Consider the following 144,179-nt stretch of genomic DNA (forward strand, 5'->3'; position numbering starts at 1 on the left):
TTTTTGTATTATAGTAATTACTCTTGTGTTCGTAAAATTTATGTTCTTTTCTAAGTGAGGAAAACGTAATTTTATGATATACGGTCTGTATTAATACCCTCGTCTCCGGGGTTCTCCTCTCTGCTGAATAAAATCGTCTGACGTTATCTAGGTAACATATTAAAGTAGCGTCCCCGTAGTGAAGGGGCTAATACCCTGAGCGTGTTGTAATTTGTAAGTGGAGGACACCGCCTTGATTTATTAATATCTTGATATGAGTTATGAAGCGCTCGGCACCGCTCCACAAAAGGGGGTGACTGACAGCTTGACATAAAGACGCAAATTATATGTATATAATAATTATAATCGCTGTCACTTAACGAGCATCCACCTATCCACCTCAGCGAGGATAGACGACCGAGTGCTCTACTGTGTGTATCCTCGAACAATGACAAATTGTCTAACAACCACCAGAACAAATGTGGTCTTGTTTACAGTAAATATTGGAGTGGAGAAAAGCACAAATGGTTCTTCAGCCAAGTAAACAAAGAAGGAAGTTATTTCAGTCCATGGACGACTTTCACTACAACACCCCCCCCCCCCTCTAGCTCACTCTATAATAATTATTCCCAACTCAAATCTATCACAATTGAACAAATACTCATAATCATGGGTAGAATTTTACCCAAATGTATAGTTAACTAGTCTCTCTTATTTACATGATTTACTAATTTTGAAGAGAGAGAACTTACGTGTAATTGAAGCAAATATTGACCTCTTCATGACGGACACGAAATCATCAATGAATGTTTAACTTACACTAATAACGTGAAGAAATACCATCCATATTTAGAACATATTTGTCATCATTATTTATTATTGTTTTTCTTTGACTTCTATACCAAATACATCTTTAAACCATTGTATCTCGAACCTACATAGTACATCCCCACATATTTGATCTTTATTCTACAGTCAAATCAAAGTTCGGGACAGGTGTGTATGGACAGGTATAATGACGGGATAATTCTATAAGGGCAAGGTGTAAAGGCAAATGTGAAAGCTGGACAATTCTGTATAGGCAGGTGTGAAGGGAAACAGGCATGTACAGGCAGGTGGAATGGTGGAACAGTTGTGTACAGGTTAGTGTTAAGGTGGAACAGGTGTGTTACAGGTCAGGTGTGAAGGTGGAACAGGTGTGTTACAGGTCAGATGTGAAGAAGAAACAGGTGTGTACAGGTCAGGTGTGAAGGAGAAACAGGTATGTACAGGTCAGGTGTGAAGGTGAAACAGGTGTGTAAAGAACAAGTGTGAAGAGTGAAACAGGTGTCTACAGGTCAGGTGTGAAGGGTGGAACAGGTGTGTCTAGGTCAGGTGTGAAGGGTGGAACAGGAGTGTACAGGTCAGGTGTGAAGGGTGGGGAGTATATAGGGCAGGTGTGAAGGGTGGAACAGGTGTATACAGGTCAGTTGTGAAGGGTGGAACAGGTGGTTTACAGGTTAGTATTAAGGTGGAGCAGGTATGTACAGGTCAGGTGTGAAGGGTGGAACAGGTGTGTACAGGTTAGTATTAAGGTAGAGCAGGTATGTACAGGTCAGGTGTGAAGGGCGGAACAGGTGTGTACAGGTCAGGTATGAAGGGTGGAACAGGTGTGTACATGGCAGGTGTAAAGGGTGGAACAGGTGTGAAGGTGAAACAGGTGTGTACAAGTCAGGTGTGAAGAAGGAACATATGTGTACATGACAGGGGTGAAGGGTGGAACAGGTGTGTACCTGGTCAGGTGTGAAGGGTGACAGGTGTGTGCAGGTCAGGTGTAAAGGGTGGAACAGGTGTATACAGGTCAGGTGTGAAGGGTGGAACAAGTGGGTATAGGTTAGTATTAAGGTGGAGCAGGTATGTACAGGTCAGGTGTGAAGGGTGGAACAGGTATGTACAGGTCAGGTATGAAGGGTGGAACAGGTGTGTACATGGTAGGTGTGAAGGGTGGAACAGGTGTGTACAGGTTAGTATTAAGGTAGAGCAGGTATGTACAGGTCAGGTATGTACAGGTTAGGTGTAAAGGGTGGAACAGGTGTGTACAGGTCAGATGTGAATGGTGGAACAGGTGTGTACATGGCAGGTGTGTACATGGCAGGTGTGAAGGGTGGAACAGGTGTGTACAGGTCAGGTGTGAAGGTGGAACAAGTGTGTACAGGTCAGTTGTGAAGAAGGAACATATGTGTACAGATCTAGTGTGAAAGGTGGAGCAGGTATATACAAGCCAGGTGTGAATGGTGGAACAGGTAAGTACAGGCCAGATGTCAAGGGTGGAACAGGTGAGTACAGGTCAGGGTGTGAAGGGTGGAACAGGTGTGTACATTGTGGGTGTGGAAGGTGTGTGACAGGCCAGGTGCGAAGGTGGAACAGGTAAGTGTACAGGTCAGGTGTGAAAGGTGGGAACAGGTATGTGCAGGTCAGGTGTGAAAGGTGGAACAGGTGGCAGCAGGTCAGGGGTGAAGGAGAACAGGTGTGTACGTGGTGTGAAGGGTGAACAGGTGTACATGTCAGGTGTGAAGGTGGAACAGGTGTGTACAGGTCAGGTGTGAAGAAGGAACAAATGTGTACAGGTCAGGTGTGATAGGTGGAACAGGTGTGTACATTGCAGATGTGAAGGATGGAACAGGTGTGTACAGGTCAGGTGTGAAGGTGGAACAGGTGTGTACAGGTCAGGTGTGAAGAAGGCACATATGTGTACAGGTCAGGTGTGAAAGGTGGAACAGGTGTGTACAGATCACGTGTGACGGTGGAAAAGGTGTGTACAGACCAGGTGTGAAGGGTGGAACTGGTATGTACAGAACAGATGTAAAGGGTGGAACAGGTGTGTACAAGTCAGGTGTGAAGGGTGGAACAGGTGTGTATGGGCAGGTGCGTGGGTGAGGGTGTTGGCCCGGGTTTACTCACAGTAGGAAGAGAGTAACGTTCACCTTTAACCGTCTGCTCAACCAAAACCAACATGCTATGCCAATTCCTTCTCGCTTCACCCTCCTCCCACATGCTATGCCAATTCCTTCTCGCTTCACCCTCCTCCCACATGCTATGCCAATTCCTTCTCGCTTCACCCTCCTCCCACATGCTATGCCAATTCCTTCTCGCTTCACCCTCCTCCCACATGCTATGCCAATTCCTTCTCGCTTCACCCTCCTCCCACATGCTATGCCAATTCCTTCTCGCTTCACCCTCCTCCCACATGCTATGCCAATTCCTTCTCGCTTCACCCTCCTCCCACATGCTATGCCAATTCCTTCTCGCTTCACCCTCCTCCCACATGCTATGCCAATTCCTTCTCGCTTCACCCTCCTCCCACATGCTATGCCAATTCCTCCTCGCTTCACCCTCCTCCCACATGCTATGCCAATTCCTCCTCGCTTCACCCTCCTCCCACATGCTATGCCACATTATACTTCATTTGTATACATGGCCGCATTATTTTTAATTTTTATACATGGCCAAAGTATACTTCATTTTTACACATGGCCACAGTTTATTTCATTTTTATACATGGCCACAACCTGACAATACACTTCAGACATGCTAAGGTATTTCCCTTCTCGTAATTGTATGCATGGTGGTAGGTGAAGTAACTACAGTGAGTGAGTGAGTGAGTGAATAGACCCCCCTATGCTGTCTCGGCACAGTCGTTTCCGGTCATAATCACGTAACTAACTAACCTCGTCTCGCCACAACGGAGTTACTCTATTCATAGCTTACACTGAATCGCAGTTTTACGTTTTAACACAATTGACATTTATATAAAACCTTAAAGTCAAGAATGGTTTAAGATATAAGAGATTAAGGCATGATAGGTTTAAGTTAAAAGTAAAACGTAAATGTGGAAGGTAAAGTGAATTAAAAACATGATCAACACAACCACCTACGTAACGCTTAATAAATATATAGTCGTCTAGCAAGTTTTAAGACAAGCGAGGTTTACGAGGTCAGGGGTTATAAGGTCAAGGTTTATAAAGGTCAGGGTTTACGAGATCATGGTTTATAAAAGTCGGGGTTTGTAAAGTCAGGCTTATGAGGTCATGGTTTATAAAAGCCAGGGTTTGTAAGGTCAGGGTTTACATAATCAGGGTTTACGAGGTCAGGGTTTACGAGGTCATGGTTTATAAAGGTCAGGGTTTACAAGGTCATGGTTTATAAAGGTCAGGGTTTACATGGTCAGAGTTTACGAGGTCAGGGGTTATAAGGTCAAGGTTTATAAATTATAAAGGTCAGGGCTTACGAGGTCATGGTTTATAAAGGTCAGGATTTACGAGGGCATGGTTTATAAAAGTCAGGGTTTGTAAATTACAAGGTCAGGGTTTATAAAGGTCAAGGTTTACAAGGTCAGGGTTTACAGGGTCAGGGTTTACAAGGTCAGGGTTTACTAGATCAGGGTTTACAAGGTCAGGGTTTACAAGGTCAGGGTTTACGAGGTCAGGGTTTATAAAGATTAGGGCTTACAAAGTCAGGGTTTACAAGGTCAAGGTTTACGAGGTCAGGGTTTAAAACATGATATGTTTAAGAAGAGTTTGAATTTGTACATTAAAGTTGTATGCCACTGTATATTCAAGACATAAAATAAGGTTCTTAACTATGACACGTGTTTCAAGTCATCATAAAACACGAGAGGTTCAACTCATAAAACACAAGAGGTTCAAGTTCTCATAAAACACGAGAGGTTCAATGCATAAGACATGAGAGGTTCAAGTCATCATAAAACACAAGAGGTTCAAGTCATCATAAAACACGAGAGGTTCAAGACATCATAAAACACGAGAGGTTCAAGACATCATAAAACACGAGAGGTTCAAGTCACCATACAACACGAGAGCTTCAAGACATCATAAAACACGAGAGGTTCAAGTCATAAAACACAAGAGGTTCAAGTTCTCATAAAACACGAGAGGTTCAAGTTCTCATAAAACACGAGAGGTTCAATGCATAAGACATGAGAGGTTCAAGTCATCATAAAACACGAGAGGTTCAAGACATCATAAAACACGAGAGGTTCAATGCATAAGACATGAGAGCTTCAAGACATCATAAAACACGAGAGGTTCAATACATCATAAAACACGAGAGGTTCAAGACATCATAAAACACGAGAGGTTCAAGACATCATAAAACACGAGAGGTTCAAGACATAATAAAACACGAGAGGTTCAAGACATCATAAAACACGAGAGGTTCAAGTCACCATACAACACGAGAGCTTCAAGACAACATAAAACACGAGAGGTTCAATACATAAGACACGAGGGGTTCAAGACATAATAAAACACGAGAGGTTCAAGACATCATAAAACACGAGAGGTTCAAGTCACCATACAACACGAGAGCTTCAAGACATCATAAAACACGAGAGGTTCAATACATAAGACACGAGGGGTTCAAGTCAACATAAAACACGAGAGGTTCAAGACATCATAAAACACAAGAGGTTCAAGACATAAAACACGAGAGATCAGAGGCAAGACGTTACAGGTTTAAGTCACCCCGGTAGCCATTAACCTTCAAGACCCTGGCGCCGGCTGCACAATTTGCTCCGACATATTCCAGTGAGTCACGGCGGCCACCTACTGCATCTGTCATCTTGGTCTGGCAGATACTGAGAACCGGCCCCCCCCCACCCCATTTGTGAACCCTTGAATATGGAATTTGCCAGAGATGCGTTTATTTGTTTGTTTTAATAAGACCTTCTCTGCTTTTTGTATCGTTCTATCCAGTGAGATACGATAAAGGGCATTTGTAAACTCTGGTTGAAGTATGTCACGTGGGTGTGTCTCAAATAGTTAGTAAAATCTTAGCAGCTGTTTGAAGTAAACAAACATTTAAGTGAATAAAATTCGTTTTTACTGCAATTGCTTCACCTCATTTAAATTATTAATTTATTAAACGTATGACACTGAACGCTTGAAGATGTCTTCTGTTAGTTGCTTTTTTACATCGGAATATTATATAATGTAAAGTGGATTATACAACGCAGCGTTTAATTCATGAAACGTTTAAGATGAAGCAAGCTTAAGCCATGCAGGCTTTTTTTATCTTAAATGAGAATTACCTACTGAGTGAATTTCTGAGCTTCAGAAAATAAAATTCATCCTATCTAATGCTATGTTACAGCCCATGAGATGAACTCTAAGCTTTATTAACACTCAGATGAAAGACTCCTCTTCTAGGGAATACAGGATACGCCACTGAAGACGTGACAAGTTAAACACTTTATTGGTTTATTATTCTAATCTAGGATTGGAGAACTTCGCAGGTTAAGGAATTTACGAGTTGAATAGTTTAACTTCAGCCTCAATCTGTCTACACCCCATCACTCGTCGGTTTTCCAGTTCACTAACCTATCATAGAAAACGATCATATGACAAGAGATAGTATATATATATATATATATATATATATATATATATATATATATATATATATATATATATATATATATATATATATATATATATATATATATATATATATATATATATGCTGATAACCACAAGGAAAGAAAACACGAAGTTCCCCAAGCGCTTTCGTGTAATTCACATTTTCAGGGGTGAGTACAGACTAAAGAAGTACAAAACAAGGTGTTATATATACAGAGGAGGTGAGACCAGGTCCACAATGGTCAGGTATTAGGTAATGACCCTACTAATCTTTAAATAGCACGGCAACGGTCGGTAGTCAGGTCAGAGGGTAAGGTGCCAACCTTCTCACCTGGTTACAAATCTTCTTAATTACAAATTGTCCAGTTACATACCATTACTCAAATTCATGTTGAATGCTTCGGTATGTTTAATGAGACTAGATTCTATGATGTTCCTACTATCAGTCAATGCAATGCTTGTTATCCCTCAAATGAACAAACAAAGCATTGGATTCCTGGCCTGTCCTCACACTATATTTATGTTGTTTAAGTCTAGTTATATATATATATATATATATATATATATATATATATATATATATATATATATATATATATATATATATATATATATATATATATATATATATATATATATATATATATATATATATAATTTACATGGTGTTTTTTGTCGCCGATAATTTATCCCAGAGGGAGTGAGGGACATTTTATTTGGTGAGACGTTGCAGTATTAAGAGTCGTGATCCAGATCGTGAACACATCTGAAAGCTCTTTGACAAGATTATTCAAATAAGCACCCTCTGAATACTATGAATTACACCTGGTCTCTAGTTGGTCAAATAGGGGCGAGAGACCCAGAAATTTCAAAAGGTGGGTTTACAGCCAATTCCTATTTGCTCTTTATACACTGTAGGTGGATAATACGGAGACAATTATAACTATAATTAAGTACACTATAAGTACTTAAATAAACCGTCCTTATATAGAAAAAAATTGAATTATCGAAAAAATAGAACAATCGGTATTTCGCAATTACCCAACAAACATACCAACGTATATATATATATATATTATGATCTTATGCTGTGAACCGTACAAACATCTCTTTATTCTATTTTTCTATTATTCATTTATTTGTTTATTAATACACCAGGCTGGCACTCCAGTACTCGTCCGTATGTATGCTTGGTCACGCGTCCTCATGCAAATGACTGAGTTGTGTATACACACTCACCGCCATACACACTACCTCAAATAACATAAATTTTCAGAGTATTATGCACCAATAGACAATTTTGGCTTAGAGGCGTGCGCCGTCATAGGCAAACCCGCAGGAGGATTATTTGCTTGGGAGGGAGTTAATTAAAAGCGAATCTGTTTTAGGAGAGACATGAAGAATCAGTATTTGACATGTGTTAGCAAGAAATTCAGCAACTGTGGCTTAAGACCATAGAAGAGGAATTGAGATAGAAAGATGTGAGATAAAAGAGCAAACACCAAGGGTGAAATATGTTCAAGAAGTGTAGTGACATACGGAACACTTGGTTATAATCAAAACACTAATAAAACGGACGCCCACGCACGCCTACGCCCACGATAGTCAGCCGTTAAGATGGGAACTTGAAAATTGGCCTGTGGAGCCCTGTGTGGTTGCGGTGCCTGTCAAGCGACAATTGCCCCAATTCGCTACCCCCCTCAAGGGTAACCAGATGCCTATACCAAGTGCCATGAAGACGACTCCGTCCATAGAATTGACTTGACTACGCCCATATTGTCAACTAGCCAATCAATGGAAAAAAGTGCCTAAAAAATCTTTGAAAGATGGACTGATTGGACACTCAGAATATACTCTCTACAGCTAAGAGATATATGATGTTAGATCTACGTGGTGTGGTGTGGTGGGTGTGGTGTGGTGAGGCATCTCCTGTGGGCCAACGACAACAGTACTGGGCGCGGTAAGGTTGATGGATGTCTGTAATTGTACGGGTGTATAGTGACTTCCTCCCCCACGGTATATCTAGTTAGAAATAGGAATAAGACATAAGACGTCTTTTGTTGAATAAATTTAATTAGTTAGATATCTCTTCACATTTTCCCCTCACTAATATAATAATAATAATGAGTCCCCAGTAAGAGATGGATGAGTACAAGTACCATTAGTGATAATATATAAAGAAAGTAACAAGTGAACCCCCTTTAATTAAACTAAAGTGCCTACACATGAGCAAATAAAGTAATTGAAAACACACCTACAGTATAACACTGCAGAAAGAAAAACGAAGATTTTGTCGTTTGATTTTTTTATGTTAATAAGAAAAATTATAGATCGAGAAACTGTAACGCTTAGCAGTTAATAAATTCTCCTCTTAGGCAATGCAACTCAGCATTTTTCCAACACTTCGTCTGGAGGAAGATGATAAACAACTTTTCAGTGAAGCTAGTTTGTTATCGCTTCTGATTAACAACCTTTCCTATAATAAATATTCCCATTTCCATGTTAATACTCGCTCTCCCTTTAAACCCATACAAATACATGGCACTACACTGTGCAGTACATAACACTGTATACCATTTGCATGTATTCGGTTTGGTCCGATACACCTTCCTCCTGTTAAACCCAACGCCCGTTCACCTTACTGAATTTGGTATTAAGAGTAATTTTGTCCTTATAACTAGTGACCATATATTTCTCTGTCTGTCTGTTTGTCCATTATTACACCATCACAATTCTTACGATCTTATAAAAAACATAGTTTAACACATACTGTAGTCCGTGCTATTCTTATATATAAGAATATATATATATATATAAGAATATATATATATATATATATATATATATATATATATATATATATATATATATATATATATATATATATATATATATATATATATATATATATATATATATATATATATATATATATAACGAAGAGGAGAACCAGGGAAAACATAAACACCTTGACTAAGTTGGGTTTCTTTAATCACTAATGTTTCCGAAAAATCATTTTCCATCATCAGAGCCTAGGAAACAAAAAGTTTTGAAAAGTTTTAAAACTACAGGCGATATACAATAAAAACATAACAGTATACGAAAATTTACCTTCGATAAAATTTAAAAAAGAGCAATCCAATTTAAAACCGACAAAAATGACGAGAGGCCTACGTACAAAGCTAAAGTCAGGATAAAAAAGTGTGAAATAAAAATATACAGGGGTATTACCTTTTTATTCCTGATTTTAGCATTTATAGACAAATGCCTTAACATTACTAAGAAATCTTTTTATAGAACCGGTCCCAAGCCCACCCATGACCATAAGACTCTCTTAGTGTTACCATTTCACCAAAAAAAAATCTCGAATTCCTTTACAGCTAAAAACCTGGAACGTCAATGTGGCATTTAAAAACGCAGGCACTGTAAAACAAATGTTAATCAAGAACTCCCCCAACAATGCAGGCGGCTGCATTTACAATGTTCCTTGCAAGGAATGTAATGTTTTACTTAGGCCAGACAGGTAAAGATCTTGTAACTAGACTTAAACAACATAAATATAGTGTTAGGACAGGCCAGGAATCCAATGCTCTGTTTGTTCATTTGAGGGATAACAAGCATTGCATTGACTGGAATAATGCCTCCTCAATATTACCATGTAATTCAATTGACAGTAGGAACATTATAGAATCCAGTCTCATTAAACTTACCGAATCCGTCAACATGAATTTGAGTAATGGTATGTACAAACTGGATAATTTCGTAATTAAGAAGATTTGTAACCAGGTGAGAAGGTTGGGTCATCTTATGCTCTGACCTGACTACGGACTTATTAGTAGGGTCACTGCCTAGTGACCGGACCATTGTGGATACTCACTGTCCCCGAGGGACTTGATCTCACTCTCCTCTACTGTATATATATGCCTTGGGAACTTCGTGTTTTCTGTTTTCTTCTTTCCTTGTGGTTATCAGCATATACCTGGATCACGCACACCCACAGTGATTTACTTGCACACATATATATATATATATATATATATATATATATATATATATATATATATATATATATATATATATATATATATATATATATATATAAGTCGCCCCTCTACATTAGTTTCTCGCAAAATAACATGCACCACCATATCCCACGAAAACGTCTCCAGACTTCACCCCAAAATTCACTTCGCCGTAATGCATTCGTTTGCTAACCATTATCAATTTAAGGTAACCAAACGATGACGTAGTAATGCTTAGGTCTGTCACTAGTTTTGCGCGTTAAAAAGCAGTAATACTTGATTAAAGCATCATGCAAACTAAAAATAAAATAAATGACTATTTTCTACAAATTTGTGTTTTCATTTTGCCGACATTTTTCGCCCCTCTCTGTCTATCCACAACGTCCAACCAACACTATATTTTATTTTTAAGTTTTACTTATCTTTTCACCACTTATCAGCTAACTAACCGTTCGGGCGGTTGGTGTGTTCTTTGTTACTCTGTTATTTCCTTTATTGTCTATTGCTAGTACAGGCGGAAACCAGATTACTGCATAGTACTCAGGTTGTAACTGGGATGCGTTCAGTTGCCCGCTACTTAGGTACAGTCACCCAAAAAAATCCTGTCGCGAACCACGATTCAGACTCGTGAACCCGAAGCAGTAAACACTGATACATTATTCTGTCCATAAATGCTTCGGATTCAAGAGTCTGAATCTCGGGGTTCATGGTTCGCGACAGGACTTTTTTGGGTGACTGTACGTTAAGAAAAAATAGTAGCGTGTTATTGTGGGAACTGAACGTTTTGTAACGTCATCACGCACTAAATACTTTTTACTTTATCCTCTTAGCCACTGATCGGCTCGTTAACCGCTTGGGTAGTCGGTCGCGTGACCCACGTCTTTGTTATGCACTGTTGGTAAGTACTGGGCATGCACTGTCTCCTGAATGTATCTGAATCTGCCCCATTGTTAGTCAAGTCTAGTCTTGAAAGAGCTCACATTCGATGCTATCACAACACTCTATGGCTAGTTGTTCCAAGAGTTCACAATTCTCACTCCGAAAAAGTTTGCCCTCAATTTTCTAGACTTGTAGCCAGGGCCGGATTCAAGAGTGGGCAAAGTGGGCAGCTGCCCAGGGGCCTCCACATGTGCGGTAGTAGCTATATCAGGGCTGGTCGACTTGAAACCACATGAATGACTCCAGTCATGTCTCACTTTTGTGTGTGGGTGTGTGTTGGGAATTTGTACACTATCAATAAATATACAGTTAATTAAAAAATTCTCAATGTTCTAATTTCCTCAATATAACTGCATATGGCTTCAAAATTCTCCAAAGAAGTGTTCAAATTTCAAAATTTCCCGGGGGGCTTACAGCGCCCCCCGGAACGCCCAGATGTTTAGGCTCGCTTCACTCGCCACCCCACCCTCTTGGGTAGTTATAATGAGGGGCCCTCCACAAAGAGGCTGCCCATGGGCCTCCACAGGTCTAAATCCGGCATTGCTTGTAGCTTTTTCAACCTTGAGCTGTGGCACCTTGTTGGGTAGGCGTCCGCCAGCTCCAGGTATGGACACACAACTAACTTAGTGCCCTCCGAGATATTTATAAACATCAATTAGGTCACTCCTGGCTTTCTCGTCTGTAGAATAAGCTAAGCAGTTGCAGGCGTTCTAGTCTCTCTGGATAACTGAGGTGCCGTAGTACAGGCACCATCTGGTGGGCCTTTGGACATTTTCAAACAACTGAAAATACCTAAAAGGAAGGCCACCAGACTAGGTGGCTGCTATGGTTGCTCCGGTTGGGTTCTTTGCAGCACAAGCTACCCTAAACTACAGACACCTTAATGTAGAGTTCCTCCTCCAGTCACCATCTTTCTTCTATATAAACATCTCGGGCTCTCTCGACATTATGGAGCTACCCACCTCAGTGAGCCGCAATGGTACAGAAACTTCGATTCGCCGACTACGCTGCCGTTCAGTTGAAAAAGTATAGTCCCGGTATACTTCGAACACTACGAGTCGCGCAACTGGGCTGCATTTAGCATGATCACATTCACAATGGTTAATTCACCCGTCTCACATCTGTTCATTACTCAAACCTAGGACACGGTTGAAATATAAGCGCGTTACCGCTGTACACATGTATCACCATAACAAACGCTCACTGTTTTGTACACAAATGTTTCCAATGACAAGATGAACAACCCTACCTACCTAACTTGAATAAAATATACTACATCATTGTTAAAAAAAGCTTAGTTTCATCTTATTTAGTATAATTCAAGATTATAATTAACAAACGCTAAAAGTGTTCCTTTCTATGGAGAGGTTTTTGGGAAGCGTTTGTTTACAACAAATCAACACAAAACTAGCGTGGGCGAACGTGGCGATTTGAAGTCCATTTCCTTTTTCGTTTTTTAGAAATAAATTACGCAAAACTGAATGAAAAAAGTGATATTATCATTAATTGCTATTTCCTCCTGGTAATAAATGAGTTGTCTTCAAAGCAATTTTGTAGAAAGTAGTTTAAGTGCACACGCGTCGTAAAGTATTACAAAATAAATAAAATAGCGGTCCGACTAATTACCCAAATACTAGTCGAGGTGAGGTTAGGTTAGGTTAGGTACATGCACTCGATCTATTAACTCAGATTAAATTAAGTTTACCAATTTTTTGTAACTTCGTGACGCCAAATACTAATCGAGAAGTGATTGGCAGTCTGATTTATTCATTTAGGACCATTATTTGACTTCATTCCGGCTATATTTGGCTACATTTGGGTAATTAGTCGGACCCCAAAATAGGAATACCATACTGTATGTCAAATAATCGTGAACTTACCTGTGATGATGATATATAGTAGTTTTGATATATGTAGTAAGCGTATTTTTCACTTAATGTATCACTTTTTCTTTTACTAAAAAAGATTCACTTTGTTCACTTATTTTACACTTTGAGAGAAAAGGCGGCGTCACACTAGCACTTGTTAATTTTACACGTACTTTTATCCTCTTCACCACTGGTCGACTCATTAGCAGCTTGGGCCATCGCTTTTCTATGTTACACACTGTTGGCAAGTACTTGGCACGCCCTGGCACCTGAATTTATCTGAACCTACTCCAGTCATGGCCAATTCTGGTTTTGAAAGAGTTCACACTCGGTGCCGTCACAACACTCTCCGGCAGGTTGCCCTTGAAGTTCACAATTGTCACACTAAAGTTCTTGCATTAACACGGATTCACACTAGCACTTTTTGTGTCAATGCCACGCCACACTTGCACTTTCGGCGTTTTTTTTATTAATTACCTTTTCTAGAGCGTAACCTTGCGCGTCAATTTCTGATGATGAGGATAATAATATAAAATAAAATATCGAGGTAGGGAAAATAACTTGTTTACATTAGGCGCGTCAAGGTTTGCAGCTGCGAACGCGAAATGACTAGTGCGCTCGTTCTTGTGTGTGTGTGTAAAAGGGCGCACTGATTCTGTGTGTGTGTGTGTAAAAGGGCGCACTGATTCTGTGTGTGTGTGTGTGTGTGCCATATGACATCACAAAAATTGCGACCAAGTCCCAGGTTGCTAATCTGACTTTCTGCCTCATTTACACACAATTATTATTATTATTATTAGTAGTAGTAGTAGTAGTTGTAGTATTAATATTAGTATTTATTATTATTATTATTTGTATTATTATTATTATTATTATTATTATTATTATTATTATTATTATTATTATTATTATTATTATTATTACATTTTCGTCCCCCAGGCCCCGATGTGGGTCAGTGACCTGTGCCCGCGTAGGCTAATCCCCTTAAAAAAAATCTGAGGCCAGTACATTCTTAGTACATGCATTTTCCAAGTTCGCAACTTCCCAGTAGTGCATACCAGAGACGTGACGTGATAGACGGCCCAAGCGGCTAACGGGCTCAGTGGCAAAGATGATAATAGTAAAGTAATGGAAAGATCCTCTTTGAAGCCTCATCATAGTCAATTATTTTTTAGTTAATTAATTCCGTCCAAAGGGCGGCAAACTCGCCAGAAACATGGGGCCTGTCACAACGTAAGAAGATTCCAAGAGAATCATCATTTAGTTAGTGAACAAATTTGTCTCTTTTTGGACATTATATTATTATTAGTACGCTTCAACAAATATGATATTTAAGCGCGTAAACAAAAGTTAGTAGTTACACTAGTCTATCAACAATTAAAGTTAATGAGAATGTTTCAAACAGACGGATAACTCCCATTTATGGTAAGACACTGGAACACGACCGACCTGCTTCCTATATGTTCCTGGGCGCCGAGCGTATATGACCTAACTATTTAAATGCAAGGCCCCAAGTTTTCATATTATAAATCGGTTTCTCTATTCTGTTAAAGTCATTCTAATGGAATAATATACGTGTTCAACTTCCATATAAAAATTAGAATTACGTTATATACCTCTATTGATCAGGAACTATAGTTCAGCTTCCATTGTCAACACTCAACAGCTCCACGTGAAGCTTGTGATTGTGAAGAGTACTACACTACTACTGTTTTAATAACAGGTACAGACTGTTTATTCTGTTTGTTGAATATATTAAATTTGTCTGAGAAACAATACCCACATATCTTATTCGCATACTAAGTTCAATACACAAAGCATGAGCTGGGTATCTTGTGGGGAGTCTCATGTAGCGTCTTATGGGTCTATCTATGCCATTACCTTTTATGAAAATATACGCAGGGGCGGATCCAGGAATATCAAAAGAAGGGGTCCAAGAAGTTATGGGTAGGGAAACCTGGCGACCACAGCGAGCTCACCCAGCTGGGGGTGGGGGCTATGGGAGGATGCTGTATGCCCTCGCAGGAAATTTTTTGAAATCTGACCAATATCATGGGCATTTATAGGCCATTTTGAAGCCATGTGCACTTGATATTAAGAGATATTCTGAGGTCAATAAGAATTACTTTTTACTGTACAAAAATGCCTGAGTACAATACTACATTAAAGAAAAAGTATTGGAATTTTTTGATGAAAAGGGAGGGTCCGGACCCCTAGGACCCCCCTGGATCCGTCCCTGCTACATGTTGTACAGAGTAAGATGCAAAGAAAGTTTATTGGAGTGTTTTTTATCCATATTATATATGAATTTATTTTCAGAAAGATTTGAACAATGGGGGTTAGAACAAGGAGAAATAACCGAAAGAAGTATCGGTATCGTGCAAATTCAAATAGAAAAGAAAAAAAAATGGACCGGAAAATCAACCCACACATTGAATGGTAAGTTGCTTTTGCTTGGATTCTAAAATTGTTTCTATGTAAATTTGATATCAAACTGGTTTGCACAACTGTTCCTCATTGCTAATTTAAATAAATGAGTTTGGGAAACAAGATTGAATGATTTTTCTTAATTCTCTCTCAATTCTCACATATCCCAAATATCTGAAAGTCATATCTGCCAACATCAAGATTGTACTAACGATAAAGTTGCTTTTGTGACATAAATTAAAAAATACAGTATTGTAGTTAGGTAATTTTAGACAGTTAGAAAAGGTTCTTGTGGGGTGGGGAGTAAAATTTGGATTTCAGTCTTATGGAAATGTTTTTATTCTGCTTTCAATTTATAAAAAATTATCAAAATATGGAGAGTTAAAACTAAAACTTTAGCTACAGTATGTGTATTATGACAACAAAGAACCAAGGACGATGTAAAAGGCAAAATATTTATTCAGGTAAAAGTATTGTCATAATGATTACAGTACAATTCCACCAGGCTCTGATTTGATAGGACTTTGTCAAATGTTTAACCCATAAAGTGTCAATGCCTTTTATAAATGGCAGTGGAGATTTGTAGGTCCCATGCAGGCCTAAACCCTCATGAAGTGAAAAATATCATCCATGGCAGCTGTTCCAGTCATGTTGGCCATCAGCTGTGCTATTGGGAGTCCAGTCAATCACAAGCCAGCCCATGTTACCTAGCTTGGCTCACTGCAGAATTAGGCAAACTACACACACACACACACACACACACACACACATTATTATATCATTATGTCTAAATCAAATGTAAGTCTGTATATTTTCAGCCACCGGCTGCAACTCTATTAATAAACCGTTTATTATTATTATTACACACACACACACACACACACACACACACACACACACACATACACACATACAGAGCAAGAGAGAGAAAGATAGAAAGAGAAACTAATTCCCAGGGAAGTGAGATACAGTATTCATACCAACCCACCTCTCTCTTATCTCTTATCCCATCCTTTAAAATTTTACACACAAACACAAGGTTCCAGTATAATAATGAATAACATGTAATTTCTACAGAAAACATACTTCAGTGATGACTTCTAGTTTGTTAGATTTCTGGGTATTGAGGTGAATTCTCTTCTCCCTGGAAAAACATACTGTACATCTATAGAATTTTTCCAGGCATTGGTGAATGTTTCTGCATCAGACAAAAAGCACCGTTGGCACAGTCTCAACTGCAGTCAGACAGACACAGAGTGGTATTTATTCATGTAAACACTACTCTTAACATACAGTATATTGTAAATAAACAAAATATACTACAGTACAGTATACACTATACTGTACTCACCAGTACATGCTGTCATCACAAGTTTGTGTTACAGGCAGGCCAAATGGTGATATGATTTCCTGTACCATATACAGTGGCCCCTCGGTTAACGAAATTTCGGTTAACGAATTACCTTCCATAAGAATCTTCAATTTGGTTAACGAACAAAAATTCGGTTAACGAAATTCATACGAAAACCTGTCAACATGTTTTGACTTGCTCACCAGCTGGAAGATTAGTCCGCCAATACAGTAATCGGTTCTAGGGCTTATATTCGTTTTCATTGGAGTAAATATCAAGAAGGTTGTGTTATTCAATATTTTTCCAAGTTTTATATTAAAATTATTAGTCGTTTTAACACTTATTTAACATAATTGCAGTACAGGGAACTAGTTTTTGGTGCGCCCATCAGCCACTTCACTCTGTTCAGTGGAGGAAACATCTTGCTTGTGGGTCTCTTGAACACGGAGTATTTTTACGTTTTTACAGTACAATTATTGGTCATTCTGAAATTTATTTAACATATTAACAATATATAGAGCAGTGCAGTGTTGATTTAAAGAAAATAATCTTGAATTACACCTAGTGAACTTTAAATTTTATTGGTGAAATGACGGCATCAAGCATGGGGTGATTTCTCTTCCATCCCCACTTCCTTCTCTTGTCCCTTCTCCTCCACCCCCACTTCTAATTCCCATCATCATCATCAACCAGGAGCCTTCTACATACACACCTCAAAGTAAGTGTACTTTACTGCATTTTTTTTTATACTTTGTATGTACTTTTCGGTGAGCTGGAACCAATTACCCAATATCCCATTGAAACAATGGATTCGTCGATTGTTTTATACTTAGTCTGTATGTACAGTACCCAAATATGATGTACTGTACAATATAAATACAGTATAGTATTAAAAGCATCTAATATAATATTAATGTAACCATTATAAAAGTTCCTGAGGAATGTTAAATTTCTAGCATGCCTAAACACACCAGACACCTCTCACACGACTTCATACTATAGTGCGTTTTTTTTCATCTGAGAAAAGATGCCCCGCCCCCTTCTCAAGAATTACAGCTGATTGGCGGTTTCAAACCTGTCCGATTTTGTCCTGAAGTAATGATGTATTTCTAAATGAGTTTATTCATATTCGTTGGGGTGACCGTTTCTGACGAGAAAGATATTTAGTTAAATTATATAAAGATACATACATTCATTATTTCAAACGTAAGTACGTAGGAAGTTTATGAGAAGTTTTATGCATGAATTAACTGTTAAACTCTGGTAGAAAATTCACGTTTTTGGAGGATGCATTTAATATATGCTTATTTTTACCAACAATAAGGCATATTAAGACAAATTACATATCAGTAATACTACATTTTACAAAAACTAACATTTTAAAAGATTTAAATCACATTGAAATATATACAACACGGCCGTCAGCAGAGGCGGGAAATGCGACTGCGAACAACTTCATATTTCCTGCACTGATCTGTTGTCTAAGTGCAAACATAGCCAAATTGAGTCATCATGCGACACAGATCAGCTGGGCAGTCACCAGCTGACTCCAAGGGGGGGTGGTGTGCGTGCGTGCTTGCCTCACAAGCGAACGGACCTGGGTTCGAACCCTGGGCAGGGTGAAACTATGGGCAAGTTTCTTTACGCCATTCGCCTTTGTCTACCCAAAAGTAATTAGGGACCTGGATTTTAATCGATTTATGGATCATATTCCAGGGTAATGGTTAGCCACTGCAGTTGGCGATTTGTCCGGTCTTCTCGGACTACAGTATTCCTTGACACTGGGTCATGCAGCTCGTTAACTTAGGGTGTGGTTGTTGTGTTGGCGACAGCTTCTACTTCTTCGTCATATTCACGCCTAGGTGGCCCTTGGGCCGGCCATCCTCGTTACACAAGGGGCAACCATTATTATTATTCTGTGATGCCACATTTTGGGGAGGAGCTGAGTGGGTGGAGATTGCCAACTGGCAAGTCAAGGTGTAGTTACAGCTCAGTGCTCACTGCCTCCACACATATGTTCATTTCCCACCCATGCACTTCGGTTTTCTTACTTTTTAGTTATAGATTACCGGGTATATTTTCTTTATTTTTAAGCCACATTCGACGATTGTAAGTTTTACTATTTTGCTCTGTACAGGTATTAGAGAAAATGGTTTTACTAGGGTAGACTAATATCCTGAGTGATTTACATTCCATGGGAAGCATGTGTTTTCATGTTTATTTACATACTCAGACTTGAATTATACAGTACATAGAAAAACAATTATTTTTTAAAATTTGTTACTTTTTATTACAATAAACTTACTCCATATAAATATCAACACCATCTCTGAAACATTTATCATTTCTAATCTAAAATATTATGACAAATATGAAAATCCTGGTAGCAATGGTACCATACCCTAATTTTTCCATAAGGTTTTAAATTCAATACAGTGGTCCCTCGGTTAACGAGCACAATTCGTTCCAGAAGGTTGCTCGTTAACCGAAACTATTGTTTCAATGGGTTTTTGGGTAATTGGTTCCAACTCACCGAAAATTACATACAAACGAAAAATAAATGCAGTAAAGTACACTTACTTTGAGGTGTGCATGTAGAAGGCTCTTGGATGATGATGATGATGATGGGAATTAGAATGGGGGTGGAGGAGAAGGGAGAAGAGAAGGCATTGGGGTGGAAGAAAGGTCACCCAATGCCGCCATTTCACCCATAAAATTTTAGTTCACTTGCTGTAATTCAAGATTATTTTCTTTAAATCAACACTGCATTGCACTATATATTATCAATATGTAAAATATATTTCAAAATGACCAATAATTTGACTGGAAACACAGAAAAAAAGTGTTTATGTTGAAGAGTCTCAAACAAGATGTTCCTTCCTCTGAACCTGTAAACAAACTGACACCAAGCTTGGTGTGTTGAGTGGCTGTTTGGCGCACATAAAACTAGTTTCCTGCACTTCAATTATGTTCAGTACTTGTTAAAATGACTAAAAAATTTAATATAAAACTTTTAAAATGATTGAATAGTACAACCTTCTTGATAATTACTAAAATGGTAAGGAATTTAAGCCTTAGAACCGATTACTGTATTGGCGGACTAACATGACAGCTAGTGAGCAAGCGAAAACATGTTGAGGGGCGCTCGTAAGGAATTCGTTAATCGAGGGATTGCTCGTTAACCGAAGTGAAGAATATGGAAGGGGATACTGGGTATAAGTGTATACGTGTACTGTACTTAGAGTCTTAAGAGTTATTTTAGAAAGTTTCTTGGAAAACATAATGGAAGTCAGTGAGTAATTAGGTTTTGAGTAATGTAATTTTGAGTTTTGGACAACATATCAGGAATGTAACCCTGCTGTCTGTGGGCACCTGTACCCAGAAGGGTGGTGTGTCTGACTGATTGGTTATTAAGTAGTTTCACACATCAAATTAGTTTTATTTTCTTGACAGATTGCACCAAAATGCACATTATTATATATGTGTGCATATTGCTGGGGCCCCTATTAAGCCTTTGTGCCTATGTCCTTTGTTTTATGCTTGTTTCTGTTATCTCATCATTATCATCATCATTGTTTACTGGCTATTATCTCTAAAAGGTACAGATTTGTTTCAGTGTACAAGTGAGGAAGGCTTGGGACAAAAAAAAACCAGCCCCAGCAAACCTGGCTGACATGGGACTTGTCTACCATCTGGAGAGGGATGTACCCGTGGAGAGTAAGGTGAGGTGTAGTGTGTCACTGATGCAGAATTAACAATTGTGCCTTATGCAGTTACAATTCATGGTTAAAGATATACAGTACTGTATATATCAGTATAAGTAGCAATTGATATTCTTAACTACCCAACTGTATTAAAATAGAATCAGCACAATAGTATATGTCTCAGTAATCTGTCACCATTATGCAGGCAGTAAATTAGCAGTATAATTATAGTATCTCCATTAGCCGGAAACGCTCAAACCCGGAACTCTTCGATAGCCAGAATTTAAATTTTCTCTGAAAATCGTTCCAAAGCTGGAAAATTCCAGCTTTGGGAACGATTTTCCAGAAAATTCTAAGAAAATTGTCCCAATTTCTGGGTTTCTGAGATGAAAATTAGGTGCATTTTCTGAAAATTCTGAGAGAAATTTTTCCAGTGTGTACCCGGAAATTCCAGAAAATTCTGGGGATGGGGGTTATTTTTCCAGATTCGACAGATGATGTAATGGACAATTTCTGGAACTTCCGAGAACATTTTTCCGTTACCTAGAATATTTCAGGGATGAGAGATTTTTCCCGGCTTTGAGAGAGTCATCTCATTACCCAGAAATCTCTCATTCCCGGAAGTGAGCTGCACCAATTGTTCCGGCTAACGGAGATATCACTATCACTGTGCATTATTTGAATATAAGGCTGTATTCCGTTCATTTGAAAGAAGTTGTGTGTCTTTTTATTTTTAATAAGATACAGTATCTCCTTTTCTTGTGTATTTAATATATCTTAATGGATCTTGACCAAACATGTAAAACAAATACCCCTGTACTGGATGTCAGGGGTTAATGAACAAGACCACATTTAATGGATAATGAAATGCTTGTGTACACAATAAATGCATAAGGAGTTCTTCACCTCTTTCATTTTTTGGGGGGTCTGCCACTTGCTGTTATCTGTATCCTGTTGATGCTTCACCTCATGAAGTTTCGCTGCAACTTAGAGAGTCTGACTTATTACCAAGGTATATAAGAGTTTCCATTTCCCATTTTCCATGTGGTGTTGGAGCTTGAGATGGAACTGGCAATAGAACTTTATTGCTATCCTTATCATCTCTTAGGCCACTCAGATCCCATCAACCCCTTCCTTCTTTCCTCACATCATGATAGTCAGCCTTAGGTAGTTGTGCATGAGACAGGTTGGCTCATGGGGTGACTTGTGAGTATTGTTTTGGCTGTGGGCAGTGACACAAATTTCCTCTCTAGATGAAAGTGTCGCCCGGGTGTTATTTCATGGCTTTGAGATGAAACCTTGATTTTGTTTTATTCCCTAGGCATTAAGGTCCACAAGTAACATGGTCAGCTACAGTACATAACAGTACACTAACTGTATGAACACATTTGCTACTGCTAATATCCCTTGGGTTTTCTGTAAGTACAATTTAACACAATCTTAATTTTTTCCTTTTGATTTACAGACACAAAATGAAGAGACATCTGAAATGCCACCAAGAAAAAGAATAAAAAGAGGAAAAGAGGAGAAACCAACAGAAGTGGTAAGCAAAGTTGTTTATGTATTGATTGTGTAATAGCATTTTGTTTGACATTAAAATTTTACTAAAGATGCTGCTGGGGGCTTTGTTACAGAGGAGGAACAGATGCATTAGTTTGTTGATGTTTTTATTATTATTAAATTTTGTGCATACGCATATCTTAGATATACTTTTTTTTTTAATGGGAATTAGCCCACCCGGGTACAGGTCACTGACCCACATCGGGGCCTGGGGGAAGAAAATGTAATAATAATAATAATAATAATAATTCAGGTAAGTAAATTTATAATAAAAAATACAAAAATATAATTAAAATATTAATGATAATAATAATAAAAATAACAACACTGCAATAATAATAATAATAATAATAATAATAATAATAATAGTAGTAATAATGTTATAATAATTATAAAGAAATACAAAAATTTAAAAAAGATCAAGAGTGAGAAACAATATATGTATGTTGTGTTATCAAAGTATAGAGAATCAGTTGAGACCCTGCAATTGTGTGCAAATGAGACACAAAGTCAGATCAGCAACCTGGAACTTGGTCACAATTTTTATTATTTATTATTATTATTATTATTACAATTTTTGTGCTGCCATAAGACAGTAGGGTCTACCATAGACAACACATAATGCTCCCAATATCTTCCCAGGCTGTAGTACCTCCCTGTTTGATAGCTGCTTACTACCTCCTACCTACATACGTACAGGGTGATCCCCAATTATGATGCACCGATGTACGAGAACTAGAAATTACAAAAAAGAAATTGTACCAAGCTTGGTGTACTGTAGTGTACTGTACTGTGTATATATATATATATATATATATATATATATATATATATATATATATATATATATATATATATATATATATATATATATATATATATATATATATATATATATATATATATATATATATATATATATATATATATATATATATATATATATATATATATATATATATATATATATATATATATATATATATATATTTTATATATATATTATATTATATTTTTTTTTTTCCCAATATCAGAACTGCCTATGAAGTATAAAACACAGATTTTTTTTTTACTTCTAATACGAAACCAAAACCGTCTTCCTCACTTTCTAGCTCAAAAACTTTCCCAGGCCAGAATTGTGCAAAACTGTACAGGACATACCATTAGATGTGAAAAATTACGAGGTTGCCAATGATGCAAGCAGATTTTTGCTGACTAATACTTTTCTGTAAATTATGAAAAACTAAAGAAAGAAAGGTAAAAGCGCAAACATTTTTTGTTTCTTTTTTTCGTACATATGCTATACTGTAACTATTATCAATTGTATTGTAATGTGTAGTTTTTTTAATAGATTGGTATTTCTGGTCTTCCTATAGAATGTATGGTTTGGTAGTAGTAATTGAATTTACCAAAAAATAAGATATGGGAGTAACTTTCCTCGTTCCCCCTACTGCATACGTAATTGTAAATCTTATATAAACCTCAATGACTGTGTGGGTGTGAACTGTATTGGATCTTTAGTGGATATGATATGGATGTTTAGTGGATACGATGTGGAGATAATGTGGATGTTTAGTGGATATGATGTGATCTGTGTGATACACAGTCAAGGTCAAGTAAGTTGCATCCATCATTGGTCTCATTGTATTTGCACATCATCATAACTTTAAATTCAGTTTTATATATTGATTACCTGACTTTTTTCCCAATTCATTAAATTATTTTTACATGCTAAACTAATTATTTCTTATTATTATTATAATTCATAATTAGTAATACTGTCTGTCTAAACAATCCATTGGCATCCATCCATAACATCTTGAGAGTAACCGGCATTTATTGATGGGGGGGGGGATACTTTTTTCATCAGCAAGACGTCTTTCTTTATTTGATCTTTATTTAGTAAACCTTTTAAAACTTATTTAATGAAACATACAGTAATGAAAGCCATATCATCTCCACTAAACACCCACATTATATCCACTAAACATCCACATCATCTCCACTAAACATCCACATCATCTTCATTACACATCCACATCATCTCCACTTAACATTTACATCATCTTCATTACACATCCACATCATCTCCACTAAACATTTACATCATCTTCATTACACATCCACATCATCTCCACTTAACATTTACATCATCTTCATTACACATCCACATCATCTCCACTATACTACATTTCCACATCCTCTCATTACAGAACCTGTAATGCACGTGTTTCAGTTCTTGGTTTAAACTGAAATATGCCTAACTAGATAAGTTTCCAGACACACTATTGACAACCATCCACTGACATGACACATATGTTCACCTCTTGTAGAGAGTAAACACAATGTTCTTTTTTTTCTTCTCATTTTATAGTCTTATATGATATTTGTTTTATTTCTAGATCACATTAGAGTGATGAAATTATTTTCCAACAACTTATATTTTTTATTATTTTTTTTTTATTTTTTTTTTTTTACATGTAACAATGGCAACATACAAAACCATCACACAGGACACAACTGACTGATGACATGTGTTATGTTTTGAGTTGTGCACTGTTCCGATTGACTGAAATCCAAACAAACAACAATGGCCATGCATTCTTGATGGATTCCATTAGCTTTCTTTGTTTATTATTATTATTTTTCCAACTTAGGTCAGACTGGGACTCATTCTTGTATCTCAGATATAATAGAAATTGACATAAACGATTTAGTTTAAATCACACAAGATGAATTCATACAGCTGCTGTATGATGTTTTTGTCTTGTGTTCTCAAACTATAATTTATATAACCAAAAAAATCTAATATTGTGACAATTTATCTGGATTAAAAATACCACACTTTTTCATATACTGCATACCCCCAAAAAATTTGGTATTGGACGAATTTTTTGGGTTCGTTTTACTGTATAATACTAAAAAGCTCCCTATAACCGAACTGGCTGCTCACCAATTATTTCGGTACAGAGAGGTAATACTGTATAGTACGGTATATACAGTATTGTATGCTGTATTATTGTAAATATGTACGGTAAGTATATTTCACTGTTTTATTAATGTTTTTCACCGTTCTATGTGTATTTAAAGAAAAACATAATGAAATACCATATATGGTTGTGTTTATAGGCGACAAGTATTCAAACATACAATACTATGGCTGCTAATACTATTTGTGGGGATCTGTAGAACCTAACCCCTGTAAATAGCAAGAGTCAACTGTATTCGTAAATTATATAAATTATGTACAATAGTAGTGTAGAGTTGTAAGAGAATGTGTGCAACAGTCAACTGCTGTGATTGGCTGGTGAGACTGGGGGCGTCCGGGCAGGAATGGTGAGTGGCATATGAAAATTTTGCACCTCTTTGTTTAATGACATTAATTTCTCCACTGGTTTTAAGGCCCTAAATGCCTTGCAGTGTTTTCAACATTTGAAGTTAGCCTACAGAGAAATTACAATGCTGTGGAATTTTCAATTCCTCATGAATCTCCTTAGCCTTATCACAAAGCATTTGTCGAGAAATTGCAGTTCTTTCTTATTCATATAGCATTTCATCCAGGCATTTGCTTATACATTGTCCTTGCTCCGGTGTTTGCAAAATTTCTGCGCATGAAAACTCATTTCTATCACTTAAAGATATTGATCTCATGATCAATTTGAGATAGTCATAGTCTTAAGAAATCATGACAGACATACACTAATACTGACCTAAATTGCTATAATTGGTGCTGCACATTTACTTTATTGTAAACATTATTAATACAGATACTTTAGGCAATTGTTCTTTTAGTAACAATTACTGTATTAAAAATTTCTTAAATGTGATCACCTGAGGATTAGGCCCTAGCTTAATTCTCCTTAAGTTTAGCCATCCTAATGCTAACCTGACTTAATGTAACAGCTTAACCTTACCTAGACTGATCCCCCCCCCCTCTCAGAGCATTAATCATCAGGTGAAATAAGCTGGGAGAGAGGGGGGAGGGTGGCTGCTCTTGAGATGATCCTTCAAGTTTTAATGAAAATTATACCGAGTACACTAATAAAATGATTTATTTTTTACCTAGGTTAAACAACTAGAAGAGGCTATCAATGAGGAGTACCGCCGTAAAGAATCTGCTGGCATACGCTTGACTAATGCTCAGGTAGAATATGCTACTGCAATGCTGGACAAATATGGTGATAATTACAAGGTGAATATATTGTAGTGAATTTTTTGTTTATGGTCATAGATGCTATCAACAGTGGTTAATGGAGAAAATTTTAAGGTATATTTCTGACTGGGGATGCAGAGTCTTCCTTTAAACACTTTGATGCCTTACACCACCTTCTTTTATGCGTCATTGGTACAGTATTTTGAATATGCTTAGGGTCAAGTACTTCATCCGTCACTAACCCAGCAAAATCAGCAGACATATGTTCACTAGCCTTTAAAAATATGGCAAGTTTATGAGTAATTGCTTTCACTGAAACTCCCACTCCTTATAAATTTCTGCAAAATTTCTAGACATATGAAAATAGCAGGAGTCTCAAGTACATATAGGTATCTCTCTAGATACGAATTGGTTATATTCGAAAGAAAAAAATTGTTGGGTGAATTTACATATCACGAGTAGATAAACATGTGGAAAAAACAGTGTTTAGTTTTCCAGTGATAAAATACCCTAATATCATACCACAAAAACACAAAATTGGTTCACAAACTAGAACAAAATTTTCCTAATTAATGATAAATAGTATATATAGTAACTACTGTACTAAAATTTACTACCTAACACTGGTACATTATCTTATGGGAGGACAGTCTGGGCTTGGGGATGAGCAGGGGTAGGCTGAGTAAAGGCGGGAACACATTATTATCATGTCATGTGAGCTCGTGCAAGCTCACGTGGCCTCAAAACCGTGAAATCGGCAGTAGGATTCACATTTGTATCACGTCACCTCACGGTATTTTACAAAGCTAGGATTTTTTTTCACCAGCTTATTCATGAACACTATAATAATAGCTAATAGTATATTTAATATACTGTAAATGTGCTTATTATTACAGAATTGAATGTTATGTTAGTCACTTAAAGTTTATAACATCATTTATTAAAATTTCAGTGTCAATGTATTACCATTATTAAAAACAAAAACAAAAATTTGTTCACATTTTGAAATAGATGAAACCAGTCAAATACCTATGGTCTTTGTAATTAGGTGACTTCGTATTATACAGAACTTCTTGTGCTTTAATGTTTTCTATGAGTAGTTCTTCCATTGCTAGAGAAGCACTGTAAATAGAACCTCACACTATCACGCACATCACATATGTGTGCTGGAACAGAAAATGTGAGAGGTGAGCTGACAGAGAGCTCACATGATATCGCGTTATTCGCAGCCGTGACAGCAGTGTGTCTCAAGCAATGCAATAATACACATTATTGGCCTGCACACTTCTCATGGTCACGTGAGCTCACGTGACGTGATAGCAATGTGTTCCTGTCTTAAGGGCTTTACTCGGCGAGATGAGGAGGGTTCTCCACCTCATCACTGCTGTCTGCCAAGGACACCACAGTCCTTAACATGCTTGTAAATTTTGGCTACAGTAGAAGCGGCCAGACCAAGATCTTTCCAATTCTTGGTAGGGTGATCACCACATTCATGACATTTAAGTACTGACAATTTTGTCTCAAGAGTCACAGCCTTTTGTGATTTCTTTGGTGTATTACGGGTAGCCAAATGTTCAGCAGAACGCTTGGATGCTATAATGAAAGGTACATATAACAAAAGGATGGCATGAATACACACGCATAAAAAGAGATCACTTCACATACAATGAATGGAAGGATGCGGGAGGGATAGAGGGGTGTATGATCAGTGAGCGAGGAGAATACATCTGCAAATCTCTTCCGGCTTGCCATGCCTTTCGCACAGAGGCTGCTGGGCTTGTTAGTAGTGACGCCAGCATCACTAGTATAAACAATCGCAGCTGGCGGGCCCTTTGTTTTCATGCATCTGAACAGGGAAAGGAGAAAACTTTCTGGTTTCTTACAGCATTTTTGCATCTCTATTCAACATGAGCAAGAGACCAAGTGATGGTAGTGTTGTTTCAAAAGCTAATAGAAAGTGTATAAGCTTAGCCGAGAAACTAGATGTGTTAAAACGATATGAAAAAGGTGAGAGGTCTGTGGATATTATATGGAGCAAGCAATTAACATATTTTCTGAAGTAGATCCATTAATAGAACAAAGCATTAAAATTTAAATAAATGCAAATGACCTCTGCAAAAAGATTTATAATGAGAAAAGAAAGCAGCTGTACAAGGTTCTTTCGACAGCTTTATTATTCGAAGGCCTAAACCATGAACTTCAGCTACACCATCAAATTCAGCATCATAAGCAGCTTCAACAACTTCAGGTTCAGTAACAGTTTCAGCAACAGGTTTATGGAAAGCTACAGCTTCAGCCAGAGTTGAACCTGATGACTGTCATCTGAATAAAAACTCGCACAATATTCATTGGCTGTCCTTATGTTTTAGACTTTACCACCATTGGTGAGTAGAATTTTTGTTTTACATTCGTAAATATTATTTAAAACATATATGAAAAGTAAATAAGTGTTACTTTCATATTTATATGTAGAGAAATGACGATATGTTTTCACATGTACACACTTAATGTACATACATTGGCGTTCCCAATCGTCTCGCTTTATTTCTTTACCATTAGTGGTTAGCTACTTCTAGTGTTCAATTTATTAACATTAAATAACATTACTTAAAACATACATACAGGTATTAAATTGTTTTACATTAAGTTCACTACAGCTACAACCAAGGTCTTATTTTCTTCAGCTTCTTATAAGAACATAAGAATGGAGGAAACTGCAGCAGGCCTATTGGCCCATACTGGGCAGTCCCATTTAAACCCAACGCCTATTGCTCATATATCCATCCAACCTATGTTTGAAGCTATCCAGCGTATTCGAGTTAATGATGATATTTGGTAACTTGTTCCGCTCATCCACTACTCTGTTTCCAAACCAATGTTTACCTATTTCGCGCCTAAATCTAAATTTGTCTAATTTAAAACCATTGTTACGAGTTCGCTCCTGGTTGGATAGTTTGAGTACCTTTGTAATGTCCCCTTTGTTCAGCCCTGACTTCCATTTATACACCTCGATCATATCGCCTCTCACTCTACGTCTCTCGAGGGAGTGCAAATTAAGAAGTTTTAACCATCGTCTCCTCTTGTGTGTTTTAATATTTTACGTATTATTAATGAATTGTATTGTTCATTTCGCACATATAAAGATTAATTCAATCAAATGCATATTCAGTAATAAACAACAATGAATCTTTTGTACATATTCTTAAAAAGATAAATGCGCATGTATATGTGGGCGGTCCCAATCCATCTTATTTTTGTTGTTGTTTACCATTAGTGGTTAGCTACTTCTATTGTTCCATTACTTAAAACATATATATTAATTTGTTTACATTAATTTTACTACAGCTACAACCAGGGTCTTATTTTCTCATGTAGAACTATTGTCCCGAACTCCTGGCTGTATGCACAAATAAAAACAATGGAGTCCCATCTCTTGTGTGACCATATTATTAATCATTTATATTGTATAAGGTGCATTCAGAAACATTATTTAAACAATGTATTTTGCAATTTTCATTAATTGTATTGTTTTGGGAGGAAAAGAGCATAAAAAGCCACACAAAGACATGAAAAGGTCACACTTAGGAATGCATCTCATTATTATTGCTTTATTTTAATGGTAATTAATGATTCGCAATACGATGATTCACCTTACACTGCAATATTGGAGGAAACATTACCGTCATTATTCGAGGCTTTACTGTACTGTAATCTCCTCATTAGCCGGAATAATTGATGTAGAGTGGTTCCAGGTTTAAGAGATTTCTGGGTACTGAGATGAATTTTCTCATCCTTAGAATTTTTCCAGGCACTGGTGAATGTTTCTGCATCAGATTGCAGTCAGAGCTGTATTTATTTATGCAAACATTACTGTACTGTGTACACTATGCTGTACAGTACTCATTAGCAGATGCTGTAGTCTTGAGCTTATATGATGTAGACAGGCCAAAGGATGATATGATACAGGATGACCTGTCTTTGTTCTGTACCATCACCTGTAGCAGGTGTTATTAATTGTCTCTCTCCTCTTCCTACTGAAGGAGGGATTGTACACACACTGTATATCCTTTACACACTAGCATATACTGTCCACTCTGCTATGTACAGTACTGTATGGTACATATATTACTTTCACACTTATCGAATATACAGTACAGTACAGTATGTGTAACTGCAGTCACTTTATATGTATTAATGCTGGTTTAATGGTATTCTTGTCTGTTTGTATCCTGATACAGAAATGTACTGTACTGCATAACACAGATCATATGTGAATATAGCAACAAGTGAACAAAATTATACAGTGGAAGAAGACAATGAATTAAGAGTGTCATGTTGCTTGAGTATGAGGTAGGCTGTGAGATACATCAACCAATCATAGGCAGACCATGCAGTCACATGACAGTAGTAGCCAATCATAGCTAAGGAGTACGCTGAGACTACCCACCCACACAATCCGCACGTGTTGGTACGTGATGCAATCTCTCGGAAATACATTCGAATGCCCAGAACTGAGAAATTTTCCACAAAATTTCTCAACTAACAGAGAGATTACTACTGTACTTAGATTCAGAGTTAGAAGAGACTGGCACTGGTCCTTTACCACTTGGTGTACTGTACAAGGAGATATAATGTTTGGTTATGTTATACAGCATATTCATATTACTCATTACTACTTGTCAGGTGAATGGGATTTGTATCAGCTTAAGTTGGTTTCCTCTCTTCCCCTCAGTTTGTTGGGTTTACTTACGTGCTGTGTTTCTTGAGCACTTGAAGTTATTAGTGCTTCTTACACTTCTTTTCTTGATGGCTTGGATATACAGAGTTACTCTAGACAGCAACTAGTATAGATTGACTCGGTTCCTCCTCCTCCTTCCAACGTGACAGCTAAGTGTTCTGGAAACTGATGTGACTCGGCTCTTTTGGTTTTCTAACAATCAAACAATAAGGGATTGTGGAGCAATCACATACTTGTGCTCTCAGTACTTCATTCTTTTCAAGGACCTTTTTACCAAGTATCTCTTTTGTTTGGTGGATCCAATTTGAAGGCGATCAATTTAACAATTTAGCTATTTGATTTTTAGATTCCCAGTCTCACATTCATGTCCTTGGAAACTTGTTTTTTCTCCCTATAGACCTCCTTACTGTATAGAATTACCCTGTCCTGACTTAATTAGATAACACAATTTCAAGACCAGTCCTTCATATTCAATGAATGATATGAAAACATATTGAGATTGATCTGTGATGATGTTAATTCTGAATTTAATCCCGTGTGTATGGGGCTCCCTCTGTGCTGAATAAAATTGTGTGGCATTAGCCAAATAAGATACAGGGTATAAAAAGTGGCATCCCCATAGTGAAAGGGTCAATAAAAATTTATAGATCAGTAAATAGAGAATTCAAGTTACAGTATTGTTTTAGATCATTATTGTATGTATTTTCATGTAAGAAGAAAACTATAAGAATTAGAATAATTATTTTGCTATATTATACAAAATAATATTTTTTGTGAATAGTACAGTAATTATTTTGAGTAAGTATGTAATTATATAATGTGTGACAGAAACAAATATATGACTGACGATACAGTATATTTATGATGATTTATTCCTTTAATAGTTTTCTTTATAATTATTTTTCTCTTTTTTTCTCACACAGGCAATGGCAAGGGATCGTAAGAATTACTTTCAAGACACATGGAAGCAGATCAGAGCCAAGATTAACCTGTTTACCCAAAATCCAAAATATTATGCTCCATATTTGAAACAGAAAGGATTATTTAAGCCAGAGCTCTTGAAATCCCAGGAGAAATAATAAAGAATATATTTATGTACAGTATTTGTATTATTGACTTACAGTACTGTTCATCCTATTTTACAAATACTGTACTGTGTGCATCTCTAATCTTACTGATTTTTTCTGCATTCTTAATTGTGGAACCATCCAGAGCAAACTAGAGGGTACTGTACAAGGTAATTAAGTATTTAAAATCACTTAAAAATACAAGACATCGCTGACCTAAATTGATCGCTGGCCATGCTAATTTCTTCACAGCTAATAAGACAGTCAACCAATTTCTCTTCTATAATGTATTTCTGATTTTCATCTGTATTGTACTTGCATTAATTCCTAAGCTTGTGTATATAACTTTGTACTGTATTAAGTTAGCTAAGTTAAATCTCCATGTTCTTTACCATACTGTCATGTCCTGTTGTGGCTTCACTACTGTACAATATAATTACCAAGATTACAAACAAGCTCTCATGATTTTAGCCTTTATGAACCACCTGAAAATTAGCCCCCCCAAGTACTCACCTGGTGAATCACTTCCCTCAGCTTAACCAGCCTGAAGTTTAACCACCTCAAAACTCTCTGGGGGGATATTGTGCATCACCCTAAATTACCAAAATTCTTCATTATTGTGCATTCAGACTCAAATATTGCCCAATTGACAACTAGTATTTACAGTGCACAGTCCAGTATTCATACAGGGTATTTTGTGTTGTGACCAAATGGATTGTTATACAGTGAGTTCTGCTATAACGCGTGTTTTGATAACGCGAATTTGCTCTAACGCGATTTATGAATTAGGAACGGTATTTGTATAACGCGAACGCTTGTTTGCTATAACGCGATTTTTGCTTACTATTTCTCCAATTTTGTGGTACTGTATTAACTGTGAATATAGTAAAGAAGAATATCAACAAGAAGCGTTCTGGTGATAGAATTCCGGTGATGATCATAAAAGAAAGGATATAACACTTGAAGAGAAGCTCGATTTTATCAACCTCAAAATCACCCTTCTCCCCCATCAAGTAAAGTGTTACATTTACTGTATGATTTCATTATTAGATATGAATGTAACATTTATTTAGACTGTGTTAGGCTAACTACTAAATTTTTTCGATTTCGAGTAATCTGCACCTAACCCTATTTTCTCCATAAGCCCTGTTATTTCTATTACGCCATTTTCTATAACACGATATTTTACAAGAACACAATTATCGCGTTATAGCAGAACTACCTGTACCTTAATGTACTGTGAGCAAAAAGAGAAAGGAGAATTTAATGGATGTCGCTATAGGGGATGGTGTTAAGAAGCAGCATGCTATAACTTTTAAGGAAAAAATAAAGGAATCCCCTTCAGTATCCCTGAGAGATCTGCCCTTCGATCTCCAAGCAATAATTTGTTCTCATCTGTAATTACTCCTCAAGTTCAGTATGCAAGTTTGATACAGTAATTTATGGTAGAAAATAGAGATGTCAATACTGTACAATATTTTCACTGTAAAGGTAGCAGGAACCATTTAAGAGTCAAAATTAGCATGTGAAGTTCGTAAGAAACATGAAATTAGGATGAAAATGTTCTTGAAAATATCAGTCATGCTGCTACTATGCCATAATTACCATAAGTTTAATGTTTATGTAATTGAGGTTACATTCCTATGGGCTATTTATATGATATTCTCACATGAATGGTACTGTACAGGATATCAAAAAAGTATCTGTCTACACTCTGTGTGAAGCATTATGAGACTACAGATGATAGATACTGTATTGGGATATGCCCATTTCTGCCATTTATAGTTTAACATAAGTAATGCAATGTGTATTTATTTTGGCATTATTAATATCATGTTTGGTTACCAAATGTACTAGGTTCAGTATGCCACAGAACCACGCATACCAACCCTTCCAGGACATCATGAGTTGCAAGTAACATTTTGAAAGTCATTGGACCCATCCTGGCAGATACTGAGATACTGAATCTCTTAAAAACACATATGACTTTAAACAAATCCCTTTGAAGTTATTTTTTGTATGAAAAATTTGTAAATATCTGAAATAGTTTAAAGCAATAAGAAACTTCTAAGTTTACTTCAAACAAAGTTGTTTAGAAAAAAATTGTAAAACAAAATTAGACCCCCCAAAAAGTCAGAAATTATATTAAACTCAACCATAGGGCACTAGTAATATCTACAACAGTGGTTCTCAACCTTGTTTGCCCCATGCACCCCTTTCACCATATGTCAGAATGTCATTCCCCCCCTCCTTTCCAAGATTGTCTGCCTCAAAAAGTGCATTCCAAATAATATGCATATAATACTGAAAACCTTTATTTTTTCCATATAAGTACATATACATTTACAATTTTACATGGATTATTTTTATAGTGGAGTTTTACAAATTAAATGCCAATTGAAAATGTTGATGGATTTATAAAACTTGAATAAAAGTAAAATAGTTTTTTTTTATTTATAATGAATTACTTAACAGACCAAACTGAAGCATAATGCAATAAACAAAAAGTTCAATAGAATACCAGGATATTGTAAATTTGTAATTAATTTTATTCAGATGAAGATTACAGTCAATGAGAAACCTGTGATTGTTTTTTCTTCGCCAATTCTGGGATACGCGGAGGAGTGCTTGAAAGGGCACAACGCAGGTCATTTTCTACCTCTAATCTACTACGTTGCTTCGTTTTAATTTGCAACAGAGTTGAAAAGCCTGACTCACAAAGATATGTCGACACAAACGGAAGCAATGCACGGATAGCTCTTTCTGCCACTTTTGGGTAGGAATCGCACATCAAGGGCCAAAATTCTGTGATTGATTTCTCATCGAACATATCTCTTGCTCCCGAATCAGTTTCCTGAAAACCTGAATTCCCCCCCTGGTTGAGAACCACTGATCTACAACTTGTTCCTCCCTTTCAAAATGCCTTACCACATCCATTTTTACATCTAAACTAATCAGTGGAGCCATTTTATTTAACCGGCAAGGATTTCTCAGGAATTTAAAATTCATGACTTTATACTACGGTACTGTATCTTTCATGTAAAAGTATCCAAATGAGTGGCTGAATAGCGATGTTTAGTCAGCCATAAATGTCATAAGAAGATACCTGTAATGTAATTAGTGTAGCAGTAGCAAATTAGATTATTGTAGATAAAACTGTACATTATATCAATCTTGTACTGTACTGTACTGTATATTGTTGTCTTGGTTTTAGATCCATACTTATAACACTTTAAATTTGTCTCATAATTGGATGTCTTGTAGGGGTATTTGCATGTTGCATCAATCAGCTAGCTAGTGCAGTTGGTAACCTGGAGCAGACACTGCCAACACGATCTCCCGATACTGTTGTTATAATTGGCCACAGTTATGTTTGCTATCTATGAACAAATTTAAGACCCATTACATATACAGTACTGTACTGAATCTGATAATTTTGTAATTAATATGTACAGGTACTGCCAACATGGTGCATCCCTCAATTCTCTTCACAATATGAAGAACTGAAGAGATAGTGGGAAACAATACGTACCGTATTTGTTCAAGTAGGTGGTCTGGTAAATATTTGTGGTCGATGGTTTGGTATATTTTGTGGTCTTCTTGACTTGTCTGGCTTTTGTGTAACCACGATCTGGATTTGAAGTTTGTAACAGTGGCATACAGTATGTGAGCAAAGGTTTTTTGTGGCTACTAAGTTGCTGTTTGGTCATCAGTTAGTAGTTGAACAGCTGGTCGAGTGCATGCGAATTAGTATAAATTAATTTAATTTTCAACTATTGACTTAAAATTTGTGTTGAATTCACTGTGCCTGACTTGGATTTAAATGCTCTGAAGAGGCTTAAGGGTGTAGAGATATGTCATGCACCTGCTTGTTAATTGTTTATATACATGATAATTGATGTTCCTAGACAAGGAATGTAAATTTCATATAGCAAGCACAAATTACCAATGAATGACGATGTTTAAGATCAGCCTAGTCAGCACTGCAGCTCAGAATCAAATTAAGGCATAATATTCAAGGATGGGTAACAGAAATTAAGTACAGTAGAAGTCCAAAAATCCGGACTGCTTGGGGATTGGGTCGGTCCGGATTTTCGGATTTTCCGGTCTGAATAAATGTGATAGGCTAGGTTAGGAATTAGTGGCTAAGTAGCCACTTGCTAAAAGGTAAGGCCATATTTCAGGATGGATGATAATGTGCCTTTTCTTGTATAACTTTGCTTTTCTCTTGAATATGGCTAACAAGAGCAATGCACTGTTTAAAGGACAGCGGAATGCTCTGTTCATGGTTATCCATACTTCCCAAGCTTTCCTGCTCTATGTTGTGACTGCTGACTCCTGGCCACCCCTGTGTGACCCAACACCCTGATGGGGTAATGATATGGATCTTGACTTGCTAGTTTGATAGACAATTTTGGTTTCATTTTGCTCAATATTTGATGATTAATGCAATGTAGATTGTCGTTTTTGTGGAAATGCTATTTTTTTTTCAACTTCTGAGTTGAGTTTTTGTCAGTGGGAAAAGTTATCGACTGAAAATGATATCGTCCCAGCCCCTCTGAACTCTAGGATCATTTTCTGCACCAGCCACTCTGTGACAACACGTGACTAAGGTTAGGTTAGGTTATGATTGGTAAGGTTATGATTTGTTGCTTTTCAATGGAAAACGGTCGTAGTAATGTAAAAAAAATACGTTTTGTATTTGTGATTCTCAACCTGGAAGTTGAAAAATAAAAATTTTCACAAAAAGACTATCTCCGTTGCATTAAGCATCAAATATTGAGCAAAATGATACCAAAATTGTCTGCTAAACTTGCAACAGTCAAGATACAAATAATTACCCCCTGGTGAAGTACAACCTTCAAAACAAACCTCACAAACACCAGAGAATGATAATGTCTATATCCCATAGATATCCCTTTAACACATCTATGTTCGTATGGTGATTTGGTTACATTTTTTATTTTTTTTGAGGGAATTATTATTGGGGTACTCGATGCCTGGGTTGTGGCAAGCGCCGATTTGGAAATATTGGTAGTTTCGGGTGCCAGTTAGTAGGGCTCATCATCGGTCATGAAGACTGAATAAGGCCCTGAATCCAGCCTGAATGAGGGTCAGATTATATACTGTACAGCAGTGGTCCCCCAACCTTTTGTAGGCTCTGGGCCACATTTATCATTGTAAATAATATAGTAGTGAAGGGGGGCTAAAACTTTGGATCTACATTCAAGATACAAAAAACCTCACAGTATACAGTTACTTGCAGTTTTACACGAGTCTAACAGTTTATTCGTTACCAGTTACATACTTTTTACATATACTCTTTAATCATGTTAGCTCTCTCTGGCCCCGGTCTGGTAAATGCACACGTCCTGTACACGACCGATTCGGGACAAATGGGTTATTGCGCTATTTATCTAATCTTCACAACAGATTCCCAATTATTTCAAAATTTTATAATAAACCCTTGCGGGCTCCAGTTGAGGACCATTGCTGACAGTATAGGCCATGACGTAATTAAACACGTTAATAAGAACGCAAAGAAATTAAATAATAAGAAAGCTGAAAATGTAGTCAGTGGGTAGCAGAGTGAGAGCGGCGGCGCGGTGTTGGTGAATGTTGTTGCCGCAGAAACCTAGTAACCACATGTCCTCTAAACCGGCCGTCCGCACCGGTCCGATGGCCAATACCTCACTGCACAACCACACCTGCATCAAGTTCTTGGCCAGTCCCCTCCCACCCTTATTAACTGTGTTACCACTAAAAACTCTTGAGCGCTTTAATTAAACTGATCTATAGTCCGTTAAAATTAAAAGACGTGATTCACAAATGTCGGAGATAAGAGAGACTGGCAGTGATGTGAGGGTACTTGTAATCATGAAGTAGTGCAGGTCTACCGTGTGTATTGATTCTTGGTATTGTTGTGGTTACCAGCCATGACTCAAGTAAGTCGTACCTACAATATAGCTGTTATTATTTTTAAGACTTTGTGTAATGATATCTCGAACGCTTCTCTAAATGGGTGTTCTCTGAGGAAATTGTATCACGAAACAATTTAATACATAGTGTAAATATAAGACGAGGTTTACCATTTCATGTTTCAAGACAATCATTACAGGTACAAATATTTTTAAATCACCACAATGCACAAATAATAGTTAAGATCTATACAAATTATTCTCACATTTAAAACTCTGAGGAAAAAAAATATGTGTAGGTGGTACTCAAGGACCTTGATCTGTATGATAAAGATGTCGAGATCAAATATATTCCATTTTGAGGATTAGTTTGTTCGACACATGTCTTGATAAGGATGAGTTAGGTTAACACAGGCTCCCGTTACCTTAAACTTAACAACATTGTATTTTTACGATCTTTTCTGTTTCTATCCCATCACCGTAGTTGCACACACCTTATAGATAGTTTCCCCCTTATCATCATTTTTTTCATAAGAACCTAAGACTAAAGGAAACTGCAGTAGCCCTATTATTGACCGCGCGAAGCAGTTTTTGTTTACCTCCAACTATTATCACTCCTATAATCTCCAAATTATATTTTAAAATTTTCAACGAGTTCCAATAATAATGATTTTTGGTAAATCATTCCACCTATCGACAACTCTATTTCCAAAGCAATGGTGAAAAATATTTGGCTATATACCTCCAATATCTAAATTTCTCTAATTCAAACTCATGTCTCCGTGTTCGTTCCTGGTTTGATAATTTAAGTACAGCTGTCACTGGACAAAAAGAATTCGGCAGAGAGGGAGGAAGGTGGTGTATGGGAGAGTAAGGGTAGGCAAAGATTTGGCACATTGCACAGAAATGGCGATTGAAAGTGTGCGATTTCCTTTTCACACCACAAATGTATTATTGTTATTATTTTTTTTACTGTTTTGCGTGTATATTCATTTTACCCGATTACCTGATCAAATTTAATTTTTGGAGTGATTGCTGACGTGTTTGGGGCTTTTAGGTTATCCTAGAAAAGTTTCGGTATAATCAATATACTGTAAGTCTAAGCACATTATCATTAAATCTGAGTGATTCAAGCAATGTCGTTCTAGTTGAATATGAAGGGGTTGGGGTAACACCTCTAAGAATTATAATTATTATATTATAATAAGTAGCATTAGTAGTCGTAGTAATAGTAGTAGTAATATTATTGAAAATCCACAAATTAAAATTATTTTACTGCACGGTGCACAGTACGAGGCCTGTCCTACCGTCTGTCAATTCTCAGCTCGGGTCTACGAAGGCAGAGTTATAAATTAGAAGTTTTCATTCAGTGTACAGTAAATTATATAGTTATTTTCTACCTTTTGTGGATTCCACCACGAAATGCTAACCCACCGTCATTTTGTTTGATACAATGCAAACATGACTATTCAAGCGTTATCAGTTTGAAACTAATATGATTTATAATTGCGTATGAGATAGAAAGCTTATTGAGAGTGTGCGTAGCTAGTGTGTGGATCATTAAATTACAGATTTCAAATAAGAATGTCATGTATAAGAGAGAGAGAGAGACCTTATTTTTAGTGCTAAGGTGATTATGGAATCGACTGGATGTTATGACTCGTACACACACGCGCGGATTCTTACCCTTACAGTGTAATGGTAAGTTTGACAGATGATGGTGTAAGGCTTACAGTACACTATCATCCGTAAAATTTTCACTTAAATGGAGATGTGAGAGCCATCTATCATATCCAGTAGTGTGTCAACATTACACTGCCTAACCGCAACCAGATAATTTCTCTCATCTGTTTACAATAACAGTAATATAAGGAATTCTGATTGGGTATTCTTTTAGATTATGCCAAATTTTCTACATTACCTGGAAATGCAAGAACCCAACCAATTAGTTCACTTATATCAGAACAAAAATTGCGACTAATGATAGTGAGACTTTATCATAATTAATCAGATCTTCAGTTCCTATATTGGGGGAAAAATATGACTGTGAGATTCGTCTCTCTCTCTCTCTCTCTCTCTCTCTCTCTCTCTCTCTCTCTCTCTCGTGTATTAGCGTGTGTGAGAAGACTTATGCGAGTCATGTAAATCGTTCATTGATTCACCAGGTCTCACTGAACAAGGTCTAACAACATATAGATTTGACGTAATTTATCCTGTGAGAAGTTGGGAGGGATGAACATACTAAATATATATATATAATCAAAAGGAAAATGTGAATAAATATATTTTCAGAAATAAGTCCATTATTAAGAAACCAGACAAATGTAAACAAAATTAATAAATTTTTATTTTTATCAGCATTATATCAAAAAATTTCAGCTGTATTCAAGTTCAATTCAAGGGTCGGCGGGAGACGTGGTTATTTGGCGATAACATTCTTAAACATGAAAAACCGAGGCACGCCAGAACGATAACAATACAGTACTGTACTGTGTGTATATGGTGGGTCAGCCATGAGTATTGCATTCAGCTCCTGGTGGCGGCAAACTTCATTAACGCAAAGAAAACTAACTCAACGTAATCATCTTATTTTTTATATGCTTTAACTCTCAGGTTTTTAGGTTAGAATTTTTGTTTTTAGTTAGGATTTGGGTTTTAAGTTTTCATTTAGTTTTTTAGTTTTTTTTTTAGGATTTACAGTAGGTTGGGTTAAATTTGGTTCGGACAGATTGGTTTGGTTAAGTTAGGTTGATTAAAGTTGGTTGGTTAGTTAAGACAAAGTTAGGTCAGGAAAGGTCAAAGTTTAGGTGGGTACATTGCTCTTATTACATTTGGGATGTGATTTTGGGTAATATTCTTAAAGTATATTGTTTAACAGCATAACAGTGATACCCAAAATTAACAACAAACAATAGTGCTAGTATAAATAAATAGCCCTTATAATAATGTCAAATTCAATCGAATATAGTGACGTCATGCTTCTCCCGCCTTCGTTTTCCAATAATCCGCACAGCAGACTACAGTATATGCATGACCTAACAACATAATTCCCCAACAAAACCCATAACACCATCACTTATCAGGTGGCGCTGGGAGACTTTAGACTTTTATTATGTCCTTTTGTAAATAGCAGTGCTGACTTGTAAGTACTCTATCGCTAAACTGACGGCAACCCTTATTAGTGGATGCACATTGACACATTGTAATAATCATGATTAAGTGCTGTAAATTTTGATGATCGTAACTAATGGTTAGAATACGAGTAGTAGAGGTTTCTTGAAAAAAATGGCAAGAGGATTTAAAGGTAGAGTTCCATTGATGATGAAATATCCCCACACTGTAAGTGGTGGAAGCCCAAACTAATAGTTGTACTAACTTATGGTTAGTAATGGTTGTACCTTAGCAAATTGTTCAATATGGACGGATATGACTTATTTACGAACCTTTCCCAAGCTACTTTCAAAAGGGATGTGGTTATCTATGCTAGGCAAGATCTTGGAGCCAGCCAGGTGAAGGTACAGGGAGAGGACGTTTTTGAAGAATCTAAGTGGTGTAAAATCAAATTAAAGGGAAGAGACTTACTTATTGTCGGGTGTATCTACAGATCCCCAAACTGTAGTTTATTAAACCAAAGGAACTTAAGAGCCTTAATAGACAATGCAACGGTGCTGAACCCTAGCCACCTCCTTGTCATGGGAAACTTTAACTATGGCGACATCGACTGGACAAAGGAAACCACACCAAATTACTTAAATAACCCCGCTACACTTTTTGTAGAAACTCTGAAAGATAATTTTCTGTTCCAACAAGTTAAAGACCAGACTCATTACAGAGAGCAACACCCAAGCCTCTGGACCTCATTATAAATAACGAGGAGGGTATGATGGCCAAGCTGGAACATCTAGCCCCCGTTGGCACCAGTCACCACGTAACGTTGTCTTTCAGATTTAACTTACGTTGTTCATGGCAAAACCAGGCCAATGTTCAAATATTACATGGGCAATTACGACGAGATGAGGGAGGAGATGAAGGGTATCCACTGGTCTGACTCACTAAGGTATAAGAAAGCAGACACTACGCTGAATACCATAGCCAGTAAATTGAACCATTTGATCGATAAATATATACCCAAGATCAAACCCAGTGCCTCCAGGAATACAAGGAAACCGCTACACATGAACCATACGGCACTCTACAAAGTTAAGAAGAAAACTCAGAAATTCGAGATGTGGGTTAGGACAAACGATGAGCAGGACAGGAGGATGTATGCCAGATCCAGGAACCAAGCAAAGTCAGAGTTCAGAAGGGCTGAAAAAGCGTTCCAGAGGCGGATTGAGAGTGAGGTCAAGTCAAACCCAAAGGCGTTTTACTGCTACGCAAAGTCGAAAATAAAAACGCCACTTCCTGTGAATGCTTTCTAGGGATTCGATATCCATTCTGTAGTATGGTGAACCAAAACTGAACTGCATAATCCAAGTGGTCTCACAAACGCAAAATATAGTTTTAGGATAACCTCGCTAGTCTTGTAACTAACACTCTTTTGTATGAACTCAATACTTTGTTAACCTTATCTCGAACAAATACGTATTGTTGTCCTGGTTTAAGATCCCCTGCTTATCATTACCCTTAAGTCTTTCTCACGTTGTTCATTTGATATCTGGTTTCTATATTTATATCTCCTAGGCTAATTACTTTATATTTTTCCACATTAAATTTACCTGCCTTTTTCAGACCATGTAGTTTTGCCGAGTCCTCGTCAGATTTAATTACACCCCCAATTTTTAGTGTCAGCAAATTTAATTATGTTGTTATCTACGCCTATATCTATGTCGTTTATGTATATATTGTATATAATAAACAGCAATGGTCCAACACCATTTACTACTGAAAAGCGACAAATCGAATTTTTCAGATTTGGGTCAATTGGTACAGCTATGGCAGCGTTTGTCTCATGTGTTCTCATTGTACGACGTCTCACGTACTTAGTTGAATACAAGCTACCTTCTTTATGGAATGTTTTGATGAAGGAGAGAATGGTCCATCTCTGCGATGAAATTCCCTTCTGAATGCTTCCTTGACTTTCAAAAACTGAGACGTATTTAGCGGGCAGGGGCTCCTCTCAATTGAATAAAACCGCCTGGCGTTAGCCAGAATAAAATACCTAAGGGATATTTTGCCCTCAGAAGGGTTAATATATTAATATATTAAATCTGTGTTGGTGCGTACAGTACATAGTAACGTTCCCTAAGTCAAATATTCAGGGCTTCACTTGTAACACGGAAATTAATTATTTAGATATACAAATATTTTTTCAAATATAGACAATAAGAATGTGTCAGAAATAAATGGAACACCCTGTATATGGTGGTGACTAACACTTTGTATCACCCATTACAGCAGTTCCTGACCAGTGTTCCCTCCTCGGGCGTCATGCGCCTTGCAGAGACTCCAGGTGAGATGCATTCCTGGCCAGGCGCCTGACCTGACCTGACCTGCGATTGACCTCTATATATATATATATATATATATATATATATATATATATATATATATATATATATATATATATATATATATGACATTTCTAACCACACCCTGCAAAATACAGTGTACTTAGCAAATGCTGCAGCTTCTGAGAATGGGGAAGGGGAGCGGGGTTACTACTAAGAGCAGAGACGTTACCGAGAACAAATTCTAGCTTGAATGTCATGTACACTAATACTGTAACGTTCCTTGATAAGAGAGAGGAGTTTGAAACACTACTGAAGGTACACCAACCAGATATTGTAGGAGTTATAGAGTTGTTGTACAAGAACAGGAGAATCGACCCAGAGGAATGTGAGTTCAGTATTGCAGGATATGACTCATTTACGAACCTTTCTCAAGAAACTTTCAAGAGGGGTGTGTTAATCTATGCTAGGTAAGACCATAGAGCCAGCCAGGCGAGGGTACAGGGAGAGGATGTTTTTGAAGAGTCCAAGTGGTGTTAAATTAAACTAAAGGGAAAAGACTTACTTATTGTCAGGTGTATCTACAGATCCCCAAACTGTGCCCCACTAAATCAAAGGAACTTAAGAGCCTGAATAGACAATGCGGCGATGCTCAACCCCAGCCACCTACTTATAAAGGGGGACTTTAACTATGGCGACATCGACTGGAGAAACGAGTTCACCCCAAATGACTTGAATAACCCTGCTACTCTTTTTGTAGAAACTCTGAGAGATAATTTTCTGTTCCAACATGTTAGAGACCCGACACATTACAGAGGGGAGCAAACACCCAAGCCACTTGACCTCATCATAACAAACGAGGAGGGTATGGTGGCCAAACTGGAACACCTTGCCCCAATTGGCACCAGTCACCACATAGTGTTGTCATTCAGATTTAACTGTTATCTAGTTCAAGATAAGGCCAGGCCAAGGTGCAAATATTACAAGGGAAATTTCAACGGGATGAGTGAAGAGATGAGGGGTATCCACTGGCTTGACTCATTAAGGCACAAGAACGCAGACACTACGCTGAATATCATAACTAGTAAAGCGAACCATTTGATCGATAACTATATACCCAAAACCAAACCCAGTGCCTCTAGGAATACGAGGGGATCCCAACACATGAACCATGCGGCGGTCGACAAAGTTAAGAAGAAAACCCAGAAATTCAAGACGTGGGTTGGGTCAAATGATGAGCTGTGACCCCTTGTGGGGCGAGCGTCCGCCAGCTCCAGGTAAGGACACTTGACTGCGTAGTGCCCTTTGAGATGTTTATACACTCCAGTTAGGTCCCCCCCCTTGCCCGTCTGTAGTATAAGCCAGGCAATTTCAGGCTCTCTAATCTCTCAGGGTAGCTGCGGTGTCGAAGTGCAGGCACCAGTCTGGTGGCCCTCCTTTGGACATTTTCAATCAACTGACATTCCCTATAGCATATCTCGGGGACCAGACGGGGTGATAGTACTCCAGGCGGGGAAGCACCTCACTCTTGAAGATCGTTGCGAGGGTCGGTCTAGATATCTGAACTACCTTCTTAGAAGACCTAATAATTTAGTTGTGTTCTTATCTACAACTAATACTACTACTATTGTCACTTTTACTATCACTACCATTACTAATGGTAATGCCTCTCTTATCACTACCAGTATCATCATGACCATCTCTATCAGTTTCGGCAACAGTGTTCAGTGAGTCACCACTGCCAACGTTTTGTCGCTCGTTAACTTAGGACGTGGTTGTTGTGTTGGCGACAACTTCTTCACTTTGAACTTCTTAAACAATTTCATGCTTAGGGCTGGCCAACCCCGGATGTGTGAATTCATAACGTGCTGAGAAGGACTTTTGCACAAGTACATATTGTAGTGGGAAGGGAGCGTGTGTGAGCTTATGGGTACACATTGCGATGGCCGGGATGGTTATGTATTTATAGTTTTGGTGTTAAGGAAGAGCATCTGCTGTAGAGTAGCATAGTAACTTGTTTAATTCAATATCTAATGGGCACGCAAACGCCCTAAAGCTAAGCTTCTGACAAAAATACCAAACAACTTTCTCACCGATGACTCTCATCACTTTTTCTTACAGTGCCGGAAGTGAGTCAAGCAGATGGTCACTTCGAAGTTTTGAGACGCCCCTTCGATGGACCAAACTCAAAGGATTTTACCAGTGATGTACAGAAATTGAACCTTCACCCAGACCGGAAGAAGGCCAAACCGGGCCCGAGAAGACGAGGGGCGGATCAAGGAGGGGGAACGGTCAGCCCTCAGAGCATCGATGAGCTGTATTGGATGTTGCCCGGGGCAGTTCTCTCTGACAGCGAAAGTTGCTTCTCTTCTATGAGCGGTGCTATGTAACGGATGATAAGGAGGAGTATATCAAGGTCGTGGTAGTCAGCTGTTTCAGTCATCCTTCATATATTCTCGTGGTAGTTTGTTATGGATCTCACCCCCACACAAAAAAAAACTAATGACGGCGTTTCTGTCCTTTTTTAACTACTGTAATTGTTTAAGAAAGGAAAAAGTTATTTCCCATTCAGGATAGTTACCTCGACGACTTTCTTTTCCCCACATGTGTGATATCATCCAGTTTGTTTTAGGAATTCCAGCTGAATTTTATTAGCCAGGGTAGAGAAGCCTCCGTCCCCCTCCTCCCCTCTAACAACACTTTTCCCGTGAAGCATCATTCATTACCTTTGTCATAATTTCTTTAAAAAAACATAAGATATTTTAATACTTATAAATTGTGTTTACAAGTATTTGTTTATTAGTCTTGTCAATTGGAACAAAAATCCAACTAACCCAGTCAAACACGTGTTAAAAAAACGCTGATACCTTTACACGCCCCTCGACCAGTAACGGCTCCCGGTGATGTTTACAAACGATCAATTGACTCGGGATCACTCACCAGCAGACACGCTACTGAGTATCAAGGACTTTGTAGGGGTATCGAGATATTAATGTTGTCTAGCACTCAGGATGGAAGGAAACTCTAATGTGGTTTTCTTGTATAATATAAGTTATATGATAGACAGTCTGGTGCTGGAGGTGCGGTGTGGCGAGGGGCTGCTCAGTGGAGACGTTTGGTGAGTAGCGTGTTGAAGGAGGTAGATGTGCAGGAGCTTCGTTAGAGAAGATGTTGCCTGTTGCTGGCCTCCTGGTTGAATGAATGCTAACATTTTGGAGCTTGCTGGAGGAGGTGTTGCTTGTTCAGGAAGATGGGCAGAATGAATCTCAATGGAGAGACAGAGCTTATATACCCAGCAGCCGCTATGAGTCATGTTGGGAAAACCCGAGAAGTCGCCGGTTCCTAGTTTCGTTGCTAGGATACGGTAACATCTGGTTGGTTACTAGGGAAGGCGGTAGCAGGTGGTGGCTGTGGCTACGCAGTTGTAGGCAGTTGTAGGGGAGACGTCCACTACAACTTTATAAAAACTAGTATTTTATCCTTCACTGAAAATATAACGCATCTGCTAAATTTCCCACACATTCCGGACAGCAGTCAGTTGTGAACTTTAACAGGATATTTGTAACCATTTATGTTTTCATTTAAGTTTATGATTCAAGGTTGATAAGATTTCTTTAAATAAACTGATATTTTTATTTTATCTATTCTGGTCTTCTTTTCATATAGAAGATGACCATGATTTACAGAAAATAATCAATTTGTTAGCGCATTACAAGGATTTATTATATAACAGTCTTAGGTACATATGGTGGACTATCTGCTTCTCTAATAAGGTATCATTTTATTTATGTCCAAATCATTCTTTGGTATAGCAATTTCAAGAGCAAAGGGAATTTTGAGTGACGTTAATAAGCTTTGAGGAAATTACAGCACGATCATCTAGCTAGAGTTAAAAGATAACATCCAGAAAGTTTTACAACAAATTATGATATTAACAGTCATAGTTATATGGCTAGATAAGCGACACGGCAAAGTTTTTGGTGATAAAAGTAAAACTTGCGCTGTTAGTTGGATATTCTACTTTGCCAAGATATGTCAATGATGACTACCAATTACAGGTACAGTACCTATAAGTAGAGAATGTCGATCGCGAGTTTTTCTCCTTCAAAGTTGCTAAAAAAAAAAAAAAATAAAAAATAAAAATATATATATATATATATATATATATATATATATATATATATATATATATATATATATATATATATATATATATATATATATATATATATATATATATATATGCAAATAAATCACTGTAGGTGCGCGTGATCCAGGTATATGCTGATAACCATATACTGTATACGTATATACATTATATATATATATATATATATATATATATATATATATATATATATATATATATATATATATATATATATATATATGCTGATAACCACAAGGAAAGAAGAAAACACGAAGTTCCCAAGCGCTTTCGTGTAATTCACATCTTCAGGGGTGAGTACAGACTAGAGAGAGAAATACAAATCAAGGTGTATATATACAGAGGAGGGTGAGACCAGGTCCACAATGGTCAGGTATTAGGTAATGACCCTACTAATCTTTAAATAGCACACAACGGTTGGTGGTCAGGTCAGATGGTCAAGTGACCCGGCCTTCTCACCTGATCACAAATCTTCTTAATTACAAAATTGTCCAGCTTGTACATGCCGTTACTCAAATTCATGTTGAATGCTTCGGTATGTTTAATAAGACTAGATTCTATGATGTTCCTACTATCAATTGAATTACATGGTAATATTGAGGAGGCATTATCCCAGTCAATGCAATGCTTGTTATCCCTCAAATGAACAAACAGAGCATTGGATTCCTGGCCTGTCCTAACACTGTATTTGTGTTGTTTAATTCTAGTTGCAAGATCTTTACCTGTCTGGCCTAAGTAAAACATATTACATTCCTTGCGAGGAACTTTATAAATGCAACCAATTGTGTTGTTGGGGGAGTTCTTGATTAACATTTGTTTAACAGTGCATGAGTTTTTAAATGCCACATTGACGTTCCAGGACTAAAAACGAATTTTCAGAGAAAACTGGAAATAAATTGTTTAACACTGGATAAACGAGATTGGTTGGAGTCACCTAATCCTAGTTTGCTAATCCAACAGATTTTCTGCCTTATTTACACACAATTGCAGGTGTTCAATTGTTTCTCTTACTCTGACAGCACAACATATAATCGTTTCTCCTTGATTTATTGTATATATTTTTGTATTAATTTATAATCCAATTTTTTTTCTCGCCCGGGTGGGCTAATCTCCGTAAAAAAAACACCCGCTTGATTACCAGATTCTTATGAGAGCAATTATCATACCAGGATGTTAAAAGTATCATACTGAAGGTGAATATCCACAAGAATAGCAAATGCAAAAAATTATAAAATAAATAAATGTATCAATTAAAAGCATTTTTTTGCGGGAATGCACTGCATTGACTTGTACCAAACAATAAGGTACTGTATACATGTAAGGAACTGGAGTCCCAGCTGTTTATGTGTACATAATTTATCATGCAACTTTCAGCTATTGTCAATCTTTTGAGAAGAATTGTTGTTTACGTCATTGCGTGATTGTTCTTTTTTGTGCTAAAGTCGAGTTGCATTGCGTATACATATACTGTAGAGGCTTGTTTTAGAGAAATCATTTATATTTTATATCAACAAATATTTCTAACAAAGTATCAAGCTTTGTTAAAATTTGAAGGACTGACGCCAAAACATTTATTCGAACAGATTAAAAATATACTTTATACGAGACACAGGATTTCCTTTCTTCCTACCAATGCAACCCGCATTGTCTGTATAGTGTATTGTACATGCCAAATCTATGTAAACTTGAATGACCATAACCTTTGACACACACTTTAACTTAATTATGTGTGTGGTTTCATCGAAACTGTGGCAGTGACCACTGACCAATGACAGATTTTGACCAAATTTACCGGTGCCAAACTGTTGACCGCCTGCATCAATTTATAAGGGTGGATGTTAAATGGTTAAAGAATTGACAAAAATCGATAAACAAATCCACAGACTGAACCGGCCTGTAGGATAGCGTAAAATATGTCAGTTCAAAACAGTTAGGGAGCATAAGGAAAAAACTATAAACAATTTTCAAGTTCTTATTTTTTATATAATGAAATATCTGAAATAAAAATAAACCTGTATCTCGTTTTAGTTCAATCTAAAATTGGTATCGTGTTCATCTGTAGTTACTACTTTCTCAGCCATGGAAAAGGGCCAAGAATAAAAATTAATGGTCCGGCGTGTATGACTCGCATCGTACTTCTAGCACCTGTAGGTCACCATCGACCCTGATCGTGCATAAGTAATAAGAAATGACCTCGGATGATTTATGGAATTACGATGTTTACACCTATACACTCTTCTGTTTCTTTTTTATCCTTTATAAGTAATCATTTCGTTTTTCTTGTAAGTCATCTACTTAAAATTTGTTCTTTCTAATAAATTTTATTGTTGTAAGTAGTTGTAGTAATAATAATGATGTCATGCCGAGGTACAATTTTGTATATTGTAATTTTTGTGAACTAGGTGTTCTGATTGTTTTCTATTCCAAGCAGCAGTTATTTTGGCATATTTGGGGAGATTTTTTGTATAAATTGACATATTACCTATGTAAGAATGGTCTTGAATGTATTGCTAAATTTGTTATGATTACTTACGTATTGTAAGCCAAGATTGTTCTAGAACTCCCCAGGTGGATCTCGTTCCGAACTCACGACCTGCAACGCCTGGATGGTGCTAGAATGCTCTGGGCGTCGGATAAGATAACACTCAGGCATGCTGCATTAAGCCACGGCACATATTTCTTCGTCTACTACTCGCTTCCATCAATCAGTTGTCCTTCCACTGAACCTTCTTCACCTTCAGGGGTGTGGTTATCTACGCTAGGCAAGACCTTAGAGCCAGCCAGGCGAGGGTACAGGGAGAGGATGTTTTTGAAGAGTCCAAGTGGTGTAAAATTAAATAAAGGGAGGGGACTTACTTATCGTCGGGTGTATCTACAGATCCCCAAACTGTGGCCCACTAAATCAAAGGAACTTAAGAACCTTAATAAATAATGCGGCGATGCTCAACCCTAGCCACCTCCTTATCATGGAGGACTTTAACTATGGCGACATCGACTGGAGAAACGAGTCCACCCCGAATGCCTTGAATAACCCTGCTACTCTTTTCGTAGAAACTCTGAGAGATAATTTTCTGTTCCAACATGTTAGAGACCCGACGCATTACAGAGGGGAGCAAACACCCTAGCCACTAGACCTCATCATAACAAACGAATAGGGTATGGTGGCCAAACTGGAACACCTTGCCCCAGTTGGCACCAGTCACCATACAGTGTTGTCATTCAGATTTAGCTGTTACCTAGTTCAAGATAAGGCCAGGCCAAGGTGCAAACATTACAAGGGAAATTACAATGGGATGAGGGGTATCAACTGGCCTGACTTATTAAGGTACAAGAACGCAGACACTACGCTGAATATCATAACTAGTAAAATGACCCATTTGATCGATAAATATATACCCAAGACCAAACCCAGTGCTTCTAAGAGTACGAGGGGATCACTGCACATGAACCATGCGGCGGTCGACAAAATTAAGAAGAGAACCCAGAATTTCAAGACGTGGGTTGGGTCAAACGATGAGCAAGACAGGAGGATGTATGCAAGAGCCAGAAACCAAGCAAAGATAGAGTGTAGGAGGGCTGAAAAGGAGTTCCAGAGGCTGGTTGCAAGCGAGGTCAAGTCAAACCCAAAGGCGTTTTACAGCTATGCAAAGTCGAAATTGAAAACGCGAGTAGGAGTATCAGACCTGAGGCTTGAAGATGGTAGTTACGCAGATTCTGACCAGGATAAAGCTGAGTCATTGAACAACTTCTTTTCCTCGGTGTTCACAAGAGAGGATGCAACTAACCTTCCTGCATTTGAGGACAGACGGTTCGACACAGCACTGACCCACATTGTGTTCACAGAAGAGGGTATTAGAAATAAACTGTCCAGGCTAAAGGTCCATAAGGGTTCCAGACCTGACATGGTGCATCCTCGAGTGCTAAGAGAGTTGTGCAACGAGCTTGCAGAGCCCCTGAAGATCCTGTTTTGTAAATGCCTGGATGAACAAATGGTCCCCAGTGAATGGAAAGTGGCTTATGTGAGTCCTATCTTCAAGAAGGGCGATCGTCACTCCATGAACAACTATAGACCGGTGAGCCTGACCAGCATAATATGTAAAGTACTTGAGAGTATAATTATCAGAGATGCCGCGATGGAACATCTACAACGGTTTTATGCCGGGGCGCTCTTGCGACCGATCGCCCAAGCGGCTAACAAGCCGATCAGTGGCGAAGAGGATAAAAGTAAAAAGTAAAAAGTTAACACAATTGCTGAAGGTATTGGATATTTGGACCCATATTCTGGAACTGGGTGGTAATATCGACAATATTTACCAAGATTTTGCCAAGGCTTTCGACAGTGTACCCCACGAAAGGCTGAAAATCAAACTGGAAGGGTACGGAATTCGGGGAAATGTCCTAGCGTGGATAGAAGACTTTCTACATGACCGCAAGCAGTGTGTGGTGATTAATGGCACGAAATCGTCATCTGTACCTGTAACAAGTGGGGTACCACAGGGCAGTCAGGGCAGTGTATTGGGCCCGCTGTTGTTTGTTTGTTTCATAAATCACATGCCTGACGTTGTACACTCCTCCATACAAATGTTTGCCGATGACGCCAAGTTATTTCGGGAAATTAAGAACCAAGCGGACTGTGAAGAGCTGCAGAAGGACCTCTGTGGGCTCCAGGAATGATCGAAGAAATGGCTGCTGAGATTCAATGTCACGAAGTGTAAGAGGATGCACCTGGGGTGTACCAACGGTAAGGAGGCGTATCATATGTCCCAACGGGATGAAGAAACTGCACTAGTTGAGACTGTGTGTGAGAAGGACCTAGGTGTGTATGTTGAGAATGAGCTGAAGTTCTCTGGCCATTGTGAGAAGAAGGTAAATCAGGCAAATAAATTATTGGGTCTTATAAGAAGGTCGTTCAGATATCTAGACGGTCCGTCCCTCGTAACGATCTTCAGGAGTGAAGTGCGTCCCCATCTGGAGTACTGTCACCCCATCTGGTCCCCGAGATATGCTAGGGACTGTCAGTTGGTTGAAAATGTTCAAAGGAGGGCCACCAGATTGGTGCCTGCACTTCGGCACCTCAGCTACCCTGAGATATTGGAGCGCCTGAACTTGCCTAGCTTATACTACAGATGGGCAAGGGGGGACCTAGATGAGGTGTATAAGCATTTCAGGGGGCACTACTCATTGAGTGTCCTTACTTGGAGCTGGCGGACGCTCGCCCCACAAGGGGTCACAGCTCAAGATTGAAGAAGCCGCAAGTCCAAAAAACTGTGAGGGCAAACTTTTTTAGGGGTGAGAGTTGTGAACTCTTGGAACAATCTACCAGAAAGTGCTGTGACGGTACCGAGTGTGAGCTCTTTCAAGACAAAACTTGACCAACACTGGAGCGGGTTCAGGTACATTCAGGAGCCGGTGCATGCCCAGTGCTTGCCAACAGTGCGTAACAGAGACGTGACCGATCGCCCAAGCGGCTAACGAGCCGATCTTTTGGTGAAGAGGATAAAATGTCCAAAGGGCCACCAGGACCAGACTGGTGCTTGCACTCCGACACATGCAACTGCTTAACTTATACTATAGTCGAGCAAGGACGCAAGGGGTGACTTAATTAAAGTTTATAACCATCTCGGAGGGCACTACTCAGTTGAGTGTCCGTACCTGGCGCTGGCGGACTTTAGCTCAAGATTGAAGAAGCCACAAAGGCCCACAAGTCTTGAAAAACGTGAGGGCAAACTTTTTGAGAGCGAGAATTGTAAACGCTTGGAACAATCTGCCAGAGAGTGTTGTAACCATGAAGGTTTAAGACCTCCATGGTTGTCACGGCACCGACCGTGGGCTCTTTCAAGACCAGATTTGCCCAACACTCACCCAGATTCAGATATTTCTGGAGCCAGTACGTGTCCAATACTTGCGAACGGTTCGTAACAGAGACGTGACCGACATCCCAAGCGGCTAACGGAAGGAAATTGAAATGAACTGTTGAGTCCACAAATATTCATTTTCATTCAGATTTTTGTTATTACAATAATAAGCAAGTAAGAGAGCTGTCAGATATTCCATGTGTTCACTAAATATTTAAAGAAACTAAATAATAAATAATCATTTTATAACACATATCTGTAAGACAAATCATACATTAATATTACATTTTAAAATACAATTTAAACAGTTTTCTATGACGGCCAACTGCAAGTTGACAGACTTAGTAGGGAAGCGAGCCATAATATTGTGACCACGGGCACGGCCGCCCGGCGAGCATGGTGTCAGGGCGTAGATTATCACTTTGTAAGTAAGTACGAGCTGTTTTTGGTGCTGTTATAAAAATAAAACTTGAACTGTAATTGATTGATGTGGGTATGAAAGGGAGTGAGTTAATTTTGGGTGTCCTCAAGAGCTTTTGAATTAAGATGTTTTAGTGTGGACGTGGTTGCGTAACCTGAACTAGGGACCAACAAGTTGATTCAAGTCTCCTTTACGAATTGATAATAACGATGTAATTAAAATAAAGGTATTGTTACATTTTCGGTATTATTTTAGTTTCGGTCATGTGGGGAATCTTAGGAACTAGTTTAGGTTAGGTTAGATATCCGAATTATGTTTTTTCGATGGTTTTATTATGTGTTTTGAACGATTTGGACCTTCATATCTGTTGGAAATCACATCGGTCCGACTAATTACCCAAATGTACCCAAATGTAGTAAAATGTAGCCGCAATGAAGTCAAATAATGGTCCTACATGAATAAATCGGACTGCTAATCACTTCTCGACTGGTATTTGGTGTTACACAGTCACAAAAAATTGGAAAACTTACTTTAATCTGAGTTAATAGATCGCGTGCATGTACCAAGGGAGCGAGGAATTACCCAAATGTATCCAAATGTAGCCGTAATGAAGTCAAATGATGGTCGTACAAGCATAAATCGGACTGCTAATCACTTCTCGATTATTATTTGGTGTCATAAAGTCACAAAAAATTGGTAAACTTAATTTAATCTGAGTTGTGTTGTGTTAGGTTAGGTTAGGTTAGGTTAGGTTAGGTTAGGTTAGGTTAGGTTAGGTTAGGTTAGGTTAGGTTAGGTTAGGTTAGGTTAGGTACATGCACTCGATCTATTAATTCAGATTAAATTAAGTTTACCAATTTTTTGTGACTTCGTGACACCAAATACTAGTCGAGAAGTGATTGGCAGTCCGATTTATGCTTGTACGACCATCATTTGACTTCATTACGGCTACATTTGGATACATTTGGGTAATTAGTCGGACCCGGGGGGGTGGGGGGAGCTCTCAAAAGCAAGTGATTTTCGATTAAAATCAGTATAATTGAATAAAACAAAACAAAAAAACACTGGAAAAGACACATTGCTCAACTCGAGAGCCATATTGGTTGAAAATGAAAATTTACCCAAAATAAAAGTTTGTAACATTTTTGTATTATGAAATATTATCGGAAGAGCACCTGTGGAATATGAGCGAAAATGAGCAGCTTATGGGACAAGCCATCATTTTAGTGTCAAATGATCAGCTTTTCACCGTGTTTTACCGCACAATTTCCCTTATCCTTCGTGCTCTACTAACGTTACCTAATTCCTAAGATTCCCAGGATTACAGAAACTAAAATAATACCCCCTTTTTATGGATATATTTTTATTTTGAGAAAACTAAAGAAGAAACACTTTTCAACATTAATTTTTGTTTTAAGTTTTCCCCAAAATACAACTGTCTCCATAAAAGAAAGCAAAGAATATGCAGAAAAAAATATTTCATGTTGTTTACTGTTGGCTGAAGAACCTTACGTTACCGCACCTAGGTAATTAATGAAACCATTGCTGCAACCTAACCTAACCAGTCACAAGTGGTTATATAATACGTGTCCTAACTGGCCCCCCCCCCCCCCCAAAAAAAAATCCCCAATAGAAGACAATATCTAAAGACACTAGAAACAAAAATTATGGCGGAATAATGATTTGTTATTGCCGAAATCGTGGACGGAGTAAATTTAACCCAAAGTACTTATTATTAAAATAAAAAGTTGCTGCCCTTTTAAAATACTTAATTTAATGATAAGAACATCTGGAAAAAATGAACGAAATCAAACAACTCCTGGTATTAGCCGTCTTCAGTGTTACCCTTCCATGTGCGAAAAGTGTTCTGCGTCCGAATGCAAAACTATTCAACGTGTTTTTGACAATAACACCACTTTTGGGATATTCTTAAGGTAAAAAGGAAGTAACGAGAGCTGTGTGCTATAGAAAATTTATCTATAGTTGTTGGTTAACCCACACCACTGTTCCAGAGTACAGTAATACCTTTCCAATTTTCCCAGGAAAGGAAGCTGTCTTTAATACAATATTTAATGAATGTAGGTGGTTTATATACGTTATATAACTAACTAAATAATTTATTGACATTCTCTTTAACTCTTTCTCATATTTCAGATAGTCATGCTGCGTGGTGTTGATCTCATGCGTAAATTGCTGCAAACGTCCCTAGTCATATCTACCCGTAGGATTGCAAATACTGCTTTCAATAAACACTTGTTCATCACAAATGTAACACTGTCTCTTTCTCTCTCAGGTAAGAATATTTGGATAAGTTAATTACAGTACATTACAGTACAGTACAGGCAATCCCCCGGGTTACAGAAGGGTTCCGCTCCTGAAAATCTTTCAACAACACGAAATTCTGTAACATGAAACCATTTTTCCCATTGACTTCCATTATGCCTGTATAAGTTAAGATGCGTTCCTACGGAAATTTTTTGACACCCAAAAACATAACACAAGAACATTCATATATGTATGAAATTACTGTAGATGGTTTTAACAACATACAAAGAGTCATTCATGATGTGACATGATAATAAATGAGCAAAACACTCAAATTTTACTTACCAGAATCAATGTTGAGTGCTGTAGGAGGTGGGGTGGGGTGGTGCGAGCGGAGTTACTGGGAGTTACGTCCTTAAAATATCAAGTTAAATGTCCAATGCAATTCCTTTATGGAATCTTTTATCACCACTGCTTTCATTTGAACTTGATGTTGCTTTTCCACTCATCTTGAATAAAGGTACACAGTAACATAGATGCATAACTGAACACAAACTGGGGAAAGAATTCAAACTGAGCAGCACCATTGTTGTGGTGGCTGCTACCAGTTGGATTTTTTCTTTTAAAAATCTAAATAAATTAACCATAATTACATAAGGGTGAATACAGTCCTCAACACAGACTCATAACTGTTTTATTTAAAATTTTTATTTTATTTATTTATTTTTTAATCCCCAAATTTTGGTCAGAATTTCACAAATTTGTATGGGCGAATTTCCGTAACGTGGGGGATGCTTGTACTGCACTCATGATGGTTGTACTGGTATCCCCAGTTTTGAGTCAGGAAAGTTTCTTCCCATCAGTAAATAGTTTTATGGCATACAGTCTGTCAGTAATATGAGATCCCAGCACATGGAACACCCACAAAACAGAGACCACATTGTCATAAGGTAGAATTGTTCAGTGGCAGGGTGAAAGATTCACCCTGTCTTTTAAGATATAGTACCTTGATCATGATTCAAACAGTCAACAATGTTAAGTTCCTGATCTCCAGTTCTCAGATCTATCTCTTGCAGCTAAACTTCACTGTTTACATGGCCAGCCATCATGTTTCCTCTTGCTACAAGAGGTGATAAGTGTCATTTACATTAAATATTTTTTATGTGTATTTGTTGGATTGACATTAAAATCACCAAGTGCTCGAGCAGTTTTCTGCCCACAATGACACAGGCAACACTGGTTAGCAGTTCAGTTTTAATCTACATAGTTTGCAAGTTCATGTCTGTCCTTTCCAGTGAGGAGCATTTTTTATAGGACTGAACTTCTTTCCATATTTCCCCATGGTATATGTCAAGTTACAAATGGTAGATGGGTGTTACACTTCCAATTTTTAACTGAGCCTGGAAATTGATTACGATCCCACTAGTAAGGATAGTTCACCAAGCACTTGTTTTACCCACAATGCACAGCTCGGTGACGTCACTGTTGTAAACTCATGCCATCTGGTGACCTCCGAGTGCCCACATCTGTTCCTGGGACCAGTGTATCAACAATTATGGTTATTTGGGGGTCGGGCCGGTTTCTATTGGAATTAATCCCATATGTTCTGTTGTTCACTTAACGCGGATTTCACTTAACACGGGACCCTCTGGGTTCTATTGACCGCGTTAAGTGGGGTACAACTGTATATATATATATATACAGTATATATATATATATATATATATATATATATATATATATATATATATATATATATATATATATATATATATATATATATATATATATATATATATATATATATATATATATATATATATATATATATATATATATATATATATATATATATATATATATATATATATATACGTATATGTATATATATAATGTATATACAATATATCACTTATCTTTGGCAAACTATGAGAACATAGGGCATTCATTTTGTTATCCCTAGCCACAGAAAAGCCTTAGCCTTACAAGTACGGTGTTCTAAAAAAATGTAACAATCAAATGTCACCTAAGGCAAGACCCTCACCTTCTGTGACTGCCCCTAAGTTACCAGTCCTTGCTCTTGGTGGCCTTCTTGGAGGTTGGCTGGTTGCAAGTTTCACTCGGCATCCCACTTTGTAAATGAGCCTGATAAATGAAGAAGTACAGTTGTGCATTTTCTGTGTGTTCTCATGATTCGTTAGCTTCTAGCTAGCCTTTGGGAAGCCTCAGCTTGTCGTACAGTACTCTATTTTAAGGGATAGACCTGTCATTGGGCAGATGGACTGATCTTAGTAGCCAAGATACTTATGTCTTGAGGTTCCTTGGGTTCCAAAACCGGAATGATTAGTGGGCATATTCATGAGTCTTTTTCTAGGCTCTGTTATAAAATACAGTGGGGTATGCTATAACGAACGGATCCTACTACGAATATTCCTATAACGAACGGTTTTACCTATAAAATTGAGAATGCTATAACGAACGAAACTCCTACAACGAACATTATTTAATTTTGTTTTCTCTAATTTATTGTTTTTTTATTACAAATATTAATGATATTCTTTATTTCAGGGGTTTAGATGCATATTTATGCACTTTTTTACAATTTTTACAATTTTATATTATATTTTTCAGTGTTAAGTGGTTGTATTTGGGGGCCTGGAACGGATTAATCCTATAACGAACGAATGCTATAACGAACAAGGTTCTAGAACCAATTAGATTCGTTATAGCATACCCCACTGTACTGTAGGATTTCAGAGGCAGTTTATTAGTTATTATTGATGAGGAAATAGATGGTTTAGATATCCCTAGGTGTGGATTCTATATTCTCCCTTCTGGAAAGCAGTGGAGGTATACATCATTCTCATAGATCTGAGTGATCCAGGATTGTTTTGAAGTAATACTGTTTTTGGTAATACCCTGCCACTATTTTCCCTTGTATGGCAAGGTGACTCTATAAGGTGAATAGTAAACAATACAGTATGTTCGCTTTCTTTCTTTTTTATCTTGTAATGGGATTACTTGTGTTTTTTTTTTTTTTTTCAGGGATTAACCCACCGGGACACAGGTCACTGACCCACATTGGGACCTGGGGTGGAGAAAATGTAATAATAATAATAATAATAATAGTAATAATAATAATAATAATAATAATAATAATAATAATAATAATAATAATAATAAATAATAGTCATAATAATTCATAATAAATAAAATTTATGATAAAAAAAACAAAAATAAAATAATGATGATAATAATACAGTAACTGTAATAATAATAATAATTTTAATACTGTATTATCCCGCTACTTGTGGTTTCACTTAACGCGTTTTATCATATACCTTGTTGCCTCGCCAGAGCTGAACTTTCACTTAACACGGATTTTTTTCCACATATACGCGGGGTTCCGAGGCAGCTTATTTTAGATTTACGCCACCCTGCCTGACTGCCTGTTTTAGCTCATAAAATTCATACAAATTACCCGGCCAGAATATAATTTACATTGCTGGAATTCTTATAATTTGGTGATCATTTTGAATATAAACATCATATATTTTGCATTAAACATACAATTTTTAGATAAAAATTTTTCTCTAGGTAACTATGTTATCTTTTGTGCAAAATATATGACATTTATATTCAAAATATTCCTGGTCTTACAAGGAATCCAGCAATGTCAATTGTATTATCCTAACTTTAGTTTGAGGTATTATTTATTAAAATTTAGTGGTTTTCCCCCAAAAATTTCTCTGAGAGGGAAGAGCCGGCAGTGTAGTGTGAGAGTGGGAGGGAGTTGAGTCCATTATTTGAATGGACATTAACTTGGCGACTGTATTTCTCTATTTTCTTAAGTATTAATTGTGTGCATGTACCATCATAAAATTAAGATGTTATTTTTACTACAACATAGGTATGTGCCTTCAAAAAGTGGAGTTTGGGGGTCGGGCCGGTTTCTATTGGAATTAATCCCATATGTTCTGTTGTTCACTTAACGCGGATTTCACTTAACGCGGGACCCTCTGGGTTCATTGACCGCGTTAAGTGAAATTTTAATACTGTAATAAAAAACTATAAATACAAAAATGAATAAAAAGATCAAAAGTGAGAAACGATATATGTATGTTGTGTTGTCAACAGTAAGAGAAACAATTGAGACCCTGCAATTGTGTATAAATGAAGCAGAAAGTCAGATCAGCAACCTGGGACTTGGTCACAATTTTCGTGATGCCATATGGCAGCAGGGTCTACCATTAGACATCACATTATGCTTCCAATATCTTCCCAGGCAGTAGTACCTCCCTGTTTGGTAGCTGCCTACTACCTATTACCTATTTACCTATGCTTTATTATTAGTAAAATGGTATTGATCTCTTATTATTTTCTTCCTTGCTTTTTATTTTAGGTATGGGTGATGTCCTTCAGCAACATCATAATATTGCATACAAACAGCAGGCAACTTGGGATATAACCCGAACACGACACATGACCTGTACTGGGATGACTGTAGGTGCTCTTTGCCATCACTGGTAAGTCCAGTGAGATTTTCCCATCTTTTGTAGAAGGAATGCTATCCCTTAATTGGAGTAAATTGTTGTTTTCATAAAGGAAAATATTTAATTGCCAGAATCAGTTATGTTTTCTTGAAAATAAATGTTACAGATGTATAGAATACAAATTAAATTGTGTAAGAAGTTTTGTGTTAGGTCTTCACCTCTTATCATAAATCACTTATAGTTCAGTAGATGATACATATTTAGTCTCTTATCAAGGCCATTCTCATTTAATATTCTCATTGTGAAGATCTGATTCAGATAAACACATGCTTCAACAAATATTACTTGCTTGTCTCATACTACATTATCTGTGACTTTTAATCTTTTTATTCATTGCCATGCCATCACAAAATAACCTTAGAAGTTATAATTTTGAAAAATATTTAGATTATTTGCCTTTTCAGGTACATTTTGCTAGATAAAAAATTGCCTGGCCGAACTCTAAAAGTTGTGGTGAAGAAACTCCTGGTTGATCAATTATTGTTTTCACCAGTGTGCTTGACTGTTTTCTTCATATCACTGGGGTTCTTCAGAGGAGGTGATTGGGAAGAGTTCTTTTCTAACCTTCATCATAAAGGTTGGATGTTGTATGTTGCTGAATGGTTTGTGTGGCCTCCCGCCCAGATCATCAACTTTTACTTGCTCCCAACAAAATATCGTGTCTTATATGATAACATTATATCTCTTCTTTTTGATGTTTATACCTCACATATTTGCTATGATATGAAGATCAATAAAATAGATGATTATGGAGAAAATACAATGGATAAAGGTGTGTTAAAAAATGACTCGGAAATAAATGTAAATAACCATACGGGGAAGTCTGTGAGTTGATGTGAGATACAGTCTGAATGAGTACTAAAGAATTTATTTTAATTAATAATGCCAAATACTGTAATCTTATAGCCTAACATGTGGCTCAGTCTACTCATGCATAGTAATGTCAACCAAGCGTGCAGTTTGAAAATCCAGTCTTCATTCGAACATTGGTGGCTGGAACTAATCAAATAGAAAATTAGTTTATCCCTTCCTTTCATACTGTTATCTAAAAAGGCTGGGAGTTTCATTGTCATATTAGCACATGTACTCTGCAACCTTTAATTAACTCACTTACATTCTATCATCTCATGTGAGTCAAACCTCAGTTGCAGCCACCTAGGTAGACAGAGAAGACACCTCCTTGGTTGTTACATTTCCTGTCTGAAGATAAGTGCAACCCCTCACCTATTTTAGCTATGTACTCGAGGTTTGGCTGTAGCCATATAATCTTTAGTAGTAAATTTAGTGAAAACTGAGTTATTTCCTTGTGAAAAAAAAGAGTTCAAAATTACATAAAAATTTTATTTGAGGTTAGCTGTTGGATACTTATGGGGGCTAACATTGAAAATATTATACTTTTAAACTTATGTTCATTTGTTTTCTTTTGTAAGGACATACTGTATGTCAGAGGTTCTTAACCTGGGAACATGCCTCCCTGGGGGAGGTCTATCTTTCAGGAGGGCTGCAAAGGATTGAACATATTTCTGACTTAGAATATATAACCCCACTGAAATAAATTAATAAGTAATTAAAACATTGGTGTGACACTGTCGGACAGGGAAAACTTGCCATTCATTAATCTTAATCTTAATTTCGTGTAGTGTCCCTCAAGAGTATAATATGAAATTTTTTGGAGATAGAGTACAGCATGCCCTGACAATTTGCAGATTTTTAATTCGCAGATGACACCCTGGATGTACCCAAGAATGTCTGCGGGTAGTTTTAAAGTTACCGGCATTTTTGCGACCGGAACAGGAAGCCATTTGTTCTAAAGACTGATTTTTACGAGGAAAAAATTGCCGTATGGCAACCCATCCAACTCAACTTTAATAACAAAGCACAGAGTTAACTTGAGGGCAGACTCTCAGGCTACAGGTAGGATAATCAATCGTGGTGACATTGACCTCCGAGACCATTATAAAGTATTATGTGATGAACTCCTGCTGTTCTTAGCGCTGTTTCGCGGTAGTACTTAACAAACAACTGTTTGTGCGGTAAAAGTTTGGTCATTAAGCTTTGTGTACAACTTTTAAATTTTACTGCTAGTTAACAGAACTATTATGTCATAGCAGAAAAGTTTTGTGTATACCAGCCCAGGTTGTGATCTGGTTGTGATGAGAGGAATAGATTAATTTTCTAATCAATGCTAGTCACGATTTTGTTGATAAAACCTGGGATTTCAAACCACAGTCTTGGCTAACAATACGGCCATGCTAAGAGATGAAGGCCAGTTGCTTGTTTAGGATCCCTCCATTGTTCTTGATTCCACAACTTGACTGAGCAGACTGTCCCATAGATCTACCATTCTCTGTGTGAAGAAATATTTCCCTATGTTCATTCTACATGATAACTTGGCGAGCTTGAAGTCTTGTCCCCTTGTGTCGGTGGTGCATGATATCACATAAAAATGGCCTGGGTTCACCTTTTCCATCCCTTTCAAGAATTTGAATGTCTATGAGATTTGCCCTATTGTGCCTTGTCTGAAGGGTTGTTAGCTCTAAGGCCCTCAGTCGACTTAGATAATAGAGATGATGTACAGTAGTTCCATAATCATCCTATTCGCTCTGTGTTGAACCTTTTCTAGTGACGTTAGGTGTTTCTGAAGGTAGGATTTTCATGCCTGTATACAGTAATCCAGACTGGGATGTATGTGAGATTTATACAGTTGAAGGAGTAATTTCCTATACAGTAAAGCCTTGATAACTCTGCATTTGATATCTCGGAATTTCATATAATTCGGCATGGATATGGTCTGTGATTTTATTATAGAATTACTCGGGAAATGCTGAGATATATGTATAAAATTTGGCCGCGTGGGTAACAGTAAAGGCAGCCGGGATGTCGCGTTGCACCCCAAGCTTGGGTCAGTCTGGTGTTTGTTATTATTGCGGTCAGGTGTGCGCTGCTTGTCTCTCCACACTTTGTGTCTCTGCTTGTCCTCTCCCTCATCAAGCATCACAGATATGGTATCTGCACCTTTAAAGAGCTATAGGAAAGACATGAAGCTCAAATCCCTGAGTCTTCATGAAAAAATAAAGTGTTTGACTGAGTTGATGCTGGCGCATCCATGCGTACGGTGTGTGAGGAGTTTGGGATCAAGTCCAGCACATTTACGACAAAAATAAATCAGGACACGATTTGGAAGCACTTTTAAAGTTTGGAGGACCTTGGTAGCTCGAGAAAGTGCAAAAAAGAATTAAGCCTACAAACTTTACTGATTTAGATCAAGCTGTGTACAAGTGGTACAAGCAACAATGTACAGTATGTCTGGCGTCAAAGTACGCGGTATGGACACTCAAAATGCTGCAGCTCTCTTAGCACAACACCTCAAGATAAAAGGCTTCAAGTGCAGGTTAGTTTTTCAATTTAAGAAGCCATTGTTGTTTACTAGAAAGTTGCTGGTGAGTCTGCCAGTACTGACAAAGGAAGTGTTGAGCCCTTCGGGAAGCGTCTTATTGAAGACGCTCAGTTATTGGTCAGCCAGATATATAATGCTGACGAAACAAACCTTTTTTGGAAGGCTCCACCAGCCACCCAGGCTTACAGGTATGAGACACATGTATCCAGCAGGAAGATGGCAAAGGATCGAGTACAGTAATACCCCAATTTACGCGGTCAATTGAACCCGCAGAGGTCCGCGTAAAACGAGAAACTCGTAAATGGAATAACAGAACATATGGGATTAATTGAAATAGAGACTGGGCCGACTCCCAAACTCCACTTTTTCCAACACAATACCGACACAATACCTATGTTGTAGTAAAAATAATATCTTAATTTTATGATGGTATGCACACATAATTAATATTTAAGAGAAATACAGTCGCCAGGTTAATTTCCATTCAAATAATGGACTCAACTCCCCCCCCCCTCTTCCCAGCTCGCTGGCTCCTACCTCTCTGAGAAATGTTTGGGTGAAAACACTAGATTTTAAGGTATAGTAATAAATAATACCTCATACTAAAGTTAGGATAATATAATTGACATTGCTGGATTCCTTGCAAGACCAGGAATATTTTGAATATACACGTAATATATTTTGCACAAAAGATAACATATTTGCTCTGTGTAAACAAAATTCTTACATTAGATCTAAAATTTGTATGTCTAATGCAAAATCCATGATATTTATATTCAAAATGATCATCATATTGTAAGAATTCCAGCAATGTAAATTATATTCTGGTTGGGTAATTTGTATGAATTTTATGAGCTCAAACAAATATCTTCAGTAAATAAAAAAAAAAATATACCGTACTTCACCCAGACACTATCTGTCAATCAAAATACCCCACCTCCGGCTCCCCCCCCCCTCTTCCCACGCTCACTGGGCCCCTCCCTTCCTCCCTACCCCCCACCCCCCACCTTCCCTCCCTACCACAGAAATGTTTGGGTTAAAACAGTATATTTACATTTTTAGTAATAAATAATACCTCAGACTAAAGTTAGGATAATATAATTGACATTGCTGGATTCCTTGAAGACCAGGAATATTTTGAATATATACATCATATATTTTGCACAAAAGATAACATATTTGCTCTGTGTAAACAAAATTCTTACTTTAGATCTAAAATTTGCATGTCTAATGCAAAATCCATGATGTTTATATTCAAAATGATCATCATATTGTAAGAATTCCAGCAATGTAAGTTATATTCTGGCCGGGTAATTTGTATGAATTTTATGAGTTAAATAAAAAAATTATACTTCACCCTAGTATATGAGTAGATGCACCGTGTAAAGTGGGAATTCTGGTTCTGGCAGGGTACCGCGTAAATGTAGAAACGTGTAAACGAGAACCGCGTAAAGCGGGGTATTACTGTATTGATCATGAACAGCTTACCAGTGATAATACAAGGGGAATAAGACTGCCCAAATTACTCATGACATCTTTCACACCTGGTTTCACAGTCACTTTTTACATGTTGTCATCAAGTATCAGACGGTATTTCTAAGGATAATGTGAAGCCCATCCTGCTCCTCAACAATGCCCCTGCACATCCTGCCGTAGAGGAGCTTGTGGGACATGGTGATCATGTAACATCCATCCAATACCTCCTTAATACAGCCAATGCACCAGGGAGTGATAGAGGGCTGCAAGCAACACTACAGGTAGAAGTATCAGGGAGAGTGCCTTGTGGTGTTGGAGGATGAGGGTGACATGGAGGTTGATACGAGGGGGGCTCGCACTTTGGAAAATTACAAAGCCTACAACATCTGTACTCTGTGTTTAACTTTGCAGAGGCATGGAAAAGCCTTAGTGTAACTATCTTAGCCAGTGTGTAGAACAAACATTTGAAAGGCACTGAGGTCGAGGTCAACTTTGCAGGGTTTGGCACTGACGATTTCTTTAACTTGCTACACTGAGGTGGCGAGACTGGGGTGTCTGAGTACAATGTTGTGGAGTGGCTGGAGGTAGACAACGCAGAACAGTGATTTCATCACGACACAGAGGAGGAGATAGCTGCAAGTGTCTGAAGAAAGGGCAGAAGAACAAGATGACAAATGTGATGACGAAGATCCCAGTTCACGGCTTAAGCTGTCTGATCTCAGATTTCACCTGGACAAGGCCTTGGAGGCAGTGGTGCAGTTGCCTGACCTACAGTAATGCTGTTCAAATCTTAGAGACATCAGGGCAGATGTCATAAAACATCAACACACCAACTTCAAGCAAAGGAAAATATCTGACTTCTTTAAATCTGCATCAAGGGTCCCAAGAACCAGTTGACCTTCCTCCAGCAGAGAAGCCTCCTTAGTGATACCTTCAGCATTGGGATAATTTTCCTCAGACTCTTCCAGCAGTGCCAGTTTCCTACACAGTATTCCTTCAGAAGTGCCACGTATCTTGCTGTCATTCGATAGTGAGTGATTGTACAGTGTACTGTACAACTTATAGTGTTAACATAGTTTTTAAGTGAATATACCCTGTACAGTAATGTTTAAGTGAAAATACTGTGCAGTACAGTATTCTAGTGTTGAAATGAAAATACTATGTAAAATTCTTCATTTTCATACTGTAAGTGAACAAATTACTGTACAATAGTACAGTATACAGTACTGTGCTTAAGTGCCGACTGTTTACTGTTTATTTGCGTCTCCCCTCCATCACATCCGCCACTTGCGTCATCTACCATGCCTCTGTGTCACCTGTGAGGGCAAATTTTTTCAGGGTGAGATTTGTGAATTCTTGGAACAATCTGTAGAGCATTGTGATGGCACCGAGTGTAACCTCATTCAAGCCAAGACTTGACTAACACTGGAGCAGGTTCCGATATATTCAGGAGCCAGTATATGCCCAGTACCTTCCAACAGTGCGTGGCAGAGATGTGACCAACCACCCAAGTGGCGAAGAAGATAAAAGTAAAAGTAAAAACCATGCCTCTGTGTCACCTACTGTGCATCTCTGTCTCCTACTATGATGATTCATTCTTCGCCTGCAGTGCTGGTAAGTGTTACTTTTAAATTTAGTAATTGCATGTACAGTGGTCCCTCGGTTAACGAACGGTTCGATTAACGAAATTTTGGTTAACGAATTACCTCCCATAAGGATCTTCAATTCGGTTAATGAATAAAACTTCGGTTAACGAAATCCTTACGACAAACACGTTTTGTTGTGAGCATCAGCTGATGGGCTAGTCTGCCAATTCAGTAATCTGTTCTATGTTTACATGCGTTTCCAGTGGAGTAAATATCAAGAAAGTTGTGCTCTTTAATATTTTTGCATTTTTTATATTAAAAATATTCGTCATTTTAAAATTTAGTTAACATGTTGATAATATATACAGTACAGGGAACTAGTTTTTGTGCACCCATCAGCCGCTTGACTCACCCACCAGGCGTCAGCGTGGCTTTGTTTACAGTGGAGTGAACATCGATTTTGTTGGTGTCTTGAATATTTTTGCATTTTTACATTAAAATTATTGGTAATTCTGAAATTTAGTTAACATTTTAATAATATATAGCACAGTGCAGTGGTGATTTAAATAAAATAATCTTGAATTACATCTAGTGAACTTAAAATTTTATTGGTGAAATTACTGCATTGAGCATGGGTCCCTTCTCCTCCGCCCCCACTTCTAATTCCCATCATCATCATCAACCAGGAACCTTCTACATACACACCTCAAAGTAAGTGTACTTTAATGCATTTTTTTTTTACTTTGTATTTACTTTTCTGTGAGCTGGAACCAATTACCCAATATCCCATTGAAACAATGGATTCGATTTACGAAATTTTCGGTAAACGAATGACTCTGTGGAACGAAATTGTGTTCGTTAACCGAGGGACTACTGTACACGTATATGGACTGATAAGTTTTTATTCTTTTATTTTTGTAGGGAGGCGGGGAAAATTACCTCAATAACTATGAATTTGGGATAATTTGGCAAGGTCAGAGCCCCATACATGCCGAGTTATCGAGGTTTTACTGATGTATTCGAAAGTATGCTTTATAATTTCAAAATCTGGGATTTCAGGTTCAGTCCTTATTATTTTATTTACAATATTGATGTGTCATAAATTGAATGAATATAATGTGCACTCTGGTATTTACTTAATTATTATCGATAAGGTATGTTGTGTCATGAATGTTTTGAAATATTTTAAAATGACAGCAAAATAAGAATTTTTAGTGAATAACTGTACAGTATCTGTATGGGCTATTATTGTATAAAATGCAGGTAGTCACTGTTATATTTCATCTTTTGTACATACAGTATGGAAAAATCATATGTACTGTAGTCAATATTTTTTGTGTACAGTACAACATACATTCATTAATGTACAATGTATTTGTTGAAATTTATTGTACAATTATCCATTAAAATCACTCATTTTATGAAATGTTTGTTTTTTAGTCCTTTGTTGTTGTTTTTTTTAACAAACCAGGTCACTGTGAAAAACAAAACAAATTACATATGCAATTTAAAAACAGAAAATAGGCCTGGTATTATCTGCCTTTTATTTTAATGGTCTGGAACTGCTTGTGAGGAAAAAGATTATGGTGGAAGATTTTTGGATTCATTGAAATAAAATGTGCATGTTCCAATAGTATAAAATAGGGTTATTTTATTTGAACACTGACAAAAGAGGACACTCTGGCACAAGGGGGATTTGTACTGTACTAGCTCGCTTTGTATAAATGTTATATAATGTGTTATGTATGCTGCAGTAAGCATTTTCTGATTTGTGGGCTGATTTTACAAAATAATTGTAAATTTTGTTGATGATGCAACTTTATTTACCACAGAGACATAAGTACATACCAGGCCTACATACCAAACACTCGGCTTCTCATTATTCTCTACCACTTCAGAAACACTTGGACTTTGTCTTTAATTCTGCAGTGAATTTACTACTTTCGTCTTGGCATTGTGTTTTGGGTTAACACAATCAAATCAAGTAAAGATCTCTTGAAGGAACACTGGCTGAGCCAGGGGAAGAGGCTTTGGAAAAATCTCACTTGTCCAAGACAAAAACTGAGTGGTACAGCAAACTAGACAAGTCCATGACCAATCAACACACACTCTCTCATACTCGAATGAATCACCACAGTCAAAAGGGGGAATCACACTATTAACATGAAAAATTTTAACAGTACTTTACCTTATTCCTTAAAAAAGCAATGTCATGCACTCTTGATATAAAATCTCCCTTAGGTACAGTTGCAGAAATGTGTTCCTACACCCCCTGTGGTAACCAGTGTCTCCAAACAGCCAAACTATATGACCTATAGCATCCCTATCCACCAATCATGTTCATCGTTACATGATCAGTACCCATTCACTCAAAAATAGTGAGACAGTACTACTTGTATCCTCTTCACCACTGATCGGCTTGTTAGCCGCTTGGGTTACTGCGACGGTGCTGCTTGTAGACACGGGTTACCACAGGGGGTGTAGGAACACAATTCTGCAACTGCACATAGAGTTCCTTCCATTACTTTTCAACAAACTGTTCAAAATGAAGTGGAACTATCAAGCTAAAGGAGCATCCGCTAATATGATAATGATCTTTTATTTACAATCTTGAGAATGGTTGTGTAAATGGAATTTTTATTTATTTCTATAAAATGGTAACTGCAGTGTCTAAATCTCAAGATAAATATGTTGAAATCCCAGAACATTTACTTATTCAATATTCAGTATGAAGTTACACTAGAACATAAAAAATATAAATTCCTTGTAGAATGCCAACCTCTGCCATCTTGAATAAGCCACGGCAATCATCTGTTTGTTACTTGTGTTATTTATATGTACAGTACTGTACTGCAGGTAAAGGCATCAGCCCTGTGTATGTAGATCTTCACCTACTCTGGACAATAATTGATGCTAAATTCTATGGGTTAGTGGTATCACTATAATAATAATATTCAGGACTGTGCACACACACACACATGCACGCACGCACACATTTCTACTGTCTAGTTATCTGAACATACTGTATATGGAGATGTAATCAACTTTTAATGATCATGAGTAGTTCATGTGATATGAAAGTTGTCATTTATTTTTATAAATACTGCCCAATATATTTGTTGTTTAGTAGAGTTCGTATTTCAAATCTGATAAGAAATGTTGCACAACTTTCCAAATATGGTTAGAGACAGTAACAGAGTATTGTGAAGGACTTGGGAAAATGTTAAGCTGTGGAGAGAAGATGGAATTATCCCACCCAGGCACAGGTCAAACGACCCACAATGAGCCTGGGGCAAAAAAAAAGAATGAAAAGAAATTGTAAAATATTGAAATAAAAGGTTATACTGTATTAATCCACACCAACGAAGATGCCGGAAAACCAGTAAAGTGAGATAGTAAGAGCATGGAAACACAGAAGAAGGCAGAGCATTCCACAGTTTGGCTGTGTGAGAAAGAAGGAGGTACTATACAAGATTTTCGTGTGACTGACATTCACAGAGAAACGGTTTGCACCACGGAAGATGTGTAAGACAACCCACGGCCTTGCCGGGCGTACACAGGATGCCAAATCCACTGATCATTGCCCGTTAAAGTACCTGTAAAGAGAGAGAGTGAGGCAACATTATGCGAAGAGAAAAAGGAAGAGATTGTCAACTAAAGGAGGAGAGTTAATAAGACGAAATGCCTTTGATTCCAACCCTATCTAAAGTTGGACAAGAAGAGCCACCCCAGATAGAGCAGTACTCCAAGTTAGGGACGAATGAATCCCTTATATATCTTGGAGCAACTGCTCGGAGTGAAGTAGCTGCGGCATCTGTACAGCATTCCCAACTTTCGGGAGGCAGCTTTAGTTATACTAAGGATGTGTGATTTCCAGGACATATTGGAGGAAATGGTGAGGCCTAACATATTTATTTCAGAATTTGGGAGGATGAGAGCCAAATGTAATTGGTGGCAGATCGTCTAATTGATGGGAGAGATCGAGTTAGTGAAATTGAAAGCCTTCCAAATGTCCTAAAAAAGTTGAAAGATAACATGAGAAGCACTTGCAGTCTTAACTTACCTTCATCAGAATCAGTTGAAAGAAATCTCTCAATCTTTGGATAGTACTTCAGATTGCTTGCACTCTCCCAGTGACAGTGACATCAGCAGAGAGAAGCTTTTCAAAACTCAAGTTCATAAAGACCTATCTCAGATCCACAATGGCACAAGATTGCCTCAGTAGACTCACTATTATTAGTATTAATCAAGGCATTAGCAGGCAGCTGTCTTGTGATAGTGTTATTGAAGAATTTGGTGCGAGAAAATCAAGGAGGCACAGATTCTAAGCACTTGAGGGTATATATATGGTATGACAAACATTGATGTTTTTGTTAATTTTTAATCATATACAGGTGGCTTCAACAATTTTCCTTTACAGTATTTCTTCTGATTACCTTCTTTATCATTTTATCAAACTATCTATATTTAATTCGTTTTTCATTTTCTTCCCTTTCCTATTATTTTTCTCCACTTTATAGTTGTTTAAAATTTATATGTATGGTACGTATTTTACTTACCTGATGACTTATTTCTTCTTTTCTCTTAAATTAAGTGATTTTACATGTATATAATGACTTAGGCTATATAATGGAATTTTAGACACTACAGGTATTCTGTTGTGTAGTTATGTCTTTGGCCACAGTGTAACCTTTAGGGGTGCTTTAAGTTGAGGCATTACTTGAAGCCACAAGTTCTGCTCCTGTAAAAGTAAAGAGGAACAATAATGATGAAAGCAAACAAAGAATTTAAAATTTGTATTGTAAAGCAACAAAAAATATCACCACTGATATCTTTCATATTCAGATTTAGTAGAAAAATCATTTCTAGATTGCTAAACAAGAAGTTACAACATAAGACCAATCCAATTTTACAATATTAAGGTTGTCTTCAATCCATATGATCAACAACCACTCCATTTTCTCCAGCCTGGGGTCACGTATTCTGGTCACAGTCCTTAGGAGAGCCCAATCACCAGCAGCTGTCATTATTAGGTTTGTTCTTTTAAGGATGGTAGAGATGCATGATGGTGGCAACTTCAAGTCTCTACCAATCTTTGCTGGTCCATCACCCCTCTTATCACATCTTATCACATCAAGCTTGATAGTAAGGCTCACAGCCTTATGTGCCCTCTTAAGGACAGCACTAGAGGCACTATTACTGTGGCGTTAAGGCATGATTGCTAATACACAATGTCGGAAACAACGGAAAAACACAAAGTCGGAGACAACAGGGTACAAGGTAGGTGGAACACACTTGCAGAGCCCTCTCATGGCAAGAATGCGTGCCACGCCACTGCCCGCCAAATTCAAAACACGTCGGATCAACTAGGTACTCAACAAAATTTACAGGTGTTTCCGCTATATGTAATCGGCAATTGGGATGCGGTTTCAGGGTACACCATATATTAAGAGGCTTGTTAGCTGCTTGGGTAGTCGGTCATGTTCTGTTGTGCATTGTTGGCAAGTACTGGGCATGCACTGACTCCTGAATGTATCTGAATCTGCTCCAGTGCTGGTCAAGTCTGGTCTTGAAAGAGCTCACACTCGGTGCCATCACAACACTCTCTGGCAGGTTCTTCCAAGAGTTCACAATTCTCACTCTGAAAAGGTTGCCCTTACAGTTTCTTGGACTTGGGGCTTTTTCAACCTTGAGCTGTGACCTCCAGGTATGCCTCCAGGTACAGACACTCAACTGAGTAGTACCCTCTGAGATGTTTATAAACTTCAATTAGGTCACCCCTGGCCTATCTGTTGTATAAGCTAGACAGTTGCAGGCATTCTAATCTCTCTGGAAAAGTGAGGTGTCATAGTACAGGCACCAGTTTGATGGCCTTCCTTTGGACATTTTCAGTCAACTGACAGTCTCTAGCATATCTCGGGGACCAAATGGAGTGACACTACTCCAAATGGAGCAGCACCTTATTTGATGGTCGTTATGAAGAACAGACTATCTAGATCTGATGACTTTCTTATAAAACCTACTAGTTTAGTCGCTTGATTCATCATTTTACAATGGCCTGAGAACTTCAGTTCATTGTCAACATCTTCGTACACACCCAGGTCTTATAAGGCGGGGGTGGCGTGGTTGATAGTTGACCCCCGCTCCGTCAGGCGGCGCTGGAGGCGTAGCTGGGGAATTCGAGGATGGGCTAGCGACAAACAGCATTTGTAGGGAGAATCCACTACACTCCTACCACCACAACCATGGCACTCCTACCACCACAGCCACGGAACTCCTCCACCACAACCATGGCACTCCCTACCACAACCATGGTACTCCTACCACCACAACCATGGCTCCTACCACCACAACCATGGCACTCCTACCACCACAACCACGGTACTCATACCACCACAACCACGGTATTCTTACCACCACAACCATGGCACTCCCACCACCACAACCATGGTACTCCTACCACCACCACAACCATGCAACCATGGCACTCCTACCACCACAACCATGGCACTCCTACCACCACAACCATGGTACTCCTACCACCACAACCATGGCGCTCCTACCACATAACCATGGCACTCCTACCACCACAACCATGGCACTCCTACCACCACAACAATGGTACTCCTACCAACACAACCATGGCACTCCTTCCACCACAACCATGTGTAATAATTGTTTATCAGACCAACTGCCTACAGCCCAGAGAAGAACAACACATAACAGTAAGTAAATACCCTCGTGGTAACCGACATAAGTTGACACCCCCTACAGTGATAGCAAGACCTGACCCAAGAAGGCAAGGCCACTAAGTGCTTGAGTTAACCGTGGGATATGACCGTGTTAAAAAAACCCCACACGGTCAAGACACACCCAGTTCAGTGTTAATTGGGAGAGGTCATCTGCCGTCTGGTGACCACCAATATATAGGCCCTGCACCCCCTTTCACGGGGATTCAGATCACTTACACCACTATCGACAGAAGACGGAGTCACGCTCGTCACTAGTCAAGGTTGGGAGGGAGACTTCCTCGAGCACCGCGTCTCCAGCTAGCAGAGTGTCCCACAGGAGACATAAGAACATAAGAATGGAGGAAACTGCAGCGGGCCTATTGACCCATACTGGGCAGTCCCGTTTATACCCAACCCCTATTGCTCATATAAGCATCCAACCTATGTTTGAAGCTATCCAGCGTATTCGAGTTATTGATGATATTTGGTAACTTGTTCCATTCATCCACTACTCTGTTTCCAAACCAGTGTTTACCTATTTCACCCGAAATCTAAATTTGTCTAATTTAAAACCATTGTTCTGAGTTCACTCGTGGTTGGATAGTTTAGTACCTTTGTAATGTCCCCTTTGTTTAACCCTGACTTCCATTTATACACCTCAATCATGTCGCCCTCACTCTACATATCTCGAGGTAGTGCAAATTAAGATGCTTTAACCTGTCTCTGTCCTACAAGGTTCCTAATGCAGTTATTGTCATTCTCCTCTGGATTCCTTCCAAGGATTCTATATCCATTCTGTAATACGGTGACCAGAACTGAACTGCGTAATCCAGGTGTGGTCTCACAAGCTTGATATAATTTTAAGATGACCTCGCTGATCTTGTAACTAACACTCCCTTTGTATGAACCCAAGTACTTTATTAGCCTTACGAGCAAAAACACATTGTTTACTTGGCTTAAGATTCCTACTTATCATTACTCCTAAATCTCTCTTCTCGGATTCCACAATGGCATCGTTGTTCATCTGGTAACTGGTTTCCCTGTTTACATCTCCTATACTGAGTACTTTACATTTGTCACATTGAATTTCATCTGCCATTTTCAGACCATTCAAAAATTGTTTAGATCTTCCTGTAGTTTTGCAGAGTCCTCGTCAAATTTAATTACCGCGTCTATTTTAGTGTCATCAGCAAATTTACTTATGTTGCTGTCTATGCCGATATCTATGTCGTTTATGTATATAATAAATAATAATGGTCCAAGTACTGAGCCTTGGGGAACTCCACTAGTGACGTTGCTCCAATGCGATTTAGTGCGTTATGCTCACTCGCTGCAGCACTCCCTTCAACAGCTCCTGCTGGGCCTCCCTCAGGTCACACGTGCGTCATTGTCAGAGCTATCCATAGGGTGAGTTACTTACTGTGGTAAGTGTATTCATTTCATGTTTGTGTCCGAGTCAGTGTTTAGTAACGTAAATATAATGTTCTAGTAATGTGTCTGTGTCATTGAGTGAATAATAAATAGCTGTACTTAGAATTGGTGTTCAGAAATATTTCCCCTAAGAACGTATTTACAGTAAAATCCTAACCGGCCATGCTACCAAACTTCCTCACTTTAGCCTATGACTAAATATTCTATCCATACTTTCTACCTCTAAATCCCCCTCGTTACACTGGTAGCAGTACTTAACGTAAACCCAAGCCTTCCCTTGCTTAGCTATTATACCTGGCTTGTCTTCTCCTTCATTTAATTCAGTTCGAGTATTGTTACTTTTACTTTTATCCTCTTCGCCACTGATGAAGCTTGTTAGCCGCCAGGCGATCGGTCACAATCTCTTTTTCATTTTATATTCTTCACCAAAAGATCGGCTCGCTAGCAGGCGTCAGTCACGTCTCTGTCCGCGCACTGTTGGCAAATACTGAGCTGCACGGCCCCTGAATGTACTTGAACCCGCTCCGGTGTTGGTCAAATCTTGTCTTGAAACTCTTTTCCCGGTGCCGTCACAACACTCTCTGGTGAATTGTTCCAAGAGTTTCAACCCTCACTCGAAAAAAGTTGCCCTCTCGGTTTTCTGGACTTGCAGCTTCTTCAATCTTGAGCTGTGACACTTGTGGGGCAGGCGTCCGCCAGCTCAAATGGGACACTCAACTGAGTAGTGCCCCCCAGGAATCTTATACACCTCAACTAGGTCCCCCCTTGCCCGTCTATAGTATAGCTAGGCAAGTTCAGGCGCTCCCAATCTCTCCAGGGTACCTGAGGTGCGAAAATGCAGGCACCAGTCTGGTGGCCCTCCTTTGAACATTTTCAACCAACTGACGGTCCCTAGCATATCTCGGGGACCAGATGGGGTGACAGTACTCAGATGGGAAACACTTCTCTCTCCTGAAGATCGTTACGAGGGACGGACGTCTAGATATCTGAACGACCTTCTTATAAGACCCAATAATTTATATGCCTGATTTACCTTCTTCTCACAATGGCCCGAGAACTTCAGCTCATTGTCCCAACGCCACACCTAGGTCCTTCTCACACACAGTCTCAACTAGTGCAGTTTCTTCATCCGTTAGGACATATAATCGCCTCCTTACGTTAGTGCGCCCAGAGTGCATCCTCTTACACTTTGTGACATTGAATCTCAGCAGCCATTTCTTCGACCATTCCTGGAGCCCACGAGAGGGTCCTTCTCCAGCTCTTCACGGTCGCTTCGGTTCTTAATTTCCCAGAAATAACTTGGCGTCATCGGCAAACATTTGTATGGAGAATTGGCCTGGCGTCAGGCATGTCATTTATGAAACAAACAAGCAACAAGCAGACCCCAATACACTGCCTGTGGTACCCACTTATTACAGGTACAGATGACGATTTAGGTGCCATTAATCACCACACACTGCTTTGCGGTCATGTGAAAATCTTCTATCACGCTAGGACATTTCCCCAATTCCGTACCCTTCAGTTTGATTTTCAGCCTTTCTTGAGGTACACTGTAGAAACCTTGGCAAAATCTAGGTAAATATTGGCCAAGAATCTTGCCACCCCGTTCAGAATATGGGTCCAAATATCAATACCTTGAGCAATTGTGTGTGAAGCAAGAGCGCTTGACATAAACCGTGTTGGCAATCTTTTACAAGGTTGTTTTGTAATAGATATTCCATCAGCGGCATCTCTGATAATACTCTCAAGTACTACATATTATGCTGGTCTATAGTTGTTCGTGGAGTGACGTCGCCCTTCTAGCGAAGATAGGACTCACATAAGCCACTTTCCATTCACTGGGACCATTTGTTGCATCCAGGCATTTACAAAAACAGGATCTTCAGGGGGCTCTGCAAACTCGTTGCACAACTCTTAGCACTCTAGGATGCACCATGTCAGGTCAGGGACTCTTATGGACCTTTAGCCTGGACAGTTTTTCTAATACCCTCTTCTGTGAACACAATGTGGGTCAGTGGTGTGTCGAACCCGTCTGTCCTCAAACGCAGGAAGGTTAGTTGTCCTCTCTTGTGAACACTGAGAAAAGAAGCTGTTCAATGCCTCCAGCATCTGGTCAGAATCCTGCATAACTACCATATTCAAGCCTCAGATTACTGATACTCTACTCGTGTTTTCAATTTCGACTTTCGCCTTGTTAAAACGCCTTTGGTTTGACTTGACCTCGCTGCAACCAGCCTCTGGAACTCCTTTACAGCCCTCCTACACTCTATCTTTGCTTGGTTTCTGGCTCTTTTACGCCCATCCTCCTGTCTTGCACATCGTTTGACCCTTTCGTCTTGAGAATTCTGGGTTTCTTCTTAATTTTGTCGACCGCCGCATTGTTCATGTGTAGTATTTCCCCTCGTATTCCTAGAAGCACTGGGTTTGGTCTTGGTACATGTATTTATCGATCAAATAGGTCATTTTACTAGCAGTTATGATATTCAGTGTAGTGTCTGCGTTCTTGTACCTTAATAAGTCAGGCCAGTTGATACCCCTCATCTCTTCCCTCATCCCATTGTAATTTCCGCTTGTAATATTTGCACCTTGGCCTGGCCTTATCTGAACTAGGTAACAGTTAAATCTGAATGACAACACTATGGTGACTGGTGCCAACTGGGGCAAAAGGTGTTCCAGTTTGGCCACCATACCCTACCATTTGTTATGATGAGGTCAAGTAGCTTGAGTGTTTGCTCCTCTGTAATGTGTCGGGTCTCCTAACATTTGGAACAGAAATTATCTCTCAAGAGTTTTCCTACGAAAATAGCAGGGTTATTCAAGGCATTCGGGGTGGACTCGTTTCTCCAGTCGATGTCGCCATAGTTAAAGTCCCCATGATAAGGAGGTGGCTGAGGGTTGAGCATCGCCGCGTTGTTTATTAAGGTTCTTAAGTTTCGCGTTTTAGTGGGCCACAGTTTGGGGATCTGTAGTACATCCGACGATAAGTAAGTCCCTTCCTTTGAATTTAATTTTACACCACTTGGACTCTTCAAAAACATCTCCTCTCCCTGTACCCTCGCCTGGCTGGCTCCCTAAGGTCTTGCCTGGCGTAGATAACCACACCCCTCTTCCAAGTTTCTTGAGAAAGGTTCGTAAATGAGTCATATCCAGCAATACTGAACTCATTCCTCTGGAATTAAATTCTCCCTGTTCTTGTACAATAGTTCTACCAACTCCCTACAATTTCTGGTTGGTGCCACTCTTAGTAGTGTTTCAAACTCCTCTCTCTTATCAAGGAACGTGTCAGTATTAGTGTACATGACATTCAAGCCAGAATTTGTTCTCATTAATGTCTCTTAACATGTCAAACCCACTCCCCCATTCTCCAAAGCTGCAGCATTTTGCTAAGTACACTGTATTTTGCAGGGTGTGGTTAGAAATACTCGTATTTACACAGCGCTCGCCCCTCCTGTCCGGTGAGCTGAGCTGGTGCTGCCTCCCGGGTGGGGGTTGAGAGTGGAGTGGAAGTGCTGCTGCCCCTAAGCCCATGTCGGCACAGTTGTTTCCCTACCCTCCCCTGAGAGTATATCCCATGCCTCTGTCCCCGTTCCTCCTCGACTCCTCCCTCTTCTGCCAAGTCCTGCAGGGAGCTTCTTGTGCTGTTTCCCTCTGCATTACCGTGCGGTCTGGGTGAATGAATACACCCTGAAATGCCTCGCTCCTTGCTAAGTTTTTGCCACCTGCCGAATAACCTGCCATTTCTCCTCCTCACTTTCCTTGTGTGATCTGAGGGGCGAGGCTTAACCCCTGCTTTTTGTCCCCAGCCTCCTCATCCTGAGGGGTTGATGGAATCTTCAGAACCTCTGCGCAAAATATTTTGGAAACAGCACCTTATCGTGTGTTTCGCCTCTGATTCCCTCGCCTGGCTCTCTGGACTCCAAAGCTATACATTGTTCCCTGCGCTGGAGCCGTTCCTGGTGTTCCTTCCCCTAACAGTAAGGTCCGTTAATTTTCATTCTTGACACACTTCTTCCAGTCTAGCTGTTGTAGAACCTGTATTGATTACTGCATTACTCTCCGCCCCTCCCGTGGCCACTCCTAATACGTCCAGCATAACTCCTCTTAGCAATCACCTCCATTCTGCTACTTCCTCAGTCTTAGCAAGGATATCTTTCCCAACTTGCTCCAGTTTGTCAGCCAGCAGGGCTCCAACTACCATCTATTTTCGTCCCTAGAGAACTCGTTTCCTTGTGGCTTGCAATCGCTTCATTCACCTTGACTATGCAGCCAGAGCAATACCTTAACCCAGCCATCATGTGCTTTACGGCAGTTAGTAACTTCCCTGAAAAGTTGCATTAGTCGAATATATCCTCCATATCCGACGTCTCCTGCGGTAATCATATCCCAAACTCATGGTTTGTTGTTGGGGGTGCAGACTGTGTGAATCTACACCTATTTAAAAAGTAAAAAGAAAAAAAGTGCTTGTACTCTCTGTTGCTTATAGAGTTGTCGTCTGTGACTGCGTACACTGTATCTCCTGTGAATTGTGTATTGTAGGCACAGTTTCGAATCCTTGGCTACAAACAAGAAATAAAATTGAAGTCTCTGTGACACCTATGACACGACTTGGTTTCAGCTTCGGCACGGTGCCTTTCCAACGCTTGCTATTGAGCGCTCACTGGGATTGTTACAACTTCCGCGGTCACTGATGACACTATGAACTATCTTGTGTACACTGTATCTCCTGTGGTGATGTATTATAAACACAGAATTCAGTCCTTGAGAAAGCACACAAACACAATAAAATTTAAAATCTCTGTGGCACCTATGACACGAAAAGGCTGGCAGTTGTTCTTACCAGCTTGATTGCCAATATCACCAGTATTCCTTTTAAGTTGTTACAGTCTCTTCTGCAGTCACTGATGACACTATGAACTGATTTAACTAAAAGGCACAGTACTACACTCCCGGATTTGGCGCTTCCATAGCCGTGACCACAACACCTTAAAAATAAAATAAATAAAAACTTTGTCATGTGGCAGCGTGATTGTGTGATTATAGGCCTGGGCCTGGCTGTACCTCCAACTCTCGGTGGAAGTTGAGTTTCAAAAATACAATCGCGTCTAGCATTAAAATTCTTCATCGATTTACACTTTCACATCACTAAGACAATCTTGACGATCTTATGTAGTCACTGTCCAATTTCTGCCGCTCACCATCGAAGGCCCAGGCCGAACACGCTTTGTTACAGAGACGCAACTCGACCCGCCCGCCCGTGTGCGGTAAGAAACCCCGAACAGTACAGCGTGAAAAGTGTCCTAGTGTGTCACCATTACAGCTCAAGTAAATGTTTCTCATCGTGGTATGTGCGAATTGTTTTTAGCATAACTCCCCAGAATATGTTCAGTGCTTAATAAAATTTCTCAGTTTCCCCCGCGATTTGTAACGTTCTCAGTATCCCTAGTGCATTTTGATTGTCGGTCAGTGTTAAATGTACCCATTGTGTTTTAGTGATAGAAGCTGTGTCTATACTAACTGTTAAGACCTAACATGTCTTTTAACCTACATCCTCCTCCCTGTCCTAATCTCCACTCCACCCACCTCACCCCGCCCGCCTCACCCGACCCGCCCCGTCTCACCCGACTCTCTCCCCACCCCGTGTAACCTCACGGTAAGTTATGCTTTGTTTGTAACGTTTTCAGTATCCCTAGTGCATTTTAATTGTCGGTCAGTGTTAAATGTACCCGTTGTGTTTTAGTGATAGAAGCTGTGTCTATACTAACTGTTAGAACCTAACATGTCTTCCAACCTACAGTAGATCCTCCTCCCTGTCCTAATCCTCACCTCACCCTCCTTACCCTTCTATCCCCCCCCCCACCCCACCCCACCCCACCCGACCCGTCCCACCTCGCACCGCCCCGTCCGCCCGCCCAGTGTTACCTCATTAATCCCCAGTCTGTTTTGTCCCGTAAGTTATGCTTTGAATTGATGGTTAGTGTAACTTAATATTGCAATAATTGCAGAGCTTCACTCAGTGTATTTTTAGGCTAGTATGATTTATTGTGTAGTGTACTCGTTGATACGCTTTGAGAAATAATATTCAGCGTAGTGAGCAGAGCTTCACTCCCCGAACCAGCCTTGAGATCATTGTCGTGACGGAAACCATAGTTGCCAAACATTGACGTAACGTATAAAGTAAATATATTTTTTTTACGGATGCACGTCCAACTAATCCTTCATCCCTTCAGGATTGTCTATCTCTATCAAATGTCACACACAGTACCGCCCCATGGCCAGCCGGATATTGGAGATAACCAGCTCGCTTGGGCATGACCTGACGACGCATGTCCAAGCTGTCTGCAGTGATCGGCCAGGATGACGGCGCCTTACGACGCAGCAGCAATTAAGAGGTGACGATGGACCAAGCAATGACTCCAACCAAAGTACATACGAGCAGAGGAGAAGTAGGGTGATGAATGCAGCACCACACCCACCACACACCACTTCACTTCTTTCAAGTCCTTCCTTGGTCTAGGATTAACGAGATTTTATATTTTTCTACTTAAGGAAGTTAAGACGTGTGGAATGCAGCACCACACATCAAACCCTGGCAAGCCGAACCAGGGAGGGGATTTCCTCTGTGGGGGCGTGGAACAGGGGGCCAAGGATCCAGCTGATACTCGTGTACAGAGGGCGAACCAAGGTCAATGTATCCTGCCCCACACGTCTCTCTGAATGATGGCATCCCCCCCCAGTGTGACCGGCTACCCCCGACCGGATAGGCGGAAAATTATGTTGCATAGAAGAAAATCAGATGGAACAGAAAAAAATCATCTGGAATATGTTGGAAAATGATGCTGTACAGAAGAAACGCAGAAAAGGCTAGAAAAACTCATCTGGAATATGACGAAAAATGAAGCTGTATAGAAGAAACGCAGATGGTTTACTTTTACTTTTTACTTTTATCCTCTTCACCACTTATCGGCTCGTTAGCCGCTTGGGCGATCGGTCACGTCTCTGTTACGCACTGTTGGCAAGTACTGGGCATGCACCGACTCCTGAATGTACCTGAACCTGCTCCAGTGTTGGTCAAGTCTGGTCTTGAAAGAGCTCACACTCGGTGCCGTCACAACACTTTCTGGCAGATTGTTCCAAGAATTCACAACTCTCACTCCGAAAAAGTTTGCCCTCACAGTTTTCTGGACTTGCGGCTTCTTCAATCTTGAACTGTGACCCCTTGTGGGGCGAGCGTCTGCCAGCTCCAAGTAAGGACTAAGGACACTCGACTGAGTAGTGCCCCTTGAGATGCTTATACACCTCAGTTAGGTCTAACTTTAAACGTTCTACGGATGATGTTTTAACCTTCGAAGTCCGATGGTTTAACCCTACTAAGTATGAAGGTTTAAACCTTCTAAGAACGGTGGTTTAACCCTTTGAGGGCAATATTTTAAGCCTTTGAAGACAATGGTTTAAACCTTCTAAGGACGATAATTTAACCCTTTTAAGAAGAAGACCTAATCCTTGCATCCTACACGTTTTAGCGTTCCAGTAACAATTCACAAAACATTCAACCGGAAGTATGGTGAATGATTTAAAACAGGGCGTCCTGGAAAAAAAAACACATCAGGGCTGACGACGTAAACTATAACACACACACACACATACACTTCCTGGAAATGACTTACTTTTTACATCACTCATCGGAAGCAAAGCAGAGTGGAGTCTGGTGTTTTGGGTTTGTGTGTCTATTGTGCTTCGTTTTGGTTGTGTTTGTAGCAATATATATTTGTGTTTGTAATAATGTTTGTGCTGTGTGTGGTTGTTTTTATGGTGTGTTTGTGTTTGTTTGTGTTAAGTAAAACCTCTGAATCGTAATCTACTTGTTTGTATTGAAGGGCAGACAGACCTGGAGGCTTGCTGGCGCTCTATGAAAAACACGGAATTAACTTTTATTAACCTGTATTAACTGTTATTAACTTTTATTAACTTATTTCACATGTAGGCACATGGAAGTGCTGGGATGGGTGTGAAAGGGATCTGCCCTGTATGGGCCAGTCGGCCTCCTGCAGTATCCCACTTTCTTATGTTCTTATGTTCTTAAAATATTATACTTCTTGAGAAAACTGTACCATTTTCTTTCATTACGGTTAAGTTAGGTTAGTCTGGGAGGTGTGTGGTACTGGAGACAGGCAGAGTACATTGACCTTGAGTACACCAAACTAAGGACTCGACTTTGACAGCAAGCAAGACACTACCATAGGTATGAAATAATTTAGTAGCACTGAAGTAATAAAGACATGATCACAGTATAATAGGATGACAGGGGATAAAGTGCCTCCAACTGTTACAGTTCATTTTTAACTGGAAGGGTTACACAAGAGGGATGACCCATGACAGTGTTCAGGAGCTGTGAAGTTGGCTGCGTTATGAAGAGTGTTTAAAAGGGGCAATTGGATTTTTATCCGTGATTAAGGATTAGCTATTATTACTCTGCCGGACCTGAAACAAAGGGTTTCGGTGACCTTGATCCACTGACTGTGAGTTTACATATTTCTCAATTTACTGTTATTGCGTATATATGAGGATGTATGTCTTATAGTGTGTGTGTGTGTGTGTGTTTAGGTGTGTGTGACTCGTTCTGGTAAGATTTATAGGCCGATATATTTCGCCAGTAGTGACGCACACGGATCTGCTGAAAGAAAGTGAAAACTGTGTTCATAGCTGTATAACATCATGTAACGCTGTTGTAATCTGTGTGAGATCAGCAATTGTATGCGTGTGTTCTCTCTCTCTCTTTTTCCTTTATTTTCCCTACCCCCCCCCTCTCTCTCTCTCTCTCTCTCTCTTCATTCGCTGTCGTTTCAACCTTTGCTTCTACGTATAAAGTCGTCTACACACGATACTAACACCATTAAAGAGGGCATCAGTCATGAAGAACAAACAAGATATTCTAAAGAATCTCACGTTAAATTTCAGCGCTTTCTCCTACATGACGCGTAGATAGAAGAAAAATGGCATCAAAAGTATAATGAAACTCTATCAAAACTCTAGTACATTCATAATCATAAATTAAAAGTAGAAAAATAAACGTAAGAGGAAAGATGGCGTCTGATTTGTCCCTTGACTTTATTGTGACGACGATCTTAAGTTCTCAGTTAGGGTAAAAAATCAATTGTACTAGTCTTTTAGAATCAGCAGAGTGGCGTATTTAAGACACTTCCTGCCTTGAATGCAAACTTTATGATCCTGTGGTGGACTTCCCCAAGGTGACTTGTTGGGTGTTGTGATTTAGTTATAATGCTGTTTAGTTATGCTGCTCTGTTGCTGTGTAGTTATGCCGCTGTTGCGTGGTTGGTTTTATTTGTAGTTATGCTGTTGTATTGTCGCTCACTCAATGTTGTTGTGTAGTTGTGCTGCTCTATTGCTATGTGGTTATATTGCCGAGTAGGTGAGCCCCTTGTGTTCTGTAGTTAAGTCTCTACCTTGTTGTCGATTTACGTTGTTGCCTTCTCTCCTGTAGTTATGTAAATGTTTGTCTTGTACGTAAAGTTATCGTGTTGTTGGGTGATTGTGTTGTTAGGGAGTTATAAACGTCACTGTTATGGTTGTCTCTCTTTAAGAAGCGTGACCAAGGACAATTACGCTGCCTAAACCTCCACATGCGAGAATATTAGTGAATTAAACTCAATCTTATGTGTCCTAAGTGCTCTCTCTCTCTTTCTTCAAGTCGTAGGTAGTAGGCAGCTCTAAGTAGTAGGTAGTTGGCAGCTACCAAACAGGGAGGTACTACCGCCTGGGAAGATATTGGAAGCATAATGTGTTGTCTAATGGTAGATCCTGCTGCCATATGGCATCACGAAAATTGTGACCAAGTCCCAGTTTGCTGATCTGACTTTTTGCCTCATTTACACACAGGGTCTTAATTGTTTCTCTTACTATTGACAACACAACATAAGTCAGCAATAAAAATCTTTCCTTCCGCGAACTTCAATTTCAGTCACTAAATTCGTTTTGGAGAGCGAAGATGGCTGTTTAGATCTTTGGAACAAAGCAAGAGTTAAGTTCATCCTTGGAAACAAAGCAGGAGTTAAGGTGCTTGGGTAGATCATCCGGGGAAACAAAGCAGGAATAAATATGCTTGGGTAGATCATCCTGGGAAACAATGTAGGAGTTGATGCTCGGGTAGATCATCCTGGGAAACAATGCAGGAATAAATATACTTGGGTATATCATCCTGTGAAACAATACAGGAGTTACGATGACTGTAAATCCTCATAGGAAAAAAAAACATGAGACAGGAGGGTGGAGGTAGCGTGACTAGTGGAACTAATCGTCACCAGTGAGCGTATCTGGGTAAATCACTCAGCCAGTCGTTGTATATCTAGTTGTTTTCTTTGTTTGTCATCTATAGAACACATTATTCATGTTTATCTTTGTCAATCTTATCTTGAACTACGATTTACCCTAACAATAACTATCATGACTAACCATAAAATTACGTAACTTGATGTTCCATAACTTGAAATAACCTTACCTAACCTAAATTTCATAAATACGTATTAATGTTGCTATTTATGCTTTGTTAAATAGTATAGTTGAAGCCAAGGAATATTGTTTAGATATTTTACTAAGGATTATAAATACAAGTCTATGATTAGGTACACAGGTCACGTTGTGGGGGTATGAGATATTGGTTCACACTCAGGATGGGATGGAGAAAGGAAACTCACAATGTGCTCACTGTATACATATTGTATTGGATGTATAATGCAGCGTTAGGAAGAGTGTCCATGACAGCAGCAGGGTGCAGGACATTAGCAGGGGGTACATGACAGCAACAGGGTCCACGTCAGGAGGAGGGTCCACGTCAGAAGGAGGGTCCACGACAGGAGCAGCAGGTACCTGAGGGTGGAGATAGGGTGCCCAAAAATGTCGTGGGCGGGGTATTGCTGCAGGTGGTAACTGCGGATAGACTGGTGCAGGTGTAGTTCGTGGGGGTTGCTGCTGGGCTGGGGACCCAACGGGTAAGGTGGCGTCTGAGACAGGACGGGTGTGTTGGGGTCGGTAAGACGTGGTGCTTGGGGCAGGAACAGGAGCGGCTGTCTACTTAGAGTAGCAGAGCTGCTCTAGGGTGTCTAACCTGCGGTGTAGAGACAGTACCTGTAGAGCCGATGAGAGCTGCCTCTGCGTGGGTAAGCCAATCTTCCATGTTGCTTGAAGAACATAAGAACATAAGAATGGAGGAAACTGCAGCGGGCCTATTGGCCCATACTGGGCAGTCCCGTTTACACCCAACCCCTATTGCTCATATAAGCATCCAACCTATGTTTGAAGCTATTCAGCGTATTCGAGTTAATGATGATATTTGGTAACTTGTTCCATTCATCCACTACTCTGTTTCCAAACCAGTGTTTACCTATTTCACGCCTAAATCTAAATTTATCTAATTTAAAACCATTGTTACGAGTTCGCACCTGGTTGGATAGTTTGAGTACCTTTGTAATGTCCCCTTTGTTTAGCCCTGCCTTCCACTTATACACCTCTATCAGGTCGCCCCTCGCTCTACGTCTCTCGAGGGAGTGCAAATTAAGATGCTTTAGCCTGTCTCTATATTCAAGGTTCCTAATGCCCGGGATTAGTCTTGTCATTCTCCTCTGAATTCTTTCCAAGGATTCTATATCCATTCTGTAATACGGTGACCAGAACTGAACTGCGTAGTCCAGGTGTGGTCTCACAAGAGCAAGATACAGTTTTAGGATGACCTCGCTAGTCTTGTAACTAACACTCCTTTGTATGAACCCAAGTACTTTATTAGCCTTGTTATGAGCAAAAACACATTGTTTACTTGGTTTAAGGTTCCTACTTATCATTACTCCTAAATCTCTCTCGCAGTCGGATTTCTCTATGGCATCGTTGTTCATCTGGTATCTGGTTTCCCTGTTTACATCTCCTATACTGAGTACTTTACATTTGTCGACGTTGAATTTCATCTGCCATTTTTCAGACCATTCGAAAAATTTGTTTAGATCTTCCTGTAGTTTTGCCGAGTCCTCGTCAGATTTAATAACACGTCCTATTTTAGTGTCATCAGCAAATTTACTTATGTTGCTGTCTATGCCGATATCTATGTCGTTTATGTATATAATAAATAATAATGGTCCAAGTACTGAGCCTTGGGGAACACCACTTGTGACGTTGCTCCAATGGGACTTAGTGCCGTTAATGCTAACTCGCTGTTTCCTGTCCTGTAACCACGCCCTAATCCATTTAAGGATGTCACCTTTGATGCCATGTGCTTCTACCTTTCTAATTAGTCTTTCGTGGGGGACTCTGTCGAAGGCTTTGCTAAAGTCGAGATATACCACATCATAATTGTGCCCCTCGTCCACCGATTCGAAAACTGATGAAAAGAATGTTAATAGATTAGTTAGGCAAGAGCGTCCGCTTGTGAAGCCATGCTGGGAATCATTGATCAATCTGTGCTTCTCCAGGTGATTTCGAATAGAGTTTGAGATGATTGCTTCCAGTAATTTGCCTACTATTGATGTTAAACTGATTGGGCGGTAGTTAGAGGATAGTGATCTATCCCCCTTCTTGAAAATCGGTATTACATTCGCTATCCTCCAGGATTCTGCTACTACACCTGTTTTTAAGGACATGTTAAACAACTTTGCTAAGGGCATACTAAGCTCTTCCTTACATTCCTTTAATACTCTGGCAAATATCTCATCGGGACCAGGTGACTTATTAGGCTTTAGTTTGTCTATTTGCTTACTAACATCGTTACTAGTCACTACTATCTCACTTAATTTGTTTTCTTCACTATCTCTGAATAGAGTCGGTGCCTCGGGTATCATGTTTAAATTTTCGGTGGTGAAAACTGTTGAAAAATATTTATTCAAATTATTGCTCATTTCTCTGTCGTTATCAGTGAGCTCGCCGGTGTCTGACCGTATTGGTCCAATCTTTTCTCGTGTTTTAGTTTGATACATTTGGTAGAATCCTTTGGGGTTTGTCTTCGCCTCCCTTGCTATCCTTACCTCATTATTCCTCTTTGCTTTCCTTATCTCGGTTTTAACCCTACTCGCCAATACCCTATAATAGTCCCGGAGGTGAATTTCGCCACGATTTATCCTTCTACCTATAGCCTTCCTTTGGCCAATGATGTTCTTTAAATAATTATTTATCCATTTAGGGTCATTGTTGTCTGATCTGAGTTTTTTGTATGGTATGTTCTGCCTTTGTGCATTAAGTAACTCACTATTTAAATTGTCGTGGGGTGATCAGTTTCTCCTCCATCCTGTGTGAGTGCGAATCTCCGGGGGTCACCATTTGTGGGGTTATGAGTTTCTCCTCCATCCTGTGTGTGTGGTCACTCCGGGGGTCACCATTTGTGGGGTTATGAGATTTTGGTTCACACTCTGGATGGGATGGAGGAAGGAAACTTACAATGTGCTCACTGTATACATATTGTATTGGATGTACAATGCAGCTTGTTGCTGGGTAGGAAGCATGGTAACAAGCGTTGAGTAGAGAGAACTGGTTGGTGAGGGTGCCCAGAGGAGCACGCGGCTTGAGGGACGCCGAGATGGCGAGGGTGCGGGAGCCGCCAGGCTGGCGCGGAGGAGGAGGTGCTGCTTGCTGGTGGCACTGGGTAGAAAAGAGAGCGGTCACAGCGGTGTCAGGCCTTATAAGGCGGGGGTAGGCGTGGGTAGATAGTTGACCCCCTCTCCGTGGGCGGCGCTGGAGGCGTAGGCTGGGGAATTCGAGAAGGTTCGGTGCTTGTAGGGGAGGAATCCACTACAACGTACTCGTAAGAGTTGGTGCTGAAAGTTCGTTATACTGTAAATAAAAATATACATAAATGTAAATAGAAGTATATATTTAGGTACATATTACGTGCATAATAATTCCCCTGAGGTAATAGTATACGGTAATTAGTGCTTAAAGTTAGATACGTATAGAAATGCAACAAAACAATTGCCTATTAAATATCCCTCCCACTCAGCCTCCGCCAGGGTAAACAGAAAATCAGAAGTGGTTATTTTCTCGCAAATATAAGAATACAGTTAACGGGTTGACTTACATTAAATCACATAAATAACATCCAAGACATAATAGATACATTAGTTTAACACCAGTCAAGAGACAACAAACAAATATGATAATCTCCCCCCAAAATTCTACCTATTTTTTCTCTCTCCCTAATTGTTGGTAAATTAACGTATTTAGTCAAGGTTTAGTCTTATTATTTCTCATTATCTGGACAAGTGTGTGTGTGTGTGTGTGTGAGTGGGTGTGTGTGTGTGTGGTTTGTTTAGTTGAGGTGAGTCATGTAGATACTGTACATTCTTACGGCTTCAGTTACGGGAAATATCCATGGTGTGAACCTTTGTCTTTACAGAATCACTGGTTCATTATTGTCTTGCACGCAAAGTACACATGAACAACAGGCAATGGCAGGGAATCTCGTGTGCACATTCGGAGTTTGTTCATAGTAATATAAATATCTTTAAGGGTCGTTATGCTTTTGTTTTATATCGCTCAGGAAGAATGTAAACACTCCCTCACCAAACTCTTTCATAACATCATTCTCAGCACCAGATGAGGGTAATTCTACATTTTACGAATGAACTTTATGAATGCTGGGCCCTCATCGGTTGAGTATTTTATAAACATAACGGGTTCAGTTTGAGTCATGAATGTTATAGAAGTCCTTGGATTATCTAAATATTCCCCCCCCTCCAGCTTATTTTGCCTTAAGATTAACCACCCTAACTCCAACCTAACTTAACCCTCCCTATGTAGCGTTAGGGGGTTTAATTATCAGGTGAAAGAAGATGGGGACTAATATTCAGTAAAACGTGTCCTTGGGGTTAGACCTGTCCACCAGGAACTCTCAAATAATGCAAATGCAAAAGGATTCAGTCACACCAATGTAAATATGGCAGCATCACAATTATGTCTACTCACAGAATGGCTACTTTTCCTATTATGTCTACACTGTAGTGGTATGTATTCTGCAGACAAGATACTAATAAACTATAAAGAAGAACATTAAAAACTATTAAAATAATTAATAATATGTTTACAGGCCTGTCATACAGGTCTATGTAGATAGACCTTGGTTTATCCGTACGTTGCCCTCAGCACGGAAGAGAACCTATTGTAAGTCTCCGTTTTCTAATTGGGAAGGGGAGAGCGTATACTGCTGCAAACTGTTGTTGGGATATGAATATGATGACATTCACAAGTTGTGAATGTCATCATATCCTACCAGTTGTGAATCACAACTGGTAGAATAGCACGTCTACACAATGTAGACGTGCCATCCATGTAGAGTCTCAACTGTGGGAAGACGTTGCAGCATGGCATCCATAACAAAAATCTAGATCATGTCCTGGACACCATCCAAGCGTAACGGAAACCTTGTCCATCATTTAGTTGCGTTCACTATCGCTGGAATTCGATGGTAAGTGACTGACAACTAGTGAGTCAGCTTACGTTACCACGTACGTATAACGTCAAGTCAGGTCAGGTATTGAGGTCAAAGTCACTTTTCAGTGTTCTTTAACTGACTATACATAGTTTGTGAATATGACATTTTCAGAGTACACGAAATGGGAGTATATGAAGTCGGCATAGTTATATTCTTTCTTTCGTCTGCCTAATTCTGAATATAAAGGAATATCCATATACACCTATCTATTACACCTTAGATCAGGAGCATCTTCACGATGAAATATATCAGTGTAATGCGACCTGGATCTATGTAGTGTATACCCCCTTTACATATATATGTTGGGCTCGTATACAAAATCACGTAACATACAGACGGATGTACACTGGTGGCGTATAGTGACATTGTTATGTAATCTCTGTACCTCACACTAGACCAACGCCTGTATTCTTTGTTTCTGAAATGACGGGATATAATATACTGTAGGCATTTGGATCCTGGGTGGTATTGGGTGTATTGTACTTATCTGTGCTTGTACCTGGCGAACCTGTACCCATACTGTACTTGTATCTGTATATCTAAGAACCTGTGTCATTTTTGTTGTCATAGTTGCTATTGATTTCTTTTTTTTAATCTCAGAAATATATTAAAAGACCTGAACGAAATGGAAACTCAGCCATGTTAGACAGCAGTTATCCGAGAGACATTCACAACAAGCATATCACGTCTCGTGTTTACGGACAATTGTGATAGGAACGGTCCGAACAGCCCCGCCTTTTCCCGCCTCCTAGCCAATGACGGGGCTGATCCTTTGTCCATGGTTCACCCCATCTGTCAGGTCACCTCCAACTACACAGAATCCAAGTCCCACACCACCACTCGACGATTTGTTAAGTTTGTTTGTTTGAATCACCCGAAGAATCTCACCCCAGCTAAAGATGAGCTACTGTGGGGTGGGGGGTAGATTAGCGTTAAGATGGTTAATATTTAGGTGGAATAAGCTGGGGTGGAGATTCTTCAGGTGATCCATTTGTGTATATTAGCATTTCAGGTTAAGGTTATGCATGTTTGTTATTCCTCACCGTTTGTTTGTCCAAGTTTGTTGATGTGCAATTTATGCCCCGTCGTTGTTGTTGTTGTTGTACAGGTAATTCTTAAATGTTGTCGATTTGAAATACCCATTGTTGTTGTATATTGTAATCGTCGCTTTCCTGTCAGTTTTTATTTATATTATCGCCAACTGTTTTGTTGGGGAACATTTCGGTCATCTGTGTGTGTGTGTGTGCGTAGTGTGGATGTATGTATGTATGTATGTAAACCAGGAACAGGAGATGAATTGGCCAAACACCCCGAAATTTAAATGAAGAGGCTTTACACCTTTCACTATACACGCGACCCGGATGCACGGTAATTAGGCCAACTCCCCACCTCCATATAACCTTCATAAATAAATCCCAACAACACATCTATTCTCTCTCCACTAATGAAAACTCGAGTTGTAAAATGGCAGCCAATAAAAACTCGATTTGTTAAAAGGCAGCCAATGGTATGCGTGCAAGTCGTGATGTGTGGAATGGAGTTGCGAGTTCCAGAATTGACAGCACTTATGAGTCACCTGTTGCATAGTTCGCTGGTGAGGCTGCGCTTTACCCGGAAGAAGGGGCAGGTGAGAGAAGGAGGAGGAAGGAAAGTGGAAGTAAGGAGGAGGAATAAAAGAAAGAGGGAGGACGGAGGTTAGATAAGGGTAATGAGGAAGTGAAAAACAAGGAGGGAGGTGGCGTGAGAAGGAAGGAAACTAAAAGAGGAAGGTGGAGAAAGAAAGGAGGGAAAATAAAATGAGAAAGAAAGTTGGAAAAAATGAGGAAAGAACAAGGAAAAGGTAGAAAGCAAGACGAGAAAACAGGGAAATAATAAGTAAATAGAACTGTTTTATCTCCTATTTATAAATATAGTTACTAGACAACTATTTATGGCAACACAAGTGATAAGTTAACGAGTTCTCTATACAGTAATTTCTTACCTAGAACTGACTAAATCACATCATTATCTTCCCAATGACGTTCGTACATGTGTACGTACATTCTCGTATAGTAACTGAGGCATATGAATGTAGTATTAAAAGAAAATAAGCTGTAAAATCGAACCTGCCAACTCTACTCCCGCATGACGTCACACCTGTGGAGAAGTAAACATGACCTGTAAGAATACGCGAATTAGCGAGTTCAAGGTTTGCCGAGGAAGGAGGAAGTTGGAGGGGAAAAGTGGGAATACAACAATGGAAAGGAGATAGAGATAAACAAACTGGGCGTAGGAATATAGAAAACAGTGCAAGTGAGGAAGGAAGTGAGGGGGAGTGGGAGGGTACGAAGAACAACCCATATAAACTGCGCCGAGAGAGCTAGACCAGTTAGTAGCCAGCCGTCAGTTGGTGGAGGTGCATCGTGTGTCACTCCTGTAGTGCGTTTTCTTATTCGTCTTGGGTTTCTCCTGTAATATTTATTAAGGTAAGTAGCTACTATTTAGTGGTGCTAATTAAAACCAAATTCTTCTGATGTGACTGTAACGTATAATACACAGTTTACGAGCCTTTGCTTTCAGGGTTCAGGAGTTCAGAGCCTCGCCGCGTACCTGATGGGCATAAGGAATGATGCAGTTATGGATTATAATGTAATATTTTGTCACTTCCTCGTTCTTTCAGAACTTGATGGATGACGCTAGACTGTAAATAACAACAAAACGGATTTTATTACGTAAGATACTGCCTGTATTAACTTCGGCTTCACATTTAGTTCGGGGAGATGGTTCCACCTCACCAGCTAGCTCAATTAGACAGTTTTACCGTGTACGTACTTAGCAAAATGAGCACATCGCATCAGGTCAACGACTCTTGTGACTACATCAAAAAAGGCTTCTTGTCTCGTTTAGGTCCAGGTTCAGAGGTGTCATATTACTGTTTGAACTTTTTGCTTCCGGGATGTATTAAGAGTATGTCTCTGGGATAAAAAAATCCTGTGTTTTGTTAGTTGAACCTTTTACAAAAAAACCACACTGGGTTAAGGAGAAGCCACCTGTCTAGCTCAGGTGAATGAGGATGTGATGACTCATTGAACCATCTTCACAATAACGTGAGGTATTGTGACGCCTCACCTACCATCCTCACAATAACATGAGCGAGTGTGACACCTCACTGACTATGGTCACAACAAGATACATTCATGAGCCAGTACTCGCCAGCAATGCGTAGCAGAGGTGAGCGACCGCCCAAGTGGCGAAGAGGATCAAAGGAATAAAAGTAATGACGAGGGAGTTTAACGACTCATTGACCATCGTCACAATAACGTGAGGGAGTGTGACGACTCATTGACCATCGTCACATGGAGAAGACCAAAGGCTGTGAGTCACTTAATTGGTAATAAGTGGTGAGTCTGGCCCTCGTGACGTGCAACATGCAACACTTAACATAGTGGTGACTGGACACTGTTAGGGTGTAGCCTGGTGGTGTGACGCTAAAACTGGTGTAACTCTCTCTCTCTCTCTCTCTCTCTCTAAAAGTAAGAAGTAGAACATCAAACATATGAACATACACTCGATACTCCACAGAAAGTTCAATGTAATCATTAAAATTCAACATCTCTGAAACACGAAAATAAAAGATTTAAATTTATACAGTTACGTAACTCTGGTTTGTAATAAGGATATAATTAATGTGTTTTTCACATGTCGGTAAAAACAGATTGGTGGGACTTGCATAACTCTGGTGGCAAAACAGGTGACCTTCAAACTTAGTTCTACCAAGGTCAGGTGAAGGACACACAATATTATTATGACCACAGTAACTTTCACAGGCAAGGCTTGGATGGTGAACGTGACTACCGGCGTTACACTAAGTCATGTACAATACGTCTCTCCTTGTATGTTGTTCATGTACACCTCCCAGTGTAACTGTATTTCTATCACGAATAATAATCATTTACTGTCTCCACCCCTCACTAAACACAGCTTAACTCCTGTTTTTGGAATCCGCGTGTGTGACAGTATTTTAACTGGAAAACTTCGTGGTGCTGTACACATGACTTATCGTGATCATGGACTCATAAATTAGTTTAGCATTAATCTTATAACCCCATGGATAATAAATGAGAGAGACATTTAGTTAACAGTGAGTAATGTAAAAGCCCCGTGAAGCCAACCCACGTTCCTGACAGAAACCCGGGGTTTTATTGGTCGCAAGTAACCCACCAATCGCTGACTTTGTATTTAAACTCCTTACTGGCATAGTTATTATTATTGTGTGATGTGTGTCCCCAAACAGATGGATGCTCGGAAGTGACTCGCTTCAGCTACGACGTAGATACAGATGCCAGAGTGACGACGCGTGTGGAAGGGGGGGGGGTAGTATAGGAGGCAGGGATAGAGGGGTTAGAGCAAAATAGGGGATAGGGAAGGAGGGCTGTGTGGAGGGTAGGGCAGGGAGGGAGAGAGGGAATACAGGTTATGTGGAGGGAAGGCTGTGCGGAGGGTAAGAGGGAGGAAGGGTTAGGCAAGTCCACTATTGTCGGATAACTGCCCAGTATGAGGTCCTTATCCCACCACCACCACCATGTTCACCTTCACCATGTACGTAGTTCAGCCATGCTCAATTTGCTACGAGGAATATTTGCCGTGTAAACCTTAGAGAATTGTACCCCAGGAAGCTTGGTCGTATACCTGGGCCAAAAGACTTTCTGTGTAGGGCGGGTCTTGGCTTGACGTCTGGAGTTAATATAGAGGGGCTATTGCTTGTAATGCTGGGTGGAAAGGCAGGGATTAGAATTGGAAGTAGTTTGGTGGCAATTGGGGAGAGGCAGGAAAATTAAAGGAAAGTAAGAGATAAACCGTATCCGGGCTCAACCAGATACGCTGAGGTTATAATAATTATATTTGAACTTACATCTTGCCTATTTAGGTACTAGCTCTAAAGCCTTTTTCATTTTGCTATAAAGGTTTATTTTTGCAGTAGCCATTCTTCCAAGGAAGGGGTGACGTCCTCTAGCCAGGTTCTTGTGGAGCTGGCTGAGCAACGTATCTTTTATTTTAATAAGAGTGGAAGGAAGGAGCAAGAAGACAAGTGTTGGAGAGGCCAAAGATAGTGTCCGTTAGTCATTTATCTTTTTAATTATTTTTTTTCTGTTTTAGAGAATTTAAGCTTTTTGTTCATAGTAGGGAGGTTTAATGTCTAAGAAGAGGTGTATGATCCAACTTGCTACATTTGTTCACAAGGAGGTGGTCCTATCTTTTTTGTTTAATCGAAAGATTGAAGCTTGACTTGGTATTTATTTGGCTATACAGTTCTTTGTTTGTGTATTAAATTTGATGATTTTTTGGTTATTGGTGGTGGATTATTTACTCTTATTCTGCCTAATCTGAACTAAACGTGTTCCTCTCTTGCTCTTCTTACTGGTTCGTTGTCGAGCCAGTTAACAACAGTTTCCGAGTCTAACTCTACTTGCTCCCATGTTTTGATGGCTTGGTTGTAGAAGTCTGTTTACTGCGTTGATGTGGGCCTTTCAATGGAGTTCCTCGTTTGTTACCCTTTCTTTGTAACTGATTTTATATATGAATCTTAGGCTTTTATTTTGTACCGTTTGAAGTTTTTTGATTCTCGTTGCACCGAATGAGTTGGTTGGTACAGGCGGGAAGCACATTACTGATTTTATTAGTGCCGTGTATAGTTTCTTCTTGTTTGTTATGTTCAGGTTTTTTATTCTTCTTATTTTTGAGAGTTTGTTGCGTAGTTTGTGGACTTTTTCGTTGATGAAGCTCTGGTAACCATTTTTTTTTATCTTCAGTCTCGGGATGCTGCCTTCGTTGGTGTATGGGTAAGTTTCTCCATCTAGTATTACTGGTTCGACGTTTTTGTTGGCAATTGGTACGAGTTTAAATTTGTTGATGTTTGTCCGTATTTTCCATTTCTTTTCATAGTAATTTGTGTTTTATTGCTAAGGCCGTATGGTGTGCCATCGTTGCTTCTGATTTTCTGGGATATGATTTGATTTGTGTTATGTCAACGGCAAAGATAATGTGTTCCTTATGTTGCGTTGGTTCAGGTTAGTTACTCGTATATATGGCGAATAGTGTTAGGGATAGGACGCCTCCCTTTGGCACTCCGCTTTCTAGGTCGAAGGGTGGATCTAAATGCTTGCCAATTTGTAGCTATGCTGTCCTGTTTTGGAGGTAGCCACATAGTATTCTTTCTTTTTCTGCAGGTAGGTCTAGTTTTAGTGTCTTAGTCCGATGTGCCGCACTTTATCAAAGGCCTTTGCTACATCTCTTAAGACTATGTTTACTTGCTGTTTTTCTTTGGCCATGGTTTCTGTTATTGCTATTGCCGTTTGGGTTCATCTACCTCTTCTAAAACTGTGTAGTCTTGGGTTGAATTTGTTGTGGTTAGCCAGGAACTTTTCTAATCTGTTATTTAGTATGCGTTCCAAGAGTTTCCCGGTTATTTCCAGAAGGATGTAGGTCTTTAGTTTATTACTTGTTTTGGGAATGAAGATCATTTTTTGCCCGTTTGAGGGCGTCGGGAAAGTAACCAGACGATAAGGTTGAGTTGTAAATATTTATCAGGGCTTCCATTGCTCTGTTGGGTAGATTTAATTACATGTTTCAGGTTATGCCGTTCATTCCAGGGGATTTTTCTTTAAATTTGCGAAGGCAGTGTAGTAGTTCTTTGTGATATATGAATTTGTTGGGTCTTAGTCTTTCTGGGTTTCCTGTGTGGTAGGGAGTCAGTCTATTTCTTTGTTCTCTTAGCCAATCTTTAATTACAGTATTTCTTCGTGTTCTTCGTAGGACAGGTCAACCACGGTTCCACCAGTGCTAGCTGAGAAGCGGCTTGCCAAGCCTGGCTTGGGTCAAAGGGATTATTGCTGAGGTTCATAACCGATGGCACTACTTAGCCATACCAGCTACCACAGCAACAGCATAACGCATATTTACTTTCTTTTTTCTTTTATCCTCTTCACCACTAATCGGCTCGTTAGTCGCTTGGGTGATCGGTCATGTCTCTGTTATGCACTGTTGGCAAGTACTGGGCATGCACCGGCTCCTGAATGTACCTGAACCTGCTCCAGTGTTGGTCAAGTCTGGTCTTGAAAGAGCTCACGCTCGGTGCCGTCACAACACTTTCTGGCAGATTGTTCCAAGAGTTCACAACTCTCACTCCGAAAAAGTTTGCCCTCACAGTTTTCTAGACCTTAGACCTGTGGCTTCTTCAATCTTGAGCTGTGACACCTTATGGGGCGAGCGTCCGCCAGCTCCAAGGAAGGACACTCGACGGAGTAGTGCCCCTTGAGATGCTTATACACCTCATTTAGGTCGCTAAAATTTTATGGGTGAAATGGCGCCATGGGGTGACTTCTCTTCCACCCCAATGCCTTCTGTTTTTCCTTCTCCTCCACCCCCATTCTAAATCCCATCATCATCATCATCATCATCCAGGAGCCTTCTACATACACACCTCAAAGTAAGTGAACTTTTCCACCATTTTTGTTGAATTTAGGAAATTTTCGGTGAGCTGGAACCACATACCCAAAAACCCATTGAAACAATGGTTTCGGTTAACGAACTTTTCGGTTAACGAACGACCTTTTGAAACGGATTGAGTTCGTTAACGGAGGGGTCACTGTATATATGTATATATAGTTAGGAAGAGAAAGAAGCTGGGCAATATAAACATGAAAAAATAATTGTACTCGATAAATAAACTATGTGACGTAGGTTTATTTAAGTGTGAAGGAAGGTTTATTGAATATGCATTTCCTGGTATAATATAAATATCCCTGTTCTTACTTGTGGTGTGAGTGAAATGATATGATAGGTACTGGCTATATCTGACACAGAGAGGGCCAGGCGTGTTCCTGTTTTATTTGCGTAACATTTTGTTTCCTTTTCATCAGGACAGTGATGTTGGTGACACTGAGACAGGTGGTGGTGTTGTGTGTAGTGTCTGTGGTAGTGAACGGCCACGACTGGGGATGGGGAAAGTGTCCCCGTGTCGACCACTCGCCCAACCTCTCCTCTGACCAGGTAAGTATATCGTGCTACAGCTACAGTATACTGCATCGTGACATAATTAATCCATGTGTTTAGCTTAACCCCCCTGTACACAACTACTGAACCCCATGTGTCTAGCTACTCCAACCCCCATATGCAACTACAGCTAGACCCTGACTTACGACGGGGTTAGGGACCCAAATCCAGGTCGTAAGTCCAACATATATAAAAAACAAATTTTTTTAATAAAAAAATCTACAATGAAGTACAGTACAGTAAAAGTAATGAATAATGAGGAATGGATACAGTACAGTGAAAGTAATAAATAATAAGGAATGGATACAGTGTGACTGAGCACTTACCTTTAATGTAATCAGCTGAATGCACATGGGGCCCCCATAATTTTCTAATTATACATGGAGACTACATTAACTGGAAACGTTTCGGTATAGAAAAAAAAATTTTTTTAATAAAAAATCTGCGGCGGTCGTAAGTCCCGACGGTCGTAAGTTGTAGCAGTCGTAAGTCGGGGTCTAGCTGTACTGCACTTCATAGGACACAGCTACTCCCTATGACACAACAAACCTCAGTGACTTGATCAACCCGTGTGTAACAACTTTAATAGTGTAGGTCTGTAGGAAGTACTATACCTTGTACTTTTTTGGAAATACAATGTTATTATAGGTAATGCAGCCAACACAAACAATCGGTTACTCTATCATCAACTAATGTTGCTGTTGCTCTTCTCACTATTACGGGTAAGTATTATTACCGGTACCACTGTATTTCTAGATCCTCTCATGGGGGGGGGGTGTTAAGGGAGTTGTGAGGATACAACTTGTCGATACCCTTAGGATGAAAGGTGGTTTGTGGTGGCGTGGGAGCCGTGACATTACACCTTGTTGGTGTTCACTCCCCTGGAGGGGGGTGAGGGTATGATCTATTGACGACCTAGTGGGAAATGAAGACCGATCACTCATAAGGGGGGGGGATTCTAGGGATAGGGTTGGGGGAAGGGATGGGGTAGTGAGTATAAAAGGAGGGGATGGATGAATGGGGTTAAAGGAGAGAAGTAGGGGGCAGAGGGAGGGGGAGAGAGAGTAAGGGGGGCTGTGAGTGTGGCAGAATAATGAGGCACTTCCCTCCATCTCACAACTCTCTGCCCCTCTACATCTCTATTGACTCTCATTTTATCAGGTTTTCCTCACTCGTGCTTTATCAAGTTTCTCTCTCTCTCACTTTATCAAGTTTCTCTCTACTTTTTTTATATTTTTATCCTCTTCACCATTGATCAGTAATGGCTCCAGAATGTGCAGGATCTGTACCTGCACCAGTGTTGGTCAAGTCTGGTCTTTAAAAAGCTTATACTCAGTGCTGTCACAACACACACTACTTTTACTTTTTTACTTTTATCCTCTTCACCACTGATCGGTTCGTTAGCCTCTTGGGCGATCGGTAGCTTCTGTTACTTTTTTTTTCTTTTATCCTCTTCACCAATTGATCGGCTCGTTAGCTGCTTGGGCGATCGGTAATGTCTCTGTTATGCACTGTTGGCAAGTACTGGGCATGCACCGGCTCCTGAATGTACCTGAACCTGCTCCAGTGTTGGTCAAGTTTGGTCTTGAAAGAGCTCACACTCGGTGCCATCACAACACTTTCTGGTAGATTGTGCCAAGAGTTCACAATTCTTACTCCGAAAAAGTTTGCCCCCTCAGTTTTCTGGACCTGCGGCTTCTTCAATCTTGAGCTGTGACCCCTTGTGGGGCGAGCGTCTGCCAGTTCCAAGTAAAGACACTCAACTGAGTAGTGCCCCTTGAGATGCTTATACACATCAATTAGGTCACCCCTTGCCCATCTGTAGTATAAGCTAGGCAAGTTCAGGCGCTCTAATCTCAGGGTAGCTGAGGTGCCGAAGTGCAGGCACCAGTTTGGTGGCCCTCCTTTGAACATTTTCAACCAACTGACAGTCCCTAGCATATCTCGGGGACTAGACGGGGAAGCACTTCACTCTTGAAGATCGTTACGAGGGATGGACAGTCTAGATATCTGAATGGTGTTCTTATAAGACCCAATAATTTATTTGCCTGATTTACCTTCTTCTCACAATGGCCCGTGAACTTCAGTTCATTGTCGACATACACACCTAGGTCCTTCTCACATTCAGTCTCAAGTAGTGCAGTTTCTTCATCCCGTTGGGACATATGATACGCCTCCTTACCGTTGGTACGCCCCAGGTGCATCCTCTTACACTTCGTGACATTGAATTTCAGCAGCCATTTCTTCGACCATTCTTGGAGACCACAGGGGTCCTTCTGCAACTCTTCACAGTCCGCTTGGTTCTTGAGTTCCCGATATAACTTGGCGTCATCGGCAAATATTTATATGGGGGAGTGTTCAACGTCAGGCATGCCATTTATGAAACAAACAAACATCAGCGGGCCCAATACACTGCCCTGTGGTACCCTGCTTGTGACAGGTCCGGATGATGATTTTGTGCCATAAATCACCACACACTGCTTGCGATCATGTAGAAAGTCTTCTATCCACGGTAGAACATTTCTCCGAATTCCATACCCTTCCAGTTTGATTTTCAGCCTTTCACGGGGTACACTGTCGAAAGCCTTAGCAAAATATAGGTATATATTGTAGATATTACCACCCCGTTCCAGGATATGGGTCCAAATATCCAATACCTTGAGCAATTGCGTTAAGCTGGAGCGCCCCGGCATAAAACCATGTTGGCAATCCTTTATAAGGTTGTTTAGTAGTAGATGTTCCATCTTGGCATCTCTGATAATACTCTTTACATATTATGCTGGTCAGGCTCACCGGTCTATAGTTGTTCGTGGAGTGACGATCGCCCTTCTTGAAGATTGGACTCGCATAGTAGGGTGTGTCATAGGAGGGAAGATCAGCTAAAACTAATGGCCCATCACTTTTTTGGTAGATTTTAGTGTATATAAACAGAAAATAATTTCAGTTTCAATATTTTGCAACCTTTTGCTAGGTAAATTTTAGCGTGAAATTTATCGAAAATCTAACGTACAGCTGCATTAGTGCATTACAATTAAATAGTGAACATTGCTTTCTGACTTCATTCTTTAACAACCCAACTAACAATATTTTTTTCTGTTTCAGATTCTGATGCATTTATAAGTTGATAATATTTGCGATGGCTGCTTGTGTCAGGACGAGGAACCAAAAATCCAGCCATCTCAGTCACTATCTTGGGTCTGGGAGAGAGCTCCTGAAGTCGGAGTTGCCTACATTGAGATGCTTTGAGATACGGTGTTTTAATCAGGCAAATCAGTGAAAAGAACCAAAGAACTTACACAAACAAAGACATTGCCAGTGATATGACCAAAGCTGTCTTGGCACAGTACACTCTGGCTAACGCTCAGTTCAAACCTCCAGTCATAACAAGTCAGAAGAAGATTAGTGAGAGACTGCTAGCCAGTTGGGAAAAGGCAAGAGATATCTCTCTTGGGAGAGGAAAACTTGCAGTTAAGGACAGCTTTGCCAAGCAACTGGACCAGTTATTTGACATAATTACTTGCAAGTGCCCAATTGTTCTCTGTCCTGAGTTTGGATGCGATTGTGACTGTAAATCCGAGGCCCACATTTCCTGTACTTGCAAGCGTGAACTGAAGATTCCTGTGATCGAACTGGCATTTGTCAAAGCACAGAGAGAGAAGACTGGCAGTATAGGGGCTCTCATGATTTCTAGCCAAGATATTCCGGAATCCAAGAGACAGGAGGCTGCCACAGAGAGACAGAAGAGGAGAAGAGTTGCCGAGGAAAAGAGACTTGAGAAGGCCCAGGGTGAGGTAAAAAAGGCCGATGATTGGAGTCAAGCTGATTCAGAGTTTAATGACTTCCCCATGGCTGATCCGAGTGCTGACCAGGAGAATGGTGACTTTGTCCCTAACCCAGAAAATAATGATCCCAAACCTTCCAGGCATAAGATTCGAAATAGGAAAGATATCCCGAGCATAGCTCTGGCCAGCATGCGACACCACACTGGTCTCAGAGAAACTGCAGAGATAGCAACAGCTGCCTGGATTGACGGTGGTTTGATAACACCTGATGATGTTCACCTGGTGATAGATCATAACAAAGTAAGGAGAGCTCAGGAGAAACTTGTCAGTAACCTAGAAGAGGAGTTTGATAAGGGGATAAGAGAAAATGGAATCAATTGTTTGTTCTTTGATGGGAGAAGGGATGACACTAAAGTGTTCATGAAAGTTGGAGATTTTGACAAGTTGTTCCCTGCCATGGTGAAGGAGGAACACTACTCCTGCTGCAGTGAACCAGGAGGGAAGTATTTGTGGCATTTCACTCCAGAGAAAGATGACATCAGGAAACCAGCTGAGATAGTGGCAGATAACATTGTGAACTGGCTCAGAGAGAGGAACGTAGACCAGACCCTGCAGGCCATTGGAGGGGACAGCACCAACACGAACACAGGGTGGCAAGGGGGGGTCATACAGTGGATAGAGCGGAAGATTGGGAAGAAGCTGGTCTGGATTGTTTGAGACCTCCACAACGGATGGTCTGGTCCTCTTGGCAAGATGCTGGACTCTGCCACCGAGTTAGAAATAAATCCGAGCTTTGAAAAAATCACAGTTGGCCCTCCACTCGTTGAGCTTGCACATACTGTCATTGACGACCTGAGTACTGACCAGTACTATGGTTATATGATTTGCAGTGCCATCAAAACTGGGGTCATGCCTGATAGACTTGCTTACCTGCAGATAGGTCCAGTCTCCCATTCTAGGTGGCTCACAACGGCTCTCAGGTTCTGCAGAATTTGGGTCGCTCATCATAAACTGAAAGGGAACCAGCTTCACAACCTGAGACTTATTGTCCAATTCATCGTGAGTGTCTACTTGCCAAATTGATTCAACACCAAGGTCAAGTCATCGTTCTCCGAAGGTCCGAGGCATGTTCTCTTCCAGCTTGAGCTCCTAAGGAGTCAGCCAAGGAAGGTTGTTCAGATTGTGGAGCAGACTGTGAGGAGATCTTCCTGGTATGCTCATCCCGAGGCAGTTTTGCAGACAATGCTCTGCAGTAAGGATGAGGAGGAGAGAAGAGTGGCAGTCAAAAAGATCTTGGATATGAGACTTATGAGAGGATCTGGGCTTGACAAATCAGTTGGTGACGATTCCTTCAGGGTCAGGAAGACTCCTGAAGTCAATCTAGGTGCCAAGACCCTCACTGATCTCATAGATCTGGATAACATCCAGGCTGGCAGTGAGCCCCCTTTCACCTGCAGCCTCACCAATGTTCAAGTCAGAGCTTTCCTGGACAACCCCATGCATGTCCGTGCCTGGCCCTTGCACACCCAGAGTATAGAGCGTTGTGTACAGCAAGTGAGCGAGGCCAGCAGTCACGTGTACAGCCAGGAGAGGAGGGAAGGCTACATCCGAGCTCAGGTGGTCAGCAGGGAGGTGATGAGTAGAAACAGAAGCAAGAAAGACATGTTCTCTATGGTGTGCAGCAACACCGGGTCGTAGAAGTAAAACCGGTTTTTGTATTTGATGATTTTGTTTTCTAAAGGAATATTAAATTTAATAAATGTGTCAAGATCATTCGTTTCACTATTCTGGATCATTTTCATCCGAATAAATTAACCTGATACATTTACTTTACTTTAAATAAGCTATTTCGTGGTGTTGGTAAAAGGGTGGGAATACTGAATTTTCATAAGATTTCAAGTTAAAATTTACCTAGCAAAAAATGAAAACTTTTCAAATCTGAAGATATCACATGATTCTGCACATAGAACTACATCATTAATACCATGGGCCGATTTTTCAAACTCAAAAAAAACAAAAATTCGCCTCCGTATGACACACCCTACTCACATACCACTTTCCATTCACTGGGGATCTTTTGTTCATCCAGGCATTTACAAATCCGTATCTTCAGGGGCTCGGCAAGCTCGTTGCACAACTCTCTTAGCACTCTAAGATGCACCATGTCAGGGCCGGGACTCTTATGGACCTTTAGCTTTGACAGTTTATTTCTAATACCCTCATTTGTGAACACAATGTGGGTCAGTGATGTGTCGAACCGTCTGTCCTCAAACGCAGGAAGGTTAATCGCATCCTCTCTTGTGATTACTGAGGAAAAGAAGCTGTTCAATGCCTCGGCTTTGTCCTGGTCAGAATCTGCGTAACTACCATCTCCAAGCTTCAGGTTTGATACTCCTACTCGCGTTTTTAATTTCGACTTTGCATAGCGGTAAAACGCCTTTGGGTTTAACTTGACCTCGCTTGCAACCAGCCTCTGGAACTCCTTTCCAGCCCTTCTACATTCTATATTTGCTTGGTTTCTGGCTCTTGCATAAATCCTCATGTCCTGCTCATTGTTTGACCCAACCCGCGTCTTGAATTTCTGGGTTTTTTTTTCTTAACTTTGTCGACCGCCGCATGATTCATGTGTAGGGATCCCCTCGTATTCCTAGAGGCACTGGGTTTGGTCTTGGGTAACTATTTATCGATCAGATGGGTCACTTTACTAGTTATGATATTCAGTGTAGTGTCTGCGTTCTTGGGCCTTAATGAGTCAGGCCAGTACATAACTCTATTAATCTTAGTTGCGTTTCATTCCACATTGTATTATTGCTCCAGATAAGGCAGAAAATGAGTAGGCACAGTATTCTATCATCACATTATTACGAGCATAATTAGTCCGCAATATTTCAGTACTGAGGGGTATGTCATCACGTAGGCTGTACTTACAAGTGCGGGTCGATGTAGATCAATATGGTGCTCCAAGAAACGATAGTACGGAGTAAATTGTCTTAGCACAAATCTTGGACAGGATTGTGAGTTGGTGTGTTCACTACACTCGATGGGGTTGGACGATACGGTGTGCCAGAGGTGTCCCGAGCCTCTATCTATGGTTATAACAATGAGACGCTTGTTCTATGGCTATGATGTTTACAAACATCTGACAAGGTCACAGATCGCACAGCCACATAGGAGTCACAACACCTCTACAGTCTACAAGGGAGGTCGCGGCGTACATGGTCGTAGGTTGAGAGATTTTTGTGTTTGGGTAAGGTGATACTCATAGACGGCATTTCAGTTGAGGTGTTGGGAGGCACTCAGTGCTGAGTGGAGGTGCTGAAGGCAGCAAATGCCAGCACTATGTAGCTGAAGCTAGTGGCGATAAGTCTCCTTGTATTCCTGGAGGCACTGTTTGGGCTCTGGTATATATTTATCGATCAAATGGTTCTATTTACTGGCTATGATATTCATTGTAGCGACTGCATTCGTATAGACCAGTGAATACCTCTCATCTCATTGTAATTACCCTTGTAATATTTTAACCTTGGCCTGGTTTTGTTATGAACCAAGTAACATAAATCTGAAGGACAACGTTACTTGGTGACTGGTGCCAACGGGGGCTAGGTGTTCCAGCTTGGCCACCATACCCTCCTCGTAAGTTATGATGAGGTCCAGTGATTTTGGTGTTTGCTCCCCTCTGTAATAAGTCGGATCTTTAACATGTTGGAATAGAAAATTGGGTAGCAGGACTATTCGGGTGACTTGGTTTGGTTTTGTTTCCCCATGCAATATCACCCATGACAAGAAGGTGGCCATGGTTGAGTGTCATTGCATTGTCAATTAAGGCTCTTAAGTTCCTTTGGATTAATAAGCTAAAGTTTGGGGATCTGTAGATACATCCGATTTTATTTCTTTAAAAATATCCTCCCCCAGTACCTTCATCTAGCTAGCTCTAAACTCTTGCCTAGCATAGATAACCACACCCCTCTTGCAAGTTGCTTGAGAAAGGTTCGTAAATGATTCATATCTGTCTTTATTGAACTCGCATTCCTCTGGGTTGATTCTATTGTTCTTGTACAACGGTTCTACCACATCTACTATATCAGGTTGATTTACTTTGAGTAGGGTTTCAAGCTCTGCTCTCTTATCAAGGAACGTGTCATTATTAGTGTACAGTACGTGACTTTCAAGCCAGACTCGGTAAAGTCTCTGATTTTGGTAGTGACTCTGGCATCTCCCTTTTCTCAGCAGCTGCCTCGTTTACCAAATGCATTGAATTTTGTGGGGTTTGGTCAGAGATGACAGTGTTTACAAGGAGCTCGCCTCCTAGGTGGGAAGTAGAGCGGGTGGGAGGTGTCCCGCTGTCCCCTGGTTCTGCACTGGTGCACTTGCCTCTGCTACCCTCCCCTTGTATATAACCCGTGCACATCCATCCCTGTTCCTCATCGAATTCTCTTTCTGTTTCAAGCACCACAGGAATTTTTTGTGCTGTTCTCTCTGCATTACCATGTGATCTGGGTTTATGAATACTGTACAGTATATTCTAAAATGCATTGCTCCTTGCTAAGGTTTTTGCCTGCTGAATAACTTCCCATTTCTTACCCTCACTCACTAGTGTGGTTCTGAGGGGGTGAGGCTTGTTCTTCTGCCTTTGGCCTCGCCTCCTCACATCCTGAGTGGGGGGCGGGGGGTGGGGCTGACAGTTTCAGATCCTCTACACAAATATTCTTAAACTCTGTCTTATCGTGTGTTTTCCTACTCTCAGCTTCCTCAGACCGGCTCTCAAGGACTTCAAACACTGTTTTGCTGTTCCTGCACTCATAACTTTCCCATTGTTCCTCCTCTCTCCTATCAGTAGGTCTACTAGTTCGGATCCTGCAATACTCTCCGTCACCTTATGTGACCCTGCTACAGCCTGAGCCTAAGCTTAGCTCTTCTTCACTACTCCCTCTATTCTGTCAGCAACTTCCTCAGTCTTAGTGAGGATCTCTTTCCAAACTTGCTCTAGTTTGGCAACCAACGAGGATCCAGTTTCATTTATTTTTGTCTCATAATTTCTCATCCCCTTATGATCTGCACTAGCCTTATATATTGTGGTCATTAGTTTATTCCTTGTTGGTGTTATTCTGTATTTGTTAGTATCACTTATGTCTAGAGCACAATGTGAATTCTCTTTTCATTTGTCATTTATCAACTCTTGCTGCTATAACAGATATGTCCTGGTTAGTTTATTCCTGTTATGTCATACTGTACAACCTAACCTCACCCATAACCTGCCTGTCTCTTCCTAAAATACATTATAAAGGTATTGTATAGCCCAGGGGTGGCCAACCTTTTACATACCATGCGTCAATTTGTTCACACACGAGTTCAGATGCGCCATACAACTCTTGTACCCCCGTCTACTTCTTGTAAAAATATGTTTATAGACATAATTAGCATTTTTACATGATAAAATTATTAAATATAAAAACAATATCTGATAAAGCAGATAAACATTACTTACCTTTAATGAGACTTTTGAGTCTGTTTTGATTTCGCCAGTCTTTCAATGTTTGGAGTTAAATTTGTTACTGGGAGCAGCAGAGAATTCTTCAAATTTGAATCAGTCAGTCGCTACCTCGTTTTGCTTTTAATCAATTTCATGGATGAAAATGCTTGTTCACATCTATATATCGTTCCGAAATGACATAGTATATAACTCTGGGCAAATTTTCTTAGTTCTGGAAAATTTTCACAGGGTAATGATCGCTAGAAATTAATCATGTCAGAAGCATTTGGGACTGAGGAAAGCTCATCAAATTTTATTTTCAATAATGAATTTGTTTTCAAGTCAATAAGTTCCATTATTTTTTGTTCACTAAGTAAAAATGGGTTTATAAATGCGAGTATGCAGTCTTCTTCTTTAGCAAAATCACGAAAACGACTTTCAAATGACTTGCATTAACTTGATTTTTTCAGTATACCTGTATTTTGTCAAATTGCCATTATCAGCAGCACATTCACTCTGCTCTTTTAAGTGCGGAAACTGGCTCAAATCCTCATTTTCTAACTGAGATGAACAGTTTTAACTTCATCTTGAATGCATTGATGTCATTTCCTAAGCTAGGAAACAATTTGTTCTTGCCCTGCAGTTTCAAATTTAGATCATTGAGATGTCTGGTAACATCAACTAAAAATGCCAAATCAAATAGCCAGTTTTTATCACATAAAAGGGCTCTTTCCTCAGGTAGCTCATTTTTCTCTTCTAGAAAATAATGAACAGTATTTTTCATTTTCCAAAACCTGCTCAGAACCTGTCCTCTAGAAAGCCAGCGCACCTCACAATGAAGGACAAGGTCGCCATATTCCAAATCTAACATTTCACAATATTCTCTGAATTCTCGTCTGTTTAATGCTCTTGCTCTAATTTTATTTACACATTTCACAACTGGTAACATAACATGCTGCAAATTTAAAGGTTTTCCACACAGTGACTCTTGGTGTATAATGCAGTGGTATTTTAGTAGAGGACGATTTAAAAAGTTTTCAAGCAAAGTTGTAGTCCCGGCGACTTTACCTTATCATTGACAGCGCTCCGTCAGTGCACACAGTGATGAGTTTACTAGAATCTAATTGTAGATTTTCTATACATGATTTTACTTTGTCAAATATGTCTGATCCTCTTGTTTTTCCATGAAGTGACTCAAGACTGACAAGTTCTTCAAAGACACTAAAATGATCATCAATTCCTCTTATGTCAGTTGATTCGTCCAAAGCTAAAGAAAAGAAAGTACAAGAATGGACAAGGTCTTTCAGTTGCTGAGATACATCGTGAGAGAGTTCCTCGGTACGTCTCGTAACTGTCTGTTTTGATAGAGCAATTTCGTCTGCTTTCCTTTCAATACTTTTATCACCAAGACGTCTTGCAAATATTTGGAGACAAGGCTTAACAATTTCTTCTCCATCAGAGAAAGACTTCCTTTTTTTTCGCCAATGCTAAAGCAATTTCATAGGATGCTTCTGTTATTGACAAACTTTCACAACTTTTTTTAACATACATTTTGTCTAATCCTGAATTCTTCCTCTTTCTTAGTCACATATTCTTTCCGTAACTCAGACCCAAGCACGAGCTTCAGTTTTCCTTCTATTTCAGTCTGATGCTGTGCATGAAATAATAAAATTGCTAAAAATAATGAGTAGGCTTACTGCCTTACTTTATTATTATCACAGGGATGCAATGCGCCACTTCTAATCATCCAATGTGCCATGTTTGGCGCATGCGCCGGAGGTTGGCCATCCCTGGTATAGTCAATTATTAATAACTTGACTTTCCCTGTTGCTCTGTTCTCTTGTTACGATCAAAGGTGGTAGCCAACTTTTTTTTTTAGTATACAGTAATTTTTTTTCTTTTAGGATTTGGGTAAGTAAATTTTAATGTAGTAAAGTCACATTATTTTTCAGCTGCTGGGTCAGTGGTATGTGATAGAACAGTTCGACACATCATCCACCTGCCTTACTCTGAACTACACACGTGTGTCGCCAACTCAGCTCAAAGTTACCAAGTCTCGTCAACTGGTCCTGCTGGATTCACTTAGAATCGAACACACCAACTCTTACACCGGCACGCTGGACATTCCTGACGGTGATAAGAGTGGGAAAATGCGTGTCAAATGGCCCCTAAGTAAGTGTTGAAATGATCTGTCAGGTTGTTCTTCTCCGAGTCTTGAAATGATTATTAGATAGTAAAGTAGCTAAAACAACTAACTGTGCATACATTGTGGGAAACAATATGAGACCGTGGATGATAAATACAGCATATCGACCCCTACCTGCACAGATAGTTGTTTTAGCTACTGCACATTGTGTATTATATTGGCCTTCCTGAACTTATCATATACTGTACCTGTACCACATACAGAAGAATGGGAATACTTTAAGATCAAGGTATTGTACGGGAGAGGGATGGATATTTGGAAAGTACTGTATTGTAGCAGCAAGCATGCACAATTAGAGGGAATGATGTTAACTTTTACTTTAATCCTGTTCACCACTGATCGGCTCGTTAGCTGCTTGGGCGATCGGTCACATCTGTTAATTTTCTTTTTCTTTTATCCTCTTCACCAAATGATCGGCTCGTTAGCCGCTTGGGCGATTGGTCACGTCTCTGTTACTCACTGTTGGCAAGTACTGGGCATGCACTCGCTCCTGAATGTACCTGAACCTGCTCCAGTGTTGGTCAAGTCTGGTCTTGAAAGAGCTCACACTCGGTCCCGTCACAACACTTTCTGGTAGTGTTCCAAGAGTTCACAACTATCACTCCGAAAAAGATTGCCCTCACAGTTTTCTGGACTTGCGGCTTCTTCAGTCTTGAGCTGTGACCCCTTGTGGGGTTAGCGTCCGCCAGCTCCAAGTAAGGATATTATGGGAATGGATGATCCTGAGGTTGTATGAAATGACAGAGATGAACCAAAGGAAAATCTTGTGGTTGTGATGAGGAAGAGGAACGCCTTAACTGAACTTATCTATCACAGCAGTTACAGAGAATGAATGGCAGTAAACAATAGAGTCTGTGTTGCATATGACCCCAAAACTAAAAACTGTTTGTTGAGATTTGTCTGGAGGTATGGCAGTGTTATGTGCCCTTTGAACTGGGTGCTGTTTATTGTATAGTAGCCCATATGAATATTTGATAGTACTGTACAGTACATTATTGTGTATTCTATTGTCCTCCCTGGACATACTTATCCATATACCTGTACGACATATATTGTGGCATGTCCGGAGATATGATCGTGTCCTAGCCTGGAACTTCACTTAGCCTTCTGGCCTTGGAAGGGACTTTGTGCTTAATAACTGTTATTTCTTTATATTCTGTAATCTATAGTGAATTTAATATAACAGAGACATGATGTGTGCAAACTGGTATCATAGTACAGTATATGATATTAGGTAAGAAATGGCATTAGAGTTAAGAACCTGACAAAAAAGAGTGCAAAAGATTGTGTAGCACGGAGGGCTGCAAGTGTGGAAAATTACTTGCTTTTGCTTTTGGCCTCTTGGTTACTGGTTGGCTCATTAGCTGCTTGGGCAGTTGGTCACATCTCTGTTATGCACTGTTGGCAAGTACTGGGCATGTATACTGGCTCCTGAATGTATCTTGACCTGCTCCAGTGTTGGTTAAGTCTGGTCTTGAAAGAGCTCACACTCGGTGCTTTCACAACACACTCTGGTAGAATGTTCCAAGAGTTCACAGTGCTATTTCCGAAAAAGTTTGCCCTCACGGTTTTCTGAAGTTGTGGCTTCTTTAACCTTGAGCTGTGACTAACTCCAGGTATGGACCCTGTGGTAAATAAAACACTTGGTTGCTACATCCAAGCTTTACTTGACTTATTTCACTACATATCTGAAATAACACAAAGGAAAATGTTGTAACAATACAAAGAGGAAACAACAATGAACATAATATAACATGGTGGTTTTATCCTAATAATGGAATAAACCAAAGTGATACTTACATACAAGAACAAAATAATATTACAGCATTTTCCATAATGATGTTTTAAAAATATCAGACACCTGACTGATGATCATAATTATGTATCTATATGATGTAAATCCCAACTGCTGTACCGGTTTTATCTTTGTGAGTATGGCTACTGCTACCCCGAACAGAATTGACATACTGTACAGTACAGTATTGTACTTATGACATTTTCCTCTTTTTGTGTTGGTTTCTCTCATATTACACACCCTTCTTCATAATGCAGCAGAAAGCAGAAGTAATATACTGTATTGTAATTATTAGATGATTTTTATTTACTTCTCTCTATGTTTCAGATATTGCAGGTAAGGCAGATTATATTGTCTTTGATACTGATGGCAGTAGTTATGCAGCAGTATTTGAGTGTCAACAGTTAACCAGAATTGGGCATCGCGCCTCTGCCACCATCCTCTCCAAAACACCCACCCTTGATGCAGCCATTATTGCCGAGGTTAGTGCATGCAGCAAGATGCAGTACTGTATTGATAGGCTTTCCTGTATGATAAATATTTTACTGGTAGGTCATACTGACAAGCGAGTGTTAATGATAACATACTGGCAGACCAGTGTATTAAGTACAGGGGTATAGCAGCATACTGATAGGCCAGTATTTTTGGCATGGTTTTAATTGGTATAAAATGTATCCTTCAAGGGAGGAGAGGTGGAAGAGAATGAAGAATATTTCATGGGTGAGAGAGAGAGAATGGGGAGAAGGATTAAGACATAAAATGGTACGTTATCTCTTGAAATCTTCCCCCAAAGATAGGTGTGGCCATAATTAACTGCTGATCATAATAGTGTGTAATAACCCACAGATAAAGAAGAAAATGACAGACCAAGGCCTTGATACTCATGACTTTGATGTCATCGACCACTCTGTATGTATTCGTCGTGAGGACTCGGACCTCAACATAAACATTGATGAGGACACTTTCAAGAAGATTATAGGTGATGCCTCTGACAGCTTCAAGACAATTGCATCTCAGGTATGAAATAAGTGACAGCTTTGGAAAGAATTGATATCTTGTTAAGAATAATGATTTAGTAAAGTAGTTTGGTTTTATGCTAGGTAGGGGGACTACAGAGGTAATATTTATGGTCAAGCAGCTGCAAGGAAAGGAACTTATATATCATTTGTAAACTTAGAGGGAGCATTTGACAGGGCACCACATGAAATAGTTAAGTGGACAATGAAAAAGCTATGAGTTGAGGAGTATCTTACACAAGTGATTATAGCAGTACTGTATATGCAGGTTTAAAAACCTATGTGAAAATAATCGGTGAGCCAAGTAAGGAATTTGGGGTAAAAGTAAGAGTCAATCAGGGGGTGTGTCTTGAACCCCCTTCTATTTCTCCTGATGCTGGAGGCAATATCACAGGACTTTAGGACTGGTCTGCCCTGAGAGTTGTTGAATGCTGATGTTTACTTAGTGCTGATAGCAGGAAGCATTGAAAAGGCAGTGGAGAGTGAATGTGGCAAAAACAAAAGAATTGGCTAGTGGTGTGGGTGAGGAACCCATGGTGGAAAATGGACATATGCTGTCTGCAAGAAAGGTGCTGCCAGCAACTCAATAATGTGCAATGAGTGTGGAAGGTGAGGTGCTACCTTTATTGACAACAAGAAGACTTTCCCTCTTGATGAAAGGTAGAATGTATGTGGCTGGTGTGAGAAGTGTGATGTTGTAGGGCAGTGTAACAAGGGAGTTATGAGGGTGACAGAAGACATGAGTGGGCTGAATGGTGAGGTGGATGTGTAAGGTGGCATTGCAAGACAGGAGGCCCTGTTCAGAGCTAAGAGGGTGACTGGGTATTGAGAGTATTGGCAGAGTTCTGTGCAGAGGCAGGTCGAGATGGTTTGGGCATGGATTAGACCAGTTTGGTCAAGAGGTGCATGAGCCTAAAAGATATGGGAGGAGAACCAAGGGTAGGCCAAAAATGGCCAATTTCTACTTTCTAGTTGGCTATTATTAACAGAAACTACCTGAACTGGGAGCTTCGAACTAGACATAATATTGATTTGAAATCCTATTACCATAGTGAGATAAGCCTGTAGCCAGGTGACTCGAACATTCTCCTCTTGGATTTATGGGTAGGCAGTTGGGAAAATAATCCACTTGGTGTGATGTGTGTACTGGTCAGGGAGACCCAACTATCTTTTAGACCTGCCTCTAGAGGACAATCAATCTCCTTATTAGTGTGTGTGGAGGGGGCATTATGAATGGGTGATCACAAGATCAGGTCCAGCAGTGGAAAGGTGTCTACTCTTCTAGATCAACAAAAGCTTCCCCTTCAATTTCACCACCACGTTTAGCCTTCAAGTCAGTGTGCAAGCTTCTTGCTTTTTCCTGAATCAAGGCTAAACTTGTAGGCAGATGCCGTTGATTTCGATCTTCCACCCATATCACTAACAATTTTCCATTTCAATTAACAATCCACTTCCTTGTTTAGTTATCACAGTTGACTGCATTGGTGTAGATCCTTTAACATGTTCAAGAAATTTCTCTGTCTTTCAAAATTGTTCCGACCATTGAGCGGCTGAAGCCCAACACCTTACTGATCACTGAGGGTGTTTCACTTTTTTCAGAAAGTTTAATTACATAAAGTTTCACTTCCATCGTAATTGTTTTCCTTTTCTTGGATGCACTACTGACACTTGCATCAGTTAGCTGCTTGGACGGTCGATCACGTCTCTGTTACACACTGTTGGCAAGTACTTGGCATGCACTGGCTCCTGAATGTATCTGAACCTGCTCTAGTGCTTGTCAGTTCTGGTCTTGAAAGAGCTCACACTCGGTGCTGTTACAACACACACTGGCAGGTTGTTCCAAGAGTTCACAACTCTCACTCCAAAAAAGTTACCTTTCACTGTTTTCTGGACTTGCTGCTTCTTCAACCTTGCGCTGTGACCCCTTGCAGGCGCTGTGGGTAGCCGAGGTGCCGTACTACATGCATCAGTCTGGTGGTCCTTCTTTGGACATTTTCAATCCACTGACACTCCCTAGCATATCTCGGACCAGACAGAGAAGCACCTCACTCTTGAAGATCGTTATGAGGGATGAACCGTATAGATATCTGAACGACCTTCTTGTAAGACCTAATAATTTAGTTGCCCGTTTCACCTTTTTCTCGCAATGGCCCAAGAACTTCAGCTTATTGTCAACATATGCACCTAGGTCCTTTTCACATTGTCTCCATTACTGCAGATTCTTCATCTCTTGGGACACATGATATGCAGCTGTTCACAATCTTCTTGGTTCTTAATTTCTCGAAATAACTTGGTGTCATCTGCAAACATTTGTATGGAGGAATGTACAGCGCCAGGCACATCATTTATGAAGCAAACGAGCAATAATGGGTCCGATACACTGCCCTGTGGTACCCCAATTGTCGTGGGTACACACGATGATTTCATACCATTAATCACCACACTCTACTTGTAATCATAGAGAAAGTCTCCGATCCATGCTAGGACACTAACCCCAAATCCCGTACCTTGAGGTTTTTTTTCTCTTACTCAATTAACTGCATGCTTAGCAGTTTTGTAATGTTCTTGATACTTTTGATGGTGCATATTTGTATGTAAACAAGCAAGTTGTTGCATGATCGTTAATGAAATTTTATATGAAAGGTCCATATTTTCAGTTGTTAAACCACCCAACCGATAGGAACAGTGTAGGGTGAGGTCATTCAAAGATGCCACAGAACTGAAGGCAGTCCTGGTGAATAGGATTTGCCATCGGGATTGTTGGAACATTTCACATGGAGGGGGGGTATCCGTCTGATGACAGTCCCGATGAACATAAAAACCCTTTTCACCCACCAAATTTTGATATATTAAGATAAAATATGAGTTTGTTGGTGACAAAGTTTGTTTTTCATCTACCTGTACTTTACTTTTACTTTTATCCAGTGTTGTACGCGTCAGCGAAAAAAGTGGTGCCGCCAGCGTCAGCGTAAATGGCCGAGAAATTTGATGCCGTCGGCGTAAACGATTTCATAAATTGACGCTGTTAGCGTTTGCGTCAACTAGTTTTCAGTGATGTACAAATGCAGCCCCGAAATGCGTATTCTCCTGTGTATGGGAGTAACATATGCAAAATCAAAAAATATTCATTAATTTTTAATCATTTACAGTATATTCAGAATCCTTAATGAGAAATTTTATTTGTGATAATGGACTAAAAAGCTGGTCTGAAAATTCCAGGGATGGGGGATTTTTATTCCGGGTTTGAGAGATGGAAATCGGGCATTTTCAAGAAATTCTGAGAAAACTTTTCTAGGGATGGGGGATTTTTTCCGGCTTTGCTTTGAGAGATGAAATAATGCATCATTCTGGTAAATTCCAAGACAAATTTCTCGTTACGCGGAAAATTCCGGGGATGGGGTTTTCTTCCGGCTTTGAGAGAGTCGTCTCGTTACCCAGAATTCTCTCATTCCTGGAAGTGTTCTGCATCAATTGTTCCGGCTAACGGAGATATCACTGTACAGTATATGTATTCTACTTTTATCCTTTTGTAAGACCACTTATAAATACTTCTGAATATTCTAACACAACACTTCCTGCATGGCTTAGTAATACTGCTAATATCTCCAGCCATGTATGTCTTCTCCTATTCATATTTGCTACACATGCTCGTTGCCATAAAACTGAAGTGAAAAGTCTGTTATTCCAGGTGATGACATTCTTGCAGGTGGCGAATGGTGCCAGCAACTTCGCTGACACTGTAGTGGACGTGACCCGACGCCTAGGTGCCTCAACAAATGGCTCATCAGACACCAGTGCAGCTGTACTAGTAGACCCTGATGTTGAACTTCTTGCCTAGACAATCATACCCATCTTAGAGGCCTTTGGATGTAAGATGTATTGATGTGCAGGAAATATCATTAATATTAACTAGGTAGAAGTGGAAAACAGTGACATTTAAGTTGAGATGATGGGAGGGTGAAAAAGAATGAAATTAGGCAGGATGAAGGTAGGGAGGATGAATATTACTTAATTGTTAGGAGAATAAAAATGGAATTATTAAGTATTTTATACAGGAATATGAATAGAAAAGATGGAGGGCACAGCTGAGGGTTTTTGAAAAGCAGACACAATGAAGGAATTACAGATGAAGAAAAAGTTGAGTGTATAGCACATATAGTACAGTATAGCTACCCTATGCGATTTGTATAGAAATTAACAGAAATAAATTGAGAAGAGTAAAAGGAGATGTTTCATTGTAGACCGGCCATAAACAGCTGTGAATTTCTGAGAGTACTCTATGGTAGCTGACATCAGCGCCTTTCTCAAACTGGTACCGTATTCTTATACATTAATTGGTGGCAAAATGTTACCGCTCACAAATGCAAAAAAAAATCTAAAGCTCTATGAATATTGCAAATTATTATTCATTGGTAATCACAGTGTCCATTTGTCTCTTCACCTTAAATGTTTGTATTTATAGGAAACACTTGTGCTATACAGTATCTCTATTTGTAGGCTGTTGCACATAAGCGTACCTGTTCTTTTTGTTGAAATATTCGCTCTTGGTTGTGTGAGGGACCCTTTTAAGTGTAATGGATATTGAATATTGCTGCCATTGTAAGTAAAGTATCATGGTTCCTTTTGTAGCTTGGTTATGTCAGTGTGTTGAAGACTGATTTATATTACATTCAAGAAGAATATATTTTATTGCTGCATTTTTATTAAGGGTCTTTGTGATGATAAACTTTCTTGGGATTGCTTAATTTGTTGTAAAATATAGTACAGTACAGTACCATCTTTAAAAATATGTGATTAGGGTACAAATTTTCCATATTTTACAAAGGCATTCCTTGTGCTGTAGTATCCTGTATTAGTTGCTTATCACTTGTTTACATGCTAAAAATAGTGCTATTTTGGGGGGTTTAAACACAATAAAGGGGGAGAATGTATTATGATAGGGAAATTTTACATGGCAATCACGAAAAATCATACCTAAGATATTATTTGTTTACTATATAATCTGTTAAAGTTTATTGGAATTGAAATAAATATATAAAATGTTTTATATATTTGTATTTTTAGCGACTCCTGACTTCTTCAATTTTTTACTGCCAGCAGGAGCGGATCCGGGAGGGGAGGGGGGGGGGGGGAAGTCCTGCAGGACTGGACCCCCTTTTTCATCAGAAAATTCCAATAATTTTCCTTTAATGCAGTAGTACAGTACTGTACTCAGGCATTTTTATATATTAAAAAGTAATTACTATTGACCTCATGGGGATTTTAAGGCCATTTTGAAGCCATGTGTACTTGATATTAAGAGATATTCTTTCTTTTTTACTTTTCACTTTTATCTTCTTTGCCACAAACGAGCCAATCAGTGGCGACGAAGATAAAAGCAAAACCATATCTCCTAACATAAAGTACACCTGGCTTCAAAATGTGCTCCTCGCCATGTTCCCCCACCCACAACTTCTTGGACCCCCCCTCCCCAACCTTTTACTGTTAAGCACTGTTGGCAAGTACTGAGCTTGCACTGGCTCCTGAATGCATCTGAACCTGCTCCATTGCTAATCAAGTCTGGTCTTGAACAGGGCTGTGGAGTCGGAGTCGAGGAGTCGGAGGAAATTTCGGCTTGTGGAGTCGGAGTCGGTAAAATTGTCCAGACTCCGACTCCGACTGAAGCTATTCTGTTCCTAAGAACAAATATATGAACTCGGGCATATTCATTGCAGTGATTCCACTGATCCCACTAATTTTCTTAAATTATTAAAAGAATTTATTTCCATTTTATAAGCATTATTATGAATTTATTGTAGCAGGCACAGTATAGCACTATAATTTTTGACGATAGTCTCTTCTTTACCATTTGAAATTTTGAATTATATTAAATTTTGTTTCGTTGAAAACTGCACAGAGGCTCTCGGCTACAAAACAATTAGCTACAACCTGTTTTTGGTGAGATTAAGGCAAATTTAATTTAATAACTTAATCATGTAAGGTTTATCCATTTTCCTTAATAAGGTATTCATTTCTTTAATGTACATAAATATATAACTTTACTTTAAAAGGAATTGTAGGATCATCATTTAGATCCACATCAGATTATGAGCTTAAACAAAATTCATATGCTGAGATCGAACTTTTAGATATACATGTAAATGGTGTTTTCTAGTTAATATCTTGAATTCTTAATAAATTTATTTTTCTTTTGATTGAAACTTTGAAAGTCAAGCCTATCATCTTTTTGTAGTTCTTAAATATCGTCCAGATCATTAATAAAGCTGTAGCAGTATAGCCACGGTGTTTTACTTTTTACCTACGCAGGTTACAACATACAAATTACAATTAGGATGGTAGAAATAGTTGTTACAAATAGGCCAAGGAGTCGGAGTCGGAAGCATAAAAATTTGAGGAGTCGGAGTCGAAGGTTTTGTCTTCGACTCCACAGCCCTGGTCTTGAAGCAGCTCGCACCCGGTGCCGTCACACCACACTGGCAGATTGTTCAGAAATTCTCACAATGAAAAGGTTAGCCTTCACAGTTTTCTCGACGCAGCTTCTTCAACCTTGATCTGGAGTACTGTCACCGTGTCTGGTCCCCGAGATATGCTAGGCACTGTCATTTGGTTGAAAATGTTCAAAGGAAGGCCACCAGACTGGTGCTTGCCCTTCAGCACCTCGGCTACCCTGAGAGATTGGAGCGCCTGAACTTGCCTAGCTTATACTACAGACGGGCAAGGGGTGACCTAATTGAGGTGTACAGTATAAGCATCTCCAGGGGCACTACTCAGTCGAGTGTCCTTACTTGGAGCTGGCGGACGCTCGCCCCGCAAGGGGTCACAGCTCAAGATTGAAGAAGCCGCAAGTCCAGAAAACTGTGAGGGCAAACTTTTTCGGAGTGAGAGTTGTGAACTCTTGGAACAATCTCCCAGAAAGTGTTGATGGCACTGAGTGTGAGCTCTTTCAAGACAAGACTTGACCAACACTGAAGCGGGTTCAGGTACATTCAGGAGCCAGTACATGCCCAGTACTTGCCAACAGTGCGTAACAGAGACGTGCCCGATTGCCCAAGCGGCTAACGAGCCGATCTTTTGGTGAAGAGGATAAAAGAAAAGGAAAATTAATTGGAGACGTGATTGATCGCCCAAGCGGCTAACAAGCCGATCAGTGGTGAAGAGAGTAAAAGTGATCTGTGACCCCTTGTGGGGCGAGCATCAGCCAGCTCCAGGACACTCGACTGAGTTAGTACACCTCAATTAGGTCTCTCCTTGCCGTAGTGTCTGCGTTCTTGTGCCTTAATGAGTCAGGTCAGTGGATACCCCTCATCTCTTCCCTCATGCCATTGTAATTTCCCTAGTAATGTTTGCACCTTGGCCTGTGATTGTTTTTTCTTCGCCAATTCTGGGATACGCGGAGGAGTGCTTGAAAGGGCACAACGCAGGTCATTTTCTACCTCTAATCTACTACGTTGCTTCGTTTTAATTTGCAACAGAGTTGAAAAGCCTGACTCACAAAGATATGTCGACACAAACGGAAGCAATGCACGGATAGCTCTTTCTGCCACTTTTGGGTAGGAATCGCACATCAAGGGCCAAAATTCTGTGATTGATTTCTCATCGAACATATCTCTTGCTCCCGAATCAGTTTCCCCCCCCCCCTGAAAACCTGAATTCCCCCCTGGTTGAGAACCACTGGTCTAGATATCTGAACGACCTTCTTATAAGACCCAATAATTTATATGCCTGATTTACCTTCTTCTCACAATGGCCCGAGAACTTCAGCTCATTGTCAACATACACACCTAGGTCCTTCTCTCACACAGTCTCAACTAGTGCAGTTTCTTCATCCCGTTGGGACATATGATATGCCTCCTTACCGATGTTACGCCCCAGGTGCATCCTCTTACACTTCGTGACATTGAATCTCCGCAGCAATTTCTTCGACCATTCCTGAAGCCCACAGAGGTCCTTCTGCAGTTCTTCACAGTCCGCTTGGTTCTTAATTTCCCGAATTAACTTGGCGTCATCAGCAAACATTTGTATGGAGGAGTGTACAACGTCATGCATGTCATTTATGAAACAAACAAACAATAGCGGGCCCAATACACTGCCCTGTGGTACCCCCACTTGTGACATGTACAGATGACGATTTCGTGCCATTAATCACCACACACTGCTTGCGGTCATGTAGAAAGTCTTCTATCCACGCTAGGACTTTTCCCCGAATTCCGTACCCTTCCAGTTTGATTTTCAGCCTTTCATGGGTTACACTGTCGAAAGCCTTGGCAAAATCCAGGTATATATTATCGATATTACCACCCCGTTCCAGAATATGGGTCCAAATATCCAATACCTTGAGCAATTGTGTTAAGCAGGAGCGCCCCGGCATAAAACCGTGTTGGCAATCTTTTACAAGGTTGTTTCGTATTAGATGTTCCATTGCAGCATCTCTGATAATACTCTCAAGTACTTTACATATTATGCTGGTCAGGGTCACCGGTCTATAGTTGTTCGTGGAGTGACGATCGCCCTTCTTGAAGATAGGACTCGCATAAGCCACTTTCCATTCACTGGGGACCATTTGTTCATCCAGGCATTTACAAAACAGGATCTTCAGGGGCTCTGCAAGCTCGTTGCACAACTCTCTTAGCACTCGAGGATGCACCATGTCAGGTCCGGGTCTCTTATGGACCTTTAGCCTGGACAGTTTATTTCTAATACCCTCTTCTGTGAACACAATGTGGGTCAGTGCTCTGTCGAACCATCTGTCCTCAAACGCAGGAAGGTTAGTTGCATCCTCTTTTGAACACCGAGGAAAAGAAGTTGTTCAATGCCTCAGCTTTATCCTGGTCAGAATCTGTGTACTCCCAGCCTCAGGTCTGACACTCCTACTCGCGTTTTCAATTTCGACTTTGCATAGCTGTAAAACGCTTTTGGGTTTGACTTGACCTCACTTGCACCCAGCCTCTGGAACTCCTTTTCAGCCCTCCTACACTCTATCTTTGCTTGGTTTCTGGCTCTTGCATACATCCACCTGTCTTGCTCATCGTTTGACCCAAAAACGCGAGTAGGAGTATCAAACCTGAAGCTTGGAGATGGTAGTTACGCAGATTCTGACCAGGACAAAGCCGAGGCATTGAACAGCTTCTTTTCCTCAGTAATCACAAGAGAGGATGCGATTAACCTTCCTGCGTTTGAGGACAGACGGTTCGACACATCACTGACCCACATTGTGTTCACAAATGAGGGTATTAGAAGTAAACTGTCAAAGCTAAAGGTCCATAAGAGTCCCGGCCCTGACATGGTGCATCTTAGAGTGCTAAGAGAGTTGTGCAACGAGCTTGCCGAGCCCCTGAAGATACGGATTTGTAAATGCCTGGATGAACAAAAGATCCCCAGTGAATGGAAAGTGGCTATGTGATTGGGTAGGGATCCCCTCGTATTCCTAGAAGCACTGGGTTTGGTCTTGGGAATATATTTATCGATCAAAGGGGTCACTTTACTAGTTATGATATTCAGGTAAGTGTCTGCGTTCTTGTACCTTAATGAGTCAGGCCAGTTGATACCCCTCATCTCTTCCCTCATCCCATTGTAATTTCCCTTGTAATATTTGCACCTTGGCCTGGCCTTATCCTGAACTAGGTAACAGTTAAATCTGAATGACAACACTATATGGTGACTGGTGCCAACTGGGGCAAGGTGTTCCAGTTTGGCCACCATACCCTCTTCGTTTGTTATGATGAGGTCAAGTGGCTTGGGTGTTTGCTCCCCTCTGTAATGTGTCGGGTCTCTAACATGTTGGAACAGAAAATTATCTCTCAGAGTTTCTACAGAAAGAGTAGCAGGGTTATTCAAGTCATTCGGGGTGGACTCGTTTCTCCAGTCGATGTCGCCATAGTCAAGTCCCCCATGATAAGGAGGTGGCTAGGGTTGAGCATTGCCGCATTGTTTATTAAGCTTCTTAAGTTCCTTTGATTTAGTGGGCCACAGTTTGGGGATCTGTAGATACACGCGACGATAAGTAAGTCCCCTCCCTTTAATTTAATTTTACACCACTTGGACTCTTCAAAAACATCCTCTCCCTGTACCCTCGCCTGGCTGGCTCTAAGGTCTTGCCTAGCATAGATAACCACACCCCTCTTGCAAATTTCTTGAGAAAGGTTCGTAAATGAGTCATATCCAGCAATACTGAACTCGCATTCCTCTGGGTCGATTCTCCTGTTCTTGTACAACAGTTCAACAACACCTACAATATCTGGTTGGAGTACTCGTAGTAGTGTTTCAAACTCCTCTCTCTTATCAAGGAACGTTACAGTATTAGTGTACATGACATTCAAGCCAGAATTTGTTCTCGGTAACGTCTCTGCTCTTAGTAATAAACCCGTTCCCTCCCCCCCCCACCATTCTCAGAAGCTGCAGCATTTGCTAAGTACACTGTATTTTGCAGGGTGTGGTTAGAAATGTCATTGTTTACACGGCGCTCGCCTCCTCCTGTCCGGTAGGCTGAGCTGGTGCCGCCTCCTGGGTGGGGGGTTGAGTGGGTGGAGGTTGCACTGCTGCCCCCTGGCCTAGTGTTGGCACACTTGTTTCCACTACCCTCCCCCTGAGTATAACCCATATACACCTATCCCTGTTCCTCCTTGACTCCTCCCTCTTCTGCTTCAAGTCCTGCAGGAGCTTCTTGTGCTGTTCCCTCTGCATTACCGTGCGATCTGGGTGAATGAATACACCCTGAAATGCCTCGCTCCTTGCCAAGTTTTTTGCCTGCCGAATAACCTGCCATTTCTCCTCCTCACTCACTAGTGTGATCCTGAGGGGGCGAGGCTTAGCCCCCTGCTTTTGTCCCAGCCTCCTCACATCCCGAGGGGTTGATGGAATCTTCAGAACCTCTGTACAAATATTTTGAAACAGCACCTTATCGTGTGTTACCTTACTCACAGTTCCCTCCGCCTGGCTCTCTGGGACTCCAAAAACTATTACATTGTTCCTGCGCTGGAGACGTTCCTGGTGTTCCTCCTCTCCCCTAAGAGTAGGTCCGTTAATTTTTATTTCTTCGACACACTTGTTATTTTTACTGTTACCGGAGTGGTGAACCTATGGTTTGACACAATCTAGGACCACCAGTCTGTAACAATGGACAGACACACCAGAAGGTTTGCTACCACCATTTTATTATTATTTTTTTCAATGATAAATCCAGTGTTGGGCGAAAGGAGCTAGATTACTGCCCAACATATGTGACCTTATTCCTCCATGGTATAGATATGTAGATGATGTTCTTTGTCTTTGGCCTAGAAACAGTGACCCACTAGAATTTTTAGACAAGCTTAATGATCTTGTCCCTAGTATTACCTTCAAAATTGAAAGAGAAATAAATGGATCCCTTCAATTTTTGATGTGCTTATCATGAGAAATGATCACGACTATAAATTTAAGGTGTACAGAAAGCCTACACAGGTAGACAGTTTCATACATTTTTTATCGAGTCACCATGAGTACCAAAATGACAGTGTAGTGGACTTCTCCCCTACAACTGCGTAGCTGCATCCCACCTGCGACGCCTTCCTTAGCAACCAAACGAGCGGCGTCACCAGATGCGCCGCCGTATCCTAGCAACCGAACCAAAAGACCGGCGACTTTCTCGGGTTTTCCCAACATGACTCATAGAGGACTCACGGCTGCTGGGTATATAAGCTCTGTCTCTCCATTGAGATTCATTCTAGCCTCTCTTCTACAACACGCAACACCTTCTCCTCCGCTTGCCTGGCGGTCCTCGCTCCCGCCAGCGAGCATGGCGACCCACCAGCTGTCCTTCTCTGAGCGTCCTCACCAACCAGCTCTCATTCTGGTCTCTCTTCTTGAACAAGCAACACCACCTCCAGCAAGCTCCACGCTGTCAGCATTCATTCAACCAGGAGGCCAGCAACAGGCAACATCTTCTCTAACGAAGCTCCTGCACATCTACCTCCTTCAACACGCTACTCACCGAACGTCTCTACTGAGCAGCTCCTCACCACACGGCACCTCCAGCACCAGACTGTCTATCATATAACTTATATTATACAAGAAAACCACCTTAAAGTTTCCATCCATCCTGAGTGCTAGACAACATTATACCACGAATTCCTACAAATGGTGACTCCCGGAGATTAGCACTCACACAGGATGGAGGAGACACTGATCACGCTCCCAGTCTTCAAGCAGGCACCGGCTCCTCTTCCTGCCCCAAGCACCACATCCTGACGACCCCAGCACACCGTCCTGCCTCAGACGCCGACCCCGGCCCAGCAGTAACCCCTGACGCGGCCTCTGTTCCTGAATCCGGACCCACACACACCCCTCTTTTCTCCCTCAGGTACTCCCTGCTAATGTCCTGCACCCTGCTGCTGTCGTGGACCCAGCTGCTGTCACGAGCCCTAATCCGCTTCTGCTGACGCAGCCCCTGCTCCTGACCCAGGCCCACACACACCCCAGCAGGCGCATCTGACGACCCTGTACCTGTCGTGAGGGAAGCACAACATTCATCGCCTCCACACACCCTCTTTTCTCCCTCAGGTACTCCCTGCTAATGTCCTGCACCCTGCTGCTGTCGTGGACCCAGCTGCTGTCACGAGCCCTAATCCGCTTCTGCTGACGCAGCCCCTGCTCCTGACCCAGGCCCACACACACACTCCAGCAGGCGCATCTGACGACCCTGTGCCTGTCGTGAGGGAAGCACAACATTCATCGCCTCCACACACCCTTTTTCTCCCTTCTCCCACAGATAGTGTGTATCTAGACAGTTGTATTTCAGCGATCGGCTCATTCACGCCATCGCCGTTGTCTCACATGAGGCATGCACCGCCTGGTCTGCCTCACATGTGCTAAACAACTCTACAGACAACAAGTCTCCTACACCGCCTGGAGGGAAGGGGGAGTATTGTAGTGGACTTCTCCCCTACAACTGCGTAGCTGCATCCCACCTGCGACGCCTTCCTTAGCAACCAAACGAGCGGCGTCACCAGATGCGCCGCCGTATCCTAGCAACCGAACCAAAAGACCGGCGACTTTCTCGGGTTTTCCCAACATGACTCATAGAGGATTCACGGCTGCTGGGTATATAAGCTCTGTCTCTCCATTGAGATTCATTCTAGCCTCTCTTCTACAACACGCAACACCTTCTCCTCCGCTTGCCTGGCGGTCCTCGCTCCCGCCAGCAAGCATGGCGACCCACCAGCTGTCCTTCTCTGAGCGTCCTCACCAACCAGCTCTCATTCTGGTCTCTCTTCTTGAACAAGCAACACCACCTCCAGCAAGCTCCACGCTGTCAGCATTCATTCAACCAGGAGGCCAGCAACAGGCAACATCTTCTCTAACGAAGCTCCTGCACATCTACCTCCTTCAACACGCTACTCACCGAACGTCTCTACTGAGCAGCTCCTCACCACACGGCACCTCCAGCACCAGACTGTCTATCATATAACTTATATTATACAAGAAAACCACCTTTGAGTTTCCATCCATCCTGAGTGCTAGACAACATTATACCACGAATCCCTACAACAGTTTTTTCTGCTGTGTTTTTGAGATGCTTATGTATTTGTGACCCTGAATTTATTGAAGAAGAACTGCAACACATTCAGTCCATTGCACAAAAACTTGGGTACCCTTCATTGTTTGTTGATCGTTGTTTTAAAAGGGCTAAAAAATCCTTTTATTCTACTCAAACTAGACATGTTCCTACCTTTAAGAATATTTTTACTCTATCTTATCACAATGAATTTGTCCTATTAGATCAGTCCCTTAAATTTTTAAGCATTAATGTTGTTTTTAAGTATGACTCGACTATTACTAATATAATAATTAAGAATAGCCCAACCTTGAATGTAAATGGAAGTGTTTACTGCATTCCATGTGGCAATTGTAATGAAAATTATGTAGGTCAGAATGGGAAAGCATTGCAACTCAGAATTAAACAGCACAAGTACAATATTGGAACAGCATCTGAAAGCAGTGCACTTTTCGTTCATATAAGGAACAATAATCATCCCATAGATTCGGAAAACCTTAGTGATGGTCAGTACAAAACTGATATGTTCCACAAACTTATTTGTGTGGCCCAAAGTTAAGAATGCTTTGAAAGCATTTGAGGTAGATGATTAGTGGGTCTCATATTTTTTACCTGACTTAACATGACTAGTTACGTCGCCCTTTCTTATAAGCTCCTCGTGTGTTTGCGGTGGTGGTGGTTGTGTGGATTAGTGGATGACGTGTTTTGTAAGGTCACCCTGTGTACATAAGCCTCTCTCAGTCCTTGTAATGCAGTTGCCTCTGAAGATGTCTTGAATAAAGACAAAAGATAAGATGCTCCATTGTTTTCTTTTTTCCTGTGTGATTGTATCAAAATTTATCTTATTCACGTTTCCATTGTGGATCTACACACACACACACACTATCAAATTTTCGGGAAAGTAGATTATCAACTTTTCGGGGAGGTAGATTATCGAATTTTGGGGAAATATTACCTAATTTTTCGAAGTAGATTATCATAGAAAAGGGAAATTCGTATCACAGAAAATGGGAAACATCTACTTTCTGGGAAAATTGGTTATCTACTTATCATAGAAAACGGGAAATTTGTATCATAGAAAATGGGAAATATCTACTTTCCGGGAAAGTTGGTTAACTACTTAACCCAAAAGTAGATTATCTACGTTTGGGGAAAGTAGATTATCGAATTTTGGGGAAATATTACCTAATTTTCCGAAGTAAATTATCATAGAAACCGGGAAATTTGTATAACAGATAATGGGAAATATCTACTTTCTTGGAAAGTTGGTTATCTACTTATCATAGAAAACGGAAAATTTGTATCATAGAAAATGGGAAATATCTACTTTCCGGGAAAGTTGGTTATCTACTTATCATAGAAAACGGGAAATTTTTATCATAGAAAATGGGAAATATCTACTTTCCGTGAAAGTTGGTTATCTACTTTCCCGAAAAGTAGATTATCTACTTTTCGGGAAAGTAGATTTTCGAGTTTTTGAGCAAGTAGATTATCGACTTTTTGGGAAATATTACCTAATTTTCTGAAGTAGATTATCATTGAAAACGGGAAATTTGTATCATAGAAAATGGGAAATATCTACTTTCCGGGAAAGTTGGTTATCTACTTTCCCGAAAAGTAGATTTTTTTTCTACTTTTCGGGAAAGTAGATTATCGACTTTCTGGGAAGTAAATTATCGACTTTTGGGGAAATATTACCTAATTTTGCGAAGTAGATTATCATAGAAAACGGGAAATTTGTATCATAGAAAATGGGAAATATCTACTTTCCGGGAAAGTTGGTTATCTACTTTCCAGAAAAGTAGATTTTTTTCTACTTTTCGGGAAAGTAGATTTTCGAGTTTTTGAGCAAATAGATTATCGACTTTTTGGGAAATATTACCTAATTTTCTGAAGTAGATTATCATAGATAACAGGAAATTTGCATCATAGAAAATGGGAAATATCTACTTTCCGGGAAAGTTGGTTATCTACTTTCCCGAAAAGTAGATTATCTACTTTTCGAGAAAGTAGATTTTCGAGTTTTTGTGCAAGTAGATTATCGACTTTTTGGGAAATATTACCTAATTTTCTGAAGTAGATTATCATTGAAAACGGGAAATTTGTATCATAGAAAATGGGAAATATCTACTTTCCGGGAAAGTTGTTGAGTCACTTCCTACTTCTCCACTTCTGAGGCAAAGTAGATTTCACACATTATTACCATACACATTAGTAGATAATGATTACTTTCTTACTACTAAATCCTCGACTTTTGGGGAAATATTACCTAATTTTGCGAAGTAGATCGCATAGAAAACGGGAAATTTGTATCATAGAAAATGGGAAATATCTACTTTCCGGGAAAGTTGGTTATCTACTTTCCCGAAAAGTAGATTATCTACTTTTCGGGAAAGTAGATTTTCGAGTTTTTGAGCAAGTAGATTATCGACTTTTTGGGAAATATTACCTAATTTTCTGAAGTAGATTATCATAGAAAACGGGAAATTTGTTTCACAAAAAATGGAAATATCTACTTTCTGGGAAAGTTGGTTATCTACTTATCATAGAAAACGGGAAATTTTTATCATAGAAAATGGGAAATATCTACTTTCCGTGAAAGTTGGTTATCTACTTTCCCGAAAAGTAGATTATCTACTTTTCGGGAAAGTAGATTTTCGAGTTTTTGAGCAAGTAGATTATCGACTTTTTTGGAAATATTACCTAATTTTCTGAAGTAGATTATCATAGAAAACAGGAAATTTGCATCATAGAAAATGGGAAATATCTACTTTCCGGGAAAGTTGGTTATCTACTTTCCCGAAAAGTAGATTTTTTTTCTACTTTTCGGGAAAGTAGATTATCGACTTTCGTGGGAAGTAAATTATCGACTTTTTGGGAAATATTACCTAATTTTCTGAAGTAGATTATCATTGAAAACGGGAAATTTGTATCATAGAAAATGGGAAATACCTACTTTCCGGGAAAGTTGGTTATCTACTTTCCCGAAAAGTAGATTTTTTTTCTACTTTCCGGGAAAGTAGATTATCGACTTTTCTGGGAAGTAAATTATCGACTTTTGGGGAAATATTACCTAATTTTGCGAAGTAGATTATAATAGAAAACGGGAAATTTGTATCATAGAAAATGGGAAATATCTACTCTCCGGGAAAGTTGGTTATCTGCTTTCCCGAAAAGTAGATTTTTTTTCTACTTTTCGGGAAAGTAGATTATCGACTTTTCTGGGAAGTAAATTATCGACTTTTGGGGAAATATTACCTAATTTTGCGAAGTAGATTATCATAGAAAACGGGAAATTTGTATCATAAAAAATGGGAAATATCTACTTTCCGGGAAAGTTGGTTATCTACTTTCCCGAAAAGTAGATTATCTACTTTTGGGGAAAGTAGATTATCGACTTTTCGAGGAAGTGGATTATCGAATTTTGGGGAAATATTATCTAATTTTCCGAAGTAGATTATCATTGAAAACGGGAAATTTGTATCACAGAAAATGGGAAATATTTACTTTCTGGGAAAGTTGGTTCTCTACTTTCCCAAAAAGTAGATTATCAACTTTTGGGAAAATATTACCTAATTTTCCGAAGTAGATTATCGACTTTTTGGGAAATATTACCTAATTTTGCGAAGTAGATAACCAACTTTCCCAGAAAGTAGATGTTTTCCATTTTCTGTGATACAAATTTCCCGTTTTCTATGATAATCTACTTCGGAAAATTAGGTAATATTTCCCCAAAAGTTGATAATCTACTTCCCCGAAGAGTCGATAATCTACTTTCCCGAAAAGTAGATAATCTGCTTTTCGGGAAAGTAGATAACCAACTTTCCCAGAAAGTAGATATTTCCCATTTTCTATGATACATATGTAAATTTCCCGTTTTCTATGATAATCTACTTCGCAAAATTAGGTAATATTTCCCAAAAAGTCGATAATCTACTTTCCCGAAAAGTAGATAATCTACTTTTCGGGAAAGTAGATAACGAACTTTCCCGGAAAGTAGATATTTCCCATTTTCTATGATACACATTTCCTGTTTTCTATGATAAGTAGATAACCAATTTCCAAGAAAGTAGATATTTCCCATTTTCTGTTATATAAATTTCTCGTTTTCTATGATAATCTACTTCGCAAAATTAGGTAATATTTCCCAAAAAGTTGATAATCTACTTCCCCGAAAAGTCGATAATCTACTTTCCCCAAAAGTAGATAATCTACTTTTCGGAAAAGTAGATAACCAACTTTCCAGGAAAGTAGATATTTCACATTTTCTATGATACAAATTTCCCGTTTTCTATGATAAATAGATAACCAACTTTCCCAGAAAGTAGGTATTTCCAATTTTCTGTTATACAAATTTACCATTTTCTATGATAATCTACTTCGCAAAATTAGGTAATATTTCCCCATATAAGGGCCTGTGCCTCTTATAACACTTTTTATTTTATTACTTACAACCATTGGTAGCGTGACGAGAGGAGGCTCGTGAGTATATGTAATGATAGTATCAAGTAATAGGGAAGAAGTAACGGTAGATACTGTCGGTAAATAATAGACACAATATACAAATACAATATTTATTTAAACATTAAAATGGAGGTAGGGGAAAGTTATATGTACCAACCGACGAAACCTGATACTATGCCCTCAGGCTCAACATACTCACACCACTTCTGGGTGGACATACTCAGTAACACTCACACCACTACTGGGTGGACATACTCAATAACACATAAACTCTTATAGTAACTTAGCACCATTAAGACCAGGGCCAACTGCCACTACAACACTCAGTCGTCAGGAGTGATACTCAAGCAACCGCCATGGGGTCCCGCCACCATGGGGTACTTTCCAACGAACTCTGAAGATCCCAGTGGAATAACACCACCACACAAATAGCCCTACTGAGTTAGACACTCATCCACCAATGATGGGGGCTGGTAGTTGTTTGTGGCTTGGTGATCCGGGGTCACCTCACGGGCCGAGCGTTAGGGTCAGACGGGCCAGCTATGGGGCCCATAGGTAGTACTGAAGTGTCTGACGGTCGGGTCTCACGAAGGTAACTGATCCTCCTGGACCTCAGACATCTCTCCAGACATAGTGGATAAGACATCCACGCTACAGACACGGCCTAGGCTGCGTTAGGGACCTGTATGGGTGAAGTGGCGAGCACTTACTAACGGTGACAACGACATCACGTTTCAGGGGACGTTAAAGACGTAAACATTACTTCACTCAAAGCATATCAACTACGTTACTGTAACACTTGCACAATCAACTATCAATTGGGCCAAATCACTTAAAGAAGGGCGAATTACAACACGGAGTGGAATGACCTACCTGTATGGGTGAAGGGGCGAGCATTTACTAATGGTTGAAATGCCCGCGGCACCCTCACTCAAACTAGGTCAGGGATTCCACCTACTTCTATTTCGATGAATTACTTTACTGTACACTTTTGACGTTGAAACTGAGACTATGAACTCAGTTTCATTCCCTACTATTATCTTCACTAACAATGTTCTGACTGAGCTATCAAAAGCAAAACTTAAATTGATTACAAAGGGTTGGATGGCAACAGGTCCCAACATACAGTGTCTTGTTGCGAAATCCGCGGATTATATTCAAAGTTCCCTTCAGACAAAGACGGCCCCTCGATGACGTCAACAAGGAAACAGAGAAAACGGAAGACGTTTCCACTGGGGGACTCAGAAGGTTTTGTGGACGTTTGAGCGTAATATGAATCCTTAAGGTTTTAGGTAAGCCGTCATTACGATCATGACACCCAAAAGTCGATAATCTACTTCCCCGAAAAGTAGATTATCTACTTTCGGGAAAGTAGATAACCAACTTTCCCGGAAAGTAGATATTTCCCATTTTATATGATACAAATTTCCCATTTTCCGTGATACAAATTTCCCGTTTTCTATGATAATCTACTTCGGAAAATTAGGTAATATTTCCCCCAAATTTGATAATCTACTTACCAGGTCCGTTTCGCATTCAGTCTATGCAATTAATTTGTCCCGTTGTGACATAGATACACCTCCTTACCATTGGTGCATCCTCTTACACTTCGTAACATTGAATCTTGGCAGCCATTTCTTTGACCGTTCTTGAAGCTCGAGGGCGGAATCCTAGCGTATTCTGGCGCAGAATCCTACCGCATTCTGGGGCAGAATTCTACAGTATTCTGGAGCGGAATCCTACCGTATTGTGGGCGGTACCTGACCGTTTTCTGGGGCAGAATCTTACCGTCTTTGGGGACAGAATCCTACCGTTTTCTGGAGCGATATCCTACCGTCTCCTTGGGCAGAATCCTAGCGTATTCTAGGGCGGAATCTTACCCTATTCTTGGATGGAATCCTACGTTATTCTGAGGCGGAATCCTACCGTCTCCAGGGGCAGAATCCTACCGTATTTTGGGAGGAATCCTAACCTATTCCGGGGCAGAGTCCTGCCCTATTCTGGGGTGGAATCCTACCCTATTCTGAGGCAGAGCCTTATCATATTCTGGGGCAGGATCCTACCGTATTCTGAGGCAGAATCCTACTGTATTTTGGGCGGAATCCTATCCAATTCTGGGGCGGAGTCCTGCCCTATTCTGGGGCGTAATTCTAACCTAATCTGGAGCGGAATCCTATCCTATTCTGGGACAGAACCCTACCATATTCTGGAGCAGAATCCTACCGCCTTCTGGGGCGGATTCCTTCAATCTTCTAGGGGGGAATCCTACCATATTCTGACGCAGAATCCTACCGTATTCTGGAGCTGAATCCTACTGTATTGTGGGCGGAATCCAACCGTTTTCTGGGGCATAATCTTACCGTCTTTGGGGACAGAATCCTACCATCTGCTGGCGCAGAATCTTACCGTTTTCTGGAGCGATATTCTAATGTCTCCTTGGGCAGAATCCTAGTGTATTCTGGGGCGGAATCTTGACCTATTCTGGGACGGAATCCTACCTTATCCTGAGGCAGAATCCTATTGTCTCCAGGGGCAGAATCCTACCGTATTTTAGGCGGAATCCTATCCTATTCTGGGGCGGAATCCTATCCTATTCTGGGGCGGAATCCTACTCTATTCTGGGACAGAACCCTACCATATTCTGGGGCGGGATCCTACCGTATTCAGGGGCAGAATCCTACCGTCTTCTGGGAAGGATTCCTTCAATCTTCTAGGGCAGTATTGCACATGTTCCTCTGTGAATGCACCTTTCTGCTGCAAAGGTGGATGGCGCCTCATGCCGTGTGGCAGCCGCCACCTGACGGCCGCCGAGACGGGATACGCGGCCGTGGAAGGGGAAGCCTTGACGGTGGCTTGGTGTCTCTGAAAAGCTCAATTGTTCCTACTAGGGTGCCTCAACCTAGTTCGAATAACAGACCATCGTCCCCTGGTGAAGCTCTTGGGTAACAGGGCCCTTGCGGACATTGTTAATCCACGTGTCTTCCGTCTGAAAGAGAAAACACTGCAGTATATGTTCACAGTTCGGTACTTACCTGGAAAAAAAACTGCCGCCAATTTTTTTCACGGTATCCCGCCCTCAAGTCGACCCCTGACGACATGGCTGATGACCAAGATGAGGACCTGGCAGTGCCCATGGTTGCAGCCACTGTAGCGGCCCCGGACTTCAGCGACTGTGCCACATTAGACGAGGAGATGGTCCTCCGAGCTTCACACAAGGATCCCGTCTACCATCTGTTAGTGGCCAAGGTGTTGGCTGACAACTGGCACTCCCGCGGGTCGCAGGAGATTGCCTGCTTAAGGCCATTCTACAATGTCAGGGACAGGCTGTCGTACATCTCGTGGCCTGGTGACCTGCACCTTCGACCAGGGTTGTGTACGTCTGGTGATCCCTGAGGGCCTCTGTCATCAGGTGGCTGCCAACCTGCATGCAGGCCACCAGGGCCTAGACTCTATGCTCAGGAGGGTCAGGCAAACTGTCTACTGGCCAGGACTGGAGGGCGATGTGCAATATCATCGGTCCTCCTGCGACACCTGCATCACCCACGCTCCTTCCCAGCCACCTGAGCCCCTACTCCTGATGCCACCCCCTGAATACCCCTTTCAGCAAACGTTGGTGGACATGATCCAGCTAGGACACATATACCTGGCCTACGCCGATAGGCTGACTGGGTGGCTTGAGATCGCTCACTTCCCCATTGGTACCTCCTCCGGCAAGATTATAGCTCAGCTTAGACGCTACTTCACCAGGTGGGGTGCACTATCCTGGTCAGCGAGGAAATGATGGGATTAATCCAGAAGTGGAGAGTCGCTGTTCGTCTTTCTTCCACACAATACCCCCAGTCCAATGGCAGGGCAGAAGCCGTGGTGAAGACTGCAAAGAGGATGCTCCGTAACAACACCGGGTCTAATGGGAGCCTCGGTGACAAGGTATCTCTCGCCCTTCTCCAGTATCTCAACACTCCCCTGCGTGGTGTGGACAAGTCCCAGCTTCGTGATGGTACCACCCACGGCCAAACAGGATTTAAAAATCGACAGACATTGGAGACAGACACTCCACAGACGAGAACTCCAGATGGCTCAAGACCACGAGGAGGTCCTTCGACAGCGTGGGGGTGTCATCCGCCATCACTGCCCCTTGGTGCCTGGCAGCCATGTCTGGGTACAGAATCAGGTTACTAAAGCCTGGAACAGGCCAGGCACTGTCATAGAGGCCTCCAGAACCATCAATACGCCACGCAGCTAGATGGTAGTGGCCGCGTTTCGCTCAGGACCAGTGGCCACCTGAGGGACATGGCCCGCCCTCACCCATCCGCGCCCCAGCCGCCCTCGCCGGTCCAGCCTCTCCCAAAGCCCACCCCGTCAGGTTTTGCGGGTTCACCACCGCTACCTGTACCACCACCTCCACAGCAGCCCCGGAGACATATAGCAAAGCCTCAATGGCTTTCGGACTTTGTTTGGTGTAATGTGTTCTGTGCATGTATGCCGCTGTGTAGGCACTGTGTCATGACATTTCCTTTTATACTTTTTTCTTTTTACTATTAGGTTGTAGGTTTAGGCATTCCCCATTGTTTGTCATTTTCGTTTGTTTCTAGTCAGATTGTCTAAGTGCCATTATTTTTGTTGCCCTCATCCAATCTTTAGGGGTGGGGGGGGGGAGAGTTGTAAGATGTAGACATTATTGTTATGTTGGCGCTACCTGGCAACTTTAATAGCGGAGAGTCTGCGGTGCCAGTTGCCGCCTGTCAGGCTTGTAGCACAGATCTCTACATTAAAGTTCTCGGTCGCTACACAGTGTTTTTCTTTCCCTTCAAGAAAACTCCTATCACCATGTTAACAATGTGTATTTGCTCGAAACAAGGCTAACAAAGCACTTGGGTTCATACAAAGGAGTGTTAGTTACAAGACTAGCGAGGTTACCTAAAACTATGTCTTGCGCTTGCGAGACCTTATTTGGATTAGGCAGTTCAGTTCTGGTCACTGTACTACAGAATGGATAAAGAATCCCGAGAAAGAATTCAGAGGAGAATGACAAGGCATTAGGAACCTTGAGTACAGACAGGTTAAAGCATTTTACTTTGCACTCCCTTGAGAGACATAGAGTGAGAGGCGATATGATCGAGGTGTATAAATGGAAGTCAGGACTAAACAAAGGTACTCAAACTATCCAACTAGGAGCGAACTCATAGCAATGGTTTTAAATTAGGCAAATTTAGATTTAGGCGTGAGATAGGTAAATATTGGTTTGGAAATAGAGTAGTGGATGAGAGGAACAAGATAAGAATCATCATCATTAACTCGAATATGCTGGATAACTTCAAACATAAGTTGTATGGATATGTGAGCGATAGGGGTTGGGTGTAAACGGGACTACCTAGTATGAGCAAAATAGGCCTGCTGCAGTTTCCTCCATTCTTATGCTCTGAAGTGTACTATTATGCAAATTTGTGTTGAATATTTCTCCTTGAATGGGCCTAGCTACCTAGTAATAGTGGATAGGTACAGCAACCAGCTTTCTATTTTTCTTTGTGGTAAGGGTGAGGCTAATGCGAAGGTGCTTGTTAAGCACCTGTGCACCATGTTCCACACGTACTGGGTGCCTGAGGAGCTGTCATCCGATGGGGGACTACAGCTTGAGTCCTAGGAAACCAAGTGCTTTCCCACTTTCCAACCTGCATGCAGAGCTGGCAGTGTAGTATGTCAAGAGGCTCATCAGAGATAATTCTGACACGGAGGGTAGGCTGAACAATAATAAACTTTGTTGGGTGTTGTTGCAGTACATGGATATCCCTGACTGGGATATTGGGCTATCGCCAGTCCAGATCATCTTCTGTAAAAAGATAAAAGGCTTCATCCCCCTCACACGCGACAAGTTCAACCTTCAGGAAGAATGGAGAATGATTGCAACTGGGCGGGCGTGAGCTTTGCGACGGCCCCACATCACAGCTGTTGAAAGATGGTCGGAACATACCAAGCCTGGATATCTGTGACACTGTCCAGGTGCATAACCAGGAGGGAAATTGCCCCAATAGGTGGGACAGAACCAGTCAAATATTTGAGGTGCTGGAGTATGACCAATACAGTCAAAATGCATGGTTCAGGGAGAACCACGCTCAGAAACAGAAAGTTCTTCAGGAAGATTTGAGCTGTATGTTGGGGACCAGCGCATCCCTAAACTGCTACCAATCCCCTTGACTTCGGAAAGTCAGGCACTAACTGGGTCTCCACCAACCCCGGTGCATCCATCACAACCTACCATGCCTGTGACAACACCTCTGCAATGGCAGGATCCTCGAGCCAGTGATTATTAGTTACTACCTCTGATGCCCATTCAGCCACCACCTGATTTGGAAAGCCCACAATTACGCTCACAGACAACCAAGCTTCAGTGGACAATGGCCGTGCAATGGGAGCAATGGGGACGCAAGAGGCCGTTGGAGCCAGGTGGCCGTGGGAGGTTTGTTAGGGCTAGGAAGCCACTGAGGAGGGAAGACCCACCGGTTCATGGAAGCTTTCTGCATCTCTTACATGGTCAATACGGCCCCGCATGGTCAGGGCAAAGACTATAATAAGAAAGAGAGGAAAGTGCCTCCCTTTACCGATAAAAAAAACATGAGCCACTGAGCTGATCATCGCCATCTGTTGGCAACGCGGCTGACTAAAAGCCCGGGGCGAAAGAGGGTAGCGTTTCCATTGTAACCAGCGGAGTGAGCTTGTGTTTATGTTTTCACGTTGTTACATATTGATCATATAGAATTTATTGTGTATTTGTATGTGTCAGTATGTATGTGTGCATGTGTACACATTAAAAATGTCAAGGCAAAGACGTCGAGGTAATATTATTGCCTTGACGTTCTTAATGTGTACACATGCGCACACACACATACACACTGACACACACACACAATGTCACACAATAAATTCTATATGATCAATGATATATAACAATGTGAAAACGTTAAATACAAGCTCAGCGTGATCTGTTTTTGTACATGTGCATACGGCACACGGGGGATAGTAACTCCTTACACACTAACGCCATCTGTTAATTCCGCGGCCAACTATATGCTACAGTATGTGGCTTACGTGGTTTTTGTCTTGCTTTCCTGTCTTTCTTATTATAGTCTTTGGGTCAGGGTCTCAAGGATGTCCTCTGGGGACGTCACCAAACATACCTGGAAAAAAGTATCTGCCATCTCTCCTTGATAAATGGGAAGCCAGCTTCTTTGGGGGTAGGGCATCATATATAATACTGCTTGTGTCTGTTTGATTATACTACTTGTGTAATGTTTGTTTTCCTTGTCTTTCACAGAGAGTATGGGCATGTATTGTGATCAAGGATATTAAATACATTTCAAAATGATAAGTGTCTATTCCTCTAATCCATAAACACCGAGTCCTCCTCCAAATTTTCCTAATATAGCACTTTTGATTTTTTTTTAACTGCCACCATGAACTGAATGACTCCTCTACTGCATCAATAAATTTGCAGGTTTACCCCCAAGACTCACTCACAGGCCCTCTCCCAATTGAACTTTAACCCTTTAGTGGGCAGGGTTCCCCTCAGCTGAATAAAATCGTCTGGTGCTAGCAAGAATAAACACTTAATGACGTTTTTGCTTTCTGAAGGGTTAAGGAACCAGCTACATGAAGGCCAAGAGCTGTAGTTCTATGCTGCTGTGCTTTGTGCACACTTGTTCCAAGTCTCTCATATGTTTGAAGTGCAGTACAGTACCTATACCGTATTTGAGAATCGACGTGCTCAACTATCTTCATGCTCTTGCACCCAAGGTTCACTTCACATTCCACATTACTGTTGGTTCAACTATTGCCCAATCCATCTCCATCTTTGTATCCTTTGGTACAATTAGCTTTCTCTCTAACCATTTTCCAATGATCTTACAACTGTCTTTCCATTGACTGTGTGATTCAGTTTATCTCTCATGGTTTCATTTGTTTCATTTATTGATACATTCATCTTATTTTTCGCCACTTTATTTTTTTACATTCAGTATTAAGTTTCTTGTACTACACACACTTTCAAACTCATTGACTTACATTTACCTTGAAAATCATCAATTAAAAGCCATCATCTGCATACAACAGCTGACTCACTCCTCATTTCCGCCATCACGTTTATTTTTACCTTTATTACTACCCCATCTGTATAAATTATTTAAAAATTTTGGTGAAAGAAGTCCTCGAAAGAGAAAGAAAACCTAACATAACCCAGCCCTGTAAACAAAAGAGGTCATATCTTCAAGCTCACTCACTCATTATGCAAAACGAGTAAGAGGAACTTCGTGCAAAAGGTAGTAGACCTGTGGAAATTATGGTGTAAATAAATGTCTATGGTTTGAATCTTCAGTGCAAGAACATTCAAGGAACCACTTTTAAAAAGGTTGAAATATCTGATCTGTTTGATGCTTAAATTTATCAAATACATAAAATAACGAAAATGCAGTATAAACACAACGCTGTGACATGCATATGTATGCATGACCACCGAAGGGTCAAGAAGTACCTGGCGCTCCTCTCGGAGCAGCCAGGTCAACTGTTAAGTTGGCCCATACCAACCCCCTCCCCTGAACCACTTCTCCCCACCGGAATATCAACAAGTTCTCGCCAGAAGTTACAATTTCATTTAGGAAAGGAATGGAACCAGTGTTAAACAGAGGTGAACATTGGTGAACAGTGCTTAAGTCAGTGAGAACAACTCAACAGTATCAGTCGTACTCAAGTTAACCTTCACACAGTGAGGTCCCAGGTACCCAGTGATAACGGCCCGTGAGACCCAACAACCAGCGATGTGTTAATCCGTCTACGATAGGAAGGCCTGGGACCACACCTCACTCATATAACACCATCTGTGAGGGAATTACTACACCACGTGATGCCCCTCATAACACCATCTGTGAGGGAGTTACTACACCACGTCAAGTCCCTCATAACACCATCTGTGAAGGAATTACTACACCACGTGAGGTCCCTCATAACACCATCTGTGAGGGAATTACTACACCACGTGATGCCCCTCATAACACCATCTGTGAGGGAATTACTACACCACGTCAGGCCCCTCATAACACCATCTGTGAGGGAATTACTACACCACGTCAGGTCCCTCATAACACCATCTGTGAGGGAATTCGTACACCACGTGATACCCCTCATAACACCATCTGTGAGGGAGTTACTGCACCACGTGAGGCCCCTCGTAACACCATCTATGAGGGAATTACTACACCACGTGAGGCCCCTCATAACACCATCCGTGAGGGAATTACTACACGTGAGGCCCCTCATAACACCATCTGTGAGGGAATTACTACACCACATCAGGTCCCTCCTTACACCATCTGGGAGAGAGTTACTACACTACGTGTTTGCTGTTCAACATGTACAATCCTACATTAATCTGAATGTTCACTGTATGTTCCTTTACCTTTCTCTAATGAAGGCTTTTGTTAAAGCACCAATGTATGTAATAAGTCATTTATGTCCAATGTATATTTTCAGCCTTCGGGCTGCAGAATTTTTTCAATAAACCGTTAATTATTATTATTATTATTATTATTATTACATATATATACTGATACAATTTCATGATTATGAATGACAAATACATACAAAATGTATTGATGCATGCATTTCTATCATATAAGCTGTACAGTTAATCAGTCATGATTATCATCTAAACAACCGAAAAAAATTAAGTTACACAGTATACAGTACAGAGGTGTGATTCCATGTAAACAATAGACAAAGTATTCATTTATGAAGATGTGACACATAAACAATAGACATAACATGTAGTTGTACTGGTGTCAGCTGTGACTCACATTAGTAACAGATAAAACATGTTCTATATGCATGAGTGTCATATAAACTAAAACCAAATTTACTGTTGAATAATTGTGACAACAGAAATACATGTAAAAGGATCTGCAGTGGCAGGAGACTACTGAGATCCAGGGTTTGAAGTTGAAGACAGGTAAGAGATTTGGGTGTAGAAAACACGAATATTATGGATCAGGATTATGGATAGGAGAAACAACGAACTGAAAAATGAATAGCTTCGAGTTAGAGGCAGGGTGAGATGAGTGAAGTTGGAGGAGCTGTGTATGAGAGGGATGCCATGGGAGGTAAGTCAGTGTTGATATATGGAACGGAGACATAAGAACAAGGAGTTGTTGGTAAGAAATAAGATTGAAATAATGCAATGGATGCTGTAAGTATCACTCAGGAAGAAGTTGAGGAATGAATATATTACAGCAAGAGTAGAAATTACATATATAAATAGTGAGAAGCAAGGTATAAATGGATTGGCCATGTGGTACAATGAGAGGAGGGTAAGCAGTCTTAAGAACCCGTACGAGCTAAACAAGAGGGAAGTTACTGTATGATGATTGGGGTAGAAGGACGTTCACCAAGTGGGGTTGGGACGTTCGTCAGGCTGTGAGGGTGTAGGTATTAGTCTAGGTAGAGGTTAAGATAGGAGATAAGTCGCTGTGGCTGTCCCAGGTCACTAGTGCCGTGGGGCAACTTCCAAGCCCTCTTCAACGCCTTCCGCACGCTGTATCTAGCCCAGTGCCTGAGGGAAGGAGGTCCCCCAAGTATCCCATCGTACAGGACGCGTGGGTGTAGCACCTCCGCATCCCAAGCTACTTGTCGTGCCCCAATGGCTCTCAGCAGGAGGTGGAGCACCGATAGGGCTTCCTGTGGATACACAATAGGATGCTGGAAATAACAAGGACAAGGATGGCCTGGGCAAGAGCAGGGAGGCCTCTGACTAAGGGTGGCTTGGGCATGGGCGGACAGACGACGTAGCGCCAATAGGAATGGGCAGAATTGGCCGCTTAGGACAGGTGTAGCCCCATTCTGTAGGAGGAGCAAGACGGCATCCTCATCGGTGGCCTGAACAGCAACATAGAGGGGTGAGGCGCCCTGAAGTGTGGGGAGTGGGGCGTCTATGAGAGGAACTGGAAGTCTCCCTGGTTGAGGTAACACTAGGCATGTGGTTCGTGCATGGTCCACAAAGAACTGAAGTCGGTGTCTGGCCTGCTCTGGTGTGTCGGTGTCACCACGCCAGGAGCTCAGAATGTGCGACACCTTAGGTCCCAACACAGCTGGTGCCACCAGGCGGTCTAAACCTCCCTCACAATGATGAAGAGCTTGAAGCAGGCGCGTCACAGCATCAGAGTCCCGCACATTTTGCTCCACAGCTACAGACACTGTGACATATAAGACATTGTGGAATTTTCCCAGTTTACAGACGCCACCGTTGCTGTCAAGATGCCGATTGTGATATTCAAGTGTGGCATCGATGAGTGCTGCAGCAGCTTTGGCTGGGTCACTGGAAGCTTCTAGCATTGGGGTAAAAGCCTCTACTAGCTCATCTCTTCGCTTGCGGGAGTTGAGACAGTCTCTGGCACACCCTGCAAGAAGAGTTTCCAGCATGTTGGCATTTACCGTGAGGCCGTTACCAGCCCCAGCACCAGTCAGGACGGCTGGCCACAACCTTTGGATGAAGGGTGCGTCCTCGCCTCCTTTAGGCCCCCAGCCCAGCACCAGGCCACGAACCTCTGCCATAGTCTTGCGGGCCATTGTGTATCTACAACAATTTTCAAAGCAACTTTGTGTAGCAACAACTATTCTTGGGACAACTGTGTAAGACTATACCAATTCCAAGGACAACCTTTAATACAGATAAAACAACTGCGACATCTATATATAGCTACAACAAATGTAGGACAACTGTGGGTAGCTACATAAATTCTGGGAACTGTGTGAAGTTACAACAATTTCAGGGACAAACGTATATATGCACAACAGTTCTGGATATATCTGTGTATAACTATAACAATTCCAGGACACACCCTTGATTACCATATGGATTCCAGGGAAGGTGACTTCAAAGCAATTTTATGAATATTTATAGTTTGAGACTAAAGTAATTCTATACAAGGCTGCTTTAATTATTATTAATAGTAGCAGTAGTACTGTGATAGTAGAAGCTAAAACTGCCTTAGGACACCAGTTGGAGCGACAATATTGATTCACGAGCACTCAAGCCTTATAAATGCAACACAAACAGCTGACAAGTTGCTGAGTTGCGTTTTTCTCATGTTTCAACACTAATCGTCAAGTCTCACTCAGGGCTGACTATGATGTTTGCCAACATCAGACAAATTTCCTTCGAACCAAGAAGATACCACTTTAAATTTTCTTATGCTGTAAATTGCAGCTGAATTTTATTTAGCCACCAACACTTCTAGGGTACCAAGAGAACAGAGTAGACTATGTCCATACAGGAAACCAAGAGGGTTCTTTAGTCAGTGCCGTTATTTGTCTTCCCGAACATTGACGGTATTACTGTATTAAAAATATCCATAGCATTTACAGAAACCACAGAAGATTTTAAATAAAAAATTTTTGTTTTGCTTTTATAAACAACACCGACGGTTTCATGGATGTCACAGTGGCTTTTGTCAAAACACTGACATAAAAGCAGCCGATCGTCTGAGATGACAAGTATCTTGTTTATTATATGCTTTATCTATGCAGTATCACACACACACACACACAATGAAGTTCCTGTCTATTTTATGAACATGCTGTCACTTGTGTTAGTGATAAAGAAGCCTTTTTTAGACACAAATAAAAATTGATACCAACGCCTTTTCTTTAAAGTTTATTCATATTGGAAATGCTCAAACTTCTGAATTTTATCCTCATATTGGTAGTTGTCTTTTGCTGGAGAATCACTTTGGTAGAGCTGCCGTTGTGTGTTAGGGCCCCTGGGTTGTGGGTAGTGTAGAGCCAGTTTAGTGGTTGTGTGGTAATCTCACCGAGCCAACAACTGTACTGTGACAGTGACTCTCACCTGACGTGGCTCAAGCCAAGCCCTCCATGTGCATAATCCCTCACCACCCCT

General features: G+C 40.2%; 3 protein-coding genes and 1 long non-coding RNA gene across 5 annotated transcripts; 3 read left to right on the forward strand and 1 right to left on the reverse strand.

Moving 5' to 3' along the window:
* The first annotated feature begins 14,725 nt into the window (after window positions 1-14,725).
* On the forward strand, window positions 14,726-32,676 carry LOC121859684 (nucleolar protein 16-like). 2 transcript variants are annotated; one of them, XM_042356614.1, is made up of 6 exons: window positions 14,726-14,947; window positions 15,548-15,663; window positions 20,619-20,724; window positions 22,172-22,249; window positions 26,333-26,458; window positions 32,081-32,676. In XM_042356614.1, the coding sequence occupies exons 2-6, from the start codon at window positions 15,557-15,559 to the stop codon at window positions 32,234-32,236; spliced, it is 573 nt and encodes a 190-aa protein (XP_042212548.1). In that variant the 5' UTR covers window positions 14,726-14,947; window positions 15,548-15,556; the 3' UTR covers window positions 32,237-32,676. The 2 variants fall into 2 exon arrangements, with proteins under 2 accessions (XP_042212548.1, XP_042212547.1); XM_042356613.1 differs by having other exon boundaries at window positions 14,735-14,947; window positions 15,544-15,663.
* A 2,409-nt stretch (window positions 32,677-35,085) lies between these two features.
* On the forward strand, window positions 35,086-46,809 carry LOC121859685. The gene is made up of 3 exons (XR_006087690.1): window positions 35,086-38,169; window positions 43,540-43,594; window positions 45,714-46,809. It is a non-coding gene; the product is annotated as an uncharacterized LOC121859685 (long non-coding RNA).
* A 7,173-nt stretch (window positions 46,810-53,982) lies between these two features.
* Window positions 53,983-118,300, forward strand: LOC121859686 (apolipoprotein D-like). Its single transcript, XM_042356616.1, has 8 exons — window positions 53,983-54,039; window positions 56,191-56,329; window positions 60,704-60,827; window positions 98,852-98,981; window positions 110,189-110,408; window positions 112,565-112,719; window positions 113,084-113,254; window positions 116,942-118,300. The coding sequence occupies exons 2-8, from the start codon at window positions 56,197-56,199 to the stop codon at window positions 117,089-117,091; spliced, it is 1,083 nt and encodes a 360-aa protein (XP_042212550.1). The 5' UTR covers window positions 53,983-54,039; window positions 56,191-56,196; the 3' UTR covers window positions 117,092-118,300.
* A 22,532-nt stretch (window positions 118,301-140,832) lies between these two features.
* On the reverse strand, window positions 140,833-144,093 carry LOC121859688. The gene has a single exon (XM_042356619.1). The coding sequence runs from the start codon at window positions 142,847-142,849 to the stop codon at window positions 141,716-141,718; it is 1,134 nt and encodes a 377-aa protein (XP_042212553.1). The 5' UTR covers window positions 142,850-144,093; the 3' UTR covers window positions 140,833-141,715.
* Window positions 144,094-144,179: the final 86 nt, after the last annotated feature.

This window comes from Homarus americanus, unplaced genomic scaffold, assembly GCF_018991925.1.
Source record: "Homarus americanus isolate GMGI-L3 unplaced genomic scaffold, GMGI_Hamer_2.0 scaffold21, whole genome shotgun sequence".
In the NCBI taxonomy this organism is placed as follows: domain Eukaryota; kingdom Metazoa; phylum Arthropoda; class Malacostraca; order Decapoda; family Nephropidae; genus Homarus; species Homarus americanus.

Bases quoted from the DNA above. Each gene is read 5' to 3' on its own strand.
- LOC121859686 (XM_042356616.1), top strand. From the start codon at position 56,197: ATGCTGCGTGGTGTTGATCTCATGCGTAAATTGCTGCAAACGTCCCTA. The intron at 60,828-98,851 runs GTAAGTCCAGTG...CCTTTTCATCAG, and splicing joins GGTGCTCTTTGCCATCACTG to GACAGTGATGTTGGTGACAC. The intron at 98,982-110,188 runs GTAAGTATATCG...ATTATTTTTCAG, and splicing joins CCAACCTCTCCTCTGACCAG to CTGCTGGGTCAGTGGTATGT.
- LOC121859688 (XM_042356619.1), bottom strand. From the start codon at position 142,849: ATGGCCCGCAAGACTATGGCAGAGGTTCGTGGCCTGGTGCTGGGCTGG.
- LOC121859684 (XM_042356614.1), top strand. From the start codon at position 15,557: ATGGGGGTTAGAACAAGGAGAAATAACCGAAAGAAGTATCGGTATCGT. The intron at 20,725-22,171 runs GTGAGGTGTAGT...TTTGATTTACAG, and splicing joins ATGTACCCGTGGAGAGTAAG to ACACAAAATGAAGAGACATC. The intron at 22,250-26,332 runs GTAAGCAAAGTT...TTTTTTACCTAG, and splicing joins AGGAGAAACCAACAGAAGTG to GTTAAACAACTAGAAGAGGC.